Source organism: Pseudophryne corroboree, chromosome 1 (assembly GCF_028390025.1).
Source record: "Pseudophryne corroboree isolate aPseCor3 chromosome 1, aPseCor3.hap2, whole genome shotgun sequence".
Lineage (NCBI taxonomy): Eukaryota > Metazoa > Chordata > Amphibia > Anura > Myobatrachidae > Pseudophryne > Pseudophryne corroboree.
In genome coordinates this window covers 755,482,570-755,626,748 of record NC_086444.1, presented here as the reverse complement: position 1 = coordinate 755,626,748, position 144,179 = coordinate 755,482,570, and the positions used below count along the sequence as shown (strand labels likewise).

The 144,179-nt window shown below is 45.6% G+C and overlaps 1 long non-coding RNA gene across 1 annotated transcript; it reads right to left on the bottom strand.

Moving 5' to 3' along the window:
* Window positions 1–27,234: 27,234 nt before the first annotated feature.
* LOC134909817 (uncharacterized) lies at window positions 27,235–142,728 on the bottom strand. The gene is made up of 3 exons (XR_010176037.1): window positions 142,542–142,728; window positions 116,628–116,658; window positions 27,235–27,317 (listed from the first exon to the last, which is right to left on the bottom strand). It is a non-coding gene; the product is annotated as an uncharacterized LOC134909817 (long non-coding RNA).
* Window positions 142,729–144,179: the final 1,451 nt, after the last annotated feature.

The window sequence follows — 144,179 nt, the reverse complement described above, 5'->3', positions numbered from 1 at the left end:
GAGAGATAACAGACCACATAAATGAAGTTGGCCTAATTTTACAGTATGCTTGACATTCTTTTTAATTTCTTTTCTTCACCTTTCCCCCAAACCAAACAACATATGTAGTTGGGCCGACTTCAAGTCCCGCCTGAAGCAGAAAAGGTCTGCGGAGCGGAATGCTTCGAGGGCAACAGGGGGGAGGACCAGCCCCTGACACTGTGGAGTATACAGATCTAGAGGAGTAAGCGATGGTCGATGTGACCTATAAGGAGGTGGCTGGTGTGTCCCAAATGGACACAGACATGCCTGAGATGTTATGCCCACATGACTTGCCCGGTAAGTTGCATAACATATATAGTCAAGTGTTTTCGGTCTCATTTCTGAAATCGATACTAATTCCACCCCCCTATTTTTGGACATTAATATATCTGTTTTATCCATAACACAGCACAGGAGGGGCAGCTTGGTGAGTCACAGGAGGGGCATCTTGCGGAGGCTGAGGTGGGAGGAAGTAGTGACACCTACAGTGTGGGGCAGGATATTCCACCAGTCCAGCCCCCAAATCCCCCCCCCCTCCCACCCAACCCTCTCTCCAGGCAATTCTGTTGGAAATAAATCTCCAGTCATGGAGTTCGGATCACCCAATTCCATGACGTGATGACCCGGGAGGTACGTGAGATGTCCTTTTGGCTCACTGATCTGACCACCTGTGTTCGACAAGGTATGGGCGAAATCAGGCAAGGTCTATCCGACCTCACCTCCTCTGTCCAACAATTCAACCACACAGTTGGACACGGTCTACAGGCCATCGCTGCCCTTATTTCCCACAGTGTCAGGAAGGCACCAACACCTGGCCCATCCCCTACCCCAGCCCAGGAACAAGATCCCACTGGGCACGGCCCTCGAAGATCACTTCGCAGACCAACCAGTGACCATCCACTTCAGGCGGGGCGTAAAAAGAAGTAATTTCTCTTCAGATGCGGACACATTTCCCAGCACCCATGTTTATTCTGTTCTCAAAATGTATTTTCTATGGCTTGTGGGACAAGAATGCCCAATTCCCTCATGGTGAATGGGGTTTGCTGGGTTCTCCTTTTGTTATTAGCCTGTTATGCATTATCCTGTGTACTTGATCTACCTTCCTCTTCATATAGTGGTGTGGCTAGTTGGGTTTGGGTATTGTGCCCCGAATCTTCCTCAAGTTTGACCCACATGATCCTCAGGCAGGGTCATGACGGCAGTCTCTTTTTGTTTTTGCTGCCCAGTAGATGGGGGGCCCTGACTACTGGTTCACTAATTTCTGCACTGGCAGGTGTTTATTGCTATTCCATGTTTGTTTATTTTATTGATTAAAGTGTAAAGGTCCATACACATTAGACTATGTCGCTCTGTGAGCGATGTTGTCTAGTGTTTCCCCCTCTTGGGCCGGCCGGTCTGCAGCCGCCTGTACACACTGAGCGTTATGACCGCTCATATCGCTCAGTGACGTCACGCCTCCGCCGGCCGTGCATGCAGCTCCAGGACGACAGTCCAGATAGAGCATGCATGCACTTCCGAAAGCAACGATCGTTGCCGACCCGTGGGGCCGTGCATCGGTCGTTGCTGGCGGCATACACACTTGCCGATAAAATGAGCGACGTCGCTCAGGGAGGGGGAAAATGAGCGATGTTGCTCATTTTATCGGCAAGTTATGAGTTAAGTTACAAGAAAAGTAAAAGTACTTTACTCAATTATTATTTGTGTGGATATTGTGTGTTTCTTATTGTGTTTTTTTTGGGGGGGACAAGATAAAAATTTGTATAACTAATATTAGGCTTGGGGACAAACCCCACAATCATTGCATCTCGCATAGCTGTAAATGCTGTGCATTCACAACACTTGTCTGTGGCTCCAAACACAATATATTGCCACAAAGCTGTTTGGTTACAAGGGGCAACATGCGAATAATAAAACTGACAAGTGTCCCAAATCAGCCATAGCAATGTATTAGGTACAGCAGCAGGTGAAAACATTACAGCAGGCATGTCCAAACTGCGGCCCTCCAGCTGTTGAGAAACTACACATCCCAGCATGCCCTGACACAGCTTCAGCATTCTCTGACAGCAAAACTGTGTCGGGGCATGCTGGGATATGTAGTTTCACAACAGCTGGAGGGCCACAGTTTGGACATACCTGCATTACAGGTTAGCCTGCATTATGTGGGTAATGTTGTTATATGAATAAAAAAACTAAGGTTGGATTCTTGAAAACATGGCATGTATGTGGGTTGGCCTTTTAAAGGTTAAAAATGTATTTTAACACTTATGCAATGGCCATAAGTTCTACACAAAACAGACATATGGGACATAGCAAATACACATGCATTTTCTAATACGACACGTGTGATGCTTGTCAGTGTCTCCTGTTTTGATATGGGTCATTATTTTTACATTTCCTAGGAGTGTAAATGCACATACCGTCTGTGAGAGTGAGCCAGCTACAATTGCAGTGTTGAGGCATTTGCTGCTCACCAGCTGCGTTTCATTAGCAATTATTAGCTAGCTACGCCCTGTCAGCCACTTGTAGCAGGAGTTCGCTTGCTCTACGTAGCTCAAAACCTACTCTTGTGTTGCGAACGCTTGTTGTGTATAAGCTACTATCAGCTTTGCAGCGGGGCGAAAACCACACCTGCTACGCTTAGCACACTCCCACAGTAGACACCGACCTTCACACCCCTTTTCGCGAGTTAGCGAAGCCATGCCTTCAACACGCCTCTTTGTCGTTGGGCCACTGCAAACACAAAAAGCTTTGTATTTCTGCACATTCGTCACACGGCCGACTTTACACATGTGCATTGTGGCTTTTGCGCATGCGCATTTGGCTTAATTGCGCTGCTTGCGATGCGACGAACCGCTGCGACCAACTCGGCATGACCCCCATAGACTACAGATTCCCGTACAATAAAATCAGATTATTGGCCCTCATTCCGAGTTGTTCGCTCGCTAGCTGCTTTTAGCAGCATTGCACACGCTAAGCCGCCGCCCTCTGCGAGTGTATCTTAGCTTAGCAGAATTGCGAATGAAAGATTAGCAGAATTGAGAATAGAAATTTCTTAGCAGTTTCTGAGTAGCTCGAGAGTTACTCCTACACTGTGATCAGTTCAGTCAGTTTCGTTCCTGGTTTGACGTCACAAACACACCCAGCGTTCACCCAGACACTCCCCCGTTTCTTCAGACACTCCCGCGTTTTTCCCAGAAACGCCAGCGTTTTTCCGCACACTCCCATAAAATGGCAAGTATCCGCCCAGAAACACCCACTTCCTGTCAATCACACTCCGATCACCAGAACGATGAAAAATCTTCGTTAGGCCGTGAGTAAAATACCAAACTTTTGTGCTAATTTACTTGGCGCAGGCGCACTGCGAACATTGCGCATGCGCAGTTTGCGACTAATCGCTCCGTAGCGAAAAAAAATAATGAGCGAACAACTCGGAATGACCCCCATTGTTTTGGTGTGTTCTCAACAGCATCCTACCACAAGTGAGCCTATATTAAAAACAGTATTACATTTGCTTAAATACCAGCTCTTTTCATCTCTTTGTGATTATACTTGAAATTCCATGGCGAAGTACGGGTATTCAGCTAGTCCATGTACAGTATATATAAGCAATGAACTTTAATGCAATTTTGTTCCATTCCAGTCATATGAGTGGAATTTATGTCCTTAACCACTTGCCTGGCATGGTCGCATCAGATGCGACCATGCCTGCAAGTGCTCTATCTGACCTGGCCGCACAGGATGCGACCAGTCAGATAGACAGTGTTAGCTTCAGCAGGGAAGATATACTTCCCTCCACTGCTGCTGTCAGAGGGACCGGAAGGTCCCTCTGCCTCCCTGCACTCTCCCCGTGTCTGCCGTGCTGCCGATCACTGCTGATCGGTCAGCATGGCAGGTTCCCCCCCCCCCTCCAGCGGCTGCAGACAAATGCAGCCGCTGGGGAGAGTAAATGAACCCTCCCAAGAAACTCCCAGACCCCCCTCCCCCCTGTATACCTGCAGGCTGTCCGGCTTTCAAAATGAAAGCCGCGATGTTCCGATGGTCACAATGGGGGTAATTCCAAGTTGATCGCAGCAGGAAATTTTTTAGCAGTTGGGCAAAACCATGTGCTCTGCAGGGGAGGCAGATATAACATGTGCAGAGAGAGTTAGATTTGGGTGGGGTGTGTTCAATCTGCAATCTAAATTGCAGTGTAAAAATAAAGCAGCCAGTATTTACCCTGCACAGAAATAAAATAACCCACCCAAATCTAACTCTCTCTGCACATGTTATATCTGCCTCCCCTGCAGTGCACATGGTTTTGCCCAATTGCTATCAAAAATCCTGCTGCGATCAACTTGGAATTACCCCCAATGTTCCCGATCGATGTTTCAATGTTTGGAAAAACAATATTTAAAAAAAAAACATTTTTTTTCTTTTTCTTTTTAACTAAAATCATTTGAGATAGGGTTAAAGCCATGTTCTTCACCTAATTCACTCATAAAAAACCCTGACAATGTCGGAGCGGTTTTCGGCGAAATAAATTGGCCGTTAAGTGGGTAAGAAACTATTATAGATTTAACTGGTAACTAATAACTCACCAAAATTTTGTTCCGGTTTTAAGAATCAAAACTAAATTTCATATACCTGCATACAGTGCAACAGGCAAGTAGATCTCCCTATAGTCAATACCTAATTTTGGGTTTAACCCTTGGCAACAAGTTGGGCTTTGTTGTGAACATGACCTCCTTCGGTGTCTAGCTTCTTGCAGAAGACCCACGTGTTTTTGACTGTTTTGGGGTTACTCGACCTGTCCACAATGGTCTGTGTCCTTGTTCAAAGCTGCATGGTCTTTAGCTATGGCTGATTTCCATTCTTCACAGTCACTGTTTTACTTTACTGCTTGTATAGTTTGAGGTTCACAGTAAACAAAGGGGTCTATTTTAGAGATGAGCGGGTTCGGTTCCTCGGAATCCGAACCCGCCCGAACTTCAGGTTTTTTTACACGGGGCCGAGCGACTCGGATCTTCCCGCCTTGCTCGGTTAACCCGAGCGCGCCCGAACGTCATCATCCCGCTGTCGGATTCTCGCGAGGCTCGGATTCTATCGCGAGACTCGGATTCTATATAAGGAGCCGCGCGTCGCCGCCATTTTCACACGTGCATTGAGATTGATAGGGAGAGGACGTGGCTGGCGTCCTCTCCGTTTATAGAGAAGAGAGTGAGACTAGAGTAGAGAGAGACACAGTATTTACTTTAGTAATTTTGGGGAGCATTAGGAGGAGTACTACTACTTGCTGAAGTGATAGTGTGACTGTATATCTGACTTGTGGGGGAGACAGTGGGGAGCAGTTAGAGTCTGAGAGCAGGAGTACATATTTTAACGTACAGTGCACACTTTTGCTGCCAGAGTGCCACACTGCCATTGTGACCACACTGTCCACCAGTATATATTGTGATTGTCTGCTTAGGAGTACTACTTGCAAGTTGCTGATAGTGTGACCAGTGACCTGACCACCAGTTTAATTAATCACCACCAGTTTAATATATATATATATATATATATATATATATATATATATATATATATATATATATATATATAATTGTGTATAATATATATATAATTGTATACCACCTACCCGTGTTTTTTTATTTTTTTATTTCTTCTTGATACATACTACTATAGTAGCTTACTGTAGCAGTCTGCGGTGCTGCTGAGCTGACAGTGTCCAGCAGGTCCGTCATCAGTCATTACATAATAAATATATATACCTGTCCAGCTGCAGTACTAGTGATATTATATATATATATATATATATATATATATATATTAATTTCATCTCATTATCATCCAGTCTATATTAGCAGCAGACACAGTACGGTAGTCCACGGCTGTAGCTACCTCTGTGTCGGCAGTCGCTTGTCCATCCATAATTGTATACCACCTACCCGTGTTTTTTTTTTTCTTTCTTCTTGATACATACTACTATAGTAGCTTACTGTAGCAGTCTGCGGTGCTGCTGAGCTGACAGTGTCCAGCAGGTCCGTCATCAGTCATTACATAATAAATATATATACCTGTCCGGCTGCAGTACTAGTGATATTATATATATATATATATATATATATATATATTAATTTCATCTCATTATCATCCAGTCTATATTAGCAGCAGACACAGTACGGTAGTCCACGGCTGTAGCTACCTCTGTGTCGGCAGTCGCTCGTCCATCCATAAGTATACTAGTATCCATCCATCTCCATTGTTTACCTGAGGTGCCTTTTAGTTATGCCTATTAAAATATGGAGAACAAAAATGTTGAGGTTCCAAAATTAGGGAAAGATCAAGATCCACTTCCACCTCGTGCTGAAGCTGCTGCCACTAGTCATGGCCGAGACGATGAAATGCCAGCAACGTCGTCTGCCAAGGCCGATGCCCAATGTCATAGTACAGAGCATGTAAAATCCAAAACACCAAATATCAGTAAAAAAAGGACTCCAAAATCTAAAATAAAATTGTCGGAGGAGAAGCGTAAACTTGCCAATATGCCATTTACCACACGGAGTGGCAAGGAACGGCTGAGGCCCTGGCCTATGTTCATGGCTAGTGGTTCAGCTTCACATGAGGATGGAAGCACTCAGCCTCTCGCTAGAAAAATGAAAAGACTCAAGCTGGCAAAAGCACCGCAAAGAACTGTGCGTTCTTCGAAATCCCAAATCCACAAGGAGAGTCCAATTGTGTCGGTTGCGATGCCTGACCTTCCCAACACTGGACGTGAAGAGCATGCGCCTTCCACCATTTGCACGCCCCCTGCAAGTGCTGGAAGGAGCACCCGCAGTCCAGTTCCTGATAGTCAGATTGAAGATGTCAGTGTTGAAGTACACCAGGATGAGGAGGATATGGGTGTTGCTGGCGCTGGGGAGGAAATTGACAAGGAGGATTCTGATGGTGAGGTGGTTTGTTTAAGTCAGGCACCCGGGGAGACACCTGTTGTCCGTGGGAGGAATAGGGCCGTTGACATGCCTGGTGAAAATACCAAAAAAATCAGCTCTTCGGTGTGGAAGTATTTCAACAGAAATGCGGACAACATTTGTCAAGCCATGTGTTGCCTTTGTCAAGCTGTAATAAGTAGGGGTAAGGACGTTAACCACCTCGGAACATCCTCCCTTATACGTCACCTGCAGCGCATTCATAATAAGTCAGTGACAAGTTCAAAAACTTTGGGCGACAGCGGAAGCAGTCCACTGACCAGTAAATCCCTTCCTCTTGTAACCAAGCTCACGCAAACCACCCCACCAACTCCCTCAGTGTCAATTTCCTCCTTCCCCAGGAATGCCAATAGTCCTGCAGGCCATGTCACTGGCAATTCTGACGATTCCTCTCCCCTGCCTGGGATTCCTCCGATGCATCCTTGCGTGTAACGCCTACTGCTGCTGGCGCTGCTGTTGTTGCTGCTGGGAGTCGATGGTCATCCCAGAGGGGAAATCGTAAGACCACTTTTACTACTTCCACCAAGCAATTGACTGTCCAACAGTCCTTTGCGAGGAAGATGAAATATCACAGCAGTCATCCTGTTGCAAAGCGGATAACTGAGGCCTTGACAACTATGTTGGTGTTAGACGTGCGTCCGGTATCCGCCGTTAGTTCACAGGGAACTAGACAATTTCTTGAGGTAGTGTGCCCCCGTTACCAAATACCATCTAGGTTCCACTTCTCTAGGCAGGCGATACAGAGAATGTACACGGACGTCAGAAAAAGACTCACCAGTGTCCTAAAAAATGCAGTTGTACCCAATGTCCACTTAACCACGGACATGTGGACAAGTGGAGCAGGGCAGGGTCAGGACTATATGACTGTGACAGCCCACTGGGTAGATGTATGGACTCCCGCCGCAAGAACAGCAGCGGCGGCACCAGTAGCAGCATCTCGCAAACGCCAACTCTTTCCTAGGCAGGCTACGCTTTGTATCACCGGTTTCCAGAATACGCACACAGCTGAAAACCTCTTACGGCAACTGAGGAAGATCATCGCGGAATGGCTTACCCCAATTGGACTCTCCTGTGGATTTGTGGCATCGGACAACGCCAGCAATATTGTGTGTGCATTAAATATGGGCAAATTCCAGCACGTCCCATGTTTTGCACATACCTTGAATTTGGTGGTGCAGAATTTTAAAAAAAACGACAGGGGCGTGCAAGAGATGCTGTCGGTGGCCAGAAGAATTGCGGGACACTTTCGGCGTACAGGCACCACATACAGAAGACTGGAGCAACACCAAAAACGCCTGAACCTGCCCTGCCATCATCTGAAGCAAGAAGTGGTAACGAGGTGGAATTCAACCCTCTATATGCTTCAGAGGTTGGAGGAGCAGCAAAAGGCCATTCAAGCCTATACAATTCAGCACGATATAGGAGGTGGAATGCACCTGTCTCAAGCGCAGTGGAGAATGATTTCAACGTTGTGCAAGGTTCTGCTGCCCTTTGAACTTGCTACACGTGAAGTCAGTTCAGACACTGCCAGCCTGAGTCAGGTCATTCCCCTCATCAGGCTTTTGCAGAAGAAGCTGGAGACATTGAAGGAGGAGCTAACACGGAGCGATTCCGCTAGGCATGTGGGACTTGTGGATGGAGCCCTTAATTCGCTTAACAAGGATTCACGGGTGGTCAATCTGTTGAAATCAGAGCACTACATTTTGGCCACCGTGCTCGATCCTAGATTTAAAACCTACCTTGGATCTCTCTTTCCGGCAGACACAAGTCTGCTGGGGTTGAAAGACCTGCTGGTGAGAAAATTGTCAAGTCAAGCGGAACGCGACCTGTCAACATCTCCTCCTTCACATTCTCCCGCAACTGGGGGTGCGAGGAAAAGGCTCAGAATTCCGAGCCCACCCGCTGGCGGTGATGCAGGGCAGTCTGGAGCGACTGCTGATGCTGACATCTGGTCCGGACTGAAGGACCTGACAACGATTACGGACATGTCGTCTACTGTCACTGCATATGATTCTCTCCCCATTGAAAGAATGGTGGAGGATTATATGAGTGACCGCATCCAAGTAGGCACGTCACACAGTCCGTACTTATACTGGCAGGAAAAAGAGGCAATTTGGAGGCCCTTGCACAAACTGGCTTTATTCTACCTAAGTTGCCCTCCCACAAGTGTGTACTCCGAAAGAGTGTTTAGTGCCGCCGCTCACCTTGTCAGCAATCGGCGTACGAGGTTACTTCCAGAAAATGTGGAGAAGATGATGTTCATTAAAATGAATTATAATCAATTCCTCCGTGGAGACATTGACCAGCAGCAATTGCCTCCACAAAGTACACAGGGAGCTGAGATGGTGGATTCCAGTGGGGACGAATTGATAATCTGTGAGGAGGGGGATGTACACGGTGATATATCGGAGGATGATGATGAGGTGGACATCTTGCCTCTGTAGAGCCAGTTTGTGCAAGGAGAGATTAATTGCTTCTTTTTTGGTGGGGGTCCAAACCAACCCGTCATTTCAGTCACAGTCGTGTGGCAGACCCTGTCACTGAAATGATGGGTTGGTTAAAGTGTGCATGTCCTGTTTATACAACATAAGGGTGGGTGGGAGGGCCCAAGGACAATTCCATCTTGCACCTCTTTTTTCTTTTTTTCTTCTTTGCGTCATGTGCTGTTTGGGGAGTGTTTTTTGGAAGGGCCATCCTGCGTGACACTGCAGTGCCACTCCTAGATGGGCCAGGTGTTTGTGTCGGCCACTAGGGTCGCTTATCTTACTCACACAGCTACCTCATTGCGCCTCTTTTTTTCTTTGCGTCATGTGCTGTTTGGGGAGTGTTTTTTGGAAGGGCCATCCTGCGTGACACTGCAGTGCCACTCCTAGATGGGCCAGGTGTTTGTGTCGGCCACTAGGGTCGCTTATCTTACTCACACAGCTACCTCATTGCGCCTCTTTTTTTCTTTGCGTCATGTGCTGTTTGGGGAGTGTTTTTTGGAAGGGCCATCCTGCGTGACACTGCAGTGACACTCCTAGATGGGCCAGGTGTTTGTGTCGGCCACTAGGGTCGCTTATCTTACTCACACAGCTACCTCATTGCGCCTCTTTTTTTCTTTGCGTCATGTGCTGTTTGGGGAGTGTTTTTTGGAAGGGCCATCCTGCGTGACACTGCAGTGCCACTCCTAGATGGGCCAGGTGTTTGTGTCGGCCACTAGGGTCGCTTAGCTTAGTCATCCAGCGACCTCGGTGCAAATTTTAGGACTAAAAATAATATTGTGAGGTGTGAGGTATTCAGAATAGACTGAAAATGAGTGGAAATTATGGTTTTTGAGGTTAATAATACTTTGGGGTCAAAATGACCCCCAAATTCTATGATTTAAGCTGTTTTTTAGTGTTTTTTGAAAAAAACACCCGAATCCAAAACACACCCGAATCCGACAAAAAAAATTTGGTGAGGTTTTGCCAAAACGCGGTCGAACCCAAAACACGGCCGCGGAACCGAACCCAAAACCAAAACACAAAACCCGAAAAATTTCAAGTGCACATCTCTAGTCTATTTACTAAGCCTTGGATGGAGATAAAGTGGACGGAGATAAAGTACCAGCCAATCAGCTCCTAACTGTCATTTTTCAAACCCAGCCTGTGACATGGCAGTTAGACACTGATTTGCTGGTACTTTATCTCCAGCCACTTCATATCCTTCCAAGGCTTTAAGTATGTCACTTCATTTGTGTTTGGGAGAGTCTTTTTAATATCTCTATTTCGCCAAGAAGGTAGAATTTGTTGGATCCCAATAATTTTTTTTATATAACATTCTTTTGAGGAATGTATTTTCCTAAAGTGGGCAGATACAGTGTGTTTTTCCAATCCCTTACGTATTTTATATACATGTTCTGCCATAGGCGGATTTAGACCTCATGGGGCCCTAAGCAAGGCACTGCTTTGGGGCCCCCTTCTTCAAACATCCCCCATTCCAGACAGTAAGTGTATGCCAAGTCCCTTATTCTCGTTACACTACACATTAGTACCCCTTATACCCATTACACCACAGTCATTCCCCTTATACATAATGCCCATAGTAGTAGTGCCCCTTACACACATGATGCCGACAGTAGTTGTGCCCCTTAAACACATAATGCCCACTGTAGTAGTGCAGCTTACACACATAATGCCCACAGTAGTTGTACAGCTTACACACATAATGCCCACAGTAGTTGTGTCCCTTACACAAATAATGTCCACCATAGTAGTGCTGCTTACATACATAATGCCCACAGTAGTTGTGCCCCTTACACACATAATGCCCACAGTAGTAGTACAGCTTACACACGTAATGCCCACAGTAGTTGTGCCCCTTACACAAATAATGTCCACCATAGTAGTGCTGCTTACATACATAATGCCCACAGTAGTTGTGCCCCTTACACAAATAATGCCCACAGTAGTTGTGTCCCTTAAAAATATGCCCATAGTGGTCTTCACACATATAATGCCCACAGTAGTTGTGCTGCTTACATATAAATTATAATGCGAACAGTAATTGTGCTGCTTACACACAAAATGCCCACATTAGTAGTGCCGCTTACACACATAATGCCCACAGTGGTTGTGCCGCTTACACACATACCACCCACAGTAATTGTGCAGTTTACACATATAATGCCCATAGTAGTAGTGCTGCTTACACATAAAATGCTGATAGTGCTCATTACACACATGATGCCCATACTAGTTGTGCCCATTACACATATAATGTTCACAGTAGTTGTGCCGCAGTTAGTGATGAGCGAATTCGGTTTTACTCGGTTTTACTCGGTTCTCAAAACCGAATCTTATTGGCTCACTGATGTCACGTGTTTTGGATAGCCAATAAGATTCGGTTTTGAGAACCGAGTAAAACCGAGTAAAACCGAATCCGCTCATCACGCCTTACACACAAAATGCCCACATTAGTAGTGCCGCTTACGCACATAATGCCCACAGTGGTAATGTTGCTTACACACATAATGCCCACAGTAGTAGTGCTGCTTACGCACACCGCCCATAGTGGTAGTGCCTCTTCCAAATATAATGCCCTTAGTAGTAATGGCCTTACACATTTAATGCCCATAGTCCTCCTTAAACACATAATGCCCACAGTAGCTGCGCTGCTTACACATAAATTAATTGTCCCGCAGAAACACATAATGCCCACATTAGTAGTGCGGCTTACACACAATGCCCACAATAGTAGTGCTGTTTACATATATAACGTCCACAGTGGTTGTGCCGCTTACATACATAATGCCCACAGTGGTTGTGCCACTTACATACATAACGCCCACAGTGGTTGTGTCGCTTACATAAATAATGCCCACAGTGGTTGTGCCGCTTACATACATAATGCCCACAGTGGTTGTGTCGCTTACATAAATAATGCCCACAGTGGTTGTGCCGCTTACATACATAACACCCACAATGGTTGTGCCACTTACACATATAATGCCCACAGTGGTAGTGCCATTTACACACATAATGTCCACAGTAGTTGTGCACCTTACCCTTGCCTCTGGATCCTAAAGCTGATGGCAGGAGCTTCCTACGCAAAAAAAAAGGAGCCAGGAGGGGAGGAAAACTGCTGCTGCAGTGATTCATTGCTCAGTGCCGCCTGCCAGTGGGACAGGAGGCGCCGGGACTAGGAGACAGGACAGGAGGCGCCACTGTGCTGGGACCGGGAGACAGGACAGGAGGTGCTTGCAGAAACCTAACCTCCCATACCCCCTCCCCAACCCCCTACACACTGATTGTGGATCTCTATTGCCGCAAGTTGCAATGGCAGAGCTGGGTGACATTTACTAACCACCTAGTGGTTTTGCCCACATAGAACAACGCACATGTATTTTCCAAGATGTTCACAACATTCTCGGAGTGACGTAATCACTTCCACAATGGAATAAACTTGTTTATTAACACTAAATTCAGATGTCTTCCACTGTTTGTCTTTAGCCTTTTTTCACTTCAAACATGATCCACAAACGAGGGCAGACTGCGGCGCACCACAGGTAAGCCGTGGGGGGGTTATGTTTAGGCTGCGGGGGGGGGGGGGGTAGGGATAGGCTTCGTCCCGGGGGGTTAGGGATAGGCAGGTTAGGGTTACGCACCCCCCTTGGAGGGTTAGGGATAGGCTGCAGGGGGGGAGGGTTAGGTTTAGGCAGCGGGGACACAGGGTTAGGTTTAGGCACCTCTGGGGGGGAGGTTAGAGTTAGGCACCTCCGGGGGGAGGTTAGGGTTAGGCACCAAGGGGAAAGGTTAGGGTTAGGCTGCGGATAGGGAGGATTAGGGTTAGGGGTTGGGCAGAGGAGAGAACAACCCTTACCCCTGTCGACTTTTTCAAAATCGGGATCCCGGCATCGGTATTACAAGCGCTGGGATCCCATGTGCCGGACTCTCATACTGATCCCCTTTTTAACAGGTATTGAATTGTGAAATAAAAGCTTCTGTTACCTTTAGAAGATATTTTCTCTACATACAGTCAGTTCTATCCCTAGCTTTACATAGGGTTTCTGTATTTGGTTTGGAAACGTTCTGTAAAATCATTTAGCTGTTTATTACAGACTTTGTTTTCAGTGCAATTTCTTTTTATCTGTTCAAATTGCCCATAGGGTATTCCATTTAGCCAAGTAGAGTGATGTTGGCTCATCCTTTCAATTCAATTATTGGAATCGATCGCTTACGAAAGGTCATCCTTGTTTAACATACTGTAAATGTTTAAATCTAAAAAGGTAACCCTTTCAATACTTTTAAGTAAAAGTCAATTTAATAGGCAAATTATTGGAATTTAAAATTGTACTGAAAGTTGAGATTCTTCATCATCACTCCACATAAAAAAGCCATCAATGTCATGATACCAGGTCCCCCCAAATATCACCTCCCCAAATTTGCTGATCCTCCCAATGCGCATGAATTGGTGTAACTAGGGGCAAACCTTTGTCTGCTTCTGTGTCTATATGGCCCATGCCCTGCAAAGTGCATTGTGGAAGGAAGACACATCTTGTTAGTTGTTACAGACTCTACATACGAATAAAAGGAAGATCTGAGGATCATTATTGTAAATCTCCATTTTCTTGGACTATATATACAGTATGGTGATTATTCTATTCCATTAACATCACTTTGTGCATTTACTCAAAAGGATCACTAGTTTATTATTAGAGCGCTTCTGATGTGTGTAACATATATATATATATATATATATATATATATATATATATATATATATATATATATATATATATATATATATGTGTACCTTGGATGATCCGGCACTCCCTTGTTGGTATTGGTAATGCTGGGTGCTTGTGCTATAATGTATAAGTTCCACTGTTGCTGAATTAGCAAGCTGCACGTCACTCCATTGTAAAAAAGGTGCTTTTAATGAACTTTTGAATTTAAATACATAGATAAAACAGCCTGCCTGTCATGTCAACGGCTCGTTTCGGGACCTGGCATAGTCCCTTCGTCAGGATTAATTCTGGCTGCTGTAATCAGTGGTGAAAATTACAATCACTTAGCAGGCGAACCCTTAATGATCTGCATAGGTGGCTCTGCATCAGTGTAGCTTAGCCACCTATGCAGATCATTAAGGGTTCGCCTGCTAAGTGATTTGTCCCCGAACCTGAGCATCTGATTTTCCATGTGCTAATTTTCAGATTACAAGGCTTGACTGAGTGACCAATCTGAAGTCATAGTGACCTATAGGGTCTTGTCATCAAGCATTCAAGAACGAGCTATTGAGATTGTGGTTCCGTACATTATTCATACTTACCATTTAGTCGAGATTCACCCCTGATGAAGTCTTGGAGAAAAGATGAAACGCGTTGGGTTGTTTCCTTATGAAGCTTTTCTGATTCAGTAAAAAGGAAAAAGCGGTTATCATTGAATGTCATCTGCAAAATTGTTACTATGGTCATTTGATCTGGAAAAAGGGTGAAGTGATTTACCACACCTTCTCTGTACAAATGTTGATTGTATGTTTTTACGATAATAAAAAGTTTATAGATGGAACATGTCACTATTATGTTTTATGAGTGAAACCCATTAAAGGGTCTGTTTATAATATTAAGCATTTATACTGTTGGCGCCAATTCTTCTATTGTGCTTTGTATTCCTATTATTAATTCCTTCTAACAGGGAATTTAGAGGATTTAGGCTGCCACTCCTACTTTTAGAGCAAGAATTACATCAAATGCACTATACTTAACAGCGCAGAGGGAGAGTATTGTTTTGATATATAGTTATGTATTTATATATACAGTGCATTCAGAAAGTATTCACACCGCTTCACTTTTTCCACATTTTGTTATGTTACAGCCTTATATCAAACTGTAATTGCTGCCAAAGGTGCGTCAACAAAGTATTGAGCAAAGGCTGTGAATACTTACATACATGTGATTTCTTAGTTTTTTATTTTTTAATAAATTTGCAAAAATCTCACAAAAAAAAGGTTTTTCACATTGTCATTATGGGGTATTGTGTGTAGAATTTTGAGGGAAAAAATGAATTTATTCCATTTTGGAACAAGGCTGTAACATAACAAAATTTTGAAAAAGTGAAGCGCTGTGAATACTTACCGGATGCACTGTGCATACATACATATATAACTCTGCATTCGGGGTGTGCTATAAGAACAAAACCCTCCTTTTGCACTTAACCTATGCTATAAGCAGCACTTTTCAGGTGGTCCCCTGCTGGTAGAGACCAAACATAGAAATAAAAACAAAATAATTACCTAAGGTGCGCTATTAAAGTGTTATTAGGGTAATCCCTCAATTTGTATAAAAGGGTAATCCCTATGGGATTATACTCCCTATTTACTATAATGTCACTCACAATAAAAGCAATAATTTCATACCTGAATGTTTATTCTTGGTATACAATATAAAAATTCACATAATTTAAAAGATACACATAAATGTTGCATAAAATTGAATGTTCAATATATAGTTTGACATGTACCCGACCACTTAATTAGGAGTTATAGTTTAGTTTTCCACTTCACCCTTATAGGTATATATACAAGGTGGAAATCTCCTATAGTTGGTACAGGCTGTAGTATTGATGAGCCAACGCGTTTCGTCCGCTACGGGACTTCATCAGGGGTGCCAATCGAACAGTATTTTAATAGTTACTAGGTGATGTTAAATCTTGTTATATCAAGCGCCGATTTTCCAAGATGGCTTTAATAAAGCCAATTTCACCTTAGCACTAAGGGTTACCAATAGAGATGAGCGGGTTCAGTTCCCTGAGAACCGAATCCGCCCGAACGTCACCATCCGAGCCCAGATCCAAGTCAGGCTCGGGTTTTCCCGTCTGACTCGGAAACCAGAACAAGGCAAAACGCCATCATCCCACTGTCGGATTCTCGCAGGGTTTGGATTCCATATAAGGAGCCGCGCGTCGCCGCCATTTTCACTACGGCATTGGAAAGTGTAGAGAGAGGACATGTCTGTATCCTCAGTGTCCTGCATCAGTTCAGTGTTAGTGTCTTGTGCTGCATCAGTCCAGTCACAGTGATTGTGTCCTCTGCTGCCATATGTCCAGTGCTGCTGTATAAGTCCAGTTCAGTGGTGCTGTGTTGTGCTGCATCGGTTCAGTGGTGGTGTATTGTGCTGCATCAGTCCAGTCACAGTGGTGGTGTCCTCTGCTGCCATATGTCCAGTGCTGCTGTATAAGTCCAGTCCATTGCAGTGGTGCTGTGTTGTCCTGCATCAGAACAGTGGTGGTGTCCCTGTGCTGCTGTATATATCCAGTGGTACTGCCGTATATGTCCAGTGATACTGTCGTATATGTCCATTGATACTGCCGTATAAATCCAGTGACCCTGCCGTATAATTCCAGTGGTTCTGGCGTACAAGTCCAGTGATCCTGCCGTATAATTCCAGTGATCCTGCTGTATAAATCCAGTGATCCTGCCATATAATTCCAGTGGTACTGACGTATAATCCAGTCCAGTGAGACTGCCGTATATGTCCAGTGGTACTGCTGTATAAATCCAGTGGTACTGTCGTATAATTCCAGTGATCCTGCAGTATAATTCCAGTAATAGTGGTGTATAATTCCAGTGACCCTGCTGTATAATTCCAGTGGTACTGGCGTATAAATCCAGTCCAGTGATACTGCCGTATAAATCCAGTGGTACTGCCGTATAAATCCAGTGGTACTGACATATAAATCCAGTGATCCTGCCGTATAATTCCAGTGATCCTGCTTTATAAATCCAGTGATCCTGCCGTATAATTCCAGTGGTACTGGTGTATAAATCCAGTCCAGTGATATTGCCGTATATGTCCAGTGGTAATTCCGTATAAATCCAGTGGTACTGCCGTATAATTCCAGTGATCCTTCCGTATAATTATAGTGGTACTGGAGTATAAGTCCAGTCCAGTGATACTGCTGTATATGTCCAGTGGTACTGCCGTATAAATCCAGTGGTACTGCCGTATAATTTCAGTGGTCCTGCTGTATAATTCCAGTGGTATTGGCGTATAAATCCAGTGATCCTGCCGTATAATTCCAGTGATCCTGCCGTATAAGTCCAGTCCAGTGATACTTCAGTATATGTCCAGTGGTGCTGCCATATAGGTTCAGTGGTGCTGTCCTGTGCTGTATATTATTTACTCCAAATAAAGGGGTTAATAATATTTAATCCAAATCATTTTCAGAGGGTTTGCCCTGTGTGTTGTAGAGGTACGCTCTCCTGTACCGCATATTGGGGGTAATTCTGAGTTGATCGCAGCAGGAACTTTGTTAGCAGTTGGGCAAAACCATGTGTACTGCAGGGTGAGGCAGATATAACATGTGCAAAGAGAGTTAGATTTGGGTGGGGTGTGTTCAATCTGCAATCTAAATTGCAGTGTAAAAATAAAGCAGCCAGTATTTACCCTGCACAGAAACAAAATAACCCACCCAAATCTAACTCTCTCTGCACATGTTATATCTGCCTCCCCTGCAGTGCACATGGTTTTGCCCAACTGCTAACAAAGTTCTTGCTGCAATCAACTCAGAATTACCCCCCTTGTTATATAACTCCAGAAAAATAATGGAAAACAAAAATTTGGAGAATAGAATAGGGAAAGATTAAGAACTACTTCCTACTAGTGCTGAAGCTGCTGCCACTAGTCATGACATAAATTATGAAATGCCATCAACGTCGCCTGCCAAGGCCGATGCCCAATGTGATAGTAGAGAGCATGTAAAACCCGAAAAGCCTAAGTTCAGTAAAAAGACCCAAACAAAATAAATTAAAATGGTCTGAGGAGAAACGTAAACTTGCCAATATGCCATTTACGACACGGAGTGGCAAGGAATGGCTAAGGCCCTGGCCTATGTTCATGACTAGTGGTTCAGCTTCACATGACGATGGAAGCCCTCATCCTCCCGCTAGAAAAATGATAAGAGTTAAGCTGGCAAAAGCACAGCAAAGAACTGTGCTTTCTAAGATGGTATCACAAATCCCTAAGGAGAGTCCAAGTGTGTCGGCGGTTGCGATGCCTGACCTTCCCAACACTGGACGGGAAGAGGTGGCTCCTTCCACCATTTGCACGCCCTCTGCAAGTGCTGAAAGGAGCACCCACAGTCCAGTTTCTGATATTCAAATTGAAGATGTCAGTGTTGAAGTACACCAGGATGAGGATATGGGTGTTGCTGGCACTTTTGAGGAAGTTGACGAGGAGGATTCTGATGGTGATGTGGTTTGTTTAAATCAGGCACCGGGGGAGACACCTGTTATCCATGGGAGGAATAAGCCCATTGTGATGCCTGGGCAAAATACCAAAAAAGCCACCTCTTCGGTGTGGAATTATGTCTCCACAAATCCGGACAAAAGGTGTCAAGCCATGTAAGGACGTTAACCACCTAGGAACATCCTCCCTTATAAGTCACCTGCAGCGCATTCATCAGAAGTCAGTGTCAAGTTGTGACACTTTGGGTAAGAGCGTAAGCATTCCACTGACACCTAAATCCCTTCTTCCTCTTGTACCCAAGCTCCTGCAAGCAACACCACCAACTCCCTCAACGTCAACTTCCTCTTCAGGAATGTCAGTAGTCCTGCAGGCCATGTCACTGGCAAGACTGAGGAGTCCTCTCCTAACCGGGATTGCTCCGGAGTGGTACGCCTGCTGTTGCTGCCGCTGCTGTTGTTGCTGCAGGGAGTCGATCGTCATTCCAGAGGGGAAGTCGGAAGACCACTTGTACTACTTCAACTAAGAAATTGACTGAACAACAGTCCTTTGTTAGGAAGATGAAATATGACAGCAGTCATCCTTTTGCAAAGTGGATAACTGAGGCCTTGACAGATATGTTGGTGTTAGACGTGCGTCCGATATCCGACATCAGTTCAGTGAAACTTAGAGAATTGTTTTTGGTAGTGTGTCCCCGGTACCAAATCCCATCTAGGTTCCACTTCACTAGGCAGGTGATACTGAGAATGTACAGAGACGTCAGAAAAAGTGTCCTCAGTGTCCTAAAAAATGCAGTTGTACCCACTGTCCACTTGACCACGGACATGTGGACAAGTGGAACATTGCAGACAAAGGACTATATGACTGGGTAGATGTATGGCCTCCCGTAGCAACAACAGCAGCGGCACCAGTAGCAGCATCTCGCAAACGCCAACTCGTTCCTAGGCAGGCTACACTATGTATCACCGCTTTCCGTAAGAGGCACACAGCTGACAACCTCTTACAGAAACTGAGGGACATCATCGCAAAATGGCTTACCGCAATTAAACTCTCCTGGGGATTTGTGATATCAGAGAACGCCACCAATATTGTGCGTGCATTACATCTGGGCAAATTCCAGCACGTCCCATGTTTTGCACATACAATTAATTTGGTGGTGCAGAATTTTTTTAAAAATGACAGGAGCGTGCAGGAGATGATGTCGGTGGCCCGAAAAATTGCAGCCACTTTCGGCATTCAGCCACTGCGTGCCGAAGACTGGAGCGCCATCAAACTCTCCTGAACCTGCCCTGCCATCACCTGAAGCAAGAGGTGGTAACGAGGTGGAATTCAACACTCTATATGCTTCAGAGGATGGAGGAGCAGCAAAAGGCCATTCAAGCCTATACATCCACCTACGATATAGGCAAAGGAGGGGGAATGCACCTGACTCAAGCGCAGTGTAGAATGATTTCCATCTTGTGCAAGGTTCTCCATCCCTTCGAACTTGCCACACGTGAAGTCCAGCTTGAGTCAGGTCATTCCCCTCATCAGGCTTTTGCAGAAGCAGCTGGAGAAATTGAAGGAGGCGCTAAGACGGAGCGATTCCGCAAAGTATGTGGGACTTGTGGATGGAGCCCTTCATTCGCTTTGCCATGATTCCAGGGTGGTCAATCTGTTGAAATCAGAGCACTACATTTTGGCCACCAGGCTCAATCCTAGGTTTAAAGCCTACTTTGTATCTATCTTTCCGGCAGACACAAGTGTGCAGAGGAGCAAAGACCTGCTGGTGAGAAAATTGTCGACTCAAGTGGAACGTGACCCGTCAACAGCTCCTTAATTTTCTTCCGCAACTGGGGCTGCGAGGAAAATTATAAGATTTCCTAGCCTACCTGCTGGTGGTGATGCAGGGCAGTCAGGAGTGAGTGCTGACATCTGGTCCGTACTGAAGGACCTGTCAATGATTACTGACATGTCTACTGTCACTGCATATGATTCTGTCACCATTGAAAGAATGGTGGAGGATTATATGAGTGACAGCATCCATGTAGAATGTCAGACAGTCCATACGTATACTGGCAGGAAAAAGAGGCAATTTGGAGGCCCTTGCACAAACTGACTTTATTTTGCCTAAGTTGTCCCCTCTCCAGTGTGTACTCCGAAAGAGTGTTTTTATGCAGCCAGTAACCATGTCAGCGATCGGCGTAGGAGGTTACTTCCAAAGAATGTGGAGATGATGTTCATCAAAATGAATTATAAATTCCTCCGGGAAGACCTTTTACCCGCAAATGCCTCAGAAAGTACACAGGGACCTGTAATGGTGGATTCCAGTGGGGACAAATTAATACTCTGTGAGGAGGAGGATGTACACACTGAAAGGGGTGAGGAATAGGAGGTCGACATCTTGCCTCTGTAGAGCCAGTTTGTGCAAGGAGAGATTGATTGCTTCTTTTTTGGTGGGGGCCCAAACAAATAAATCATTTCAGCTACAGTCGTGTGGCAGACCATGTCGCTGAAATGATTGGTTTGTTAAAGTGTACATGTCCTGTTTATACAACATAAGGGTGAGTGGGAGGGCCCAAGGACAATTCCATCTTGCACCTCTTTTTCTTCTTTGCATCATGTGTTGTTTGGGGACTAGTTTTTTTAAAGTGCCATCCTGTCAGACACTGCCGTACAAGTCCAGGGGTACTGCTGTATAAGTCCAGGGGTACTGCCGTATAAATCCATTCCAGTGGTGCTGTCTTGTGCTGCATCAGTCCAGTGGGAGTGTCTTGTGCTGCCATAAGTCTAGTGGTGGTGTCCTGTGCTGTATAATATTTTCTTCAAATAAAAGGCTTATATACATCACTTATTATCCAAATCATTTTTACAGGCTTTGCCCTGTGGTGTAGGGGTACGCTTGCCTGTGTTGCATATTATTATAAGAGCTCCAAATAAAAGGGTTATTATTATCCAAATTAATTTTACAGGCTTTGCCGTGTGTGTGTGGGGTTTAGGGGTACGCTCTTCTGTGCCACCAATATTGTGCGTGTATAACATCTGGGCAATTTCCAGCACGTCCTATGATGTTTGTGCCGCACACTTGTGTCGCTTAGCTTAGTCATACAGCTATCTCATTGCACCTCTTTTTCTTCTTTGCATGATGTGCTGTTTGGGGCCTAGTTTTTTTTTTAAGTGCCATCATTTCTGCAACTGCAGTGCCACTCCTAGATGGGCCAGGTGTTTGTGCCGCACACTTGTGTCGCTTAGCTTAGTCATACAGCTACCTCATTGCAGCTCTTTTTCTTCTTCGCATTATGTGCTGTTTGGGGCCTATTTTTTAAATCTGCCATCCTGTCTGCCACTGCAGTGCCACTCCTAGATGGTCCAGGTGTTTGTGCCGCACACTTGTGTCGCTTAGCTTAGTCATACAGCTATCTCGGTGCAACTTTTAGGCCTAAAAACAACATTGTGAGGTGTTCAGAATAGACTGGAAATGAGTGGAAATGAATGTTATTGAGGTTAATAATACTGTAGGATCAAAATTACCCCCAAATTATGTGATTTTAACTGTTTTTATGTTTTTTTTCAAAAATCATCTAGATCCAAAACCAAAACCCGTAAGGGTGGTGAATGTGAATTTAGTATGTGAATTTTGGCTTATACTCTGTGGCATAATGTGAAATTCAGCTCATACTGTGTGGCGTAATGTGAAATTCAGCTCATACTATGTGGCGTAATGTGAAATTCAGCTCATACTGTGTGGCGTAATGTGAATTTCTGCTCATACCGTGTGGCGATATTTGAATTTCAGCTCATACTGTGTGTCATAATGTGAATTTCGACTCATACTGTATGGCATAATGTGAATTTTGGCTCATACTGTGTGGCGTAATATGAGTTTCAGCTCATACTGTGTGGCGTAATGTGAAATTCAGCTCATACTGTGTGGTGTAATGTGAAATTCAGCTCATACTGTGTGGCGTAATGTGAAATTCAGCTCATACCATGTGGGGTAATGTGAATTTTCTGCTCATACCATGTGGCAATATGTGAATTTCTGCTCCTACTGTGTGGAGTAATGTGAATTTCAGCTCATACTGTGTGGGGTAATGTGAATTTTGTCTCATGCTGTGTGGCGTAATGTGAATTTCAGCTCATACTGTGTGGCGTAATATGAGTTTCAGCTCATACTGTGTGGGGTAATGTGAAATTCAGCTCATACTGTGTGGCGTAATGTGAATTTCTGCTCATACTGTGTGGTGTAATGTGAAATTCAGCTCATACTGTGTGGCGTAATGTGAAATTCAGCTCATACCGTGTGGGGTAATGTGAATTTCTGCTCAAACCATGTGGCAATATGTGAATTTCAGCTCATGCTGTGTGGCGTAATGTGAATTTCAGCTCTTGCTGTGTGGCGTAATGTGAATTTTCGCTCATACTGTCTGGCGTAATGTGAATTTGGCTCATACTGTGTGGCGTAATGTGAATTTGGCTCATACTGTCTGGCGTAATGTGAATTTGGCTCATACTGTGTGGCGTAATGTGAATTTGGCTCATACTGTGTGGCGTAATGTGAAATTCAGCTAATAATGTGGGTTAATGTGAATTTCCACTAATACCATGTGGCGTAATGGGAATTTGGCTCATACTGTGTGGGGTAATGTGAATTTCTGCTCATACTGTGGCGTAATGTGAATTTGGCTCATACTGTGTGGGGTAATGTGAATTTGGGCTCATACTGTGCATGCACAGTGCAATGCCAGTCTGGAGGCACATGGAAACAAAGTTTCAATTCTAAGTACATCCAAGGCACAGTAACGGTGCTGCCCCCAGGACCCTTTTGCGATGGCACTGCTCGCACCCCATATTTATGGCCTTGTGTGCTGATCCCGCCTACTTTGGTGTTGGCTCCGCCTACCATTGATTTGGTGTCGCCCACATGGGGCCACTTCTAGAAATTTTTCCAGGGCCAATTTTAGTTCCCAATCTGCCCCTGCATGGACATATGGAGCAGTCAGGGGTATAGGGAGCAGTCGGGACATATGGAGCAGTCAGGGGCATAGGGAGTAGTCAGGGGCATAGGGAGCAGTCAGGGGTGTATCAGGGGCATAGGGATCAGTCAGGGGCATAGGGAGCAGTCAGGGGTGCAGCATACTGTAGGGCATGGGGCTGTACTAGTGACCTTCTGTTGGTGTACATCTGGCAAGCAGAGACAGTGACAGTCACTGACTGACCTGAAGCAGCAGCAGCACCAGTCCCAGTGCCCCTGGCCTCCTGTATCCAATGCTGAATCTCCTGTAATGGCAACCCCCCGTGGATGGTCTTGAGTCTGACTTCCATACCAACCTCAGACGATCGGGGCAGGGGAGCTTTTTCAAAGAGGCAGCCGCTAGTCTCTGGGGAGTGGTCAGCTGGGGACCAGGAAGTGCATTGTAAGCTTAGCTGGCACCAGCAATGTGCTCTGGAGCCGGCTCATAGTCAGAGGCATGCTGCGCGTCATCTTCTAAGAAAAGTTCCGCCTCTGGGTGCTGGGGGCTCCGACTGGCGGGTACTGGGCGGCATTATAAATAATAAATAACTTCTTAAACGCCACTGGCACTCAGACTCCTATTCGGGCTCCAGCAGCTCCGCGGCCAATTTGCAAGCAAATGTAAATCAACATGGTCATTAGGTCAGGCGGGGGACGGGGGAGTGGGGGGAGCAAGCGATGCAGGAGAGACATGTGGCTCTAACACGGCGTGAGCAGGGAACGGGTCCCGCTCACATCCCTCATCACTTCCACAATCATTTCCTTAATGTATTTTTTGTTGTTGTTCCATCAGCGCTGCCCTTCAAGTGCTGACGCCCATAGGCAGCTGCCTAAAGCTTATTTTATAGATATAATTATACTTATATAACCATATAAGAGAGCGCAAGATGCCTAAAGCTGCCTAATGGTAGCGCCGGCCCTGCCCATTAGGTTTAATAGGAACACCTATTAGATCCAGATTACCCTAAAATATTAAGAGCAAAAGAGGAGACCCATTAAATAAACCCAGATGTCCCAAAACTTAATAATAATAATTATTGTTATTATTATTATTCTTAATATGAAAAAGCACAAAACTTTTTAAATACTAGTGTGCTGACATTTACACTTCTATAACTGCACATATTAGTTCTTTCTATCCTCAGACACTTTACCAGCTTGATGATCTGATACTGAGTTAAACTTACTGTAGGCATGTTTGTGGAGCGTACTGTATCTTGCGCGGTCGCACACTGCTTGCTCTAGAACCCAGCATAAGCAAGTACAGGTGATGCACAGTCGTACACATTTCATTCATATCTCCACACACACCTGAAAAAGTGTAACTGAGCAGTAATGGGGCACTCATGTAGGCAACATTGAGTGATTGTCAGCACAACTGAACTGCGGCTATGCAGAGTAGGATGCAAGTGTAAATACAGTATGCATATTCCCAGACGTATCTTGTGCACCTAGTATAGGCAGGTACAAGTGTGCACTGATAATGGGGACTAGTATTTATGCAAAAGATACGCATGCTGCTAATACAGTCTGCATGGGCTGCAATGGAGCGGTGACATTTCTAGTCAGGGCCGCACGCAGAGCCAGATTAAGGGGGGTGTCCTGGGGATACGTACCCCGGGCCCCCCTTTCTAAAAGGGGCCCCTTGCCACAGAACGGATCGCTTTTAGCGATCCGCTCTGTGGTGCTGCTGCGCTCCCGGCTCCCAGCAGCGGCGCTGCATAGCAGAGAGTAGAGGACAGCTGAGCGACGGCTCAACTGTCCAATAGCAGTTGCAGCAGCAGCCTGCGGCTCAGTCATTGGCTGGGCGCGCAGGCTGCAGAGGGGAGGAAGGAAGAAGAGACCGAACCCTGGCAGCATGTGGAGCCAGCCCAGCAGAGGAAGCCCGGTGCCCTTAACGGAGACTAGAGGCAGAGAGGATCGAGCACTCGATCTCCTCTGTCTCAGCAGACACTGACAGCAGCCTGAGCAAGTAAAGCTGACTATCTTTCATTATTTTTTCCCTGCTACTAAAAATGAAAAAAAAATGTAGGCTCTGGGTTATAGATAGATAGATAGATAGATAGATAGATAGATAGATAGATATATATATATATATATATATATATATATATATATATATATATATATATATATATATATATACTGTATATATATATATATATATATATATATATAGTGTTCACTCTTTCTGCGGCACCCTGCTAAACATCCTGCCTGCTTCCTGCTCTCCCAGCGTGTATAGATGCCGTGCGCATGCGCACAGCATCTATTCATGCTACGCTAGTGCGCTTGAGGGAAGCCCAGCACCTCCATAGGTGCTAGGCATGCCCCCTTTAGTGATGCCGCCGGCCTCCCACGCCCCTTTTGTGATGCCGCCAGCCGTCCACGCCCCCTTAAGTGACGCCGCCAGCCGCCCACGCCCCCTTTAGTGACGCTGCCAGCCGCCCACACCCCCTTTAGTGACGCCGTTGCCCACCCACGCCCCCTTAAGTGACGCCGTGAGACGCGTGCACAAGTGCCCCTACAGACCGGCGCCCTGCCCGAAAAAAATCCTAAATTCACTGTGCCCTCGAAATGTTGATGATTAATTAAAATGCACCACTGTTTTATACAAGTCTGAAGAGTGCCGCATTTGCAGAAGATTGTTTTACATATTTATTTTTTTATTTGTTGAAAAAATGCCGGCACTTCAATTGTAAATGTTTTAATAATTAATCTACTTCCTCTTTAGTAAGGGCCCTACAGTCTGAAGTGCCCCGGGCCCCCCATAGCCTTAATCCGGCTCTGGCCGCACGGGGTGTGTGTGTGAGGTGTGTGTTACTAAATTACCTGCACATGGGCTTGTTGGAGGGTCCGCTGCCACCACCCCTCTTACCTGTATGCAGCAGCAGCCTCTTTCTTCGGTCCTGCACACGCTGGTGTGTACTGGGCTGCTGCCTGATATGTGAAAATGCATACAGCTGCATGGCCATATATGCCTGCTTTCTTTTTCTGAGCACATATAGTGAAAAGTCACTCAAGATACACTACGTAAGCTGGTGCACGTTCAATTGTACATCAGCACCTAAATGTAAAAATTCCCCTGGGATGGGGCAAGTCACTCTGCGTAGAAGGCTGAAGCAATGCAGCGTTAGAATTTCCTATGTACTTACCTGACCTCAGACTGTCAGAGCCCACCCATCAGGTATATGCAGCCAGAGGAAGGAGGGGGCAGATGGGTTTTAATGTGAATGCATGGTGACAGAAGTGGCGTTCTACTCACTACATCATATGTCTTGTGACAGTGGTTGCCATAGTAGTAGCACAACAATATTAACAACACCGCTGTGTATATTCTTACAGTAAACCACAGCAATTTAAATAGATATCTATAAATTACAATTATCTTGCATACATACACCACACAACATAACAGAATGACATAAAATAAAGCACATTACAGTAAATATATTAAAAAGTTGTAAGTAAAATTATTTGGATTCTTAACTCACCTACTATAACATGATCCCATGGTTTGAGATTCCATAAAGGTTCACTAGGAATATCGGTTAGATTAGTTGTCCAGTATCCATAGAAGCCTCTGGCATTTCGTTCATGATTGCTGGAATGTTGAGACCACAGAACTGACCTGCGAAGGATAACACACTGGCATATGAAATTCCTGAATATTATTACACAGACTAGCGCTTGCCAGTGACTGCTCTCGCATGCATGGTCGTTTCTAGACAATTTGGTTCCCAATGCAAACTCTAAAAAAATGCACCCCGATATACATATGAAAAATGTATACTTGTGTATGCCGGTGAGGGTGTGGCCTCGCTGTAATGGGTGTAGCTTTGCAGCAATAGGTATGGCCTTGCAAGAAAGGCCACTTTGTTTTCACCAACATAGTGTCCCTTACACCATATTATGCTCCCACTGTAATGCCGCTGACACTATAATATGCCCCCACGTGCCCCTGTTACCATATTATCCCCCCACTGTAATGCCCCCACTGTAATGTCACATTACCTGCTCATTGTCAAGGGGTTCTGCTCATTGTCAGGGGATCCCATTGGCCGCTGCTGCCGCCGCTCTCTGAAGTTCCCAAGCACTGTTCGCGCCTCCTCCCAGTTCAAAGTATTGAAAATTACCTTCTGAAAATGGCTGCCACCTCCTCTAGTATTCTTAAAAACTGTCTTCTATGAGGTGGCTGCCATTTTTGGGAAGAACATTTTCAGTAGTATTCCAGATGGAACACTGTAACATTGAGTTGCCTTGGCCGCTGTGCCCCGTCCAATTGCACAGCATGCCTGGCACAAGAAACAGCACTGCTCACATGGATGTCTGCTATTGTTCAGCAGAACTAATTTTATAAAGACGGTAGTGCCATCTAATATTGTGATATACAGATGGGTCCATGTTTATCTTGACCTTTAATAGGAGTAACTGAGATTGGGCAGTTGGGCTTAATCCCTTGCTGTAATGACTTAATCCCCTGGTGTATTGTTCTCTTTATTGTATTGCAGCTGAGAACAATAGATGAAGGATTTATGTTAATAAACCATGTTGTGCCTAGGCACAGCAAACTAGCCAAGATAACCGTGGACCCATCTATATAATTTATATTGTACACATTGATCACAAAATTTATTTTACATTTTATTTGCAGTTTTTCCTTCAGGTAGTAACACAAAAACATGCTTGGGGCTACTAGCTCGTGAGCAAACCACGTGCCATTGCCGCTGGTCCTGAGATCTACTCCTACATCCCTGAGGGTTTTCCCCGCGACTTGTTGATAGTGATAGTGAAGAAGACACTTACAGGAATCTGCAGGCACTTGAATTGAAAAGGAAAATTGTTGGGCATAAGGGGTATACGAGGTATAAACACAGTCACACCCGCTCCACATCCCGTTACAATCTCTGCTTCAATTAGGTTCCTCTGCAGAGTAGTTACTTTATGTTGGGTTCCGTTGCATAATTTGGGTGGAGTCAAATAGCAAACAAGCATGATCGGAACACCAACTTTCAGTACAATGCTGTTCGCTGGAAGTCCAGCTGCACTAAGTGAGTTCAGAAATTAAACACATTCATAGTCATTTTGGATTTGTGTAGCCTGCATACACAGAGTGTCTGGTTTTTCCTTTATTGTTCCTCTCCCTGATGTGAAATCAAGATCATACATACCCCAGTTACTTTCTAGATCACTAAGCTATACAATAGTTTAAACACAATCCAAATTCACCCAGTATTTTTTGCGTGACCCGTACAGTTTTATTATACGTGTAGATGTGTTTATTAGAACTATAGTTAGGACTAGTATAAGGGGTTCAATAGATCTACATTAAAAAGCTCTACAATCAGTAGGTTGATCCCAAATGGTCAACATGGAAAAGGTCAAAAGGTTGACAGGTAAAAAGTTAGATGGTAGAAAGGTCGACATGGTCAAAAGGTCGACACGCTCGGCATAGGTTATTATTTCCAGTTGTAGTCCATGTGGATGGTAAAAAAAAAGAAAAAACTTGCTTCGACCACACGTGTTGATCATCGTCATGCTGACTTTTTGAATCTGTTGACCGTTTGAACCTGTCTACCTTTTGTGCTGTCTACCTTTTAATTGTTGACTTATTCACTACATCGACCTAATGCATGTCGACCTTTTTTCCTTTCGACCTAGCATCCGGATGCCAGTACAAGTTACATTAATAACATTATGATACTACAGAATTATAACTAGCACTGTGTAAGAAGTGCTCCTGTATGAAGGGAAGCTGGCCTTGGAGTAATTGCTTTATTCTTTAAACTAAAATGATTATGATTGATGCTACTGCATGTTGCGGAGTGGTGCATGGAATATGTATGTAAGTTCAGGGAGGGGTATTTTTTTACAGCGGCACATACTGTAGATTACCCCCACCAAGATGGAGAAGAGGGAGTCAGTGTTCTCTCTCGTCCAGAGCACAACAATGTCTAGTTACAGCTCTGGTGCTATATATCTAGAAAACACACAGTCTAAAATAGAATTTTTTGTATTCACATTGGATCATTTCCTCGTAGTCCATTGGGAGACAATGGAGCTTTGGGGTATAGAAGTTTTGGTAGGAGCTTGGGCTCCTCCCTCTTTATATTTATATATCACAGTATAGTCAAATGCATTGAATAACTTTACTGAGCAATACAGACAAGGTGTAGTTGCAAGTTCCAGTATCGAATGGGTGTTCCACCAAAATGGGCACTTCAAATAGAGCATTGAGTCTACTGGATAGGTGCTAATTTTTAAAACATGAATATAGAATGCCATTGTAACAATGGCATAGAATGATGGGACTATAAAATTAACAGCCCCTCACTTCAATGTAACTGTACTGGTTCTTAAGGGGGGTACACACGGAGCGATAATCTAAGCAATCTGACTAGATTGCTTAGATTTTTAGCAAGATCGCTCCGTGTGTAGCCCTAACAGCGATAGCGATGCGCAGCCCCGCGCATCGCTATCGCTGCTGCTAGATTGGCCTGCATGCAGGCCAATCTAGCGGGTCGCTCACTTCACCCGCTGGGTGAAGTGAGCGGCCCCCCCGTCTCCCCCCGCACGCTCAGCACAGATCGCGCTGTGCTGAGCGCCGGGAGAGATGTGTGCTGAGCGGTTCGCTCAGCACACATCTCTCCAGCATCGGGCCGTGAGTACTGGCCTTTAAGGCTCTGCAAAGCCCCAATGCTGGTCAGGCACATAGCAGGAGAAGAAACTGCTCTCTCTTCCTTATGTCTGTAGTGTGGTCCGAGGGCAAACCAACTGCTGCTGAGCTTCACAGAGTCCTCGGTACTACTGACCAAGGTTTCATCCAGAGCACGTTTATTAATAGTTGCAGCCAGTCCCCAATAATAAGTATTCCTTATTGTCACAATTTGCAGCAAAAAGGAACCTTTGTTTGCCTAAATTACTATTCCAGCGATCAATATAAGTAAAGTGATTGGAACCATAATCACATTACTTTCTACTGTGGCCAGCTGCACATGAGCCGATACCGGTTGGTGCATGTGTAAACGGACTGCCGAGGGAAAGAATCCAAAGCATTCCTCTCCCAAGAAAGTCTGCAGAGTGTGGCTCATAGGCTTAAATGGGCCAACACCATCTAAAAATGGTGTTAGCTGCCAGGGCAAGCTCTGGAATATCTGATTGCTTCGCCATCTACTTAGATATGGAGATATCTGCTGCAGTTCCGCCATGGTACATGGTACATAATATTTGTGGAATCCCCCTGAAAACTGGTGTTTTATGGGGATGTCTGTCAAATATTATTTAATACATAGCCCTTCTACAGTGCTAAGAAAAGGGAAGTAGCAGTGAGTAATGTCCATCGCATCTAATTCCCCTTCATAATTAGAGATGTACTGTATGTCGAACCATTTTTGCTGGATTTATTTATGGCTCTGATTCGTCGTCTGGCTTTGAATTTAGATTTGCCAAACCGCTGTGACTTGCTTTTGGATTGAGATTTATCTTTTTTCAAAAAATGACAAAAACAGCTGAAATCACATAATTTGGGCCTTTATTGTTTGTTTCCACCAATATTGGCCAAAGGCTGCAGCGAGCTGGCTGGTTACTAAGCATCAGAGCAGCTGATCAAAAACACTTGGCAGTTTATAGCACATCTATGAAACATTGCCACATACTGCATGGATCACAGTGCTTATAGATGCACATGAACAAAGTGCACTAGGGTAAAGCGCACCAAGCAGTACACACTGTAAATAAATAAATATATATATATATATATATATATATATATATATATATATATACCGTATATACTCGAGTATAAGCCGACTTTTTCAGCACTTTTTTTTGTGCTGAAAAAGCCCCCTCGGCTTATACTCGAGTCGGCTTTAGTGCCAGATATGCCCCACAGTGCCAGGTGTGCCAGATATGCCCCACAGTGCTAGATACTTACCCTCCGTCGCTCCCGCGCTGTCTTCTGAAGAAGGGACACAGAGAGCACAGCGCGTTGCTCTCCTGTGTCCCTCCTGCATCTCCAGCGGCAGCGGCGTCTGAGTGGTAAAGGAAGTGCACGAACCGGCACTTCCTTTAACACACGCCGCTGCCGCCGGAGATGCAGGAGGGACACAGGAGAGCCGCGCGCTGCGCTCTCCATGTCCCTCCTTCAGAAGACAGCGCGGGAGCGATAGAGGGTAAGTATCTAGCACTGTGGGGCATATCTGGCACACCTGGCACTGTGGGGCATATCTGGCACACCTGGCACTGTGGGGCACATCTGGCACACCTGGCACTGTGGGGCACATCTGGCACACCTGGCACTGTGGGGCACATCTGGCACACCTGGCACTGTGGGGCACATCTGGCACACCTGGCACTGTGGGGCATATCTGGCACTGTGGGGCATATCTGGCACTGTGGGGCATATCTGACACATCTGGCACTGTGGGGCACATCTGGCACTGTGGGGCATGTCTGGCACATCTGGCACTGTGGGACATTTCTGGCACTGTGTGGCATATCTGGCACTGTGGGGCATATCTGGCATATCTGGCACTGTGGGGCATATCTGGCACTGTGGGGCATATCTGGCACTATGAGGTCTGTGTACGGGTAGAGCTGCATTTCCCACCCTAGGCTTATACTCGAGTCAATAAGTTTTCCCAGGTTTTTGTGGTAAAATTAGGTGCCTCGGCTTATATTCGGGTCGACTTATACTCGAGTATATACGGTATATGCAGTCCCATGTCAGCCGGCACTCAGCGGTAAAGATCAGCGGGCCCCGGTGCCCTAGTCCAACAAAACAATAGTCGTCCAAAGGGGAAGCAATTAAAGGCACTCAGAGGGGCAAAGAAATACAGCACTCAAAAGTTGGTCAGTCGACGTTTCGGAGCTTGCGCCCCTTTATCAAGACATATCATACACAACAATAACAGTGAACTCACCCACATTAAATAGCAGAGAGTCCCGGTCTCACGGTCCCACCACGCGTCTCCCAGCCGAGGCTCCTCCCACATGACTCACTTCCTGGTCGCCGCTTCCCCTAGTCGTCCCAGCAACCAGGTGGCTTGTGTTCCACCAGTGTAGGCGCATGCAGGAAGCGTCGTCACTGGTGCTCTGCAGACGGAACCCGAGATCTAAGGACACACAGTAAAATAACCAACACCAGATTAAAAACATATGCATGTAAATACCACATGAATACGTACACCAATAATATATAACCATCACAGCACAAAGAAAGGTATGCAGCACATTAGACTAGAGACCAGCTCAATATAATATAATGCTATACAGAACCCGTAGGTACATTGTAATATTATTGAGCATCATCACAACAGATATTGCAAGAAAAGAGCTCCTAGTGGTCAAACCCAAAAATAGAACATATGTATTACTGCAATCAGACCTAGAAAAATTACATTAAGCAGTTCCAGTTGATCTTATCATTAAGACCATAAGGAACCATAGTATTGAGCCGAACTATCCATCTTGACTCAGCCAGTAGTAGCGTCTTGTGTCGATCACCCCCCCTCAAAGACATCGGAACGTGATCAATCATAAAATATCGTAATGAGGACAGAGTATGTCCCTTCTCCTTGAAGTGACGTGCCACCGGCTGGTCCAGATTTTTCCCTGACAAATGGATGGCAGAACGATGTAATGCCATCCTATCCCTAAAAGGCCTGGATGTCTGACCTACATAATATAAGCCACAAGGGCAACATATCACATACACCACAAAGTCATATCTACATGTCAGTACATGATGAATATCATAGAATTTCTCTAAATGTAGATGTTTAAATCTTTTACATGATGTCATGTACTTACAGGTAGTATAGTTGTAGCAACTATAGCAACCTGGAGGTTTAACATAAATATTGGGTCCAATAGTTTTACCCATACCTGAGACATCAGACTTCACCAGCCTATCTTTGAGATTCCGTCCCCTCCTAAATGCAGCCAATGGTCTACTGCTGCTAAAACACAGGAGATCTCTGTCTGTCTTGATAATGGGCCACAGAGCTTGAGTTGCTCGTTTAATAATAGGACTGGCCACCGTGTAAGTACTGACCCAAGGAATAGTATTCTCCCTTGTGCGCATAGCCGGTTGTTACAACTGAGATCTAGGCATTTTTAGTACCTTCTCCTTTTGGGTCAATAATAGTTTGGAATCATACCCACGTGCAATAAACTTAACAATAAGATCATCTAACCTAGAGGAGATCATCATAGGGTCACTCACTACCCTTGCTATGCGCATCATTTGAGATAATGGCAATCCCTGTTTAAGAGCCACCGGATGATGACTATCCGCCTTGAGAAAGGTGTTGCGATCAACATCCTTAAAATACACATCAGTACTGATTATACCATTCGTAATCCTAACTTCCACATCCAAAAAATTCATGACTTCAGTACTGCAAGCGTATGGGTACTTAATGGATGAATCCAAGCCATTAACTTCATGCATTAGGTTCTCAAACTCCGCCATACTCCCGGTCCACAACATGAATATATCATCTATGTACCGGGAGTATAGCAGAATATTCCGACTCACTTCAATGCGATTAAGAAACATCTGTTCTTCAAGATTAAACATGAAAATGTTTGCATATGAAGGTGCCACAGCAGACCCCATGGCACAACCGCGAAGTTGCAAGAAAAACTTACTGTCAAACAGAAAATAATTTCTAAGCAAAGTTAATTTTAGTAACTGCAAAAACAAGTCATGACTGAAAACATCTGGATCTAAGAAATCGTTAAGAAATATGCGCATAGCCTACACACCTTCCACATGTCTTATGGAGGTGTAGAGGCTGCATACATCCAAATAACACATAATCGTGCCTGCTGGCACCGTCTGGAGACCAAGCAATAAATTAATAAAGCTCGTGGTGTCCTTGAGAAAGGATTTCTTAAGTGGCAATAGCGGCTGTAGAATGAAATCCAACAGTTTGGCAATGTTCTGGAACAACGAATCACGGGCAGATATAATTGGCCTCCCGGGTGGATTAGCACTGTCCTTGTGCAACTTAGGCAGCGTATACAGCACCTGTGTACGAGGAAACTTTTTGAATAGTGTCTTGTGTAAAGCTGGTGTAATCAAGCCATTCTGAACGGCTGAGTCTAAAATTCCACTCAACTCATTCTGGTACTCCTTAGTCGGATCACACGGAAGCTGCACGTACACATCAGCATCAGCCAACTGCCGCTCGATTTCTCTCTTATAGTCATCTAGATTTTGGACCACAATGACCCCACCTTTGTCCACCGGTCTTATTATGATATCTTCGTATTTTGCCATGTTTTTAAGAGCTGCAGACTCATCTTTAGACAGATTGAATTGTATCTTAGCAGGTGCTGCCACAAATTTAGATACGGATTCATCCAGTAACCTGTTGAAAGTTTTAATCGACGGGTTGCTGGACACCGGATCAAATGAAGATCTTGAGCAAGATTGTATAAACCCATCAAGTCCAGATGTGACCAAAGGGCTGGGTTTATGTTGATAATATTCTTTAAATCGCAATTTGCGGGCCAACTTATGTTGATCTTGTTTCCAATCAAAGTCGTCATGTAAATTCGTTGGCACAAACGATAAGCCCTTCTGTAACACATTTGTTTCAGCGTCAGTGAGGACGCGATTAGATAGGTTAAAGATCAGCGTATCTTCTTTTTGTCTGCATTTCTTGCCCCTTTTGTTTTGGCCACCCCTGCGGGTGGCAGGTCATCCTGAGGATTTACCCTTGTTGTAACCTGACCTAAAGGGACATTAGTGCTAGAACTAGGATCATCGGAATCAGACACAAAGAATTCGCTGTCACTGTTGCTCATAGAGGTACCAGGGTTGTGACGATTCTTATTCCATGGTCTCCGTCTTTGATTACGTGGTACACCACGCCACTCATTCCTGCTACCTCCAGACAGTCACCGATGCACTGTATTTTCCTCGTAATCATTGTCAACTGTAGATTTCTTGTTGCGTTTAAACTTTACAAGCTCTTTGCGATACTGGTCACAGTTGTGTTGTAATTTAGTGATCCAGCTCGAATTAGCCGGATCATTTAACAGCTTTTTGGACTCTTTCTCCAACGATTTAATCTTGACACGAGCACTTTCCAATTCACGTCTTGATTCGTCAATAACAAGGACCATTAGGTCCAATGCACATCGGTTTAGAATGCCGACCCATTTTCTAACAAAGTCCGGGTTGTTTCTCCCGATAGTAGGCGTGTTCCTACATCGGAAACCTCGTGGAACTTTCCTTTCTCTATAATAATCTGATAGTGATGAAGCATGCAGCATGTAATCTATCTCACGGCGTTTCAGTTTAAGTAATTGAAAATAAACATCCTCCATATTTTCAATAAGGTCCTGGCCAGGCACTTTCTCATTAACAGGCCTGTCCCCGCTCACTCACCGTCCCCGCACTCTCATCCTGTTACCCACTGTCCTTGTACTCCATGCCCCCTGCGTGAAGAAAACTTTTGAGTGCTGTATTTCTTTGCCCCTCCGAGTGCCTTTAATTGCTTCCCCTTTGGACGACTATTGTTTTGTTGGACTAGGGCACCGGGGCCCGCTGATCTTTACCGCTGAGTGCCGGCTGACATGGGACTGTATGTGTTGGATCCCTTACATGTTTCATGTTGAGGTCCGAGTGTCATGGCACCCCTAGGATCATTATTCTTTTGGATATAAACAGACATCCATTTGTAGCAGTATTTAATTGTTTTTAATTTTCACTGGTGCTTCAGCAGCGCTGCCTTGGTGTGCACACGGCGGAGTAGCGGCTACAGTGTGTGTGGTCTGTACACGGTGGGCTATTGCAAGATAGCAGGATCATCATGAAGTCGGCTGGCTCTTCTGGTTTTACAGGACCTGGCAGGATGTCAGAATTTCAATATACCCCAAAGTGAGATGTTTAGCTTCACATGTGAACAAGTGGAGGAGATTCTGTTTAATGAGAAAGTGCCTGGCCAGGACCTTAAAGAAAATATGGAGGATGTATATTTTCAATTACTTAAACTGAAACGCCGCGAGATAGATTACATGCTGCATGCTTCATCACTATCAGATTATTATAGAGAAAGGAAAGTTCCACGAGGTTTCCGATGTAGGAACATGCCTACTATCGGGAGAAACAACCCGGACTTTGTTAGAAAATGGGTCGGCATTCTAAACCGATGTGCATTGGACCTAATGGTCCTTGTTATTGACGAATCAAGACGTGAATTGGAAAGTGCTCGTGTCAAGATTAAATCGTTGGAGAAAGAGTCCAAAAAGCTGTTAAATGATCCGGCTAATTCGAGCTGGATCACTAAATTACAACACAACTGTGACCAGTATCGCAAAGAGCTTGTAAAGTTTAAACGCAACAAGAAATCTACAGTTGACAATGATTACGAGGAAAATACAGTGTATCGGTGGCTGTCTGGAGGTAGCAGGAATAAGTGGCGTGGTGTACCACGTAATCAAAGACGGAGACCATGGAATAAGAATCGTCACAACCCTGGTACCTCTATGAGCAACAGTGACAGCGAATTCTTTGTGTCTGATTCCAATGATCCTAGTTCTAGCACTAATGTCCCTTTAGGTCAGGTTACAACAAGGGTAAATCCTCAGGACGATCTGCCACCCGCAGGGGTGGCCAAAACAAAAGGGGCAAGAAATGCAGACAAAAAGAAGATACGCTGATCTTTAACCTATCTAATCGCGTCCTCACTGACGCTGAAACAAATGTGTTACAGAAGGGCTTATCGTTTGTGCCAACGAATTTACATGACGACTTTGATTGGAAACAAGATCAACATAAGTTGGCCCGCAAACTGCGACTTAAAGAATATTATCAACATAAACCCAGCCCTTTGGTCACATCTGGACTTGATGGGTTTATACAATCTTGCTCAAGCTCTTCATTTGATCCGGTGTCCAGCAACCCGTCGATTAAAACTTTCAACAGGTTACTGGATGAATCCGTATCTAAATTTGTGGCAGCACCTGCTAAGATACAATTCAATCTGTCTAAAGATGAGTCTGCAGCTCTTAAAAACATGGCAAAATACGAAGATATCATAATAAGACCGGTGGACAAAGGTGGGGCCATTGTGGTCCAAAATCTAGATGACTATAAGAGAGAAATCGAGCGGCAGTTGGCTGACGCTGATGTGTACATGCAGCTTCCGTGTGATCCGACTAAGGAGTACCAGAATGAGTTGAGTGGAATTTTAGACTCAGCCGTTCAGAATGGCTTGATTACACCAGCTTTACACAAGACACTATTCAAAAAGTTTCCTCGTACACCGGTGCTGTATACGCTGCCTAAGTTGCACAAGGACAGTGCTAATCCACCCGGGAGGCCGATTATATCTGCCCGTGATTCGTTGTTCCAGAACATTGCCAAACTGTTGGATTTAATTCTACAGCTGCTATTGCCACTTAAGAAATCCTTTCTCAAGGACACCACGAGCTTTATTAATTTATTGCTTTTTTCTCCAGACGGTGCCAGCAGGCACGATTATGTGTTGTTTGGATGTATGCAGCCTCTACACCTCCATAAGACATGTGGAAGGTGTGGAGGCTATGCGCATATTTCTTAACGATTTCTTAGATCCAGATGTTTTCAGTCATGCCTTGTTTTTGCAGTTACTAAAATTAACTTTGCTTAGAAATTATTTTCTGTTTGACAGTAAGTTTTTCTTGCAACTTCGCGGTTGTGCCATGGGGTCTGCTGTGGCACCTTCATATGCAAACATTTTCATGTTTAATCTTGAAGAACAGATATTTCTTAATCGCATTGAAGTGAGTCGGAATATTCTGCTATACTCCCGGTACATAGATGATATATTCATGTTGTGGACCGGGAGTATGGCGGAGTTTGAGAACCTAATGCATGAAGTTAATGGCTTGGATTCATCCATGCTTGCAGTACTGAAGTCATGAATTTTTTGGATGTGGAAGTTAGGATTACGAATGGTATAATCAGTACTGATGTGTATTTTAAGGATGTTGATCGCAACACCTTTCTCAAGGCGGATAGTCATCATCCGGTGGCTCTTAAACAGGGATTGCCATTATCTCAAATGATGCGCATAGCAAGGGTAGTGAGTGACCCTATGATGATCTCCTCTAGGTTAGATGATGTTATTGTTAAGTTTATTGCACGTGGGTATGATTCCAAACAATTATTGACCCAAAAGGAGAAGGTACTAAAAATGCCTAGATCTCAGTTGTTACAACCTGCTTTGCGCACAAGGGAGAATACTATTCCTTGGGTCAGTACTTACACGGTAGCCAGTCCTATTATTAAACGAGCAACTCAAGCTCTGTGGCCCATTATCAAGACAGACAGAGATCTCCTGTGTTTTAGCAGCAGTAGACCATTGGCTGCATTTAGGAGGGGACGGAATCTTAAAGATAGGCTGGTGAAGTCTGATGTCCAAGGTATGGGTAAAACTATTGGACCCAATATTTATGTTAAACCTCCAGGTTACTATAGTTGCTACAACTGTACTACCTGTAAGTACATGACATCATGTAAAAGATTTAAACATCCACATTTAGAGAAATTCTATGATATTCGTCATGTACTGACGTGTAGATCTGACTTTGTTGCCCTTGTGGCTTATATTATGTAGGTCAGACATCCAGGCCTTTTAGGGATAGGATGGCGTTACGTCGTTCTGCCATCCATTTGTCAGGGAAAAATCTGGACCAGCCGGTGGCACGTCACTTTAAGGAGAAGGGACATACTCTGTCCTCATTACGATATTTTATGATTGATCACATTCCGATGTCTTTGATGGGGGGTGATCAACACAAGACGCTACTACTGGCTGAGTCAAGATGGATAGTTCGGCTCAATACTATGGTTCCTTATGGTCTTAATGATAAGATCAACTGGAACAGCTTAATGTAATTTTTCTAGGTCTGATTGCAGTAATACATATGTTCTATTTTTGGGTTTGACCACTAGGAGCTCTTTTCTTGCAATATCTGTTGTGATGATGCTCAATAATATTACAATGTAGCTACGGGTTCTGTATAGCATTATATTATATTGAGCTTGTCTCTATTCTAATGTGCTGCATACCTTTCTTTGTGCTGTGATGGTTATATATTATTGGTGTACGTATTCATGTGGTATTTACATGCATATGTTTTTAATCTTTTGTTGGTTATTTTACTGTGTGTCCTTAGATCTCGGGTTCAGTCTGCATAGCACCAGTGACGACGCTTCCTGCACGCGCCTACACTGGTGGAACGCAAGCCACCTGGTTGCTGGGACGACTAGGGGAAGCGGCGACTAGGAAGTGCGTCATGTGGGAGGAGCATCGGCTGGGAGACGCGCGGCGAGACGGTGAGACCGGGACTCTCTGCTATTTAATGTGTATGAGTTCACTGTTATTGTTGTGTATGATATGTCTTGATAAAGGGGCGCAAGCTCCGAAACGTCGACTGACCAACTTTTGAGTGCTGTATTTCTTTGCCCCTCTGAGTGCCTTTAATTGCTTCCCCTTTGGACTATATATATATATATATATATATATATATATATATATATATATATATATACAAAGTCTGTTTGCGGCACTCCTCCTTGCAAAGAGATATACTTATGTAATGCCAGTGCCCTCCAATGGTGACCATGCAATCACCTATGTGTAACAGAAGTTTTGTAGGCGGCACTCACGGTTCCAATGAAAGAAAGACAGGACGCTGTCTAGTTCAAAGCGACGTTTCAATGTTTCCAATAAAACATTTTCATCAGGATAACAGAATGACAGAAAACAGCTTACCTAAATACCCCTCAGTCGTCCATGGCGCCGAAGGTCCGCCCGCCACGCTCGGTAAAGAAGTGACGTCATCACGGGTCGACGAAGCTCGGCGTCACGGAGGAAACCCACCTGTGCAATGCATACAATGAATGAATGAACAAAACAACAATACAAAAAAACAAAAGTGATAAAAATGCATATATGTCTGTTGGAAACTAAGACATCATCAAATCTAAATAATTGATAGAATAATTTACCATTGTCATATACTTATTGGTTAACAAATTCCCATATCAGCCCAACCAATAAACAGCGAGGAAAAAATTATTTTCACACAAACACTGTTAGGATGTACAAGATCAAAGAAGTAACAAGGGACTAGCAAGTGTTACAAAAATGTAACGGTTAATATACAATGGCAACAGAGATATGTAACATGTAACAACTTATGGAAAGGGGATGCAGGGGATAGCAGCAATGTGGATGATTAAAATATTAAGGCGATAGAGAGAGCAACTACAGGAAGCAAGATAAACCTGATTGTTCATTTAACCCTTTCGGGGACAAGGTATCGAGTAGGAAAATCCACTTGGCTTCAGCTTTGACTAAAAGTAACCCCCTGTTACCCCCGCGGGTCAATGGTGGGATGTGGTCAATAATACGGTGTTTCAATACTGCCAAAGAGTGACGGGCATTAACAAAGTGACGGGTGACTGGCCGGTCACTGTGCCCAGCAACCAGCGCTGCTCTAATAGATGCTCGATGTCCCGCCATCCTTTCTTTAAACATGCATTCAGTTTTCCCAACATAGTGTAACCCGCAGGGGCAACTAAGGAGGTAGACCACAAATTTAGTTGTGCATGTAACACGATGATAAATTTTATATCGTTTGCCAGAGTAGGGGTGATGAAATGAATCACCCGGCTGCATATGGCTGCACGTAGTGCAGCCCAAGCAGCGGAAACACCCAGGCTTGGATGCACTCAAAAAACGAGGAGTATTACCACGTGTAGTGCTGGGAAACTGTATATTAGTTTTGACCAAATGGTCCCTGAGGTTTTTCCCCCGTTTGTAAGCGGGCATAAGTCTAGAGTTAGATAATGATGTAAGATTTTTATCTGCCTGTATAATAGGCCAGAATTTGTTAGAAATTTTTCTGATAGAGTTACTGTGGGTATTGTATTTGTTAACCCAAATCATCTTATTATCTTGTATTTTTTTACCAGTTGCATTCAATGTGACTGAACGAGGAATTTTAATGACATTTTGTTTAAGAACCTCTAAGTCAGCAGCTGCATAACCCCTAGTGATGAATTTGGCGATCAGAGTGTCTAATCGAGATATTAATTTAGTTTCATCACTGACTATGCGCCTGATTCTAAGCATCTGTGAATAGGGGAGACCCTTACGTAGTGGGGTTGGATGATGGCTCGAGGCTAGCAAAATATTGTTTCTGTCGGTAGATTTAACATAAAGATCTGTGGTGATTTTATTATTGATGACCTCAATGTGTACATCCAAAAAATCAACCATTTTAGGATCTATGTGATAGCTGAACTTAATAGGGGAGGATGATGCATTATGAGTGTTCAACAAGTTTTCCAGTAAGTCACGTGGTCCCGTCCAAAAAAGGAGCAGGTCATCTATATATCTGAAATATGTTAAAATATGAGAACTGATATGTATGGAAGAAAAAAATAATGAATCTTCAACCTGAAACATAAATGCGTTAGCAAAAGAAGGTGAAACATTACTACCCATAGAGCAACCTCGGAGCTGTAAAAAAAATTCATTATTAAAGAGAAAGTAATTCCGTTCAAGAGATAGTTGTAATAATTGGAGAAATACTTCAATATCTGGACCACGGTAGATGCAATTATCAGTGATAAGAGAGCGCACAGCCTCAATCCCCTCGAAATGAGGAATGCAGGTGTACAAATTATTTACATCTATCGTGACCAGAAGACAATTAGAAGGTACACTGCCAATCTCAGATAATGCTTTGAGCAAAGTAGTGGTGTCCTTCAAGTAGGTTTTCTTAGATTGAATACACGGCTGCAAAAAATAATCAAGATAAACAGAAATGGCCTGGAAAAGGGAACCCCTAGCAGAAATAATTGGTCTAGGAGGTGGATTGTGGCTATCTTTGTGGATTTTAGGAAGGGAGTAAAGTATTGGAACAATAGGAAATGGTGTAACCAGAGCTTCATATGTAGATTGTGAGAGTTTATTCTCATCAACTGCAGACTTTAGTAGTTTATCCAGTTCTTCCTTAAACAGCTTGGTTGGATCAGAATTCAATTTTCTATATGTAGATTTATCATCCAGATGTTGGTTTAGTGCTTGGACATAATCGATGGTGTTCTGAATGACGATTGCCCCGCCCTTATCCGCCGGGCGGATCACCACGTCATCATATCGAGAAAGATTAGTAAGGGCATCCCACTCAGGTTTTGTAAGGTTGGAATGTCCAGTATCATGGCGTTGGATATCTAAAGCGACCTGATGGTCAACGGTGTTACAATACATTTTAATCGCTTGATTGTGAGATAAAGGATCAAATTTGGACTTTTTCTTAAGCTTTGCTGGTAAATCAGAAGATATAGGATCAGTAGATTTATTAAAATGTTCCTTTAAACGTAATTGTCGTCCAAGTTTGAACTGCTCAACTTTCCATTCAAATGGATCCAATTTCTGAGTAGGGACAAAATTGAGAACCATAGATAATATTTTATTTTCAATGGGCGAAAGCATTCGATCGGAAAGATTAAAAATTATTTCCGTTTGGAATTTGGACGCCGCTTTGCGTTGCGACCTTTTCCCTTGGCCTCCCCGCCGCGTGAATTGCTGCCTGGGTCGGCTAGCTGGGCCCGGGTGAGTACCCCTAAAGGGGGCCGACCTGAAGTTGTAGTATGATGTTCAATATCACTGGTGGAAGCACCCCCCTCAGTTGATGACTCAGTGTCAAATTGTGCCATATTGTAGCGATTGTATGGTTTTCGCCTTGGTGCTCTTCGGTGTGTGGATACACCAGAAATCCAGGGATATACCAGTTTCTTGGCATAATCGTTGTTGACTTTGTCAAGTTTGTCCCTTTTGTATTGGATCAGATCTTTGCGATATTTATCAATGTCCAAAGACATTTTTTCTAGCCAATTATTGGAAGAATCGGATTCCAAAGTTGCTTTATGTTTGGTTTCAAATATTTCAATTTGAGTACGTATGTTGCTGAGTTCCCTAGTTACCTCTTCTATCACCAAAATAATTAAATCATATGAACATTTGTTTAAAATAAGGATCCATTTTTTACAGAATGCTGCATTAAATCGCCCAATCGTGGGTATATTTTTAATGCGAAAACCTTTGTTTTTTTGCATTGTTGTTTTGTTCATTCATTCATTGTATGCATTGCACAGGTGGGTTTCCTCCGTGACACCGAGCTTCGTCGACCCGTGATGACGTCACTTCTTTACCGAGCATGGCGGGCGGACCTTCGGCGCCATGGACGACTGAGGGGTATTTAGGTAAGCTGTTTTCTGTCATTCTGTTATCCTGATGAAAATGTTTTATTGGAAACATTGAAACGTCGATTTGAACTAGACAGCGTCCTGTCTTTCTTTCATTGGAGCCGTGAGTGCCGCCTACAAAACTTCTGTTTTATATATATATATATATATATATATATATATATATATATATATATATAATTATTATTATTTTCAATCTATAAACTTGCAGCTAGGTTCAAACTGCATGGCTCACAGGGCTTATAGATGCACGTGAACAAAGCTCACTAGGGTAAAGTGCACCAACCAGTACAAACAACAGCTATACATTTTTTTCTTTTTCTATTTTTAAACTTGCAGCTGAGTTCAAACTGCGCAGGTCACAGGGCTTATAGATGCACATGAACAAAGCACACTTGAGTAAAGCGCACCAACCAACCGGTACAAAAACAATAGATATATATTTTTTTTTTTCTATTTTTAAACTTGCAGCTCAGTTCAAACTGCGTGGCGTGGATCACAGGGCTTATAGATGCACATAAACAAAATGCAGTAAAGCACACCACCCAACCAGTAGCACAGCAGTATGCAGCATGCCACCTATACACAGTCACTATACAGCACAGCCACTTGAGAGTCTGGACACAGCACAGAAACTATACCACAGTATAGCACAGCACACCGCAGCATGCAGCATGCCACTTATACACAGACACTATACAGTACAGCCACTTGTGGACACAGCACAGCTAGTAGAGCAGAGTATATTGCAGCACACAGCAGCGTGCAGCATGTCACCTATACACAGTCACTATACAGCACAGCCACTTGTGAGTCTGAGCACAGCCAGTATAGCAGAGTATAGTGCAGCATGCATCAGCATACAGTGTGCCCCTTACACACAGTCACTAGTCAGCACAGCCACTTGTTAGTCTCGGTATATAATACAGTACAATGTGTGTCTGATTGAAATGGCGCTGAGTCATGGCAGCGGCGCCTTATATAGAATACAACTCCCGCAAAAAAATCAGAGCTGGGAAGATGAAGTTCAGCACTGAATGGAAATCAGGGTATGGCGGGAAGCACACAAGCCGCGGCTCGGGTGGACCCAGATCCCAACGTTTGGATCAGCTCGGATTCCTCAAAATCCGAACTGCTTGTCTCTATTCATAATAGTGAAGTTGAACAACCATACCATTAAAAAACTGGGTGCACATTGGCCGGCAGTGAGGCAAATCCAGATAACCACGTTCACTTACCGATTGGCTGCTTGGTGTGTCAGTCTTGCATCACAGCTGGATGGGCACATGAATTCGCCTGTCCAGCTGTGACGTCAGCCCTACAACAAGTGTACACACAGCCAGATGCACCAATATATCTGAAATTATATTGGCCAATGGCTGTGCCGCACAGCCGGCGCAATATGTCTGTGAACGGCCTTGTTCACAGACATATCGTTTGCAATCACCCGCCGACCCGCTAGCAATATATCGCCCATTCGTTTTAATGGCCGTTATATGGCCTAGCGTATACCCAGCTTTAGAATCTGTGTTTGTATGGTTTTCTTTTAACTGTTTTTAAAACAGAAATATAGAACCTAAATAAAGAAGAGAGACAATGGAGTCTATTTACTAAGCCTTGGAGAGAGATAAAGTGGATAGAGATAAAGTGCCAGCCAATCAGCTCCTAACTGTCATTTTACAGGCTATGTGTGAAAAAATTACAGGATCTGGTTGGTTGGTTCTTTATCTCAGTCCACTTTATCTCTGTCCAAGGCTTAGTAAATAGACTCCAATATACTGTATGAAGACAAACAAGCTGTCGTACAGTAGGCTGCATAATAGAAAAGTACCCTGGTCCTGGGGAACTTAGAAAACTGAAGCTTCCCAACTTGGATATACTGTACAGAGAGCTAGAAACTCAGGCTTCATTCATTTTCTATTAGTGCCCATGCGCTTACCAGCACCTCTATAATTCATTGTAAGTAACAGTGTATATTACAGTGCAATAGATCTTACAGGGTGTAGTATGTTATGCCGGCACTCGGGATCCCGGCACCCAGCATACCAGTGCAAGGATCCTGACCGCCGGCATGCATGCAGTAGGGTGAGCGCAAAAGAGCCCCAGTTGACAGGCAAACGGTAATAGGACCCAGTTTACAATTTCTAGGGACAGCGAAAGTAGGACTTCAAGTCTGAATGACACTTTCCATGGGGAAATTACAAAGCCACAAAATGTTCTTTTGCAGTAATCAGGTGAGGAATAGAATGGTGTGAAGTTAATACTTTGTGTTTTCACAAGTAAAGTATTGTAACACTGAATAACTGTGCCACATGTTCCCATCCACTATTTATTACATAAATTAGTTGTAAACTAGTGAGAGCGGCCTCTGTCATGCTGTGTAGAAACATTATATTAATATAAAAAAATCATTTGGTTATTACTTATTTCCTTTAAAACTGTAGTTGCATATGTAACCATAGGATGGCAGCAACAGTCATTTATAAAAATAATTTTATGTCACATTTTCAAACATTGCATCATATTCACAACATACATAACTGCTATAGAAACATTTCATGCTATTTCTAATATACCAATGTTAACCCGTTGAAATAAATGATACAAGATAATCAGTTTTATATCTGCATGGATGAAAACGGGTCTACTACGTTATGCTGGCTGTCAGGATCCCGGCGCCCACCATACCGGTGCCGGGATCCTGACCGCCGGCATGCCTGCAGTGGGGCGAGCGCAAAAGAGCCTCTTGCAAGCACGGTGGTGCGCTATGCGAGCCTTGCTGTTTATTCTCCCTCCAGGGGTGTCGTGGACCCCCCCAAGAGGGAAAATAGTTGTCGGTATGCCGGCTGTTGAGATCCCGGTGCCGGTATGCTGAGCATCGGGATCCCAACAGCCGGCATATCAAATGCCTACTGGTAATAGAGCCATTATTACCAGAAAACTGCTAATGTGCATTCATTATAACTAATAATAAAATATCTTGGATACAAAATTGGAAGAAATCCTACCGCGCCCTCTGGATTGCTGCGATTGGTGTGTAGAGGGTGTCAAAGTCGAAAAATATTGCAGTGCAAACTACGCACAGATGGCCTCCGTGCGCGTACTTGCTCTGCTGTGCGTGCACATATTCGCAATTTGCGTATGGTCGCTCCCGCGGTCCTGCGCATTAGCGCATGGTATGGGTATTTACGGTAGAGTTTGTGAACGCATGGAAGGCTATCAAAACACATTACATATTTAATCCAAATAGTGCACAATGTACACATAGTATCCCTGCACCACATCAGAAAGTAACAGCAGTTTAAATGGTATCAGAACAAAGGGATTCACCTTTACAGGATAGGAGGGGACAGAACAAGGTTATAAGGTGGTGTTTGGTATCCAGCTGAAGGGTATTTTAAGGGTAACATTCCGGTGTTGGTTTGAGAAAGATCGCATGTTCCTGCAGATAGTTATGTGCAGGAGCAGAATATAGATATAAACTGTATTTACTGTACATTATGTATGCGGCGGGAATCCAGAGGAGACCACCCACAAGAGCAGTTGGGAAAGACATCGCCTACCTATTCAAACCGACCTATAACCTCTCCTGTACTGTAAATGTGCATCCCTGTGTCCAATGGACAAAGAGATTACAGTATCCATTGTGTTAAGTTTTGGATGAATTGTATAAAGAGAGCCTGCAGCAGGCCTGGTCAGACACAAGACTCACAACGTTATCTATCAGATGACGGAGGACCAGACTGGGTAGCGCGGCGAATCCACTCACTTATGTAACATTGACTGTAGCCATTATTCTGTTGTATTGTATTATTTATATTGTAACCCCCTTTCAGCAATAATACGCTGTGGTGTCAGAACCCAGTGGTTTAGCGACAGACTGGTGTTGTGTCTTTCTTTCCCTGCTAAGGTTTAAAGTGTAATAGCATCACACTGCATTGCTGCATAAGGTTTAAAGTGTAATAGCATCACACTGCATTGCTGCATAAGGTTTAACGTGTAATAGCATCACACTGCATTGCTGCATAAGGTTTAAAGTGTATTAGTAATGCATCACATTGCTGTATAAGGTTTAAAGTGTGTTCATTGGGTGTGTACGCGCTGTGTGTACTTTGTACCGTCAGCGCGGCATTTGTACGCTAAGTCCGTACACAGCACGGGACTTTGTACGCTAATAGCGTACAAAGTACGTAGAGTGTGTATTAAGTACAGCGGCCGCAGCGGCTCCATGGTAAAGTGTATTTAAGGTGTGTTTAAGGTATAGCTTTCATTCCTGCATATAAAACGGCATTATCAATTGGGGGCTCTCACGGGATATCACGTTCTTAATGATGCACTGTACATTACAAACGCGGCTGTAATTGACCGGTTCCAATGGACGCATTGAGAAGCTGATGAAAATGACATCCACGTTAATGTATTGTTGTGGTATCAGTAAGTCGCTGATATGAAATTCAAGGGACAATGCGTTTCTCATAATAAATAAATAAATAAAATAACCGCGCTGTGACTGGGATTTGAGTGCTTTAGCAGCTTTGTATAAAAAATGATTAGTAAATTATTGTAAAACAAAGCGCTTGAAAATAAGAACAATATGTGTGAGTGGTAACCTGCTAAAAGAAAAAATGAGTAGTGCAATACCTGAAAGGAAAAAAGGGTTAGATTAATGTTTACAGCCCTTTTAAAATGTGCTGCGGATTCCAATTATATTCCTGAGGTTCCAAATGTGCCGTTTAAATGAAGCTGGATATAGGTGAAGTCGGTACCTAACTTTCCCTATACTACCAACCTTGATGAGTTGGTGCAGTCCATCTGCTTCTGTGCTCCTACGGCTGGTTCACCCGCTCCGTCTTCCTGCTCTCTCCGGCCGCCCGACTCGTGCGCTGTGCAGCGCTTAATGACTGATCGCTGTCCCGGTCTGTGTGGCGGCTTGTGAAGAGAAAGTTTAGCAGCGTGCTGGTGAAGAGACAAAGCAGTTTTTTGTTTTGAAGTGGAGTCCGTGAAAAAAAAAAGAAAAAAGGAGGAAGCGCTAACATTCACGGACTCCACTTCAAAACAAAAAACTGCTTTGTCTCTTCACCAGCACGCTGCTAAACTTTCTCTTCACAAGCCGCCACACAGACCGGGACAGCGATCAGTCATTAAGCGCTGCACAGCGCACGAGTCGGGCGGCCGGAGAGAGCAGGAAGACGGAGCGGGGGAACCAGCCGTAGGAGCACAGAAGCAGATGGACTGCACCAACTCATCAAGGTTGGTAGTATAGGGAAAGTTAGGTACCGACTTCACCTATATCCAGCTTCATTTAAACGGCACATTTGGAACCTCAGGAATATAATTGGAATCCGCAGCACATTTTAAAAGGGCTGTAAACATTAATCTAACCCTTTTTTCCTTTCAGGTATTGCACTACTCATTTTTTCTTTTAGCAGTTTCTCATAATATTTAAGATGCTAAAATGTATTTTTATTGTTGCAAAACAAGGTTCAAATAAGTCAAATTGTGTTTGATTCAGATTGGATTGTTTATCTGTTAAGTAGGTTTAAAAGTACATTTAACAGTTGCTACATAGTTTTGATATAGTTTTTATTTTTAACTCAGGCCTAAAATAACTTCTGGTGCTTGTATGATGTGTGATTTCTCTGTGACAAAGGAAGCCGCATGGTCTGTCCTCCATTTTGGACTAACCACATGGCCTGTCCACCATTTTGTGTAACCCTCATGGATGTGGAAGGGGGAGGAGCAGCGGCCATTTTGGGAAGGTCATTTTTCTAAATGGCTGCTTTTCAGTCTGTTTGGAATAATCAGCTTTCCTTGGTCACATGAAACACGATTTATGAGTTACCAATGCATTTTTTTAACCCATGCCATAGTCAAGTACAAATAGTTTCAATGGGGCCTAGTGAAAGTTAATAGTGAGATGAATACATGATGTAAGAATTACACACAGATATAAACAAAGTTTTTTTTTCTTTTACCTCTAGGATTTAGTTAACTCTGCTTGCTATAAGATAGCCATTGAAATGCAAATTAACCTGTGTAACTGCTTTTTCCTAGCAGTGAAAAACCACCTTTACAGGCAGCCAAAAGCACATAGCAATGATATGCAAATTAGAAGCACTGAATGGGTAAACGAGTCCCATAGGAGACCAGTGAATGGTACATATATAATATTATAATTATGTGTGTGTTTATATCAATGTATGTTCTGCAAGATGGCTATCCAATCTGAATCATATAATTTAAATTATTGATCATTGCTAGATTCATTTAGACCTGTGTGAAACCGGAGATATTTGTTGCTATATAGTTAAAACTAGTGATGAGCGGGTTCGGTTTCTCGGAAACCGAACCCCCCCGAACTTCACCCATTTTACACGGGTCCGAGGCATACTCGGATTCTCCCGTATGGCTCGGTTAACCCGAGCGCGCCCGAACGTCATCATCCCGCTGTCGGATTCTCGCGAGATTCGGATTCTATATAAGCAGCCGCGCGTCGCCGCCATTTTCACTCGTGCATTGGAAATGTTAGGGAGAGGACGTGGCTGGCGTCCTCTCCGTTTATTCATTGTTGAGTTGATGCAAATATTTGTGCTTGCTTATATCATTGTGGGGACTGGGGAGCAGCTTTATATTTATATAGGAGGAGTACAGTGCAGAGTTTTGCTGATCAGTGACCACCAGTTTTATCCGTTCTCTGCCTGAAAAAAACGCTCCTTATCTGTGCTCAGTGTGCTGCATATATCTGTGCTCACACTGCTTAATTGTGGGGACTGGGGAGCAGCTGTATTATATAGCAGGAGTACAGTGCAGAGTTTTGCTGACAGTGACCACCAGTATACGTTGTCTGCATGAAAAACACTCCATATCTGTGCTCAGTGTGCTGCTTTATTGTGGGGACTGGGGACCACCAGTATAATATTATATAGGAGGAGTACAGTGCAGAGTTTTGCTGACCAGTGACCACCAGTATATAATATATAGCATTACGGTACAGTAGGCCACTGCTGTACCTACCTCTGTGTCGTCAAGTATACTATCCATCTACATTCTATACCTGTGGTGCATTTCAGTTGTGCAGTTTGCTGACACAGTGACCACCAGTATATATAGCAGTACGGTACGGAAGGCCACTGCTGTACCTACCTCTGTGTCATCAAGTATACTATCCATCTACATTCTATACCTGTGGTGCATTTTAGTTTTGCAGTTTGCTGACACAGTGACCACCAGTATATATAGCAGTACGGTATGGAAGGCCACTGCTGTACCTACCTCTGTGTCGTCAAGTATACTATCCATCTACATTCTATACCTGTGGTGCATTTCAGTTGTGCAGTTTGCTGACACAGTGACCATTCATTTTTCTTTGCATCATGTGCTGTTTGGGGACAATTTTTTTAATCTGCCATCATGTCTGATACTGCAGTGCCACTCCTAGATGGGCCAGGTGTTTGTGTCGGCCACTTGGGTCGCTTAGCTTAGTCACACAGCTACCTCATTGCGCCTCTTTTTTTCTTTGCATCATGTGCTGTTTGGGGACAATTTTTTTAATCTGCCATCATGTCTGACACTGCAGTGCCACTCCTAGATGGGCCAGGTGTTTGTGTCGGCCACTTGGGTCGCTTAGCTTAGTCACACAGCTACCTCATTGCGCCTCTTTTTTTTCTTTGCATCATGTGCTGTTTGGGGACAATTTTTTTAATCTGCCATCATGTCTGACACTGCAGTGCCACTCCTAGATGGGCCAGGTGTTTGTGTCGGCCACTTGGGTCGCTTAGCTTAGTCACACAGCTACCTCATTGCGCCCTTTATTTCTTTGCATCATGTGCTGTTTGGGGACAATTTTTTTAATCTGCCATCATGTCTGACACTGCAGTGCCACTCCTAGATGGGCCAGGTGTTTGTGTCGGCCACTTGTGTCGCTTAGCTTAGCCATCCAGCGACCTCGGTGCAAATTTTAGGACTAAAAATAATATTGTGAGGTGTGAGGTGTTCAGAATAGACTGAAAATGAGTGTAAATTATGGTTATTGAGGTTAATAATACTATGGGATAAAAATTACCCCCAAATTCTATGATTTAAGCTGTTTTTGAGGGTTTTTTGTAAAAAAAAAACGAATCCAAAACACACCCGAATCCGACAAAAAATTTTCAGGGAGGTTTTGCCAAAACGCGTCCGAATCCAAAACACGGCCGCGGAACCAAATCCAAAACCAAAACACAAAACCCGAAAAATGTCCAGTGCACATCACTAGTTAAAACTAAAATAAATGTTTTTTTATAGAAGTTGTGAGATTTGTTTAATTGCGGACGTACGGTTTTGTACAAGTGTCTCGGACAAAGTACGGAACTGCACACGCAGCGTAAGAGACACGCACGGTCGCGTGCTTTACGCAAATTGCGTAAGAGTACGGTCGCTAAGTACAAATTACACAATAGTTCGTTTAGTTTAAAGGTGGGACAGTAACTATGCTACAATAGCACCAAACTACCCGGTTTCTAAAGAAATTTAGTATAAAAACAAAATCTAGTATAAATATTTTTTTTAAATTGCCTCTGGGGGTAAAGCTGCCAACTTGAATGAATCCTAATTTTCTGTACAGAAAAGACAAAGTGTACTTGAGCGAGCGAACGTAGGAGTGAGTGAAATTCGAACCCCGGAATTCGGGATCCCGTCGTTTGGTACACCAAGTAAGCTGAGGCTTGGTGGCGTGAAGTGGCTGGTTCTTGTTAATATAGATTGAAATACGCAAATCGTGAGGTGATTTGTAGAGGAGCGTGATAGTGCATTGTATTGCGAAGTATTGAAGTAAAAAGGTTTTTTTTTGGTATTACGCTCCGGTCTGAGGGTCCCAGTTTGTACAACGACCCGTGGTCGTATGGCAGATAAGTAACAAGTACCTATATGCTGTGCGATTGGACCGCGCGTTTGTGGGTGCGATACATAGCGCAACGTGATATCCGTTTTACGAGCTTTTGCGTAAAATCGCAGTATCATTAGCGCTGTATAGAGCATACGCAAGTGTGATTTGTGTATAATGAAGTGCATAGGGAGTTTTTGCTGGTCTCTCTCAGGAAAATCTCCAACAACCAATACTTTACTGGAAAGGGTAAGTTATTCCTAAAAACTTCCAGTAAATATAGGTTACTATAGGGCCCTAGGTTGGGTACATTGCCTTCGCTATCGACAGTGTATGGTAGTACTGGTCAACATGGGCGTGAGTGGGTGGAAGCGCTCGAAGAACTTTCACCGTCTATTCGTATTGTGCATTGGGGATTGCGTAAAAGGAAAAAGTCCGCGATGGGATCCAATTGCACAAGCGGTGGACGTTTTGTAACCAGGGTTCAGGTTGAATAGCCGCGGCCCAGGGGGTCAGCGAGGATTGTTATGTGTGGTAAATATGGATCACACACTGAAGACTTTTTGTCTGAATGGGTACGTATGACTGACAAAGATAGGGTACCATTCCCTAGGGTGGGCGGCTTTGAACCAGAGGCACTGCAGAATGTAGGCAGTAAAATATGTCTTCTTAAATACAGAAAACAAAGGATTAGACATACAGATTGTTTACATTTATGGCAACAGGAGGGGGATATACAAAGAGAATTAGCTCGCGCAGCAGGTTCCAAACCTAGCGGGAAAATAATGGCGACCGCACCACCACCACTACCGTATATTGCGGGGGAGAAGATGGCTACAGTCAATGGTATATCCGTAAAATATAGTAGTATGTAAACACAATGTATTAACCCTAATTATTTTTTGCAAGATGTATCCTGTTTTTGAAGTCTTTTCAAGGTTATAGGTCACAAGAGGATGATGGACTTGCTGGCAGATCAGTTCCTGTATTTATTTACAGAGCGAGAGAGAGACATAAGATGCATTGGAGGGAATGGTAATTGTATCGCTGGCCTGTAACTGTAATTGTATGTAACTGTATGTTTTAATTGCTCACTGTATGAGTTGTAACTATAGGTATACTGTACTTTGTAATATATATATTGAATCTATATCTTTTTTTTAATAACAAATATATCCAGCCAAATCGCAGCTCTCCTCCAAGCAGTCACCTTGCTGCAGGAAACTCAGGTGGGGCCTGGCCAACCAGGTACAGCAGTAACAATATTCCCCAATGAAAGAACTGGTGAGGTCACAGCTACCGGTAAGTGTGAGACAGTTCATTGCACAGAGACAACAACACCTCACAGTAAACAGATTAGGAACGGAATGGTAGGATTACACCCTGTCTTGGAAATAGTAACTCCCAATGGGGGAACCGATAGTCAGGGAATAATCCTCACCAGGAATAATGCAATGTATTGCCCGTGGCCTAGAGATGAGCTGCAATCAATCATTTTAGAATTCCCCGACCCTCGGAAGCATTTAGCCAGATGTCAGAAATTTTTCAGAGATCTGGGTAATGCGTATGAACCGACAAACAAAGACTGGCGGATATGTTTGAAAGCGTGCCTACCTCCTAATATTGACACCCAAAAATGTATCACTGATTGTAGATTAGAGTCGGATAGTCTTATGACTGACGAAACACAATCAGGAGAACTTAGAGCAAATTAACATGCAACTAGAGTTGTATTTCCCCACAACTGTTAAGTGGAGAAAAATTTTCTCCATAAAACAGAGGGAAAATGAAATGACATCTGAATACTTCCATCAGGACCTGCAAATAATAGATAGATACATGGGGGTATCAGATACAGGGAACGATGCAAATTACAGGGAGGTAGCTGTTTCTGTATTAATGGACGGACTCAATCAGACAGTAAGGGACAGGGTACAAACATTTTTTGCCTGATTGGAGAGGGGCCACAGTAGCTTGTCGTAGAGAGTGCGCGATTGAACACCATAAGAATATTGCTAGGCGTAGAGAACTGCAGGAGGAGAGGCTGGGGATTGAAAGTATACAGGCTCCTACACCAGAGTCTTATCAGCCTAAACCCCAAAAACCCTGGTGGTAAGAAAAGACCGAGAAATTGTTACATTTGGAAAAAATAAAGGACATTTTGCTAGAGATTGCAAGAGTAGTAGAGCACATAGCCAATATAGACCCCTAGACAGAGAAAACAAGCCAGGTTATTAAACACATAGACGGGATCAAGGGACATATAGTAAGGAGTCACGAGCCATATAGAAAACACAGATTCGGTTAATGGGAAGAATGGAATAAATGCAACTTTACCCTTTTGACAGAACTTACTGGGGTTGGGAGGAGGTCTCTAAACTTCTGCTTCTTTCTCTAGCAGAAGTGACCTCTAATTAATTTAGCAGAAGTTTTGTTAGAGATGGTATACATATAGCGCCCAGGAAGCACAAAGTATGTTGGATACCCACGAAGACTGTTGCAGTTCACTGTTCTAGATACATGTCCATCACAGGTAGAGGAAATTATCTCAAAGATACCGGGTTCCCTATGAATTTAGAATGGACAGGACACTGGATTGATGGCTGGGATAGTCCCAGTAGAGATATAACACACATAGATTTTTTTGGGGGGGAGCAGACCGAGTAGAGAATCATTCCCCTTAGTGCCCAATCCAGATGTCAAACTTTGTAAAATCTTCTTTGCCTCTACCAATTTATCTGTTACTAAACTCTATGTGGTTTGTCTTCAAAGCTTCCTCTTCATCTCTTACGTTCACCGACAGGGTTACAGTTCAGACGCCACAGGCCTACTCAGTCTTTCAGAGTTCTGCCCAAATCCAGTATATCTCACCAGCATAGGGACACCAGTATCAGTGTGCCCGGTCATGCACAAAGGGTGGAGAATGGGAATACGGGTGAAGGGAGACTGTATATAGACACCGATATGCATGATGGCGTGACAGCCTGATGGTGAACGCAAATCTGAAAAATTTTCTTTTTATTATTTCCCCTCTCTTTTCACTTTCCACAGATGGTTTACTTCACACAACTGATAATACACAACAGTTAAACACATTGAAATGCAAGATTTATGTTCCCTACAGAAAGGCCGCTAACCTGGAGAGAACTCGTGACAAAGAGCAGAGTGTAGAGAACCTCGTATCACTGGAATGTCTGTTCCGGGAAGGTTGAGAGGCAGGACTGTTGAAGGGCATCCGAGCACAGATCTAGAACGGTTGTAGTATCATTCTTTTTTTTCCACCTCCCCCTGCATTTTCCTGTCTTTTTCCCTTCTTATTTTCCTCCTTTCCCTAAACGAAATGGATCGATCACAAGAGACTGCGTTTAGGGTTCTAGTAGTAATTCTGGTTTTGATCAAGGACAGTTTGTCTTGGTGAGGGTCCCAGAGAGGTCGAGCAGGGATCTGGAATGGGTTCTGATGGCAAGTATGAATTTGTAGGATCTCAGGATCAGCGCATCACATTAGTAAAGGCTGGCATCAGTAAGCGCTCTGGAAGTCAGGGAGCTCGGAGGCACTGTGAGGGGTTATTGTCTGATGAATATTGTATTTGTAGGAATTGTGAGAACATAGTTGAGGATGGGTGCATCCAGAGATGTCAGTCCAACCATAATATCGACATGGACCGTCATCCGTTGAGTGATTACCACTCACTAGTGGGTAAGGTCTTAAACCAGACAGAATGCTGGGTGTGCTCACAGGTACCTCAAGGTCAGAGCAAGTCAGGATTAGTACCGTACCCTTTAGCAATAGATGAGGTACTCGAATTACGGGGTGGAAGACCGGTGGACAAGAAATTCAATATCTCTAGGCCCCCTAGTTTGAAGCTCCACCAGTATCATGTAGACAGGTCCTTATTGTGTTTTAATATTTCCAATTACCGAAAACCGGGAAATTGGGAAGTGACGTGGAATAACCAGACAATGACCTTTTCACACAGAGCTGATAGGATACCCATAGACTCTGAACTTGTACGCCAAATAGCCAACAGTGGGAGGTATTTTCGGTATAGGTATACTCGTGGAAGCAAGACCATGTGGGTTGGAAAAGTATCGCCAGGGTATTGTGCCCATATCATCCAGCCCGATACTTGTACTGAGCAGATGGGAGAACTAGGGATTGGTTTCTTCACTTGGAAAGTTTGTAATATGGTGATGTCATATTTTGTCCCCTATGTTCTCCCAGATGATGCCTATTTCATATGTGGGAGGAAGGCGTACAAGTGGCTTGCCCCGAGCTCAGAGGGATTGTGTTATATTGGGAGAGTACTGCCAGAGGTCATGACCATAACCCATGATAAGATGAAAGACGTTCACCGCAGTGCTCAGGCTCCTTATACTCATACTCACTATGAACACATCATCAAGAGACACCTCATAGATAGGACAGAGCACGCAGCCTCTGATTTAATCCACGAATCCACCGGGATTCAATTCCTTCTCGCATTAGACATCACCCATACTGCCAGAGGAATTATAAATTATAGGTATATCCATGCGCTAGCGAACTTGATAGATAATATCACTGAGATGTATGACGACACCTTCAGGTATACGGGAAGGGAGTTACAAGCTTATAAGCAAGAACTGATTCCACGCAATTGGTTCTCAGGTTTAGGAGAGTGGGCAAAAAATGTCATCATGAGTGTAGGGAAGTTTCTCCTTTGTATCCTGGGAGGCGTCATAATTATTGGTTTGATATTTAGGTGTGTTCGAATTCTGACGCGGCGCAAGCACGGCACAAAATTGATGAGTCTAGGGAGCAAGGGTACTGTTACAGCAGCAGATTTAGTTTACGGCCCATCCATAGAGACTGTGATATGCTAAGGATTGCAAATGAATTTCATAGCCTGTTTCGTTCACCCGTTTTTCTTTTGTCTCCCCCTCTGCCCAGATACATCCATCCGGAAAAAGACATCAGCCCTACCCAAAATGTTTATGTGAATGTATTTTATTTGTATGTCTTATCTTCATCTCTGCAACCTTCAGTTAATGGCACACATAGTCGACAGGTGATATCCACATATACTAGCACTCACATATGTTTCCCCCTCCATGTATCATCAACTAAATGTGTACCCCATTTGCTGGAACAAGAAGCCGAAAAGAGCTCGGTAGTGTTTGTTGGCCCACTTACAGACCCTTAATACGGGAAAAGAAGGATTTAATGTATACTTCACAATACCTCGAAGCTTATTTAGAACATATACAGCACGATGATACATGCCCCTCAGACATGGATTCATACATACATGCTTTTTACTATCCCACTAGGTCATACATTTCCCACTTACAACTCTCCCCGATTATCTGTAGATATTGTATTGATATTTTTCTGTTTAGTGATTAGATAGTGGCAGTTATTGGTGACTGCCAAAGGGTGGACTGTCAAAGTCGAAAAATATTGCAGTACACACATCACATACAAACTACGCACAGATGGCCTCCGTGAGCATACTTGCTCTGCTGTGTGTGCACATATTCGCAATTTGCGTATGGTCGCTCCCGCGGTCCTGCGCATAAGCGCGTGGTATGGGTATTTACAGTAGAGTTTGTGAACGCATGGAAGGCTATCAAAACACATTACATATTTAATCCAAATAGTGCACAATGTACACATAGTATCCCTGCACCACATCAGAAAGTAACAGCAGTTTAAATGGTATCAGAACAAAGGGATTCACCTTTACAGGATAGGAGGGGACAGAACAAGGTTATAAGGTGGTGTTTGGTATCCAGCTGAAGGGTATTTTAAGGGTAACATTCTGGTGTTGGTTTGAGAAAGATCGCATGTTCCTGCGGATAGTTATGTGCAGGAGCAGAATATAGATATAAACTGTATTTACTGTACATTATGTATCCAGAGGAGACCACCCACAAGAGCAGTTGGGAAAGACATCGCCTACCTATTCAAACCGACCTATAACCTCTCCTGTACTGTAAATGTGCATCCCTGTGTCCAATGGACAAAGAGATTACAGTATCCATTGTGTTAAGTTTTGGATAAATTGTATAAAGAGAGCCTGCAGCAGGCCTGGTCAGACACAAGACTCACAACGTTATCTATCAGATGACGGAGGACCAGACTGGGTAGCGCGGCGAATCCACTCACTTATGTAACATTGACTGTAGCCATTATTCTGTTGTATTGTATTGTTTATATTGTAACCCCCTTTCAGCAATAATACGCTGTGGTGTCGGAACCCAGTGGTTTAGCCACAGACTGGTATCGTGTCTTTCTTTCCCTGCTAAGGTTTAAAGTGTAATAGCATCACACTGCATTGCTGCATAAGGTTTAAAGTGTAATAGCATCACACTGCATTGCTGCACAAGGTTTAAAGTGTAATAACATCACACTGCATTGCTGCATAAGGTTTAAAGTGTATTAGTAACGCATCACATTGCTGTATAAGGTTTAAAGTGTGTTCATTGGGTGTGTACGCGCTGTGTGTACTTTGTACCGTCAGCGCAGCGTTTGTACGCTAAGTCCAAACACAGCACGGGACTTTGTACGCTAATAGCGTACAAAGTACGTAGAGTGTGTATTAAGTACAGCGGCTGCAGCGGCTCCATGGTAAAGTGTATTTAAGGTGTGTTTAAGGTATAGCTTTCATTCCTGCATATAAAACGGCATTATCAAGGGAGATGTCACACAATCTCCAAAAGGACATGTACAAAAAAGAAAGTACTACCACCTATACGCACTATCCAACACAATACATAAATAATACAGTAAAAGATGTACAAACAATGTAATGTCAATGATGGATATCCCAAATGGTGTGAAAATATATATGAGTAATCCTGTAGAATGAATAATCAAAGGGGAATGTTCTTTGAGAGCAAAAGAAAAATTCCATGGGGTACACACCGTATTCACGTTGACGAAGGATGTTCAATGTTCATAAGGGTTTCTTTTTCAGTCAAGAATTCATTTAGTAGAAGTCAATAGAATAGGGCTCTTCAAAACTGGTATACAATTTCCTCGGAAATACAAACAGTAGAGAGACCAATAGTGTAGTATGTCTTAACCAGTATGTGAAAGACAGGTAGTGAGGGAAACTAAGAGTATTCTGAACGGTTGGAAGAATCCTAACGTACCAAACTTACGTAGGTACGTAAGTGGATCCTTATATAAAGGTATCTTTAGCGGGTGGAAGGAGTGGATGCTTCAAAAGGGAATATCCTAGGAAGCAGGAAAAAATTTCCACGGGGTACACACTGTACTCACGTTGACTCAGGATGATTGAAGATCATAAAGGTTTCTTTTTCCAGTCGGGGGTTCATCTAGTTGATATCCTTTGGATGGTGCCTCTTCATACCGTATACAGTCTCCCAGGTGGAACCGGAAATATAGGCAGTAAAGAGGCCAATAGTGTAGTATATCTCAACCAGTATATGAAAAAATGGGTGGCGAGGGGAAAATAGAGATTATATAAGCAGTTGGAAAAATCCCAACGTACCAAACTTACGTAGGTACGTATGTGGATCCTTATATAAAGGTATCTTTAGCGAGTGAAGGAGATGGAGTGGGAAAAGGAGGGATCTTTAAGTAAAGCGTACTCAACTCACGTGAAGAAAATGATAGGTGATGCTCATAAAGGTATCTTTGTCCTGAACCAGCACTGGCTCTCCAGCAGGGTATATTATTCCAATGGTCTCCTCCTTTCTGCTTTTTCTCGCGATGACCACAGAAACAAGCAGAAACAGGGAACCAATTGTTGGTGATCACTGGCCAGTATCAGGTCTTAAAGTATATGGAGGTAATTATCCCTCCTTTATCAAATGTACACTACAAAGACGGGGTGACCCAAGATGTATATAAAATCAATTTTAATTGTGAAACATAAAAAGTACATCCAAAGTGATGTGTATAGAAGCATGGAAGCACATGTGACTTTTGGGGGCAGATGAAATAAAACAGAACCTGGATAGTGATGATGTCCGGACTGTCACACTCCTAGGGACTTAACCTAATAAAATATATCAGAGGTATCTCCTGCAATAGGCAAATTAACACATAATTTATCTAGTTCCAAAAAGATTAGACATTCGGAAGGTGCTAGCAGCTGTAGCGATAGGCTACCAAATCGCCGGAAAGGGTTGTTGTATCTCACCGTGAAAGGCTGGGCTGTGCACATGTGCAGCCCGATTGTCATGCATGGTCAATCAGTATATACACTACACTAGGTCAGGAACTGGATGTTGCTTTAATAAGCAAACAGCAAAATAAGCATCAGGCATTACTGTAATGGGTAATTGCTCTGTTAATTCATCTGTTCTTGCAGCAAATAGGCAGAAAAGGGGAATTTTCATAATACTTTTGTAAAGTTTCTATTAATGCATTCTATCTAGCAAACTGCTCTGAATATCGCATGTATCCGGATCATTGATTCTGAGGCCTGCAAGCTATTCACAACAAAAATTAAATTGTCCATGACTAATTTTATAGCATTTTAGAACTCAGACTCACCTGTGTTGTATACTACAGCTCATATAAACAGCACAGGTATTACACATACCAGTATCATATATCCTGATGTCTGCCATTCTTTCAGAGCAGCCTGTTTGTATCATGATGAAGCTAATTATTTGAATACCCTTGCCTAAAGGAGAGGTTTATAACATGAGTTACTTATGGGCATATTTATCAAACTTATTTTAAATAAAATAATGTGAAATAACATCCATTTCACATTATTTTAGTATTATCTGAATGTACAGTACTAATGAGCATTTGGAGGAGAATTAGCACAATTCTCCTCCAAGCCCTTAAATTTGTATTTTTTTGTAATGAGAAATGCAATCTGCCCGAATTTACTAAAAATAAATTGTAAAATTATACCGGAGGGAGATCTGTGATATTAATGCTATCTTGAGATAGCATTAATATGGCTTTCCTCCAGTTCCCTTACTCCTGCACAACGTTCTGTGCCTGCTGGCAGTGAAGGCTGAGCTCAGATCCAGCCAGTGTGATCAACCATGTGTGTCTGATAGACCACAGGCTGATCACTATGTAAAAAAAGAAATGTAAAAAAAGATAGATGCTTTTGCATTTGAGGAGTAACTCCCGGCCAGCGCAGCGCCTGCGGCTGGCCGGGAGAACCTCTTTGCTGCCCCTGGTCACAGCGGCTGCGCGTGACGTCACGCAGCCGCTGCGGCCCGCCCCCTGCATGGTCCGGCACCACCTGCATTGGCTGGACTGCGCACCTAAAACAGCAGCCAAATGCCACTGTGCCGCCTCCTCCTGCCCAGCGACCGCCTCTGCCTGTCAATCAGACAGAGGCGATCGCTAGGGAACGAAGGCCTTCAGCACTGCGGCGCCGGTGCATGCACAGTTCCGACCCGATCGCTGCGCTGCGATAAACTGCAGCGAGCGATCGGGTCGGAATGACCCCCATTATCCAGTGGAAAAGGTGAATAAAAAATTGTGTACAATGTAAAACTATAGTGAAAAGGGGTATCCGGACTCCAGGTCGACACAAAAAAGTTGACACACCTTAGGTCAACACTAATTGGTCAACACACTTTAGGTAGACATGGCCAAAAGGTCGACATGAGTTTTTCACTTTTTTAATTTTTTTTTTACTTTTTCATATTTTACGATCCACATGGACTACAACTGGGAACGGTAACCTGTGCCAAGCGCAGCGAGGCACCTTGCCCAAAGCATGGCGAGCTAAGCGAGGGGATGCAGTGCACTAATTGGGGTTCCCCGTCACTCTACAAAGAAAACGACACCAAAAAAACGTAAAAAAACTTGTCCATCTTTTGTCTATGTCGACCCGAGGTGGGTCGACCAATTGGTGTCGATCTAAGGTGTGTTGACCTTTTTGGTGTCGACCTGGAGTCCCATACCCGTAAAAAGGAAGGTAGCCTACAGGCTCCAATGGGATACACCTATTTTAGACTGGAGGGTCATGCTTTAAAAGTTTGTTTTAGGAGCTAGATAAACTGTTTAAGACAGTCCCAATTTACAATTCTGAGGACTGTATTACTTAGGCGGCATTCAGCTTGTGTTAAATAGCACAGTACTACAAAGGGGCCTTATTCATGCATAAACAAACAAACATTTTTACAGAATTCTGCCTTACTAAACTGGCACTTTAATCTTGTAAATGAGAATGCCGATATAACTGTCTCTTAAATTACTGTATATGTCCTGCATCAAATATATAGCTACTAGAATATTAATGTCATACTTTCTAACTATACCAGAGCATCTGGAAGATTTTTTTTTATTATTTTTTTGGAGCCAAATTTTTGTAGAATCCTACAGACTTTAGGAAAAGTAAGAATCCTCCGCTCCCCATCTCACCCACTTCTGAGTTACAGTGGGCTATAATGACGTGATTGCCATCAAATCATGTCACCACCCCCTGTGCATGATGGCACGATTCACAACATTGCGTCATGAGAGTTGGGATCAAATGACACAATTTTTTCGCCAGTGGTCTCTGACTAATTTAGTATATATCTACAGTTTTTGTTTTTTAGGTCTTTGCACCAAAACAGATTAAACTGCCGACAGTGTGTCCGATTATTATATTTCCCATTGGTTTTCTGATGTTCTCAATGAACTGCAGGAAAATAGTGCAGCAGAATAAAATAAAACCTGACTCCCCTTTATATGAACATATGAAATGTGTGATGTTTAACGCAGCAACATTTAAGCAGATTACAGTACAAGTTACACCCATTTTCCACTGTAGCACGGGTCGCAGCCGTGTCGCCTGACACGGCTGCGACCCGTGCTACAGCCCCCTTTCACACAGTGCTCACCAACCCGGCTGCTAGTGACACGGCAGGGGCGGTGCTGGGAGATCACATGATCTCCCAGCGCCGCCTTCCCATACACTGTGAACAGGAGCCGTGTCGCCTTGACACGGCTCCCGTTCACACTACACAGCTTACCGGGTTGAACACGTGTTCAACCCGGCAAGCTACCCGGGTAGGATTCCTGGATCACTTGATCCGGGAATTTGCAGGGGGACCCTTTTCCACTTGGGAAAAACACGGGTAAATGCGCGTCCCCGCGCATTTACCCGTGTTTTAAAAGCTAGTGGAAAAGGGGTTTTAGTTGCAATATTGCATAGTTAAAAAAAAAAAAAAAAGCAACATAGTACTTTTCTCTAGTGCAGAGATCCCTAAGCACGGTATTCAAGGGACACTTAGGTCAATAATGTGATCAGGCCAATCAGTAAAAGGATCATTTATCTACTGCAGCAGAAAATAGTTTACCTAGACACATAGGGCCTAATTCAGATGTGATTGTTCTTGCAATTGCTGTATTTTGCCGTTTGCAATTGCGACCATATGTTAATATGAGCAGAATGCAACCTGAGCCTAGGGACGCCCACTACTGTCTCATCCTTTCTGTCCGATGGTGTACAAATGTAGAAACATCGGTATCATCATCGCAAATTGGGTCGACACGCAAAAATTTGAGTGCCTCTGAGCAGGGGCGGAACTCTGGGAGGCAGTGGAGTCGGCTGCCGCCGGGCTCCTAACCTCAAGGGGGCACACCTCCTCCACTGTCTCCAACTGCCTGACCGCTCACCGCACTGCTGCTGCTGCTGCTGTCTGTGAGGAGAGCGCAGTGTGCGCCTCCCCTGCCCCTCACTCTCCAGCTGCGGGGTCACGCTTCAATTCAGCGCCGGTCCGTGAGCCAATCAGAGCTCGCGGACCGGCAGCTAAGGCTGCTGGTCCGCGAGCTTTGATTGGCTCATGGACCGGCGCCTAATTGAAGAAATACACAGCCGCCGGAGAGTGAGGGGCAGGGGAGGCGCATGCTGCGCTCTCCTCTCCTCACAGACAGCAGCAGCAGCAGCGCGGTGAGCACCACGGAGGAAGAGGGGGGTCATGTATATCTGGCACTGGGGGCATTGCTGGCACTGTGGGGACATGAATACCTGGCACTGGGGGGCATATCTGGCACTGTGGGGACACTGACATTGGGGGCATAGCTGGCACTGTGGGGACATATATATCTGGCACTGGAGGGATAGCTGGCACTGTGGGGACACTGGCATTGGGGGCAGAGCTGGCACTGTGGGGACATAAATATCTGGCACTGTGGGGACATGTATATCTGGCACTGGAGGCATTGCTGGCACTGTGGGGACATGTATACCTAGCACGGGTCACAGCTGGCACTGGGGAGACATGTATATCTGGCACTGGGGGGGCATATCTGGCACTGTGGGGACACTGGCATTGGGGGCATAGCTGGCACTGTGGGGACATATATATCTGGCACTGTGGGGACATGTATATCTGGCATTTGGGGGACATGTATATCTGGCACTGGGGGGACATGTATATCTGGCACTGGGGACACTGGCATTGGGAGCATAGCTGGCACTGTGAGGACATATATATCTGGCACTGGGGGCATATCTGGCACTGGGGGTATAGCTGGCACTTTGGGGACATATATATCTGGCACTAGGGGCATAGCTGGCACTGTGGGTGCATATATATCTGGCACTGGGGGGCATAGCTGGCACTGGGGAACATGTATATCTGGCACTAGGGGCAGAGCTGGCACTGTGTGGTGACATATATATCTGGCACAGGGGGCATATCTGGCAATGTGGGGACACTGCATTGGGGGCATAGCTGGCACTTTGGGGACATATATATCTGGCACTAGGGGCATAGCTGGCACTGGCGGGAAATGTATATCTGGCATTGGGTGGGACATGTATATCTGGCACTGGGGGGTCATGTGTATCTGGCACTGTGAGGCGGGTGGTCTTCAGTATGCCGGCTGTCAGGATCCCGGCGCACAGTATACCGTCGCCGGAATCCCGACAGCCGGCATACAGACACTTATTTTCCCTCGTGGGGGTCCACGACCCCCCTGGAGGGAGAATAAAATAGCGTGATAGCGCGCCACCGTGCCCGCAAGGGGCTCATTTGCACTCGCCACACTGTCGGTATGCCGGCGGTCGGGCTCCCGGCGCCGGTATGCTGGTCGCCGGGAGCCCGACCGCCGGCATACCATACTACACCCCTGTGAGGCATATATGTATCTGGCACTGTGAGGCATATATGTATCTGGCACTGTGGGGCATATATGTATCTGGCACTTTGGGGCATATATGTATCTGGCACTGTGGGGACATATGTGTATGTGGCACTGTGGGGACATATGTTTCTGGCAGTGTGGAGGCACCCATTTTTTTTACAATTTTATATGTATGTGGCACTGTACTGAGGCATTATATGTATTTGGCACTGTACAACATGACTAAAAACTGAGTTATGACACAAGGTCATACTCCTACAAACGTCATAACGAAAGGTGTGTGCACAAAATGGGGTGTGGCTTTGTGAAAACTAGGCCACGACACAATTTTTGCACGCGCACCTTAGGCGCGCGCATGATACTGGCTCTTGTCCTTGACTACAGATCTTTTATGGCTGTTTTCCTCTGACTGGTTGGCCACCCCTGTCCTAGTATATACAGAGAGCTGGCTGTGGCTACAGCTAGGGGGAGCTCCAGAACGCAGCTCCTGCCAGGCCCTTCCAGATGAGGTGGCCAAGTGATGCTCTCTGTTCTTCCGTTGGGCTGATAGCAGCAGGTAGGCACTGGCAGCACTTGCCTCAAGCTGCACTGTGGGGGCGTGTGTAGTTGGAAAGGGGAGGGGTGCTGGAGGGGTCTTTAATAAATGTTGGCAGCACTGTGTTTTATGTGTGCATGTTTAAGTGAGGTTTGTGTGTGTGTGTGTGTGTGTGTGTGTGTGTGTAAGTGAAGGCAGCATGTGTTTGTTTTTGTATGTGTGTGTTTTTAAGTGAAAAAGGCGTGTATGCGTGTAAAGGAGACGCGTGTGTGTGTGTGTGTAAGAGACATACGTGTGTGTGTGTGTAAGTGAAAGAGGAATGTTTGTGTGTTTAAGTGAAGGACGCGTGTGTGTGAGTTTAAATGAAGGAGGCGTGTGTGTAAGTGAAGAAAGCATGTGTTTGTTTTTGTTTGTGTGTGTGTGTGTTTTTTAATGAAAGCGGCGTGTGTGCGTGTAAGGGAGATGTGTGTGTGTGTAGGTGTATGTGTGTGTGTATAAGTGAAAGAGGCATGTTTCTGTGTTTAAGTGAAGGAAGCGTGTGTGTGAGAGTTTAAATGAAGGAGGCGTGTGTGTGAGTTTAAGTGAAGGAAGCATGTGTAAGTGAGAGGCGTTTGTGTAAGTGAGAGGCGTGTGTGTGAGAGGTGTGTGTGTAAGTGAGAGGCATGTGTGTAAGTGAGGATTGTGTGTGTTTAAGCGAAGGAGGTGTGTGTATTTAAGTGAAGAAGGCATGTGTCTGTTTAAGCTAAGGAGGCGTGTGTAAGTAAGAGGTGTGAGTGTAAGTGAGAGGCGTGTGTGTGTTTAAGTGAAAGAGGTGTTTGTGTGTGTGTTTAAGTGAAAGAGGCGTTTGTGTGTTTTTTATATATATACTGTATATCGGCACACCACTGTGCCAAACCATCTACACTGTGACACGCTGTTGGGTGAGGGAGCACTGTAGGTGTGCTATAAAGGTATGCTGGTGTCTATTTTATTGTGATGACTGACTTGGAGTGCCGTCCACTTTGTATGTGTATCTATATATTACTATTGGGAAAGGCACCTGAGCACGCTACTACTGTTCAACACGAGTGCCGGATAGCTACATATGAAGGGTGTGTGTGTATACAGTATGTAGGGGGGCACCAACATTTATCATGCCTCCGGGTGACTGGGGCGAACTTACGCCACTGCCTCTGAGGAAGCGCAGGCTGAGCTGCTCTCCTGGGATGCAGAGGACTCTTATGTATTAAGGTGAATGAGTTTACTATGGTGAGGCCTGAGCTCTCTGTTATATATATTGACATTATGCTGACATTATCATCTACCTTGACTTCACTCCCCAATCTTGGGGCTGAGTTGGACTTATATGGCAAACATTCTGGATACAAGGGACACAATGCAAAATCAAAAGAATTTAACTTCCTCCCTTCTACTTTAAAAGTTCTGGAATTTAATTTTGAATATATCTGGCATGCAGGAATCTATGAAGTACCTTGGTACACAAATCACATAGATATATGATCAACTATTCAGCCCAATTATATCCCTCTTTTGCAAACCATCAAGGAGGACCTGACTACTGCTCTATTTAGAATAAACTTACAGATAAGAATTGCAGCACAAACTTGGTGGAGTTTGGCAAAGGTTCTGCTCATGAGAGTTAGCTTCAGAATGTGTTAGGAAAATAGCAGAAAATCATAGGTTTGTTTAACGTGTGTATAAGACAAGTATGTACAATAAGTAAGGGTGAGGATCATTGGGCCTCAAGGTTGAAGGTTGAAATTGTAAAAAAGGGTTGACATGATTTTTTTTGTGTGTGTAGTTTACCCCGTAAAATTACAGCGAACTCCAATTAGTGCAACGCGTCCCCTTGCATGGCTCATTTCGCTTGCCATGTTAGGTACTATTCCCAATCATAGTCCATGTGAAGTATGAAAAGCTGACAACAAAACAAAAAAATTGTAAAAAAAACACGTCGACCATATGCTGTGTCGACTAATAGTGTCACATCGACCTTTTGAACATGTTGACCTAATTCATGTCTACTAATAGTGGACGACCTATTGACTGTCGACCTATCATCCTGGAAACCATGTAATAATGGCTGGCTGATTGCATGTAAGCCAGTTTTGGAGAACTGAGATGGAGCAATACTTAGGTCAATAATGTAATCAGTCCACTCAGTAAAAGGATCATGTATCTAGACTGCAGCTGCTGATAGTTTTCCTAGACGTGTAGTTACAAGTCTAGTAGCCTAGAGATGCTATCATATTTTGTAATGTTGCATCAGCTAGAGAAGGATAAGGAATTTGACCAATGACATTTATGTAATTGTATCTTTTCCATTTACATACCTCCCACCATGACCCTCTCCAGGAGGGACAGAATGCTCTGCTCCTGGACTTCCCTCTTAATTTATGATTGCCAGTACCTGTGGTGAAACACCTTTCTAATCCATTAACCTGTTCAACATAGGTGCCGGCAATCATACATTAAGAGAAAAGTGCAGAAGTAGAGCAGTGTGTCCCTCCTGGAGAGGGTCATGTTGGGAGGTATGCATTTACAATACCTCCTAAAGAGTTGTGCTTTAATTGGACATGAATGCACCATGGTGGTCATTCCGAGTTGTTCGCTCGCTAGCTGCTTTTAGCAGCATTGCAAACGCTAGGCCGCCGCCCTCTGGGAGTGTATCTTAGCATAGCAGAATAGCGAACGAAATGTTAGCAGAATTGCTACTAAATAATTCCTTGCAGTTTCTGAGTAGCTCCAGACCTACTCCTAGATTGCAATCACCTCAGTCCATTTAGTTCCTGGTTTGACGTCATAAACACGCCCTGCGTTTGGCCAGCCACTCCCCCGTTTCTCCAGGCACTCCTTCCTTTTTGCCTGACACGTCTGCGTTTTTTAGCACACTCCCGGAAAACGCTCAGTTACCACCCAGAAACGCCCCTTTCCTGTCAATCACTCGCCGATCAGCAGTGCGACTGAAAAGCGCCACACGAACAACAGCAAAACTGCTACAGTTTTTAGTTAAATAACTAAGCACATGCGCGCTGCACAGAGGCGTAACTCTGGGAGGCAACGGAGTCATCTGCCGCCGGGCTCCTGCTCTGAAGGTGGTCAACTCTCTTCTCATTCAGTGAAACCATTCAATTAAGTTAATTGATAGCCGCCGCTATCTCTTCAGTGGCCGACTTCCTCGACCGTTTGAGACCCCAGCATCACGTCACAATCACCTTCCACTAACAGGAGCCAGCCCTGGAAGGTGATTGTGACGTGATGCTGGGGTCTCAAACAGTCATTTACTGACCAAGGTCGATGGACTGATAAGTGACCAATATGCCTTTCTATTGATGTGTTACTGAAGTTATACCTGTGGCATTGATGGTGCTGCAGGAGAATTATGGTAAACTGGATGTTATTTAATGAGCCTTTTCTGCTTTAAAGACGTTTCTACAGTGCCCTATCTGGGTGAAAATATAAGTATATTGTTTTCATAACTGTGAGTGCCCTTTCTACCAAAATTCTGTTTGTACTGGACCTATATGGAACAGACTTAAGGGAAGCACCGCTTTTAGATGATATGAAGGAGAGTGCAGATGTGCACGCATGTGTGTGTGTATATATATATATATATATATATATATATATACATATTTTTATCTAAATTTAGGGGGGGCACCAATATTTATCTTGCCTCCGGGCAACTGGGAGGAACTTACGCCACTGGCGCTGCATACCATGCGCATGCGCTTTTAGCAGCAAATCGCAGCATAGCGAAAATCAGCAACGTGCAAACAACTTGGAATGACCACCCATATACAGATGAGTCCACTTACAGTACACCTATCCTCAAATTGTGCCAAACAGCACCGATAACTCCCGATTAAAGGTATCTCATAATCTCAGTGAATAGCATGCAGTGGGCCTAATTTAAGGTTGAACGAAAAAGCAAACGCATTTGTAGTTTCTGATAATTGATACACTGGGCGCATGTCTGCCGCTATATTTGCATATGGAATACAGTAAAAATCGCCACCGTGAAATTATTCAGATGACTTGCACACAAAAACAACCCCTCAACTAAACAATGTTAAGGCATGGCGGAGAAGTGTCTGTGGGCAATCTCTGCAAGTTTACAAATCTGGGCATGTAACAGGGGCATGTAGTGCATACTTGCCGACTTTTTGGCTACTCTCTCCGGGAGAGAGCAGCCATGTCGGCTCAGTAGGGGGGCGGGCAGTGACGTGACGTGCAGAGGGGGGCGGGCCAGAGGTGGAACAGGGCGTGGTGGAGGCGGAACGGGGTGTGGAGGCGGGATCGCGTCATGTAAGCCACGCCCCCTGTGTAATGCCGCTATTACCGGCATTATACAGCAGGGGGCGTGGCTATGATTAGGCAATTCAACAAGAATTGCGTCATTGCCTCCACGGGAGAGTAGGCAAGTATGATGTAGTAGGAGTATGTACCTGGGTCCAGGGCGGTGCATTCGCATATCTGCAGATAGACAAGCTTGAAGTACTGAACAAGTCAATGCAAATTCTGGGCATTTATAGAGCTACACACACTGCAAGTCACTATAATGGCAGCAATAACATCGATGATTGATGCGATGGCAGCTCAATTAGCGAATAATCGCACACAGCTGATGTTAAGTAAAATCACACACAGCCTGTGTGCTGCCTCACCATTTTAGCTGCAGGTTTTTGAGCCTTATGCATTCTGAATTTCAGGTTTATTCCTTTGTTTAGCTTATGTTGGTAAGTGCATCATTCAAACTGTTCATGCTTTACAATTTAGGACATTAGTAACATATGCACATTACCCTGTGTTTGCAGTTTAATTTACTGGAAACACTACGGCAGAGGTTCTCTTAGTGCAAATGAACGCTAATCTGCAAAGAAACTGCAGTTTAATTGCTTCTAACGCTAGTTTGCATAGCTTTCAGGGTGACACTTATTTTGTGTATTCAGATTTTTTTTGTTAGTTTGTACTGTGGGCGTGTATTTTTTATGTGTGCAGATTTGTGCTCACTTTCCAATTGATTGCAACTATACTTTTGCTAATACATTTGCGTTCAACCTTGAACTACTGTATGTGATTCATGAGTGTCCCGGTTTAAAGGGATAATATGATAAGCCTAATCTAAGAGGACTTGAGTGGGTGGACAGGCCCTCCACCCTCCTTATTTCATGGACTGGATGTACCAGTTCCATTAAAATTAATATTTTGCCCATACTGCTCTACCAGTTTCAGACAATACCACGTGTTGTACAGACTTTCTTCCTCCATATGATTCAATCGCCCTGTGGTACTGTACATTTGAATGGCTTGGAAAATACCTGTAATTGTAGAACATGTCTGGCTAAATACACAGTTGAGGCTTGGCTCTACCTATTTTTGAGAGGTACTTCCTGCGCATAGTACTCTAAATATACTTCTGAGATCATAGCCACAGTTACAAATGTCTATATTCAAAGGTTGCATCAAGACCTTCATTTTCATATGTCTCACCTCTCTGTTATTTTTTCTTTTTTCCCATATTGTTTGTGTTATATTATTCTGTTATATTGGTGACATGGAGTGATAGTCGATATTTAATCTGTTAAATTCGATATTTGCACCTGTCTTCTCATGTTAAGTTTATTTCAGGGTGAATATAAATAAAAAATAATAAGACTTTCTGTACTTTCAAAAAGGAACAAACGTGAATTTAATAAAAGGAAGCAATGTGAAAAATTGGGTGACCACATATGATATCATTGCCATTAGTCCACGATTGTCTAAAAATATGTGAATACTGCTACACGTATATTGACACTCTATAGATTAACAATAATAATACTAATAGTCTTCTCCTTTATAAGCCAGTTATGAATCTTTTAAGTATACTTTTTTTTTTTTAGAGGACCTTGGATAAACTTAAGGTGTGTACACACGGTGCGATATGCACTTAACTTTTCTTACGATTTTGACTATATAGTCAAAATCGTAAGGAAAGTTAGTGCATATCACACCGTGTGTACACAACTTGCGACGCCGATGCGCACTCCCTTGGGATCGGCATCGCAAGCAAAAATACTGTGCATGCAAGTCAATTTTGACTATCTCGTGTGAAACATAGTTAAAATTGTCACTTAGCCAAAATCGGTATTGCAAGCACAGTAGTCATCTTTACTTGCGATATCGACTACAGTCCATGTTGCATAGTGAGAATCGGGCATAGCCAGAATCTCACCGTGTGTATGAGCCTGGTGTGTACACGCGGTGAGATAAATCTGTAAGATTTTGACTATATAGTCAAAATCTTATGAAAAGTTAGTGCATATCTCAAGGTGTTGGGCAGCTTGCGATACAGATTCGATCCCGGTGCGCACTCCCGTGGGGTCGGTATCGTAAGGTTAGATAGACTGTGCAGGCAAGTCAATCTTGACTATCTAGTGCAGGCTCGGACTGGCCCACAGGGGTACAGGGGAAACCACCGGTGGGCCCAACTGCCTGGGGGGCCCTCCTCCTCTAGGGATCAGGTTCTAGACTGTGCACTTGGATTATATATTATACATATGTTACCTTATACTGCACAGGATTATGATGTATTCTCTACAGTACATTGCTGTCATTAATCTGGCACATTATCATGCATGCACTTGTATTAATTACTATATCAATTATCAAGGAGTCCAGACCAGGTACTCTATAATGGTTAGCCAAACCTCTGTGGTGGCTGGCCACACCCCCTTTTGGAGGCTGGCCACACCTCTAATCATGGGCACCTACCATTGCATACCCCCGGTGGGCCCTTCATGCTCCAGTCCAACACTGATCTAGTGTACAATCTAGTACAAAGTATAGTCAAAAGTGTCACTGAAGGCCAGTACTCACGGCCCGATTTGGGAGAGATGTGTGCTGAGCGGTTCGCTCAGCACACATCTCTCCCGGCGCTCAGCACAGCGCGATCTGTGCTGAGCGTGCGGGGGGAGACGGGGGGGCCGCTCACTTCACCCAGCGGGTGAAGTGAGCGACCCGCTAGATTGGCCTGCATGCAGGCCAATCTAGCAGCAGCGATAGCGATGTGCGGGGCCGCGCATCGCTATCGCTGAGGGGGCTACACACGGAGCGATGTTGCTGAAAATCTAAGCAATCTAGTCAGATTGCTTAGATTATCGCTCCGTGTGTACCCCCTTTAGTCAAAATCGTACATAGACAAAATCTCAAGCACAGATAGTCAAAATCTGTACTATCTGTGCTATCTGGGCTCTGGGGGAGTTCAAGGGAATTCGCAAAGTCAAAATCGGACATAGCAAGGATCTCACCGTGTGTACACACGTTAATTACAGATAAGACTTGCAGCATGAATGTAGTGGAGTTTGGCACATAGGTTCTGCTCATGAGTGACAAGATAGCATTATGGGGATAATAGCTGGAAAATCATAGGTTTACTTTATGTTTGTATAAATTTATGTATAATAGTGTCTGGCTGATTGCATGTCAGTCAGTTATGGAGAACGGAAATGAAGCAACACTTGGGTCAATGATGTAATCAGTCCACTCAGTTAAAGGATCAAGTATCTACTGCAGCTGCTGATAGTTTTCCTAGACATGTAGTTAGTTACAGTACAAGTCTAGTAGCCTAGAAGAACTGCTGTCATATTTTGTAATGTTGCATCAGCTAGAGAAGGATAAGGAATGTGACCAATGCTAATGTGTGTAATTGTATCTTTTCCCTTTACTAAACCTACTAAAGAGTTGTGCTCTATACAGGCATGAGTGTGTGTGTGTGTGTGTGTGTGTGTGTGTGTGTGTGTGTGTGTGTGTGTGTGTGTCCACATACGGTACACCTGCAGTATCCTCAAATCAGTTTGGTGTTCCAGAGACTTTTTCACAAAATATGCATCTTACTAATATCACTAAAGCGACAGCAGTACGTGGCACTTGGTATTGGTACTGAATTTTATGTAGCTTCTGTGTGACATAGGATCCGATAACAATGACCTGCTCCATGTTTCTGCCACATGTTTCGTTATACTTAATCTGCAACTTATATCAGTTCCTTTGCAAACAACAATACTAATTAAGGGCCTGATCCGGAGCCTCCAGAAATCTGCACACAATGCTGCTGATGTTCACGTAGCTAAGCGATTATTTGCATCTACAATGCATGAAAAATTCTGAAATTTAAGGCGCATTTGTGTTACCCTAAGTGTACACAAAAAGGTGCTGTTGTGATGGATTCAGGAGGTATCAGAAGTGTGATGGAAAGGTAATGTGAGTTCCTTCCTAGGTGGTCATGGAGAGGTGGCTATCAGCGCATGCAACAATGGTCCGTTCAGTTGACGTATTATGGCTTGTCAATACAAGCAGCTGCGTTTACAGCAGGGCCAGCAACAGAAATCTTGGGGCCCAGTACACTCATATTTTTGGGGCCCTATCCCTTACTGGAGTTAACATAAGTGGCCCTATGGAGGTGGTGAAACTCAGAAATCAACTGGAAACACAAATGTAGGATACATGACAGAGCTGAATACACACAGCGTTGTGGAATGGAAATTTTAAGTTAACAACTAGAGGCCTGTGGGCCACACTGGACCCCACCAGCTTTGGTGACTATTATAGTGTGAATTCAACTTTAGACATTTTTTTCACAGTCCTGTAACCTGCTGCAATGCAACTGAAAGGCCACTTAAAAAGTTTACACTGTATGCCACATTGTGCCCCAAATGACATGGTATGGCACACTGTGCCCCCAAATCACAAGATATGCCACACAGTGTCCCCAAATCACAAGATGTGCCACACTGTGCCTCCAAATCATGAGATATGCCACACTGTGCCCTGAAATCACAAGATATGCCACACTGTGCCCCCAAATCACAAGACATACCACATTGTGCATCCAAATCACATGATATGCCACACTGTGCCCCCAAATAACAAGATATGCCACACTGTGCCTCCAAATCACATGATATGCCATGCTCACCTCTTTTTCACGATCTTCATAGTGCTCTGTCAGTGACCTGTACCTGGCGACCTGAGTGATGACCTGGATAGGTGGTTGCATAGCCAGTCAGGTTGTAGTGACACCACTCACTAACAGTGGCATGATATTCTTTCTCCGCCCATCGCTGCTATGGTGGAAGAGGGCGATGAGCCTTTCTGCGCGCTGGATATTTGGGCAGGAGGAGGAGGCCATTGGCTGATCCTTTGTTAGAATGAACATGCTGTAAGGTGGCTGGTCCATGGGGAGGGGCCAGCCACCAGGAAGTTTGACACTACTGCGTATTTTATTTGGGGCCAGCCCTTATACTCCGGAGCCACACGCGCACGCAGGGGGGGTTTCTGAGTACCTAGAAACCCCCCCCTGACCACCGAGCCATCAGCGCTGCCGGACGATTTTTTTTTTTTTTTGTGTATACGGAGGAGCTGTCCTGGTATCACGGCAGCTGCAGCTCCAGCTCCCTCCTTACACTGACTGAGGGCTGCTGGCTGCCTGTAGGGGCAGCTGCAGCGACATCACGCAGCTCCTCTCAGGCAGTACGTGAAGGTGCTAGCGACATCACGCAGCTCCTCTCAGGCAGTACGTGAAGGTGCCTGGCAGCCAGGGTGTTTTAGACAAGAGATCGGTGAGGGCAGGCAGTGGCTGGCTCACACTCCAGAAGAACTCTCAGTGACTGCAGGTGAAGGAGGGAGGTGAAGGAGGGGCCGGTAGGCTATAATAAATTATGCTGGCCGGGTGAAGCACATGGCATGGCATGTTGTCCTGTGGATGGATGGGTGGTATGCTTCCTCTGTGTGTGTATACTGTGTGCATGTGTACTGTGTGTATGGTATGTGTGCATGTATAGTATATATGTATCATATGTATGTATGTATACTATCTGTGTATGTATGTATGTATGCTGTGTACATGTATAGTGTGTGTGTGTGTGTGTGTGTGTGTGTGTGTGTGTGTGTGTAATTGTATACTATGTATGTATACTGTGTGTATATGTATATGTTTGGTATGCATGCATGTATGTATGTATGTATGTATGCTCTGCATGTACAGTATGTGTGTGTGTGTGTGTGTGTGTGTGTGTATGTATGTATGTTGTGTGCATGTATAATATGTATGTATGAATGTATGTATGTATGCTGTGTGTGTGTGTGTGTGTGTGTGTGTGTGTGTGTGTGTGTGTGTGTGTGTGTGTGTGTATAGTATGCATGTGTGTATTTATGCTCTGTGCATGTATTATATGTATGTATGCTGTGTGCATGTATACTATGCATGCATGTATGTTGCGTGTTTGTATGCATGCTGTGTGCATGTATAATATGTATAGTATGCATGTGTATGTATGCTGTGTGCATGTATACTATATAAGTGCTGTGTACATGTATACTGTGTGTGTGTATGTATGTATGCTGTATGTATGTATGTATGATGTGTGCATGTATAGTATGCATGTGTGTATGTATGCTGTGTGCATGTATACTGGGTGTGTATGTATGTTGTGTGCATTTATACTGTGTATGTATGTATGTATGTATGTATACTGTGTGTGCATGTATACCCTTTGTGCATGAGTGTTGTGTGTGTGTTTGTAAGTATGCTAATGTATGTGTGTGTACGGTGGTCTGACACTCAGGTGCCCTCTGTATTTAATTGTAATCTAAGTAAAAAAAGGCAAGGGCCCGTACCCTCGACACATTGGTATGCTGTGACCGTGCATCATATATATAATGTATGTAGCTTGTCGTCTGGCACTCTGGACACATTAATCGATGCTGGGGTGCCCTCCTTGTGATTATACACTTGCAATTCTCCTGGAACCTATCGCTAGGTTCATTATGGAAAAATTTGAGGCAGCACTCCACAGACTTCCATATCAAACATGTATTCAAGTTTACATCATCTCAAGAGTTGAATTCCAAAACAATATTTCAAGGCTTATATACACACAGACACACGTGTGTGTGTGTGTGTGTGTGTGTGTGTGTGTGTGTGTGTGTGTGTGTGTGTGTGTATATATATATATATATATATATATATATAAAATAGTCAATCTAGATGCATCATCAAGATTACATTTTAATTTTATTTATTAAAATGAAACGTTGACCTGTACACTTGTACTGAACTGTCCGGCTAAGATGCTGCGGACTGTTATGTGAGTAATTCTACCGCCTACTAAGACCTGTGAGTGCCGCTGCCTCTAGAAGACTGTGACATACTGTAACTCCGTTCGGGGCACCTAGGCATCTTTACCTGTTGAATTTTTTTTTGTATGTGTTTTATTTATTTTTATATATATATATATATATATATATATATATGTGTGTGTGTATATATATATATATATATATATATATATATATATATATATACATATATATATATATATATATATATATATATACATACATATATACATACATGGATATATGTACGGAAACCCCACCATGGAAATCCTGCGTTTGCCACTGGGAGCCATGGCCACATATACTATATACTGTATATAAAAATAAACAGCATAAAGCAGTACTCTGTGCCATCTGCTCCTGTGGTGCAGTCACTTATAAAGTTAAGCAGTGTCTGAGTTCAAGTAAATAGGTCGGCTGGCATGTATTGTTTTTTTTTGCAAGATAGCTGGGGGAAGGGGAATTGTGCCGGGGCCTCTCAGAAGTTTGATGCCCAGTACATGTGTCCCCTTTGTGCCCTGCTGTTGTCGGTTCTGGTTCACAGACATACTGTATAACAGCAGGCATAGGAGGCCATGGCCAGACGGATACACTGCACCTACCACACGATGGTGCAACCAATGGTGACATATAAGGACAGACTAATCAGTATTACAGCATGCATGGGTACTAAAAGTGTACATTTCAGTCCTTCCACATTCACGGGTCGCTCACATACATACACACAATCATGCACACTTGCACACACTCACACACACTTGCAAACACTCCACACACCTCACATACTCTCCACTGCTACAGAAGACTGGCTTCTGATGCTGGAAGAAGAAAACCCCACTTCGGAAGCTGATTAATTACTAATTAAGCTAATTGGTAACTTCCAATTGCTTAATTAGTCCTGGGGGAGGTGGGCGGTGGGGGGCTTGGGCGCAGGGGTGCTAGAGCAGGTCCTGGCGATTTTTCATAAAAATAAAGATTTTAGGAAAAATTCTGACTTGCTCTGGAGGTGCGAGAATAAAAGACGCAGTGTCCCATTTTCTGTCACGCAATTGGATACCAAAACCCCATGCCGCAAGGTTTTTTAAACTTTACATCTGCAATTGTATTCCCCCCCTTATGTGCCTAATACACTGTAAGCAACTTTGTATGTGGCTGTGATACAAAATTCAGCAAAAACTACTATAGTATGGAAATCGCTACACGTAGCGGAACATCTAAGTCACGCTAAGCGTTTCAAGTCATATGGCGCAAAAATGTAAGGAGAATGGGGACACATCTGTACTCATTGTGTATGAAAAATGGTGCTTCAGCCAATCAGCTCCCAACTATCATTTTGCAAACATGTGACAGTTATGAGCTGATTGTCTGAAGCCCCATTTATCATACGCATGATAAATCAGGGCCTTTGTCTGAAAGTCTCCAGCTTCTCCGGTAAGTGTTCATTCCCTCTACACCAGGCTATACAGTATGACTTACCAGTCATTTATCGCTGAAATCACTTTCACTGCTGGGATGGTGGAATCCAGTTTCATGACAATGGGGTATATTTACTAAGCTCCCGATTTTGACCGAGATGCCGTTTTTTCATCAAAGTGTCATCTCGGTAAATCTCGGTCATTTACTAAACACTAATCACGGCAGTGATGAGGGCATTCGTAATTTGTTGCTAGTTCAGGTAAAAAATTACGAATGAATACACCATCGGTCAAAACGCGGCTGTTTAAGTATGAATCTCGGTCATTTACTAAGAAGTGCAAAGCAAAAAAACACAAAACACTGCCGTGAAAAATTACAACTCGTAAAAAAGTCCTAAAAAAAAACAGACCTGCTTTTTTTATCCGTGATTTGAGATGCATGCAGGGATCCATGAGATCCGTGCATGTATATCAGTGGGAAGGGGTGTGAAAGTGCTTATTTTTGCTAAAAAAATTGCGTGGGATCCCCCCTCCTAAGCATAACCAGCCTCGGGCTCTTTGAGCCGATCCTGGTTGCAGAAATATGGGGAAAAAAATGACAGGGGTTCCCCCATATTTAAGCAACCAGCATCGGGCTCTGCGCCTGGTCCTGGTCCCAAAAATACGGGGGACAAAAAGAGTAGGGGTCCCCCGTATTTTTAAAACCAGCACCGGGCTCCACTAGCTGGACAGATAATGCCACAGCCGGGGGTCACTTTTATACAGCGCCCTGCGGCCGTGGCATCAAAAATCCAACTAGTCACCCCTGGCCGGGGTACCCTGGGGGAGTGGGGACCCCTTCAATCAAGGGGTCCCCCCCCCCAGCCACCCAAGGGCCAGGGGTGAAGCCCGAGGCTGTCCCCCCCCATCCAATGGGCTGCGGATGGGAGGGCTGATAGCCTTTGTTGTAAAATAAAAGATATTGTTTTTAGTAGCAGTACTACAAGTCCCAGCAAGCCTCCCCCGCATGCTGGTACTTGGAGAACCACAAGTACCAGCATGCGGCGGAAAAACGGGCCCGCTGGTACCTGTAGTACTACCACTAAAAAAATACCCAAAAAAAGACGACACACACACACCGTGAAAGTATAATTTTATTACTTACATACACACATACATACATACTTACCTATGGCCCCACGCAGGTCGGTCCTCTTGTCCAGTAGAATCCAAGGGTACCTGTTGAATAAATTATACTCACGAGATCCAGGGGTCCAGGCTCCTCGGCAAATCCAGGGTTAATCCACGTACTTGCCAAAAATAAAAAAACGGTGTCCCGACCACGAACTGAAAGGGGACCCATGTTTGCACATGGGTCACCTTTCCCCGAATGCAAGAAACCCACTTTGCCTTCTGGCTAAGTGGGTTTCTTCAGCCAATCAGGGAGCGCCACGTTGTAGCACTCTCCTGATCAGCTGTGTGGTCCTGTCTTCACTGACAGGCAGCTCACGGCAGTGTTACAATGTAGCGCCTATGCGCTACATTGTAACCAATGATGGGAACTTTCAGCTCAGCGGTGACGTCACTTTAGGTCAACCGCAGGGCAGAAAGTTCCCATCATTGGTTACAATGTAGCGCATAGGCGCTACATTGTAACACTGCCGTGTGCTGCCTGTCAGTGAGGACAAGAGCACACAGCCGATCAGGAGAGTGCTACAACGTGGCACTCCCTGATTGGCTGAAGAAACCCACTTAGACATCAGTCAGAGTGGGTTTCTGGCATTCGTGGAAAGGAGTCCCATGTGAAAACATGGGGCCCCTTTCAGTTCGTGGCTCGGCTTTCCGTTTTCTTATTTTATGCAAGTACGTGGATTACCCCTGGATTTCCCGAGGAGCCTGGACCCCTGGATCTCGTGAGTATAATTTCTTCAACAGGTACCCCTTGGATTCTACTGGAGAAGAGGACCGACCTGCGTGTGAACATAAGGTAAGTATGTATGTATGTTTGTGTGGATGTATGTAATAAATCTTTACTTTCACGGTGTGTGTGTCTTGTCTTTTTTTGGGTATTTTTTTAGTAGTAGTACTACAGGTACCAGCGGGCCCGTTTTTCCGTCGCATGCTGGTACTTGTGGTTCTCCAAGTACCAGCATGCGGGGGAGGCTTGCTGGGCCTTGTAGTACTGCTACTAAAAACAATATCTTTTCTTTTACAACAAAGGCTATCAGCCTCCCCATCCGCAGCCCATTGGATGGGGGGGACAGCCTCGGGCTTCACCCCTGGCCCTTGGGTGGCTGGGGGGGGGACCCCTTGATTGAAGGGGTCCCCACTCCCCCAGGGTACCCCGGCCAGGGGTGACTAGTTGGATTTTTGATGCCACGGCCGCAGGGCACTATATAAAAGTGACCCCCGGCTGTGGCATTATCTGTCCAGCTAGTGGAGCCCGGTGCTGGTTTTAAAAATACGGGGGACCCCTACTCTTTTTGTCCCCCGTATTTTTGGGACCAGGACCAGGCGCAGAGCCCGATGCTGGTTGCTTAAATATGGGGGAACCCCTGTCATTTTTTCCCCCATATTTTTGCAACCAGGATCGGCTCAAAGAGCCCGAGGCTGGTTATGCTTAGGAGGGGGGACCCCACGCATTTTTTTTTATTATTTTACAGTGTTTAATTTAAAAAAAATAAATAAATAAACCCCAGCACGGATCACACAGATCCGGCCGAGATTGATTGTAAAAAAAGTCGGCAGTGTTTTGCTAATCACTGCCGTAAAAATAGGTAAAAAACCACGAATGACATCGACATCGGAAGAAAAGAAAAACCCGAATACGACAGCTTAGTAAATCCATCGTAATCAATTCAAAAAGTTGCAGTTTTACACTGTCGATGTCATTCGTGATTGAACTTTGACCTTTTTTCGGAAATTACGAATCTTAGTAAATTTACCCCAATGAAGGGGATTTTAAGTAACATATGTGCTGGAAGGGATTGGATTTCTTAAAACTGGAGACAAAAAATGGAGAATCCCAAGATGGTCCTACCTGAGATGCTAAGAAAGCTGCTGTTCTAGAACTGTGTCAACGTCCCACTTAAAAAATAAATAGATCAAAGAAATATATATAAATAAGAACATTGCAGATGAAAATTGGAAAAATAAATGAATTACATAACACAATAAAATGAGTATAAAACCAACACACTTAAGCTATGATGTAATATTCTGTAAGGGACTGGTTGTGGACCGAGTGTGGGTGATCTACTTCCAGTTTCCCCCATTTTTGGTTTCTTGCACAACTCACGGTACACGTAGACTAAGGAAACTCATTGAATAAAAGGCAGACCATGTAAGGGAGTCACGTTCGAATGAATGGAGAGCTTCCAATACCTCAGAAATGATCGGTGGCTCTCACATGCTGCATTCAAACTGTACCCCACTCCAGAGGCATGCAGAGTGTGTTCCGGACACTCTGTGTTTGCAACCCAATGCTGACTTACCCTACATATCTGGTATGGGTATACTTTACCATTCCTGCCCCTGCCTGAGACTTAGCTTGCTCTAATTAGAGCTAATTTTACTGTATCTTTGCTGTGTACTGTATGTTCATAAATGCTCCCTTGTGAGCTAATTCAGTTATATGTATGTTTTATACACTAATGCATTGTACTGTGCCATGTGAGCTATAACTGTTTGTGGACACTTGTTAGAGCTCACACTGAGAACTAATTACTAAGCTTTATTTTAAATAAATTTGTTATGACATTAGATCTGTCATATTCTACTTTTGCCGAAGTATATAATATTCATCAAGCATTGTTCTATTTACTATTATCCTACTTGTGTTTAGAAGACATCACACTATTTTATGTTTTCTCCTTCTCCCTTAAATCACTATATTCTCTTTCAATATTCCGGCCAAATATGAGAAGTACTAGTTATTATTTGTTTTTTTTTATTTCACCCTTCTTGTATACTGCACTTGTTCAGAGTGAGGACGTCTGCCAGGGGATCAGTACGTAATCCCGCTGGACGGGATCCCGGCGGTCGAAATACCGACGCCGGAATCCCGACCACACAATCCCGACAGGGGTGGCGAACGGAACGCAGCCCCTTGCGGGCACGGTGCCTCGCTACGCTTGGCACACTATTATATTCTCCCTCTATGGGTGTCGTGGACACCCACGGAGGGAGAATATGTCGGGATTGTGGCGGTCGGGATTCCGGCGTCGGTATTTAGACCGCTGGGATCCCGTCCAGCGGGATGTTGACCGCATCCCTCTGCAAGTTGTGTCTGACTACCGACATAAGTGCCAATTTTACTCTTCAGAATGCAGTGTGAACAGTACTCTGGAATGGATGTATGATAAGCAGGGCCGGCGCCACCATTAGGCAGCTTTAGGCAGCTGCCTATGGGCGGCGGCCACTGGAGGGCGGCACTAAACACTGGCGATGAGCGGATGCTGTCTTTATTATTAAACAGTTACTCTGGCCTCAGCTCAGTCAGCCAAGCCCCACCTTTTTTTTTTTAAAGACGAGGAGCAGTCAGGGATGTCATCACCGTCAAGCTGCTGCTGAGTCTGTGTAATGTGAGTGAATGCATTGTGAACACTGACTCGGCTGTCTTGGCATATTGCCGCCCCGCGCTTTGACAGCACCTGCTGTCGAATAGGCAGACTACCGCATGTACATCCCCCCACGATTGGGCTCCTGGCCTCCCATATATTACCCACTCCCCCCTTCATTATTGGGCTCCCGCACGCCGCATCATTTTGTCACCCGCCCCCCCGCGATGGAGCTTCCGGACTCCCGTATGTCACCCGCTCCCCCCTCAGTAATTGGGCTCCCGCATGGCGCTTCTTGTCACACGCATCTTGTAACCCGCTCTCTCCTCTCCCCAGTGGCGTAACTAGAAATTTTTCTCCCCCAAGCCAAAAAATCCCCCCCTCCCCCCCAAATCTCCCCCGTAATTGGCACTAGCTAAGGTAGAAAAATGCGGCAAAAAGGGTGTGTGGCTTTGTCGAAATGGGCGTGGCTTTGCGTGGAGGGCGTGGCATTGCAGGAAAAGACTACCTTATACCCCAGTTTTGCAACCTGCACGCCCAGACGTTGGCCACCACAGGAAAGAAAAATAATCCTGATTCATGCCCCTTACATTATTTGTCATTTTTCCTCCTTATAGTAATGCCCAGTATACATTATTCCACATACTGCAATGGCCCTTAGACATTATTCCACACACAATAATGCACATGACACAATATGCACACACTGTAATGCCCCAGACACATTATGCCACACACCGTAATGCCTGTGACACATTATGACAGGAATCGCAATGCCCGTTATACATTATGCTACACACTGCAATGCCCCTGATACATTATAGCACATACAATGTCTGTGACACAGTATGACACACACCACAATGATCCTGAGATATTATACCACATACCACTATGCCCGTGACATAGTATACAACACACCGTAATGCCTGATACATTATGACACACACCGCAATGTCCGTGATACATTATGCCACACACCGTAATGCCCATTACACATTAAGTTCTACAGTAGGGCTTCTAATTACTTTTAAATTACCTGCTCGTTGCCAGGGGTTTCATGCTCTTGGTTCCATGCACGGTGCCAGGGGTTTTCATGCTCAGGGTGTCATGCTCGTTGCCAGGGGTTTCATGCACTGGGTGTCATGCTCGTTGCTAGGGGGTAGTGCTTGTTGCTAGGGCCATGCTCCCTGTGCCACATATGCCCCCAGTGCCAGATATTCCCCCACAGTGCCAGGTATATGCCCCTAGTGCCAGATATTCCCCTACAGTGCCAGGTACATGCCCCCAGTGCCACATATACCCCCCCCCAGTGCCACATATGCCCCCTCAGTGCCTGCTCCCCCCAGTGCCAAATATTCCCCAACAGTGCCACATATGCCCCCTCAGTGCCTGCTCCCCCCAGTGCCAAATATTCCCCCACAGTGCCAGGTATATGCCCCCAGTGCCAGATATTCCCCCACAGTGCCAGGTATATGCCTCCAGTGCCAGAACTTCCCCCCACAGTGCCAGGTATATGCCCCCCAGTGCCAGATCTGCCCCCACAGTGCCAGGTATATGCCCCTAGTGCCAGATCTGCCCCCACAGTGCCAGGTATATGCCCCCAGTGCCAGATCTTCCCCCCACAGTGCCAGGTATATGCCCCCAGCGCCAGATCTGCCCCCACAGTGCCAGGTATATGCCCACAGTGCCAGATCTGCCCCCACAGTGCCAGGTATATGCCCCCAGTGCCAGATCTGCCCCCACAGTGCCAGGTATATGCCCCCAGTGCCAGATCTTCCCCCCCACAGTGCCAGGTATATGCCTCCAGTGCCAGATCTGCCCCCCACAGTGCCAGGTATATGCCCCCAGTGCCAGATCTTCCCCCCACAGTGCCAGGTATATGCCTCCAGTGCCAGATCTGCCCCCCACAGTGCCAGGTATATGCCCCAAGTGCCAGATCTTCCCCCCACAGTGCCAGGTATATGCCCTCAGTGCCTGCTCCCCCCCCCCATCCCATGTGTTGGAGGGACACGGAGCGCACATCGCGCGTCTCTCCTGTGTCCCTCCCTGGCTCTCCCCCGCTGGTCTAATAAAGGAAGTGCCGGTTCGTGAGCCAATCAGAGCTCACGAACGGCACTTCCTTAAACCGGCCGGGGGAGACTGGAGAGCCAGGGAGGGACACAGGAGAGACGCGCGATGTGCGCTCCGTGTCCCTCCAAGTCCAACACAGCAGGGAGGGAGAGGAGACCGCAGATTGACATGCGGACGCTCGTCCGCATGCCAATCTGTTCTAAGTCAGTGGCGCCCCCGCAGCCCCTCGCCCCCAAGCCACCGCGAGGACTGCGGGGGCAGTAGTTACGCCACTGCCTCTCCCCCCCCGCGACTCTGCTCCCGCTGCCTGTTACCCGCGTCCACTTGGCTCGCTCTGTGCTCCTCATCTTGTAATCTTGTAACCCGAACCCCCCCATTCCCCCCCGGACTCTGCTCCCGCAGCCTGTTACCCGCTCCCACTGTGCTCCTCATCTTGTAACCCGCACTCCTCTCGACCCCCCCCCGCGTGACTCTGCTCCCGCTGCCTGTTACCCGCACCCACTTGGCTCGCTCTGTGCTCCTCATCTTGTAACCCGCACACCCCCATTCCCCCCCGGACTCTGCTCCCGCTGACTGTTACCTGCTCCCACTGTGCTCCTCATCTTGTAACCCGCACTCCTCTCGCGCCCCTCCCCCCTCTCTGTCCTGTGCATGGGTCATCACGGCCTGTCTATCCCATCAATAAAGCAAAAGACTGGCTATATTATTTTTCGTTCTCCTTTTACCAATTCAATATAAATATTAGGCTCTGGGTTTATATATATATATATATATATGTATATATGTATATATATACGTACAGTGCTCGAAGTGGGCCGGCACTGCTTCGAGCACTGAGGGCGGTATGTACTAAGTGATACTACTATTACAAATCTGCCGCGGAGCGGGCGCGCTGGGAGTTCGGGGGGAATGTTCCAGTTACCCAGCTGCGGCACAATGTACGTCCCATGTACTCGGGGTGGCGGGGGGCGATCTGACCATGCCGGAGCTGGGCGCCTGTAGCTGGATGCAGGGTGAAGCTGTGCCTGTAATATGCCGGACACTGCAGTGCCCAGCTACCTCTACCCTGCTGCCCCTGCCTGGGTGAGAGTAGCATGAGAGCTCCTGGCGGGGTGCTGCTGATTTTATGTAGTGTGTGTCATTTACTGTGCATCTTACTGTGTCATATTTTATATTGTGTGTCACTGCATAGGTTACTTTGTGTGGGTGTGACTGTATAGGCTACTGTATAGGTTACTGTGTGTGTCACTGCATAGGTTACTCAGTGTGCTATAATGTCAATATCGGTTAATTCCCTTATGGTATAATGTGAATTTCGGCTCATACCGTGTGCTATAATGTGAATATCGGTTCATACCGTATGGTACAATGTGAATTTCGGCTCATAACGTGTGGTATAATGTGAATTTCGGCTCATACTGTGTGCTATAATGTGAATATCGGTTCATACCGTATGGTATAATGTGAATTTCGGCTCATACCGTGTGCTATAATGTGAATATCGGTTCATACCGTATGGTATAATGTGAATTTCGGCTCATACTGTGTGCTATAATGTGAATTTCGGCTCATACTGTGTGCTATAATATGAATTTCGGCTCATGCTGTGTGCTATCATGTGAATTTCGGCTCATACTGTGTGCTATAATGTGAATTTCGGCTCATGCTGTGTGTTATAATGTGAATTTCGGCTCATACCGTGTGCTATAATGTGAATTTCGGCTCATACCGTGTGCTATAATGTGAATTTCGGCTCATACTGTGTGCTATAATGTGAATTTCGGCTCATACCGTGTGCTATAATGTGAATTTCGGCTCATACTGTGTGGTATAATGTGAATTTCGGCTCGTACTGTGCGCTATAATGTGAATTTCGGCTCATACCATGTGCTATAATGTGAATTTTGGCTCATACTGTGTCGTATAATGTGAAAGGGTCACTAGTACTAGAAGGTATAATGGGTCCTACTATTGTGATGCATAATGTGTATAAGGGGTATATGGTGTGGTACCCTACACTGAAGGACACGTCCCCTTTCCAGAGCACATGCACGCTCTATTACAACCTTCACTTTTCCATACCCCCACTTCAAAATTTCCACTTCGACCACTGTGTGTATATGTGTATATATACTGTGTAGATAGTTAGATGGATATAGATATGGATATATATATATATATATTACATGTGTGTGTGTGTGTGTATGTATATATATATATATATATATATATATATATATATATATATACTCATCTACACAGTATATATAGCTGGGAGCAGGGCTGGAATATATGAAGGGCAACAGGGGTGGTTGGGGTGGTGGGGTGGGGTTATGGCTGAAGTTTTGCCTAGAGTGACAAAAAACCTTGCACCGGCCCTGATGATAAGATAACCAAAATGAATTACAGAGATCAGCTGAAGCAGAGACAGATGATCAGCCCTCCCTGTGACACGCTCCTCTGCATTTTGCTTGATGGGGTAGGGGTATTGCAACAATGACTGACAAATTTCCCACACTGCAGCATGCGGTGCCGCAAAACCATTCATAGTATTTTTCTATTTGCTTGTCTGGGAGGGGTTGTGGCAACACTTTCCAGATTTGTCCATTTCCCCAGTTATCGGACTCCTGTCGGCTCCTGACGTTCTCGATTTTCACTGGGTGATGGACAATGCCACTAAGTGTGTGTGTGTGTGTGTGTGTGTGTGTGTGTACGGGTGCGGGGTGATGAGGTTACTGCTCCATAAAGGTGTATTGGCCTGGGTTTGGCTACAATACTAAAATGGTGACACGTGGCACAGGGTGGTAGTGCAACAGTAGGGGCCTATGGACACTGGTAGGTGGAGAGTTATGCCCCTGAGGATCTTTTACCACAAAGGGGGTTTGCAGGTAATGCCACAGGGATCTTTTGTCACTAGGGGAACTATTGTCACTGGGGAAGATGGTAATGTTAAAACAGGGACAAATGAACACAGGAGGAGGTGATTGATGCAAGACACTTCATAGGCATATTTTTTTTCCCACTAAAATATTTCAGTACATTTTAAAAAATATGTTCTAAACTCAATTAAATTTTTTTTTATTTTTTTTTAAATCAACAAGTTTTGGTGACCTGTTAGTCCTTTAAAAATCTTCACATGAGTAGTTAAAGGTCAGGGCAGAACATAAAACATAAAGGCAATCAGACCACCGACATCCTCTGTAGTGCATCCTGTTTCTGGTATATACTCCTTTACTTCTAAGTATTTATAATAATTTATTATCTTTAAAGTGACACTTTCATTAAAACAATATGTGCTATTAAATGTAGGGTAGTTGCTGCCTGTTTTTGTTTTCTCCATTCCTTTCATTGAAATTCATTTGTGCGCAGCCATGCTCAGCAATAAGTTTCACTGTCACGTTTCTTGCACTGTTGACCTAATGAGTCTACCACATAAACTACTGGTAGCTACTGTATGTCATCTATCTACCTTACCTATTGTTAGTAGCTTTTCACATGCTATCAGAAAAGCTGAAAATATAACAACTGAAGCTCCAACAGGTTAGACCATTCACGGACAAATGAAACTTTAAAGGATAACACTAACTAACATGGGGGGTTATTCAGGTTTGTTAGCAAAAAAAAAAGTTAGCAATTGGGCAAAACCTTGTGCACTGCAGGTGGGGCAGATATAACATGTGCAGAGAGAGTTAGATTTGGGTGGGTTATATTGTTTCTGTGCATGGTAAATACTGGCTGCTTAATTTCTACACTGCAATTTAGATTTCAGTTCGAACACATCCCACCGAAATTAAAATCTCTCTGCAAATGATCATCTGCCCCACCTGCAGTGCAACATGGTTTTGCCCAACTGCTAACTTTTTTGTATTGCTAACAAACCTGAATAAGGCCCTTGGTTAGTATACTAGTTGGCAGAGTTCCACTCATTCCGAGCAGTTGTAACTATCCCACCTGATGTAATTTGTAAAGCAGATATTTTGTTATAATGACCAGGGCCATAACTAGGGTGGTGCTGAGTGTGCGTTGCACACAGCACAGGTGCCTTTGCGGGTGGCACTGGCCGCTGGCACGATCTGAATTGCTCTATTCTATTTCAGCACTCTCGAGCTCCGGGCACAGTCTATTAGCGCAGGCATACTTGTATAGCTGGTAGGTGTGGTGCGGATTCAGACAACAGCAGCATCTTACCCGTAGGCTTTCACTGCAGATCCCATCTGTTGCTGCTGTATATGTTGCCTGCATTGCTGGTTTGTAGAGGCAGGTGTGGCCGGCAGAAGACTTTGCCTGCAAGTTACTGTATCTGTGCATCATTCAGGCATAGATTGTGTTTCAAACATTCTGATGTCCTGGATGAGATATGTTTGTATATTATTATATTGGTGGGGACAGTATTAAAAACTGATCTTTCCAATCCTCCACTAGGGGGCACAGGGGATGATGGGGCACCAATGCTCTTTCTGGCTCTGATAATGACCTTTGTAACAAAATCAACCTAAGTAACCAATAAAATAGCTGTCAAATTAGCAAAATGTTTCTAATTAGTACGGCAATTAGTCAAATTATGAAGCAAAATGCAGTCTCTTACATCCCACTAGTTGTTCTGAGAAAGCAGCTGAAAGAGTATTATAGGAGGAGAAACGCATTAAGGGGGTAATTCCGACCCGATCGCTCTTTCTGCAGTTTATCGCAGCGTAGCAATCGGGTTGGAACTGCGCATGCGCTGGCGCATGCCAGCCGTTGTTGCCTAGCGATCGCCTCTGAGGCAGAGGCAGTCGATGGGCGGGAGGGGGCTGGATGGTGGCGTTAAGCCGCCGTTTAGGGTGCGCGGTCCAGCCAACGCAGGCGTGGCTGGACCGTTGGGGGAGCGGGCCGCGGTGGCTGCGTGACGTCACACGCAGCCGCTGTGACCCGGGGCAGCGAAGAGGTTCTCCTGGCCAGCCGCAGGAGCTGCGCTGGCCAGGAGTAACTCCTGAGATGCAATGCTTTTGCATTTCTGCGGGGGGAAGGGGGGGGGGCTGCACTGACATGCGCGGCGGACTAGCACAGGTTCTAGCAAAGTTTTCAGTCGCTGTGATGGCCGCAAGAAGATCGACAGGAAGGGGGAGTTTCTGGGTGTCAACTGACCGTTTTCAGGGAGTGTTTGCAAAAATGCAGGGGTGTCTGAAAAAACACAGGCGTGGCTGGGCGTTCGCTGGGCAGATGTATGACGTCAAATCCGGACACGAATAGGCTGAAGCGCTGAGTAGGTTCAGAGCTACTCAGAAACTACACAAACTGTTTTTGCAGATCTCGGCTGCACATGCATTCGCACTTCTACTAAGCTAAAATACACTCCCCAGTGGGCAGCGGCTTAGCGTTTGCACGGCTGCTAAAACTAGCTAGCGAGCGATCAACTCGGAATGACCCCCATAGTTACCAAAGAGGAATAAAAACCTTCATAGCAACTATCAAATGCAGTATTGTAGACAGGGGCGGATCCAGAAGAAAATTATAGGGGGGGCACCATGGAAGGGGCAAGTACATTTGCGTGCGGCTTCGGTGCATGTGAGGTGGCACTTCTTATACAGTGCCCACAGTTGTAGCGCTCATTATGCACTGTCCACTGTACTGATAGTGCCCCTTATATAGACCCCATAGTAGTGGTGCCCCTTATGCAATGCTCGTATTGCCCCCAGTAGTAATGTTGCCTGTAGTAATGCCCCCAGTCATTTAGCGCCCTAGTAGTTATGCCCCCAGTGGTAATGCCCCTGCAGTTATGACCCCAGTAGTTTACCCCCGCCCCCTTTAGTTTATCCTCCCACTGGTAATGCCCCCAGTAGTTTGCCTGCTTGTAGTTTAGCCACCAGTAGTAATGCCCCCCTGTAGTTTGCCCCATTGTAGTTTAACCCCTGTAGTTATGCCCCGCTTGAAGTTTAGCCCCCAGTAGTAATGCCCCCAGTAGTTTGGCCCCTGTAGTTATCCCCTAGTAGTTTGGCCCCTGTAGTTATGCCCCCAGTAGTTTGGCCCCCCTGTAGTTTATCCCCCAAGTAGTAATGCCCCTGTAGTTAAGCTACCCCAGTAATAACGCCCCCAGTAGATGGCCCCCAGTAAAAATGTCCCCCAGTAGCTGCCCCAGTAGTAATGCCCCCAATAGATGACCCCCAAGTAGTAATGCCCCCAGTAGATGCCCCCCAGTAATAATGCCCCCAGTAGTAATGCCCCCCCCAGTAGTAATTCCCCTTGTTTGCCCCCAGTAGTAATGCCCCCCCAGTAGTAATGCCCCTTGTAGTAATGTCCCCCGTAGTTTGCCCCCAGTAGATGCCCCCGCTGCATTAAGGAAGAAAAAACCATCATACTTACCGAGCCCCGTTCCCGCTTCCAGACCGCTGCAGTCCTCCTCTTGGCATCCGCTCCTCAGCACTATGAGAGAGACATCATGACTGACGTCTCTCCCATAGCGCACGCCGCACAGTGACAGCGCCGGAAGCCAGAGCTCAGTACTGAGCTCCTGCCTCCGGCTGCCGCTGTGCAAGGAGACGGGTGCCCGCTGGTAACACAATCTCAGCGGGTGCCCGTCATCTCCCTGTGCGGCGCCGGGGGGGGGGCGCGACGGAGGCCACAAATGACAGGGGGGGCACGGGCCCGAGTGCCCCCCCCCCTTCCCCCCTGGATCTGCCACTGATTGTAGATGATGATTTGGTGTTGTTTGAATCCAAAGGATATAGATACCTCTTAGTGTTTAAGTCCACCATGGACATATACTTTCTAGCAGGGACGTGCAGTGAGTTAAATGTCTCAGGAGGCACTGGCTACTACCAGAGCCAGATTTACACACATTATATGAATCAAAGTGTTCATGTGGGCATTATACACAGGTGCAGCAGTATACACTGCTGGAAATGAGTGGCGCTTTGGCCAGAGATATGTGGAAAAGATAGGTAGGTGAGGCAGTGCCTCACCTGCAATAGACTTTTTACTCCAGAGTTTTGACTATAAAAATTATTATAATTATACAAAGAAGATATGCATAATATATTCTTTGTATTTTTCATATACTTTATATAGTCAAAACTCTGGCGTATACGTTACTGTGACAGGAGAGGCCCTGCCTCACCCCACCATACGTCACTGCCTTCTAGAGGAGAATGTGGGGCCATCTGCCTGAAATTGTATCATGGATCAGGACAATGGGGGTCATTCCGAGTTGTTCGCTCGTTACCGATTTTCGCAACGGAGCGATTAAGGCAAAAATGCGCATGCGCATGATACGCAGTGCACATGCGGTAAGTATTTTAGCACAAAACTTAGTAGATTTACTCACGTCCGAACAAAGAATTTTCATCGTTGAAGTGATCAGAGTGTGATTGACAAGAAGTAGGTGTTTCTGGGCGGAAACTGGACGTTTTCTGGGAGTGTGCGGAAAAATGCAGGTGTGCCAGGAAAAAACGCGGGAGTGTCTGGAGAAACGGGGGAGTGGCTGGCCGAACGCAGGGCGTGTTTGTGACGTCAAACCAGGAATGAAACGGCCTGAGCTGATCGCAATCTGTGAGTAGGTCTGGAGCTACTCAGAAACGTCTAAGAATTTTCTATTCGCAATTCTGCTAATCTTTCGTTCGCTATTCTGCTAAGCTAACATACACTCCCAGAGGGCGGCGGCCTAGCGTTTGCAATGCTGCTAAAATCTGCTAGCGAGCGAACAACTCGGAATGACCCCCAATGAGCCTAACATCAGCACACATATAACAATTAGAGATGAGCGGGTTCGGTTCCTCGGAATCCGAACCCGCCCGAACTTCAGCTTTTTTCTCACGGGTCCGAGCGACTCGGATCCTCCCGCCTTGCTCGGTTAACCCGAGCGCGCCCGAACGTCATCATCCCGCTGTCGGATTCTCGCGAGACTCGGATTCTATATAAGGAGCCGCGCGTTGCCGCCATTTTCACACGTGCATTGAGATTGATAGGTAGAGGACGTGGCTGGCGTCCTCTCCGTTTATAGAGAAGAGACTAGAGTAGAGAGAGACACAGTATTTAGTAATTTTGGGGAGCATTTTTAGGAGTACTACTACTTGCTGAAGTGTAGTGTGACTGTATATGTATATCTGACTTGTGGGGGAGACAGTGGGGAGCAGTTAGAGTCTGAGAGCAGGAGTACATATTTTAACGTACAGTGCACACTTTTGCTGCCAGAGTGCCACACTGCCATTGTGACCACACTGACCACCAGTATATTGTGATTGTCTGCTTAGGAGTACTACTTGCAAGTTGCTGATAGTGTGACCAGTGACCTGACCACCAGTTTAATTAATCACCACCAGTTTAATATATATATATATATATAATTGTATATATATATAATTGTATACCACCTACCCGTGTTTTTTTTTTTTTTTCTTTCTTCTTGATACATACTATAGTAGCTTACTGTAGCAGTCTGCGGTGCTGAGCTGACAGTGTCCAGCAGGTCCGTCATCAGTCATTACATAATAAATATATATACCTGTCCGGCTGCAGTACTAGTGATATTATATATATATATATTAATTTCATCTCATTATCATCCAGTCTATATTAGCAGCAGACACAGTACGGTAGTCCACGGCTGTAGCTACCTCTGTGTCGGCAGTCGCTCGTCCATCCATAAGTATACTAGTATCCATCCATCTCCATTGTTTACCTGAGGTGCCTTTTAGTTGTGCCTATTAAAATATGGAGAACAAAAATGTTGAGGTTCCAAAAATAGGGAAAGATCAAGATCCACTTCCACCTCGTGCTGAAGCTGCTGCCACTAGTCATGGCCGAGACGATGAAATGCCATCAACGTCGTCTGCCAAGGCCGATGCCCAATGTCTTAGTACAGAGCATGTAAAATCCAAAACACCAAATATCAGTAAAAAAAGGACTCCAAAATCTAAAATAAAATTGTCGGAGGAGAAGCGTAAACTTGCCAATATGCCATTTACCACACGGAGTGGCAAGGAACGGCTGAGGCCCTGGCCTATGTTCATGGCTAGTGGTTCAGCTTCACATGAGGATGGAAGCACTCAGCCTCTCGCTAGAAAAATGAAAAGACTCAAGCTGGCAAAAGCACCGCAAAGAACTGTGCGTTCTTCGAAATCCCAAATCCACAAGGAGAGTCCAATTGTGTCGGTTGCGATGCCTGACCTTCCCAACACTGGACGTGAAGAGCATGCGCCTTCCACCATTTGCACGCCCCCTGCAAGTGCTGGAAGGAGCACCCGCAGTCCAGTTCCTGATAGTCAGATTGAAGATGTCAGTGTTGAAGTACACCAGGATGAGGAGGATATGGGTGTTGCTGGCGCTGGGGAGGAAATTGACAAGGAGGATTCTGATGGTGAGGTGGTTTGTTTAAGTCAGGCACCCGGGGAGACACCTGTTGTCCATGGGAGGAATATGGCCGTTGACATGCCTGGTGAAAATACCAAAAAAATCAGCTCTTCGGTGTGGAAGTATTTCAACAGAAATGCGGACAACATTTGTCAAGCCGTGTGTTGCCTTTGTCAAGCTGTAATAAGTAGGGGTAAGGACGTTAACCACCTCGGAACATCCTCCCTTATACGTCACCTGCAGCGCATTCATAATAAGTCAGTGACAAGTTCAAAAACTTTGGGCGACAGCGGAAGCAGTCCACTGACCAGTAAATCCCTTCCTCTTGTAACCAAGCTCACGCAAACCACCCCACCAACTCCCTCAGTGTCAATTTCCTCCTTCCCCAGGAATGCCAATAGTCCTGCAGGCCATGTCACTGGCAATTCTGACGAGTCCTCTCCTGCCTGGGATTCCTCCGATGCATCCTTGCGTGTAACGCCTACTGCTGCTGGCGCTGCTGTTGTTGCTGCTGGGAGTCGATGGTCATCCCAGAGGGGAAGTCGTAAGCCCACTTTTACTACTTCCACCAAGCAATTGACTGTCCAACAGTCCTTTGCGAGGAAGATGAAATATCACAGCAGTCATCCTGTTGCAAAGCGGATAACTGAGGCCTTGACAACTATGTTGGTGTTAGACGTGCGTCCGGTATCCGCCGTTAGTTCACAGGGAACTAGACAATTTCTTGAGGTAGTGTGCCCCCGTTACCAAATACCATCTAGGTTCCACTTCTCTAGGCAGGCGATACCGAGAATGTACACGGACGTCAGAAAAAGACTCACCAGTGTCCTAAAAAATGCAGTTGTACCCAATGTCCACTTAACCACGGACATGTGGACAAGTGGAGCAGGGCAGGGTCAGGACTATGACTGTGACAGCCCACTGGGTAGATGTATGGACTCCCGCCGCAAGAACAGCAGCGGCGGCACCAGTAGCAGCATCTCGCAAACGCCAACTCTTTCCTAGGCAGGCTACGCTTTGTATCACCGGTTTCCAGAATACGCACACAGCTGAAAACCTCTTACGGCAACTGAGGAAGATCATCGCGGAATGGCTTACCCCAATTGGACTCTCCTGTGGATTTGTGGCATCGGACAACGCCAGCAATATTGTGTGTGCATTAAATATGGGCAAATTCCAGCACGTCCCATGTTTTGCACATACCTTGAATTTGGTGGTGCAGAATTTTTTTAAAAACGACAGGGGCGTGCAAGAGATGCTGTCGGTGGCCAGAAGAATTGCGGGACACTTTCGGCGTGCAGGCACCACGTACAGAAGACTGGAGCACCACCAAAAACTACTGAACCTGCCCTGCCATCATCTGAAGCAAGAAGTGGTAACGAGGTGGAATTCAACCCTATATATGCTTCAGAGGTTGGAGGAGCAGCAAAAGGCCATTCAAGCCTATACAATTCAGCACGATATAGGAGGTGGAATGCACCTGTCTCAAGCGCAGTGGAGAATGATTTCAACGTTGTGCAAGGTTCTGCTGCCCTTTGAACTTGCCACACGTGAAGTCAGTTCAGACACTGCCAGCCTGAGTCAGGTCATTCCCCTCATCAGGCTTTTGCAGAAGAAGCTGGAGACATTGAAGGAGGAGCTAACACGGAGCGATTCCGCTAGGCATGTGGGACTTGTGGATGGAGCCCTTAATTCGCTTAACAAGGATTCACGGGTGGTCAATCTGTTGAAATCAGAGCACTACATTTTGGCCACCGTGCTCGATACTAGATTTAAAACCTACCTTGGATCTCTCTTTCCGGCACACACAAGTCTGCTGGGGTTCAAAGACCTGCTGGTGAGAAAATTGTCAAGTCAAGCGGAACGCGACCTGTCAACATCTCCTCCTTCACATTCTCCCGCAACTGGGGGTGCGAGGAAAAGGCTCAGAATTCCGAGCCCACCCGCTGGCGGTGATGCAGGGCAGTCTGGAGCGACTGCTGATGCTGACATCTGGTCCGGACTGAAGGACCTGACAACGATTACGGACATGTCGTCTACTGCCACTGCATATGATTCTCTCCCCATTGAAAGAATGGTGGAGGATTATATGAGTGACCGCATCCAAGTAGGCACGTCAGACAGTCCGTACTTATACTGGCAGGAAAAAGAGGCAATTTGGAGGCCCTTGCACAAACTGGCTTTATTCTACCTAAGTTGCCCTCCCACAAGTGTGTACTCCGAAAGAGTGTTTAGTGCCGCCGCTCACCTTGTCAGCAATCGGCGTACAAGGTTACATCCAGAAAATGTGGAGAAGATGATGTTCATTAAAATGAATTATAATCAATTCCTCCGTGGAGACATTGACCAGCAGCAATTGCCTCCACAAAGTACACAGGGAGCTGAGATGGTGGATTCCAGTGGGGACGAATTGATAATCTGTGAGGAGGGGGATGTACACGGTGATATATCTGAGGATGATGATGAGGTGGACATCTTGCCTCTGTAGAGCCAGTTTGTGCAAGGAGAGATTAATTGCTTCTTTTTTGGTGGGGGTCCAAACCAACCCGTCATTTCAGTCACAGTCGTGTGGCAGACCCTGTCACTGAAATGATGGGTTGGTTAAAGTGTGCATGTCCTGTTTATACAACATAAGGGTGGGTGGGAGGGCCCAAGGACAATTCCATCTTGCACCTCTTTTTTCTTTAATTTTTCTTTGCGTCATGTGCTGTTTGGGGAGTATTTTTTTGAAGGGCCAACCTGCGTGACACTGCAGTGCCACTCCTAGATGGGCCAGGTGTTTGTGTCGGCCACTAGGGTCGCTTATCTTACTCACACAGCTACCTCATTGCGCCTCTTTTTTTCTTTGCGTCATGTGCTGTTTGGGGAGTGTTTTTTGGAAGGGCCATCCTGCGTGACACTGCAGTGACACTCCTAGATGGGCCAGGTGTTTGTGTCGGCCACTAGGGTCGCTTAGCTTACTCACACAGCTACCTCATTGCGCCTCTTTTTTTCTTTGCGTCATGTGCTGTTTGGGGAGTGTTTTTTGGAAGGGCCATCCTGCGTGACACTGCAGTGCCACTCCTAGATGGGCCAGGTGTTTGTGTCGGCCACTAGGGTCGCTTAGCTTACTCACACAGCTACCTCATTGCGCCTCTTTTTTCTTTGCGTCATGTGCTGTTTGGGGAGTGTTTTTTGGAAGGGCCATCCTGCGTGACACTGCAGTGCCACTCCTAGATGGGCCAGGTGTTTGTGTCGGCCACTAGGGTCGCTTAGCTTACTCACACAGCTACCTCATTGCGCCTCTTTTTTTCTTTGCGTCATGTGCTGTTTGGGGAGTGTTTTTTGGAAGGGCCATCCTGCGTGACACTGCAGTGCCACTCCTAGATGGGCCAGGTGTTTGTGTCGGCCACTAGGGTCGCTTAGCTTACTCACACAGCTACCTCATTGCGCCTCTTTTTTTCTTCTTTGCGTCATGTGCTGTTTGGGGAGTGTTTTTTGGAAGGGCCATCCTGCGTGACACTGCAGTGCCACTCCTAGATGGGCCAGGTGTTTGTGTCGGCCACTAGGGTCGCTTAGCTTACTCACACAGCTACCTCATTGCGCCTCTTTTTTTCTTCTTTGCGTCATGTGCTGTTTGGGGAGTGTTTTTTGGAAGGGCCATCCTGCGTGACACTGCAGTGCCACTCCTAGATGGGCCAGGTGTTTGTGTCGGCCACTAGGGTCGCTTAGCTTACTCACACAGCTACCTCATTGCGCCTCTTTTTTTCTTCTTTGCGTCATGTGCTGTTTGGGGAGTGTTTTTTGGAAGGGCCATCCTGCGTGACACTGCAGTGACACTCCTAGATGGGCCAGGTGTTTGTGTCGGCCACTAGGGTCGCTTATCTTACTCACACAGCTACCTCATTGCGCCTCTTTTTTTCTTTGCGTCATGTGCTGTTTGGGGAGTGTTTTTTGGAAGGGCCATCCTGCGTGACACTGCAGTGCCACTCCTAGATGGGCCAGGTGTTTGTGTCGGCCACTAGGGTCGCTTAGCTTACTCACACAGCTACCTCATTGCGCCTCTTTTTTTCTTTGCGTCATGTGCTGTTTGGGGAGTGTTTTTTGGAAGGGCCATCCTGCGTGACACTGCAGTGCCACTCCAAGATGGGCCAGGTGTTTGTGTCGGCCACTAGGGTCGCTTAGCTTAGTCATCCAGCGACCTCGGTGCAAATTTTAGGACTAAAAATAATATTGTGAGGTGTGAGGTATTCAGAATAGACTGAAAATGAGTGGAAATTATGGTTTTTGAGGTTAATAATACTTTGGGATCAAAATGACCCCCAAATTCTATGATTTAAGCTGTTCTTTAGTGTTTTTTGAAAAAAACACCCGAATCCAAAACACACCCGAATCCGACAAAAAAAATTCGGTGAGGTTTTGCCAAAACGCGGTCGAACCCAAAACACGGCCGCGGAACCGAACCCAAAACCAAAACACAAAACCCGAAAAATTTCAAGTGCACATCTCTAATAACAATGTGATTGGGAAATTAAAACATATGGCCAAGTCAAAGTACAAACCTCACCCCATATCATTTCATTAAGTGAGTTATGCATAAACAAATACCCTCAATTATCAATTAGATGAATCAGTGTTGTAAGGAGGGGTGGGTAAAAATTCCTCAACTACAGTATTATGTAAAAAGCTGTATAAACTGGTACAGAAAATGATTACGTATAGCTGTTACTACTGAGAGTGATTAGATTAGATGAGGGCTGGATAAGCACGAGACCATATAAGAGCCCCATTTTTTGTGATTGGTTGTTTATGACAAAGCAGTTGCTAGGTAGTTTTTCCAAGGGACCTTGGGAATTTTCTATAGGTTGTTTTCCTTGTCCATCAGTATTTGTGGGTGTAGGCTTCAGTGCATATAAAAGCTTGGGTCATGTGCTTCATACTTCCTCTTGCCATTTGAACAGCTAATTAACACAGTCTCTGAGGCTGCTCAATTATTACTTTGATTTCATTCCCTTTCCCTTCTGCTGCTTATTTGTTACTCCTTAGTTATAGTTCCCCCTTCTTCTTCCTCCGCTTTCCCACCCCCTCCTTTGTCGTATAGGTTTTTGTACCCCCCTTTCCCCCGCTGTGCCCGCCGCATGCGTCCGCTCCTCCCCGCCTCCCCCCGGCTTTCGGATGCGGCTTGGTGCTTTGCCTCGGCCTACTGACGGCGGCCCCGGGTCCGCGTCTTTGCTCCGGAGGCTGGAATGACGGCGGCTTTAGATTCCTCCTGCCCGGCGCCTGCTTCGGTTCCCCTCTCCCCGGCTGCGGCACCTGGCGGCGGACGCTGCTCACCGTGGCGTCTGCTTTGTCGGGTTCGCGCGCGGCAGGGGGGGGGGTGTTCGGCTCCGGGGGTTTGTGCGGGCTGGTGTCTCCGTCCACTGGCGTCAGCTGCGCCGCGCGGTGGGGACCCACCCTTTTTGCTATAATGGCGGCGCAGTGCTGGCGCCGCCGCTGCAGGTCAGCCACTGCACTGTGCTCCAGGGGGTCTCTCTGGCGGGCTCACCACTGCGGCTGTAGGGGTCCTCTGTCTGAGGGTCCCCGGGGCTCGACTTAGCCGCGTGTTTTTTCTCGCTGTTGGTGCGGTTTGCTTCCGCACAGCGGCGGGTGGGGGAGGTATTGGAGCCACCATCGGGGCTCTGGGGCCGGGTCCTGCCGCGGGGTCTCCCAACGGAGGGGGGGGGGGGGGGGCGTTAGCGCGATCCCTGCTGCTTCCTCTGGATCTGGAGGTTGGTCCCGGTGCTGGTTCGCTAAGGCTTCCTTCCCGTGGCCGGGTCTGCCCCCGCTTTTGCCTTCCCCGGGGGTTCCTACTGGGGTGATTTGGGGTTTTATTTGCTGGTATTCCTCCTCCCCTGTTCCCCGCGGCTTCCGTCGGCATGGTGTACCTGTGTTGGCGACTCCTATTTTTTCTCTATCGTCCTAGTGGATGCTGGGGTTCCTGAAAGGACCATGGGGAATAGCGGCTCCGCAGGAGACAGGGCACAAAAAGTAAAGCTTTACGATCAGGTGGTGTGTACTGGCTCCTCCCCCTATGACCCTCCTCCAAGCCTCAGTTAGATTTTTGTGCCCGGCCGAGAAGGGTGCAATCTAGGTGGCTCTCCTAAAGAGCTGCTTAGAAAAGTTTAGCTTAGGTTTTTTATTTTACAGTGAGTCCTGCTGGCAACAGGATCACTGCAACGAGGGACTTAGGGGAGAAGAAGTGAACTCACCTGCGTGCAGGATGGATTGGCTTCTTGGCTACTGGACATCAGCTCCAGAGGGACGATCACAGGTACAGCCTGGATGGTCACCGGAGCCTTGCCGCCGGCCCCCTTGCAGATGCTGAAGTAAGAAGAGGTCCAGAATCGGCGGCAGAAGACTCCTCAGTCTTCTAAAGGTAGCGCACAGCACTGCAGCTGTGCGCCATTTTCCTCTCAGCACACTTCACACGGCAGTCACTGAGGGTGCAGGGCGCTGGGAGGGGGGCGCCCTGGGAGGCAAATGAAAACCTATTTTGGCTAAAAATACCTCACATATAGCCTCCGGAGGCTATATGGAGATATTTAACCCCTGCCAGAATCCGTTAAGAGCGGGAGACGAGGCCGCCGAAAAAGGGGCGGGGCCTATCTCCTCAGCACACAGCGCCATTTTCCCTCACAGAAAGGCTGGAGGGAAGGCTCCCAGGCTCTCCCCTGCACTGCACTACAGAAACAGGGTTAAAACAGAGAGGGGGGGCACTAATTTGGCGTTAGAAATATATAATAAAGATGCTATAAGGGAAAACACTTATATAAGGTTGTCCCTATATAATTATAGCGTTTTTGGTGTGTGCTGGCAAACTCTCCCTCTGTCTCTCCAAAGGGCTAGTGGGTCCTGTTCTCTATCAGAGCATTCCCTGTGTGTGTGCTGTGTGTCGGTACGTGTGTGTCGACATGTATGAGGACGATGTTGGTGAGGAGGCGGAGCAATTGCCTGTAATGGTGATGTCACTCTCTAGGGAGTCGACACCGGAATGGATGGCTTATTTAGGGAATTACGTGATAATGTCAACACGCTGCAAGGTCGGTTGATGACATGAGACGGCCGACAAACAATTAGTACCGGTCCAGACGTCTCAAAAACACCGTCAGGGGTTTTAAAACGCCCGTTTACTTTAGTCGGTCCACACAGACACAGACAGGGACACTGAATCCAGTGTCGACGGTGAATAAACAAACGTATTCCTTATTAGGGCCACACGTTAAAGGCAATGAAGGAGGTGTTACATATTTCTGATACTACAAGTACCACAAAAGAGGGTATTATGTGGGATGTGAAAAAACTACCGTAGTTTTTCCTGAATCAGATAAATTAAATAAAGTGTGTGATGATGCGTGGGTTCCCCCCGATAGAAAATTAGGGGCGGTATACCCTTTCCCGCCAGAAGTTAGGGCGCGTTGGGAAACACCCCTTAGGGTGGCTAAGGCGCTCACACGCTTATCAAAACAAGTGGCGGTACCGTCTATAGATAGGGCCGTCCTCAAGGACCAGCTGACAGGAGGCTGGAAAATATCATAAAAAGTATATACACACATACTGGTGTTATACTGCGACCAGCGATCGCCTCAGCCTGGATGTGCAGAGCTGGGGTGGCTTGGTCGGATTCCCTGACTAAAAATATTGATACCCTTGACAGGGACAGTATTTTATTGACTATAGAGCATTTAAAGGATGCATTTCTATATATGCGAGATGCACAGAGGGATATTTGCACTCTGGCATCAAGAGTAAATGCGATGTCCATATCTGCCAGAAGATGTTATGGACACGACAGTGGTCAGGTGATGCAGATTCCAAACGGCACAAAGGTGTATTGCCGTATAAAGGAAGAGGAGTTATTTGGGGTCGGTCCATCGGACCTGGTGGCCACGGCAACTGCTGGAAAATCCACCGTTTTTACCCTAAGTCACATCTCTGCAGAAAAAGACACCGTCTTTTCAGCCTCAGTCCTTTCGTCCCTATAAGATCATATCTGCCCAGGGATAGAGGAAAGGGAAGAAGACTGCAGCAGGCAGCCCATTCCCAGGAACAGAAGCGTTCCACCGCTTCTGACAAGTTCTCAGCATGGCGCTGAGACCGTACAGGACCCCTGGATCCTACAAGTAGTATCCCAGGGGTACAGATTGGAATGTCGAGACGTTTCCCCTTCGCAGGCTCCTGAAGTCTGCTTTACCAAGGTCTCCCTCCGACAAGGAGGCAGTATGGGAAAAAATTCACAAGCTGTATTCCCAGCAGGTGATAATTAAATTACCTCTCCTACTACAAGAAAAGGGGTATTATTCCACACTATATTGTGGTACTGAAGCCAGAAGGCTAGGTGAGACTTATTCTAAAAAAATTTTGAACACTTACAAAGGTTCAAATCAAGATGGAGTCACTCAGAGCAGTGATAACGAACCAGGAAGAAGGGGACTATATAGTGTCCCGGGACATCAGGGATGCTTACCTCTATGTCCCAAATTTGCCCTTCTACTAAGGGTACCTCAGGTTCGTGGTGCAGAACTGTCACTATCAGTTTCAGACGCTGCCGTTTGGATTGTCCACGGCACCCCGGGTCTTTACCAAGGTAATGGCCGAAATGATGATTCTTCTTCGAAGAAAAGGCGTCTTAATTATCCCTTACTTGGACGATCTCCTGATAAGGGCATAGTCCAGGGAACAGTTGGAGGTCGGAGTAGCACTATCTCGGATACTGCTACAACAGCACGGGTGGATTCTAAATATTCCAAAATCGCAGCTGATCCCGACGACACGTCTGCTGTGCCTAGGGATGATTCTGGACACAGTCCAGAAAAAGGTGTTTCTCCCGGAAGAGAAAGCCAGGGAGTTATCCGAGCTAGTCAGGAACCTCCTAAAAACAGTGCATCATTGCACAAGGGTCCTGGTAAAAATGGTGGCTTCCTACGAAGCAATTCCATTCGGCAGATTTCACGCAAGAACTTTTCAGTGGGATCTGCTGGACAAATGGTCCGGATCGCATCTTCAGATGCATCAGCGGATAACCCTATATCCAAGGACAAGGGTGTCTCTCCTGTGGTGGTTATAGAGTGCTCATCTTCTAGAGGGCCGCAGATTCGGCATTCAGGATTGGATGCTGGTGACCACGGAGCCCAGCCCGAGAGGCTGGGGAGCAGTCACACAAGGAAAAAATTTCCAGGGAGTGTGATCAAGTCTGGAGACTTTTCTCCACATAAATATACTGGAGCTAAGCGTAAATTTATAATGCTCTAAGCTTAGCAAGACCTCTGCTTCAAGGTCAGCCGGTATTGATCCAGTGGGAAAAACATCACGGCAGTCGCCCACGTAAACAGACAGGGCGACACAAGAAGCAGGAGGGCAATGGCAAAAACTGCAAGGACTTTTCGCTGGGCGGAAAATCATGTGATAGCACTGTCAGCAGTGTTTCATCCCGGGAATGGAAACTGGGAAGCAGACTTCCTCAGCAGGCACGACCTCCACCCGGGAGAGTGGAAACTTCATCGGGAAGTTTTTTCCACATGATTGTAAACCGTTGGGAAATACCAAAGGTGGACATGATGGCGTCCCGTCTGAACAAAAAACGGGACAGGTATTGCGCCAGGTCAAGAGACCCTCAGGCAATAGCTGTGGACGTTCTGGTAGCACCGTGGGTGTACCAGTCGGTGTATGTGTTCCCTCCTCTGCTTCTCATACCTAAGGTGCTGAGAATTATAAGACGTAGAGGAGTAAGAACTATACTCATGGCTCCGGATTGGCCAAGAAGGACTTGGTACCCGGAACTTCAAGAGATGCTTACAGAGGTCTTATGGCCTCTGCTGCTAAGAAGGGATTTGCTTCAGCAAGTACCATGTCTGTTCCAAGACTTACCGCAGCTGCGTTTGTCGGCATGGCGGTGGAACGCCGGATCCTAAGGGAAAAAGGCATTCCGGAAGAGGTCATTCCTACCCTGGTCAAAGCCAGAAAGGAGGTGACCGCACAACATTATCACCACATGTGGCGAAAATATGTTGCGTGGTGTGAGGCCAGGATGGCCCCACAAAGAAATTTCAACTCGGTCGTTTCCTGCATTTCCTGCAAACAGGAGTGTCTATGGGCCGCAAATTGGGGTCCATTAAGGTTCAAATTTCGGCCCTGTCGATTTTCTTCCAGAAAGAATTGGCTTCAGTTCCTGAAGTCCAGAAGTTTGTCAAGGGAGTATTGCATATACAACCCCCTTTTGTGCCTCCAGTGGCACTGTGGGATCTCAACGTAGTTCTGGGATTCCTCAAATCACATTGGTTTAAAACCAGTCAAATCTGTGGATTTGAAGCATCTCACATGAAAAGTGACCATGCTCTTGGCCCTGGCCTGGACCAGGCGAGTGTCAAATTGGTGGTTTTTTCTCAAAAAAGCCCATTTCTGTTTGTCCATTCGGACAGGGCAGAGCTGCGGACTCGTCCCCAGTTCTCTCCCTAAGGTGGTGTCAGTGTTTCACCTGAACCAGCTTATTGTGGTGCCTTGCACCTACTAGGGACTTGGAGGACTCCAAGTTGCTAGATGTTGTCAGGGCCCTGAAAATATGTTCCAGGACGGCTGGAGTCAGGAAAACTGACTTGCTGTTATCCTGTATGCACCCAACAAACTGGGTGCTCTTGCTTCTAAGCAGACTATTGCTAGTTGGATGTGTAATACAATTCAGCTTGCACATTCTGTGGCAGGCCTGCCACAGCCAAAATATGTAAATGCCCATTCCACAAGGAAGGTGGGCTCATCTTGGGCGGCTGCCCGAGGGGTCTCGGCTTTACAACTTTGCCGAGCGGTTATTTAGTCAGGGGCAAACACGTTTGTAAAATCCTACAAATTTGATACCCTGGCTAAGGAGGACCTGGAGTTCTCTCATTCGGTGCTACAGAGTCATCCGCACTCTCCCGCCCGTTTGGGAGCTTTGGTATTATCCCCATGGTCCTTTCAGGAACCCCAGCATCCACTAGGACGATAGAGAAAATAAGAATTTACTTACCGATAATTCTATTTCTCGGAGTCCGTAGTGGATGCTGGGCGCCCATCCCAAGTGCGGATTGTCTGCAATACTTGTACATAGTTACAAAAATCGGGTTATTATTGTTGTGAGCCATCTTTTCAGAGGCTCCGCTGTTATCATACTGTTAACTGGGTTCAGATCACAGGTTGTACAGTGTGATTGGTGTGGCTGGTATGAGTCTTACCCGGGATTCAAAATCCTTCCTTATTGTGTACGCTCGTCCGGGCACAGTACCTAACTGAGGCTTGGAGGAGGGTCATAGGGGGAGGAGCCAGTACACACCACCTGATCGTAAAGCTTTACTTTTTGTGCCCTGTCTCCTGCGGAGCCGCTATTCCCCATGGTCCTTTCAGGAACCCCAGCATCCACTACGGACTCCGAGAAATAGAATTATCGGTAAGTAAATTCTTATTTTCCCCTTAATGGGTTCTCCCTGCTTCTGGTGTTCAACCCATATAGTACTTTCGCGGGCCACGCACTTCATTGCGCCCCCTCCTGGTTCCAAGTGGGTGGTGATTTCCCCTCCTTTCCGCCTTTGCTTCTTTTCGTTGTGTTGTATGTCAGCTCTAACCCGGTTTGTTCCCCCTGAGTGTGCAGTTTCAGCGTTGTCAGGACCGCAGAATCGGGGTACACGAGTTGGAGGCCGGGAGAAGATTCGGTGTCGGTGTCTGCTGGAGAAATTTGGTCGGGATCGTCATCGGCTGGGGTGGTTCCGGGTCCTGCAGGTACCGGTGAGCATGCTGTTTTCTTTGTTCCTTTAGCATTGTTTAGTTCTAGTTGTGTTTCCTCTGGTTTTCCCGGGCGCCCACGGAATTTTGCCTAGCTTACTGCGCGTCGCGTGGCTACAGGAACTGGGTATGACGGGGTGCCGGTGGCTACGGGCATGTCGGTTCCCGGATGTTTTGGTGGAAGGTTCATAGTGCTATGTCGGAGGTTGTGGGCGGTGCGGACGGTGTGAGGCGGCAGTGCTGCCGCACTGCACTGTGGTCATGCGGTCGTTTCCCACCGGGGCTCTGACTGTGTGGAGTTTTTACATTCTCCCCATCCGTACGTGGGGTCTTCGCTAATCCGCACATATACGGGTAGGTCGTGGGTGCCGTTTTATTTTGGCAGGGTACGTAGTGGATACGATTAGAAAGGGGCAGGTGGCCTTGTTCTATCTTACGGGGGTCGTTCTACGCGGTCGTGGTGGCTAGCAGCTGGGGACACGCAAATTTCTTGGTGGTTGCAGCTAGCTCCGTCGGGGGCGCATGGGCCTCTTACTGTCGGGTTTTCTGCCTGCCATGCTGGTGCTCGGACCATGAAAAGTCCTATTGTCACGGTCCCCCGCCCTGGGGGGCTGAGGGTTAGTGGCCTCGGTTTATGGTCGACGCAGGGTGGGGGTACTTTATCGTGTTCGCCTCTCTGCAGGGCGGTCACACAGTTGGGTATGCACCCCGGTCGCACTTTCCGCTCCTTCAGGGACCAGGGTAGGTAGCACGGAAGGCCCTTCCACGGTTACCGGTAGGTTCCCGGGTGGGTGCCCATTTCTGTCACCTTTGTCTCACACACATGGGGTTTTGTTTTCTACTGCTTTTCCGGATGCTTCCGGCAGAGAGCGTTTTTCTGTTTTTTGACTAGTTCCTGTGTTTGGGTGACTTTGCGGTCATGTTTCCTGCTGATTGGAGCTGGACGTCGCGTCCGCTTTTCTCTTCTTCCCTTTCCCCGGTATCTGTTTTTTCAATTTTGGGGTTTTCCGTTGTGGGGAGGTTTTTTCCGCGTTGGTTGTTCTGTTCACCTGTTGGTTTAATTGCACGTTTTTTGCATGTCTGCTTCCAGGCCGCTTCCGGTGATGGCTCTGGGCCGTGTTTTCCTTCTCTGGGCGCCTCCGTGGGTGGTTTACACTTTCATGATCACCGTCCTTCCTCCCCCCCCCCCCCCCCCCCTCCCGGCCCTCCGCCTGTTATGTCTTCTGGTTCCCAGAAGTTTGTGGCGCGGCATTTTGTTTCCCGTGCTGCGGCCCGGGCAGGGCACCTGGGGTGGCGAGGCATGGTTGCGCCTCTTTTGCTACATTACGTGCATTGGTGCCTGGGTCGGCTGTTTATGTTTCTTTTCCAGCCTGACTTGTATCTGGCGGATGGCCGAGTTGTCCGGCTTCGTGGACGGGCTAGTGATGGCTCCTCCCATGCTCCGGACGATGGCTCCGATTGCCGGGGTTCATTGGCTTTTTTGGGTAGTTTTGTTTACTCCGGCGAGGTGGTTTTTATGGGGTCACCTTAGGTACTTTGAGGGCCTTGGTCTGCGGGTTTTTTCCCGGGGTGGCGGGTCCGGGGCAACCGGAGCATCTGCCCTTGCGTGCACTTCTTTTCGCTCCGTACTACAGCGGCTGGCTGCTCTATCAGGTCTTTCATGCTATCCATGGCCTTTATGTGATGGGGAATCCTATGGCTGCAGCTTTTGAGTGGGCACGTCGATTTCGGTATACTTGGGTGAAGTTTGGTGGTACCGTTTGGGTCCGGCCAGGCAGGGCGTAGTCTGGTACGTGAGGTTGCGCTGTTTTGGGCTAGTTTTTGGCTGCTTTTTTCATCGGGCGTGCCGGGTCAGTGGGTTGGTGGCCGGTGACTGGTCGTCTTTGTACTCCGGTTTGCCTGTCAGTGGTGTTTTATGGCGGGGTGCCTAGATGGTAGTCGGTTCGGTTGCACAGGTACTGTGTGTGGGTTGATGCAGTGGAGATTGGCATGGATGCCGCGCCAATCGTGAGGCGTTCCATATTTTCCTGTGCAGACTTTCAGGTTCTGCGAGGGATCGGGATGGCCGGGATCATTAGTTTCCCCCTTTTAGAGCGCAGGTGCTTACGGATGGTGACTCATTGCCCTTGTCGTGGGTGTGTTCGGTGCGGCCGTTGGGGGATGGCCATTTTCTTTTGTGTACCCTCCTGGGTCCTCTTCGCTGGTTTTTCAGTTTCTGTAGCGTTACGGCTATGGTGGTTGCCGGGGGCTGGTAGTGGGGGGGGGTCCAGGGTTCCCATTTCCTTGCGGATTGGGGCGCCTATGCCTGCTGCGGCGGCGGGTTCTTCGGTGACGGCTTTAGGTGCTGGGCTGCTGGGGATATGCGTGGTATACAGCCTCTGTGCATTTGGGTAGGTTTGTTTGTCCTTGCGGATTCAGGCTGTTGCGCATGCTGCAGTGGTGGGTTTTGCAGCGGCAGCGCTTCGGGTGCTGCGCTGATGGTAGTCTGTGTGATATGCAGACTCTGTACGTTTGGATACGGTTTTTGGGCTCTGGTACCCATTCCTTGCGGATTGGGGGCCGTTGCGGGCACTGCGACGGCACGTTCTTCAGCGGCAGCACTTCGGATGCTGTGCCGCGGGGACAGTGCATTGTATGGTGTTTTAGGGCTAGGGTACCCATTCCTTGCGGATGGGGGCATCTGCGCATGCTGCAGGTGGCAGGTTATTCGGCGGCAGCGCTTTTCAGGTGCTGGGCCGCTGGGGATTTGCTTTGTTTTGTGTTTTACAACTGAGGTACCTGTTCATTGCCTTTTGACGAGGCTGCGTATGCTGCTGGGCAGGTTTGGCAGCGGCAGCGATTCCGGTGCTGTGCGTCTGCGTGGTGTCCGATTGGTGTACGTTGGATGCTTTTTTCGGGCTATGGTACTCATTCCTTGCGGATGGGGGCAGTTACGCATGCTGCGGCGGCGGTTTTCTTCAGCAGAAGCGATTCAACTGCGGGGCCGCTGAGTTTGTGCGTACTATTGCGGTTTGGCGGAAGGTCGCTACCAGCCAGCGGTCAAGGGTGTGCATAAGTGGTCATTGTGGGGCACCTCCCTTTTGAGTCGGCGAGTGTCCTCTCCCTGCGGGTGGACTACGGACGTTCCCGTGCGGTTTCGTCCATTGCTCTGCTGGAGTAAGGGGTGGTGAGTTCTGCACAATGCGCATTGGGGTGATCTATAGACCACCAGGCCAGGGACAGGATTTGGACAGAAACCTATTGTTGGACATCACTAAATGGCTTTAAAGGGAGAAGTCATAATCATGGGAGACTTTAATTTACCTGATGTAAATTGGGAGGGGTCTTTTGCAAGTTCATCTACAAGTGGCAAATTTCTACATTCCTTACAGGGAGCATCTCTCAAGCAATTGGTGATGGAGCCCACTCGCAAAGATTCAATATTAGATTTAATTCTTACAAATGGTGATAGGATATCCGACGTATATGTGGGTGAGCACCTGGGATCCAGTGATCATCAAGCAGTATGGTTTAGTATAAAGACAGGATCCAACTCCTGTCACACAAAAACAAAGGTGTTGGATTTTAGAAATGCTGATTTTGCAAAAATGGGGAGATGTTTAAGTGATTCATTGGCGGACTGGTGGAACTTGGAAGGAGTGCAGGAGAGGTGGGAAAAACTGAAAAGTGCAATACTAAGTGCAACTGATCTTTGTATCAAAAGGGTTAGGAAAAGCACCAGGAAAAGGAAGCCAGTGTGGTTCACAAAAGAAGTATCAACTAGTGTGAAAGCAAAAAAGATGGCTTTTAGGAAATACAAACAGACTCAAAATAATAATGACAAAGAGGTGTATCTGATTCTTGACTGACGGAAGGATGCTAAGAAAGTGATCAGACGTGCAAAGGCAGAAGCTGAGGAAAAAATGGCCCAGTCAGTAGATAAAGGGGGCAAAACTTTTTTTAAGTATATAAGTGAAAATCAAATGGAGGAATAATAAGACTTAAGACAGAGAGTGAGCATTTGGTGGAGGGTGACAAGGCAATAGCAGATCACCTAAATAATTATTTTTGCTCAGTATTTACTACAGAAGAAGGGATGGGGCCACAGTTAACTTGCAAGGACATTCATAAAAATAAGGTAGTTGAAAGTACATTTACAGAGGAGAAGGTCCTAACAGAACTTTCACAACTAAAAGTGGATAAATCAATGGGACCAGATGGGATACACCCAAGGATACTCAAAGAGCTAAAAGATGTGCTGGTTACACCGTTAACAGAATTATTTAACCAGTCACTAAATACAGGTGCTATTCCAGAGGACTGGAAAAGAGCAAATGTAGTTCCACTGCACAAAAGTGGAAGCAAGGAAGAAGCAAGTAACTGCAGACCAGTAAGCCTTACATCAGTAGTGGGGAAAGTAATGGAAAAACTATTAAAAGAAAGAGTTGTGGAATATCTTAAATCAAACCACTTACAGGATCCAAAACAGCATGGATTTACTGGTGGTAGATCATGCCAAACAAATCTTATTGACTTTTTTGACTCTGTGACAAAAATAATAGATCAAGGGGGAGCTGTAGATGTAGCATATCTAGACTTTAGTAAGGCATTTGACACTGTCCCACATCGCAGACTGCTAAATAAACTTGAAAGCGTGGGGGTGGATTATAAAACAGTTAAATGGATAAGAACCTGGTTGCAGGATAGGAAACAGACAGTTGTAGTTAATGGAGTGCAATCTATGGAGGGAAATGTTACCAGTGGAGTACCCCAGGGATCTGTACTTGGTCCAGTTCTCTTTAATATCTTTGTTGGTGACATTGCAGATGGTATTGAAGGGAAGGTATGCCTTTTTGCAGATGATACAAAGATATGCAACAGGGTAGACACACCGGGAGGGGTAAAACAAATGATTGATGACCTAGGTAGGCTTGAAAAATGGTCAAGAACGTGGCAACTACAGTTTAATGCTAAAAAATGCAAAATCATGCACTTGGGTCTCAAAAACCCAAAGGCTAAATATAGTATCAAGGGTACTATAATGGAAACTACTAAGGAGGAAAGGGATTTAGGAGTCACTATTTCAAGTGACTTGAAGGCAGGAAAGCAATGCAACAAAGCAATGAGAAAGGCAAGTCAGATGCTTGGTTGCATAGGGAGAGGAATCAGTAGTAGGAAAAAAGAAGTGATAATGCCACTGTATAGGCCATTGGTGCGGCCCCATCTGGAATACTGTGTCCAGTTCTGGAGACCATATCTCCGGAAGGATATAAATACATTAGAGAGTGTACAAAGAAGGGCAACTAAAATGGTGCATGGCCTACATCACAAAACGTACCCGGAAAGGCTAAAAGATCTTAATATGTATAGTTTGGAGGAGAGAAGGGAAAGGGGGGACATAATAGAAACTTTCAAATATATCAAGGGTCTTAACAAAGTTCAGGAGGGAAACATTCTTCAAAGGAAGAGAAATATTAGAACTCGAGGACATACACTGAAACTGGAGGGGGGGAGGTTCAGGGGAAATTTAAGGAAAAATTACTTCACAGAAAGGGTAGTGGATAAGTGGAATAGTCTCCCATCAGAGGTGGTAGAGGCTAAGACTGTAGAGCAATTTAAACATGCTTGGGATAGGCATATGAATATCCTTACAAAGAATTAAGGTTCAAAAAGGGTTGAGATTGCCTAAAGGATTAAAAAAAAAGGGTCAGACTAGATGGGCCAAGTGGTTCTTATCTGCCGTCAAATTCTATGTTTCTATGTTTAATGCGGGTTATGCTTTAGGAGGGGTGGGAAGTCCCCTCCTAGGTTATTCAGTTTTCTGCTAGTTGACTGATGCTGGTGGGTTGGTAGTGCCCCTTTCGGCTGCGGGGTACACTGGGCTCCACAAGGATAGACATATGGGTGTAGAGTAGGATCTTGATCCGAAGCACCAACAGGCTCAAAAGCTTTGACTGTTCCCAAGATGCATAGCGCCGCCTCCTCTATTACCCCCGCCTCCCTGCACAGGAGCTCAGTTTTGTAGTTGGTGCCGCAGATAGCAGGCACATAACAGAGGGGCTGCTCAGGGCAGCCCTAAGAAGAGCTTTTTTAGGAGAAAAGTGAAGACTTCAAGGGCTGCAGCAGTGTGTACATGTCTGGAGACATTCACTGCTGCAGCTCCATCTCTCCCCAGCGGCGCTGTACAATCCCGCGCCCTGGTTGCCGGGTAACTACAGCAGGAGGCTCCGGTTTTCTTCTGGTCAGGCACACATAACTGGGGCTCTCCGGGATTATGTGGCCGCGCTTCGGGAGGTGGTGAGTGGGTCCTGCTCGCGGGACCCATGCTGTATAGCGATCCGGCGTGGCCGGTGGAAGGCGGGCCGCGCGCGCTGGCGGTGGACACTGTGGAAGTGCAGGCGATCCCACTAGATCACCAGGGCATGGGTGCAGGTCAGGTTTTCTCTTAAAACCTTTTTATGTGTAGCCCGCTGTACCAGGTGGTTTTGCCAGCAGAGGTGATAAGGCTTAGACCTGGAGCCCCTCCCCCAGCCCCAGTGGCGCCATTTCCAGTAAATGTTCCCGCCCTGGAGCTGCATATCTGTCTCTCCCTCACTCTCTGTCAGTGTTTGGGCGCCATTTCTCTCAGCTACACTGTTCCTGGGACTGCTTGGGCAAATCCTCCTTTGTAAAGCCACCTGGTTGTCAGCGCTGTGATTTTACAAGACACTTAAGTCAGTGGCGTCACAAGGCGGGTGCGGGGGGTGCAGCCCGCACCCGGGTGTGACACCTGGAGGGGGTGACCCCAAATATCAGCTCCGCCGCAGTGACCAGAGCCAGGTGCTGCAGTGTGAAATTCTGCTACAGCACCCGGCTCCTGTCATAACAGAGGAGCCGACAGCGCACTGGGACGTCTCTGGGGGAAGCCCAGCATCTCCGGAGATGCTGGGCACGCCCCCAGAGTGACCATTCCAGGATCCCACAAAGCCACGCCCCCTACCTGTTAGACCACACCCCTTTTTGTCGCGATCGCGGCAGGAGATCAGGAGTGCGCACTGGGTGTCACCACACCCGGTGATGCCTCTGACTTAAGTATTGTACATGTCATTTAGACAGTGATAGTTAAGAAAGAGTGCATTTAGTCAGGGTTCTCTGGTACAAGTACCCTGTGATATACATCCAGTTCTTACTGTGCAGTGTTATATGTATTGATTACAGAGCTATATATATATATAAGCTGGTCCAGTGCAGTATTATTGTTGGTATTAACCTCTGCATTGTATAACTGTGACTATATGTGTGTGCATTAGCTTGCTGAGTGATTTCCATTTCGTGTCTCTCACTCAACTTGCTATCTCTATATTCTATAACCTGAGGGGGCTTGGTGTGTCAGGTTTTATAATAATATAGGATATTCACAAGCAGGGGCGGATTGTGAACAAAAAGCGGCCCTGGAAAAAATTGTACTAGTGGCCCCACTTGGGCAGCACCAGAGGTGTAAGATCTAGCCATGGGCCATGGCAGCAGCACCCTCCCCCCAAGACTTTTCAGATAGTGGGGATGTCCAGCATCAAGGGGAAGTTAAAAGGAAATAAAATTAAATGTTATGAGCACATTATACACCATGATACACCTTTAGAATTTAGGAAACTATATAATTCTTTAGAAAGATATATTACACCAACTGTATCCCAATCACTATTCACTCAATCTTATATGTCAGCCAAGCAGGCAGACAGAGCGTACACTAGATCATCTGCAATCACAGCCTAAGTGGCAAAGTAATTTTCATATATGCAAATTGTTTGGCATCTTATTCATTATGTCTATAAGTATGTAGCCTAATATTAGGTTAAGTTAATAAATATGTAAATATAAATATGAAATTATTAATTAATGTGATTAATTTATGTATAAGAATTTTCTATAAAAGAAAAGAGGATATGTGTATGTATGTATATATATAAAGGGATGGGTGTTTTTTTGTGTACATTGGGAAAGATGGAGGGGGAGTGTGTTTAGGGGTGTTGGTGCTGTTGCCGTTGTTCTTAGAGGAGTTCTCGTGCCGGTAATTAGGGCCGTGTGCAGAGGGAGAGGGCCGTGTGCAGAAGAGAGGGACCCGCGCGCCAGTAGTGTAGGAGCAGTATAGAGTGGAGAGAACCCGCGAGCCGGTAAGTTAGTACCGGGTGCAGAGAGGGAGTCCGCGAGCGGGTAGCTAGAAAAATATAAAAGGCGCTCCCGCTGGCGGACATTCAGACTGCTGTTCCCCTGGTCAGTGTGGGCACTTGGTCCTCCAGAGCGCTGCCACAAAGAGCTGTATGCTGTGAACATACGGCGGCGCTATTGGAGACCGAGTAGCTGCACCAGCACCAGGCTTACCCGTTCCCGAAGGGGGGCGGAAGGGGAGGCAGAAGCGCCACTAGCAGACGGCGTGAGGCGGCCAGAGAAGCTCCGGGTGTCCGGATGTGCGGCGCCGCGGAGGAGGCAGCATAGAGGGGCTGAAGTGGCACGGAGAGACGGCCAGAGAGGCTCCGGCTGAGCCGCTGTAGCATCAGGGAGCGGAAGCAGTAGCCAGAAGAGGACGCGGCTCCATGGTAACAGAAGGGAGCCAGTCAGATGCCTAGGGAGGATCGCTGCCCTAGAAGCGGGGAGGCACAGTCAGAGGCGCCGCCTGCACCAGATACAGAGCAGTCCAGAAGCCAATTAGAGAGCATCAGGGAGGAGTCGGGGGAGTACTTATCTACAGCAGCTGCTATAAGGAGGTGTAAGTGACCAAATTTATATACTGCACCTTGCACCATAGGCAGAAATGACACTTGGCTATAGTAAATGAGAAATTATACAGCAAAGCCATTAGAGAGGGAGAGAAGAAATAATTTGCCTCCCATTTATATTATTCAAAGACTAACTAATAGTCTGGGACAGCCCCATCGGTAGATACTGGGGCCAGGCTAAACAGAGTATTATAATATAATAGCTACGGAGAGTTATTCCTATAAGGAACTAAGCATATGTACTGACGTAAAGTGGTTTGGCAAAGACTTTAACTAATACAAGGGAAGAAAATAGTGACAATCTATAGCGGTATTCAGTCTACTCTGCAAATTTGGATTCCCTCATAGCCAAGTCAGTAGAATGTACTGTAACTTCCCTATGGTTTACTTTAACTGTCTATACGTAAGCATCTGATGAGAAAAGGGGAAGGACTGGTACCCTAATCTATTAGGTACCATTACAGTGATGGAGATCATAATTGTATGTATTTATATCCACAAGGGAGATGAAACTGCCTATGTAGTTGAGTAAGACTAAGGATATTAGAGTAAAAGGGAAACAAGAACACTGAAACCACTAGGATTTATAGGTAGTAATAAACAAAGGAAAAGAGAGAGACTATAAAGGATATTCCAGATATATTTTAATTCTATATATCTAAAGACTGTAAGTTACTGAACTAATTTATCTGGATGCCAAGAACCTGATGCCATTTGTTTCTAAAGCCAGCGCAGTGAGACATAAGACACAAAGGAGATATATTGTTTCTTTTATTTATACACTCTGCTAAGTTGGCCATCTGCAGTGTATTGGAAACAAAGTAAGGAAAGTTAACCTTAAAGTAGTCAACTATAAAGACTTTACTACTACCTAGAAGACTTTGTTACTATCCAAGGTTAAGAGCTGGTAGTGAGCTAAATTTAAAGACTGGTACAGCATAAACTCTAGAATACTAGTATTACAAAGTGAAAAGGAATTTATAGGCCCCAACTTGCGCATATTCCAATTTTTACAGAGTACCCGGGTCACTCATTTAGTGAGGTTAGAACCAAATATTTTTTGTGTATTGCATGCAATTGAATTGTATAGGAGTGTGGGGTAACTAGGAAATAATATATATGGTGTATGCATAATCTTGGTATATGTGCATGATGTGTAATATGTTATTAAAATTATAATACTTACCATCTGCTGTCACTGGACGTTCATTGAAGAGCTGGAAAGAAGAACAGGTACATGAGTAATTTGTGATTAACTGATGTGTATATATATATCTATAGATAACTTAACCACCACATTTTACATACTGTAAGAAATCAGGCATCCCAGGCAGCCTGTTGTTAAAGCAATAGCTTGGGTGGAGGCACATTATTAGATTGGGTAACCTTATCAGATATATGGGAGGGTTACATATAGGACCACATGTCCTCAAACAAAACAGGCCCCGCGGGTGCGTCGGCCCACCGGGAATCTTCCTTGTAGACCCTATGGCCAATCCGCCTCTGTTCACAAGATATACTCTAATATGTATTTTTCTCTGTGATTTTAGTCACCATATCTCTCCTGTATCTCTGCTTGTGCTGACTACACTGAGCAGGGGTTTGGGCGAGAGGTATTGTGCTGCTGACAATTGTACTGTGTTACCTGATATTGCAAGTTATATCATGTCTGCTTCTGAAGGTAACGGTTCTGGGGCTGAACACACTACCGGTGTTGCTGAAGCCGCAGATCCCTATGAGGAGACTATAGCAGCTGCGGGCTCTGGTTCTGGGGGCTCCTTGCCCCCCAGTGGGACTGTGGCAATGGGGGTCCATAATGACCCATTGTGGGCTACTTTCTCCACGCTTCTAAATACGCTAGTTACTAAATTGAACCAGTCCTTGACTACTAAAAAGTCTGACCCTCACTCGCCTAGGTCCTCTAAGCGAGCTCTTACCTCCTCACAATCCACTGCTGTCACTGACACCTCGTCTGATGAAGATGGCGCTTACACTGACCCCACAGATTCTGACACAGATACTGCTGATGGGGAGGGTAGTTCACATGTGGATGTTCCTGATCTTTTGGAAGCTATTAAGTTAATTCTACAGATTACGGATGATCCCGAGCCATCCGTCCCTCCTAAGAAACCAGATAGGTTCAAGCGTCAGAAGGTGGTTAAACAAGTTTTACCTCATTCTGACCACCTAGTGGATATACGTCAGGAATCCTGGGGAAACCCAGGGCAGAAGTTTGTGCCTCAAAAGAAGATGCTGGCTCGCTATCCCCTCACGCCAGAGCTGTCTAAAAATTGGTAAACGCCTCCTCCAGTGGACTCGCATGTGGCTAGGATGGTGGTTTCCTCAGCTCTACCTGTCACTACCGTCACGTCTCTGAAAGAGCCTACAGATAAATGTGTGGAGGGTTGTCTGAAAGCGATTTACACCCTCACGGGTGCTGCACAAAGGCCCACTATTGCAGCAACTTGGGCTGCAGAGGCTATTGAAGCATGGGTCCTAGAGTTGGAAGCTGAAATCTCTTCTGACCATGCTAGACAATGCTTGTCATATATTGTCACAGCTTCTCACTATATTAAAGAGGCTGCTTCTGATGCCGGTATTCTAGCAGCCAAGGCCTCTACTACGTCAGTCCTGGCTCGCCGGATATTGTGGCTGAGATCCTGGTCTGTGGATCTGGACTCTAGAAAAACCCTGGAGGTTCTCCCTTTCAAGGGAGATATTCTGTTTGGGGAGGACTTAAATAAGATAGTGGCTGACTTGGCTACTGCCAAAACTGCCTGTCTGCCAAGTACCGCTCCTTCTGTGTCAAAGGCAAAAGTTACTTCCTTTCGCCCCTTTCGTCCTTCAGGTAAAGCAAAAGGTCAGGCGTACCACAAGCAGGCCCGCACTTCCAAACCTGGTAAGCCGAAGCCCAAAAGAACCTGGGCTGCCCGTCAGCCAGCTTCCAAGACAGATAAGCCTGCCGCATGACGGGGCGGGCATCCCCATGGGGGATCCCAGGGTGGGGGGCCGGCTTCTAGGGCATACCCAGGAATGGTTGAAGATCACTTCAGATGCCTGGGTACGGGAGTCGTCACTCGAGGTTACGCCATAGCCTTCAAACACCGTCCCCCTCATCGATTTTGCCTGACAGACGTCCCTTTGGACCAGATAAAGGCAAAAACTCTACATTCGGTGGTACAGACCCTGCTGGACACAGGAGTGGTAGTACAGGTGCCTCTGGCTCAGAGAGGCTGGGGGTACTATTCTCCGCTGTTTCTAGTCCCGAAACCGAGTGGGTCCTCCTGACCCATTCTCAACCTCAAGGCATTGAACAAGTTTGTGAAAGTCTCCAATTTCCGTATGGAAACCCTTCGCTCTATAGTTCTGGCCTTGGAACCTGGGGATTATATGGTCTCCCTGGACATACAGGATGCTTACCTGCATATTCCTATAGCAGTGTCGCGATTGGCAACCTTCATTACCAGTTTCGGGCGTTACCTTTTGGTTTAACTACGGCTCCGCGAGTCTTCTCCAAAGTTATGGTGGTGACGGTGGTACCCCGCCGTCAAGGGGTCAGGATCCTGCCGTATCTGGACGACTTGTTGATCCCGGCAAATTCCCCAGAACTTCTCCTGCGTCATCTGGATATGACGGTCCGGTTTCTGCAAGCCCACGGGTGGCTCATCAACTGGAAGAAATCCTCCCTGGTCCCTGCTCAGAGCAGGGTGCACCTGGGAGCGCTATTGGACACTCACAGTCAGCGGTTGTTCTTGTCTCAGGAGAAAGTCCTGAAGCTTCAGGACAGGATTCGTTGCTTCCTTTCTCGTCCGCAAGTGTCGATACATTCGGCAATGCAGGTGCTGGGCCTCATGGTGTCAGCATTCGACATGGTGGAGTATGATCAATTCCATTCTCGCCCCCTCCAGAGGCTGATTCTAGCCAAGTGGGATGGCCTGCCTCATCGGATCAGGTCTCACATGATCTCATTGACTCCGGAGGTCCGTCTGTCGCTGCACTGGTGGCTCCAGGACCAACGATTGTGCAGGGGCCGTCCCTTCTGGATATCCGACTGGGTCCTGTTGACAACAGATGCCAGTCTAAGAGGTTGGGGCGCGGTGCTGGAGCAACACTCCCTTCAGGGTCGGTAGACCAAGGAGGAATCTCTCCTCTCGATCAACATTCTGGAATTGCGGGAGGTCTTCAATTCGTTGAACCTGGCCCAGCATTTAATTCAGAACCGTTCTGTTCAAGTACAGTCGGACAACGCCACCACTGTGGCTTACATAAATCATCAAGGCGGCACTCAAAGCCGCTTGGCAACGAAGGAAGTCTCACGGTTTCTGCAATGGGCGGAACGTCATCTACCGCCCATATCGGCAATATTCATTCCGGGAGTCCTGAATTGGGAAGCGGACTTTCTAAGTCGTCAGGACGTACACGCCGGAGAGTGGGGCCTCCATCCAGAAGTGTTTTAACTCCTAGTGGAAAAGTGGGGCCTTCCAGACGTAGATCTGATGGTGTCTCGACAGAATCACAAGGTTCTGGTCTTCGGAGCAAGGACAAGGGATCCTCAAGCAGCATTCGTGGATGTGCTGGCGGTGCCATGGAGGTTTCGGCTGCCGTACGTGTTCCCTCCGGTGTCACTCCTGCCCAGGGTAATTCAGAAGTTCAAGCAAGAAAGAGGAATCCTGCTTCTCATAGCTCCAGCGTGGCCCAGACGGCACTGGTTCTCAGACCTGCAGGGCCTATCATCAGAGCGTCCAATCCTACTTCCACAACGCCCAGACCTCCTCATTCAGGGCTCCTGTGTCTACCAGGACCTAGCCCGGCTGTATTTGACGGCGTGGCTCTTGAAGCTTCCGTCTTGAGGGCTAAAGTGTTTTCTGAGGCGGTCATTCAAACTATATTGTGGGCCCGGAAACCGGCTTCTGCTCGGATTTACCATAGGGTCTGGCATTCTTACTTTGTTTGGTGCGCATCTAACAATTATGACGCTTCCAAGTTTAGTATAGCCAAGTTGTTGGCTTTTCTTCAGCAGGGCCTGGACTTAGGCCTGCGTCTGGCCTCCCTCAAGGTTCAAATATCTGCCTTGTCGGTGTGGTTTCAGAGAAAGATTGCGACCTTTCCTGATGTGCATACCTTTACTCAGGGTGTGTTGCGTATCCAACCTCCCTATGTCCCGCCTGTGGCTCCTTGGGACTTGTCGGTGGTTTTGGAGGCGTTACAAGAGTCTCCATTTGAATCTCTTGGTTCAGCTGATCTTAAGTGGCTTTCCCTTAAGGTGGTGTTTCTGCTGGCTATTGCCTCAGCTAGAAGAGTGTCGGATTTGGGTGCCTTGTCTTGTAGTTCCCCATATCTGATATTTCACTGTGACCGGGCGGTTCTTAGGACTCGTTCCGGTTATTTGCCTAAGGTGGTTTCTTCGTTCCACCTTAATCAGGAGATTGTGGTACCGGCCTTTGTCTCTCCTGATCTGTCTCTCAAAGAGCGGTCTTTGGATGCGGTACGGGCTCTCCGTATCTATGTGAAGAGAACTGCTTCTGTTAGGAAATCTGATTCTCTATTCTGTTTGGGTTTCACAAATGGGGCTGGCCTGCTCACAAGCAGACTTTGGCCAGATGGATTAGAATGGTGATTGCACATGCTTATGTGAGGGCTGGTCTGTCAGCTCCTGCTCACATTACGGCCCATTCTACTCAGTCTGTTGGACCTTCTTGGGCGGCCCGCCGTGGTGCGACCCTTGAACAATTGTGCAAGGCGGCTACGTGGTCCTCAGTGAACACGTTCATAAGGTTCTATGCCTTCGATACTGCCGCTTCCCAGGATGCTTCCTTTGGACGACGGGTTCTTGTGCCCGCTACAGTGCGTCCCCTCCCATAATTAACTGCTTTAGGACATCCCCTATGTCTATCCTTGTGGAGCCTAGTGTACCCCGCAGCAGAAAACGAGTTTTATGGTAAGAACTTACCTTTGTTAAAACTCTTTCTGCGAGGTACACTGGGCTCCACAAGGTGCCCACCCTGACGCACCTAGCTTCTTTGGGTTGGTATGGCATTAGCCGCTAACACTTCTCCTGTCGTGAGAGTGTGGTGTTTGTGGCTACTAACTGTTGTCATCTCTTTTCCTGCTACTGCATTGGGCTTGTTAACTAAAAACTGAGTTCCTTTGCAGGGAGGCGGGGTTATAGAGGAGGCGGCGCTATGCATCTTGGGAACAGTCAAAGCTTTTGAGCCTGTTGGTGCCTCGGATCAAGATCCTACTCTACACCCCTATGTCTATCCTTGTGGAGCCCAGTGTACCTCTCAGAAAGAGTTTTAACAAAGGTAAGTTCTTACCATAAAATTTGTTTTTTCTAATGGGATTTGGATGCGGCTTCAGGGCTATGGTACCCATTCCTTGCGGATTGGGGCAGCTGCGCGGACCGCAGCAGCTGCGATTCGGGTGCTGGGCCACTGGGACTCTGCGTTGTTTAAGTTTTGTGTATGTTTGTAATGTCTCAGTTGCGCCTGTTGCGCAAACCCAAAAACTATGTTTACCGGTCAGTTTTTGAACGGATAGCGTTCAGGAATTGAGGGTGTGAAGCGAATTTTTTAATTTTCCTCCGAGGGGGCCTAATTACAATTGGCTTATCAAAGGTCCACGGGAGTTTTTTTGAGTTTTCGCCTTCACTTGGGTTTGTTTTTTGCTACTGTTTATCGTGTAATTTTATTGTCTGTTTTAGTCACAGGCGTTATGGATCTTTTCTTTTTCAGATGCTATCGACACGCAGGAGTGTGTGCCTGTTGGGCCATTTTTTAAAAAAAAATGAAAAATTTTGGGCAGCTTCGCATCCTATGGCAAGAGGAACGGCTGTGGTTTTGGTCACGGGATCGTCCCTGGGTACAGAGCTCGTGGCTTGCGTGGGGGTCATTTGGTGGGGTTTTCTTTTCTACCGGGTAGGTAGGTGGTGTCGCCCGTTTAGGTGTCCTGCCCTTAGTCAGTACTGTGTTTGGGTCATGTTCGTAGGCTTCTGCCTCATATTTGCTATCAGGTCCCCTTTTGTTGCTCCATGCACTCACTGGCTGTTCAGCGGCGTTCTGCTGCCATTGGCCGGGGAGGATTATGCTTCGTTGTTATTGTGGGGGTGCAGCGTGTTTCTCTGCTGTCTGTTCGGGCCCGGGAGAAGGTGGCTCTGCGGGTTTGTTTTGTAGCTTTCGGTGGTTTGTTAGGGCGGTTTCTTTGCTGTTCCTCCGGGCCCACAGTTTTTTGCAATGTTAAGCATGTTAGTCTTTTCCTCGGGGGGTCGGTGGTTTTCTTGATGGGACTTTTGGGTTTTGCTTTAGCTTACAAGGTTGTTTTTATGTTTTTTCTGGGGATGGCGGTTGTGGTTTGGTAAACCTCGTTGTGGCGGGAAAGTCGCTACCAACCAGCGGTCATATAGGCCTAAGTGGTCATTGTGGGGCACCCTCTTTCGGAATGGACGGCGAGTGTGTCCTTACCCTGCGGTTGGACAATCGGATGCTCCCCTAGTGGAGCATCCATATTTTCCAGAGGAAAGAGTGGTGGGTCCTGCACAATGCGGGTTAGGCATGTAGGAGGTGGTTGTTGTGGTAGTCCCCTCCTCAGTTTCGGTGATATAATCAGATGACTGGAGCTGGCGTTTGGTAGCGCCTTTTTCTTTGCCATTCTCCAACATAAAATCTAGTTTAAAGTTCCGGTCAGTCATCAATAAATACCGTCTGACCTTTTAAATCTAGCTATTGGTGTCCGTGTCTTTATTTGTAGTGCTAAGCTAGCTTAAAGTTAAAGTGTAAGTGATCACAATAAAATGATGGGCGCCTTATACAAACTACTGCACTACAGGGCAGATTGTATTAGAGGTGAGGTTATGTGCACTAATATAAGGAGAGTTATCTGGGCAATATAACATTATAACAATGTCAGTGGCATAAATCTCGTAGACCAAGCGGCTTAATCATGTATAAGATTATTTACCACTCCTGTCATATGGCCTAATTCAGACCTAATCGTTGTTGTGCGAAATAGCACAGCGGCCGATTATCAAATGACTGTGCCTGCGTATGCACCGCAATGCGCAGGACCAACGCCAAACAGTGACAGAATGGTGCGAAAATTTCAATCGCTAGGCGTACGCAAGGTGATTGACAGGAAGCAGATGTTTGAGGGTGGTAACTGCCCGTTTTCTGAGAGTGTCAGGAAAAATGCAGGCATTCCCAGGTGTTTTCAGGGCGGGTGTGTGACGTCAGCTATGGCCCTGATCAACCTGATTCTTTCACAATGTAGGAGTAAGTCCTGGGCTACACACAGACTGGAAAAATCATTAGATGGTGACTGAGTTGCGAACGGATTTGCAGATGTCCACTGTCTGGCGACGTATTCACACGGCATACAAATGTATTCGCACAGGCGGGTATTCACTCTCTCTGGGTGCTAACTATCTGATCACAGCCCTCTGCAAAAACGCACAGAAATAATCAGGTCTGAATTAGGCCCAGAATATATAGATTGGTAAATGCTCAATTAGCTTAGTGATATCATTCAGGTGCTCGAAAGGAAGGGGTATTTCTGAGCAAGAAAAAAAGAAATTGGTTTCCCCAGCACCCTGAATGATAACAGTAACCAGATATAAATCCCACATGATAATAGAATTCAGAGATCTTCGTTACACATATTTGCGCAAATGTGTGGTTAAGCCCCAAAGCCGCATCAAGGCCTCTCTGTATATTTGGGGTCCCTAGCGCTATATCTAGGTGCAGGGTGTGGCACCCCAAAACACCAGAATGAGCCAGAAAGCCCAGCGTGGCATACCGGTGTAAAAAACTATAGTGTTAATAAATTAGTATTTAGGAAGCCAAAGCTATAGAGAGGGTGATACAAACATGAAATGTAATTAAAATAGAGAAATAGTGTTAGAAAATGAATAAGTGAAAAGTGTTAATAGAATGTAAAGGTATGCCACACTAAAGCCATCCAGCTCAGCCAGTCCAGAGGCACCACACCTCACACCTCCATTACCCCAAACTGGGTCTGATATTAACCAGCAAGGAGCCACATGATAATGGCTCCTTACTAAAATATGTCTAAGCTAAGAGCTACCTACCTTGGAGCAACCCCATAATGCTCCATGTGGCATGTCAGGGCCTGCACCTCCTCCTAATGCAGGAACCTCTCTGCCTCTCACAACAGACATATAGATTGGTAAATGCTCAATTAGCTTAGTGATATCATTCAGGTGCTCGAAAGGAAGGGGTATTTCTGAGCAAGAAGAGGTGTGGTGCCTCTGGACTGGCTGAGCTGGATGGCTTTAGTGTGGCATACCTTTACATTCTATTAACACTTTTCACTTATTAATTTTCTAACACTATTTCTCTATTTTAATTACATTTCATGTTTGTATCACCCTCTCTATAGCTTTGGCTTCCTAAATACTAATTTATTAACACTATAGTTTTTTACACCGGTATGCCACGCTGGGCTTTCTGGCTCATTCTGGTGTTTTGGGGTGCCACACCCTGCACCTAGATATAGCGCTAGGGACCCCAAATATACAGAGAGGCCTTGATGCGGCTTTGGGGCTTAACCACACATTTGCGCAAATATGTGTAACGAAGATCTCTGAATTCTATTATCATGTGGGATTTATATCTGGTTACTGTTATCATTCAGGGTGCTGGGGAAACCAATTTCTTTTTTTCTTGCTCAGAAATACCCCTTCCTTTCGAGCACCTGAATGATATCACTAAGCTAATTGAGCATTTACCAATCTATATGTCTGTTGTGAGAGGCAGAGAGGTTCCTGCATTAGGAGGAGGTGCAGGCCCTGACATGCCACATGGAGCATTATGGGGTTGCTCCAAGGTAGGTAGCTCTTAGCTTAGACATATTTTAGTAAGGAGCCATTATCATGTGGCTCCTTGCTGGTTAATATCAGACCCAGTTTGGGGTAATGGAGGTGTGAGGTGTGGTGCCTCTGGACTGGCTGAGCTGGATGGCTTTAGTGTGGCATACCTTTACATTCTATTAACACTTTTCACTTATTAATTTTCTAACACTATTTCTCTATTTTAATTACATTTCATGTTTGTATCACCCTCTCTATAGCTTTGGCTTCCTAAATACTAATTTATTAACACTATAGTTTTTTACACCGGTATGCCACGCTGGGCTTTCTGGATCATTCTGGTGTTTTGGGGTGCCACACCCTGCACCTAGATATAGCGCTAGGGACCCCAAATATACAGAGAGGCCTTGATGCGGCTTTGGGGCTTAACCACACATTTGCGCAAATATGTGTAACGAAGATCTCTGAATTCTATTATCATGTGGGATTTATATCTGGTTACTGTTATCATTCAGGGTGCTGGGGAAACCAATTTCTTTTTTTTTTTTTAGGCCCAGAATACCCTACGCAGACATATTTCCAAACTCTCCTGTCTCAAGCCTCTAACCCCAAGCGACTTTTTAATACATTTAAATCACTACTCAAACCTCCCTCACCCAACCCACCAGCCACTATCAATGCACAAGATCTTGATTCCTACTTCAAGGACAAGATTGATAAGATCCGAGATGAAATAGTATGCTCTTCCTCAACCAGTGACCTGCTCAATTCCCTACTTGATCCCTCTGGCATTTTCTCCTCATTTAATCCCACAAATGAAGATAAAGTATCTACACTCTTCTCATCCTCCTACTCTACTACCTTTCCTCTTGATCCTATACCCTCACAATTAAGCAAAGCTCTGTCTCCTGAGCTCGTCCCAACCTTAACTAAAATCTGCAATATCTCTTTCTCTCTACTGGTATCTTTCCGTCACTGTTTAAGCATGCAGTGATTACTCCCGTTCTGGAAAAAACTCAACTCTGACTCAAACTCTCTCAACTACCATCCCATCTCTCAGGTCCTATGCACCTCAAAGCTACTTGAGAGGCTTGTTTACTCTCGCCAATTTATTGGACCCACATCAATTAGGCTTTTGTTCCCAACACTCCACAGAGACAGCATTAACTAAAGTAGTGAATGATCTGGTCACTGAAGTCCAAAGGCCACCACTCACTTCTTTTTCTTCTAGATGCTTTTGCTCTTTTGACCTCTCTCATAGAAACACTACAATTCCTAGGTCTTCATGACACAGCCCTTTTTTGGATCTCGTCCTACCTATTTAATCGCTGTTTTAGTGTCTGCTTCTCTGAATCCACCTCTTCTTCGCTACCTCTATCAGCTGGAGTACCGCAAGGCTCAGTCTTACGTCCTCTGCTTTTCTCAGTCTATACCACATCTCTTGACAAACTAATCAGCTCTTTTGGATTTCAGTATCATCTGTACACAGATGATACTCAAATCTACCTATCCTCCCCCAGATTTGTCACCATCTGTATTGCTCCATATCACTAAATGCCTTTCTGCCGTTTCCACTTGGATATCATCTCGCCAACTCAAACTTACTATTTCCAAAACATAGTTAAGTATATTTCCACCGACTAACAGTAGTTACCAACCTGGTATTTCTATCACTGTTGAGAACTCAACATCAATCCTACCAAATAGGCTCACTGACTAGGTGTCATCTTCGACTCTGAACTGTCCTTTGTTCCCCACATTCAATCAGTCTCTAAATCTTGCTACATGCATCTAAAAAACATATCCAAAATTAGAGATGTGCACTTGAAATTTTTCGGGTTTTGTGTTTTGGTTTTGGGTTCGGTTCCGCGGCCGTCTTTTGGGTTCGACCGCGTTTTGGCAAAACCTCACCGAATTTTTTTTGTCGGATTCGGGTGTGTTTTGGATTCGGGTGTTTTTTTCAAAAAAACCCTAAAAAACAGCTTAAATCATAGAATTTGGGGGTCATTTTGATCCCAAAGTATTATTAACCTCAAAAACCATAATTTCCACTAATTTTCAGTCTATTCTGAACACCTCACACCTCACAATATTATTTTTAGTCCTAAAATTTGCACCGAGGTCGCTGGATGACTAAGCTAAGCGACCCTAGTGGCCGACACAAACACCTGGCCCATCTAGGAGTGGCACTGCAGTGTCACGCAGGATGGCCCTTCCAAAAAACACTCCCCAAACAGCACATGACGCAAAGAAAAAAAGAGGCGCAATGAGGTAGCTGTGTGAGTAAGCTAAGCGACCCTAGTGGCCGACACAAACACCTGGCCCATCTAGGAGTGTCACTGCAGTGTCACGCAGGATGGCCCTTCCAAAAAACACTCCCCAAACAGCACATGACGCAAAGAAAAAAAGAGGCGCAATGAGGTAGCTGTGTGAGTAAGATAAGCGACCCTAGTGGCCGACACAAACACCTGGCCCATCTAGGAGTGGCACTGCAGTGTCACGCAGGATGGCCCTTCCAAAAAACACTCCCCAAACAGCACATGACGCAAAGAAAAAAAGAGGCGCAATGAGGTAGCTGTGTGAGTAAGCTAAGCGACCCTAGTGGCCGACACAAACACCTGGCCCATCTAGGAGTGGCACTGCAGTGTCACGCAGGATGGCCCTTCCAAAAAACACTCCCCAAACAGCACATGACGCAAAGAAAAAAAGAGGCGCAATGAGGTAGCTGTGTGAGTAAGATAAGCGACCCTAGTGGCCGACACAAACACCTGGCCCATCTAGGAGTGGCACTGCAGTGTCACGCAGGATGGCCCTTCAAAAAAATACTCCCCAAACAGCACATGACGCAAAGAAAAATTAAAGAAAAAAGAGGTGCAAGATGGAATTGTCCTTGGGCCCTCCCACCCACCCTTATGTTGTATAAACAGGACATGCACACTTTAACCAACCCATCATTTCAGTGACAGGGTCTGCCACACGACTGTGACTGAAATGACGGGTTGGTTTGGACCCCCACCAAAAAAGAAGCAATTAATCTCTCCTTGCACAAACTGGCTCTACAGAGGCAAGATGTCCACCTCATCATCATCCTCCGATATATCACCGTGTACATCCCCCTCCTCACAGATTATCAATTCGTCCCCACTGGAATCCACCATCTCAGCTCCCTGTGTACTTTGTGGAGGCAATTGCTGCTGGTCAATGTCTCCACGGAGGAATTGATTATAATTCATTTTAATGAACATCATCTTCTCCACATTTTCTGGAAGTAACCTCGTACGCCGATTGCTGACAAGGTGAGCGGCGGCACTAAACACTCTTTCGGAGTACACACTTGTGGGAGGGCAACTTAGGTAGAATAAAGCCAGTTTGTGCAATGGCCTCCAAATTGCCTCTTTTTCCTGCCAGTATAAAAGTACGGACTGTCTGACGTGCCTACTTGGATGCGGTCACTCATATAATCCTCCACCATTCTTTCAATGGGGAGAGAATCCTATGCAGTGCCAGTAGACGACATGTCCGTAATCGTTGGCAGGTCCTTCAGTCCGGACCAGATGTCAGCATCAGCAGTCACTCCAGACTGCCCTGCATCACCGCCAGCGGGTGGGCTCGGAATTCTGAGCCTTTTCCTCGCACCCCCAGTTGCGGGAGAATGTGAAGGAGGAGATGTTGACAGGTCGCGTTCCGCTTGACTTGACAATTTTCTCACCAGCAGGTCTTTGAACCCCAGCAGACTTGTGTCTGCCGGAAAGAGAGATCCAAGGTAGGTTTTAAATCTAGGATCGAGCACGGTGGCCAAAATGTAGTGCTCTGATTTCAACAGATTGACCACCCGTGAATCCTTGTTAAGCGAATTAAGGGCTCCATCTACAAGTCCCACATGCCTAGCGGAATCGCTCTGTGTTAGCTCCTCCTTCAATGTCTCCAGCTTCTTCTGCAAAAGCCTGATGAGGGGAATGACCTGACTCAGGCTGGCAGTGTCTGAACTGACTTCACGTGTGGCAAGTTCAAAGGGCAGCAGAACCTTGCACAACGTTGAAATCATTCTCCACCGCGCTTGAGACAGGTGCATTCCACCTCCTATATCGTGCTCAATTGTATAGGCTTGAATGGCCTTTTGCTGCTCCTCCAACCTCTGAAGCATATATAGGGTTGAATTCCACCTCGTTACCACTTCTTGCTTCAGATGATGGCAGGGCAGGTTCAGGCGTTTTTGGTGGTGCTCCAGTCTTCTGTACGTGGTGCCTGTACGCCGAACCGCAATTCTTCTGGCCACCGACAGCATCTCTTGCATGTCCCTCTCGTTTTTTAAATAATTCTGCACCACCAAATTCAAGGTATGTGCAAAACATGGGACGTGCTGGAATTTGCCCATATTTAATGCACACACAATATTGCTGGCGTTGTCCGATGCCACAAATCCACAGGAGAGTCCAATTGGGGTAAGCCATTCCGCGATGATCTTCCTCAGTTGCCGTAAGAGGTTTTCAGCTGTGTGCGTATTCTGGAAACCGGTGATACAAAGCGTAGCCTGCCTAGGAAAGAGTTGGCATTTGCGAGATGCTGCTACTGGTGCCGCCGCTGCTGTTCTTGCGGCGGGAGTCCATACATCTACCCAGTGGGCTGTCACAGTCATATAGTCCTGACCCTGCCCTGCTCCACTTGTCCACATGTCCGTGGTTAAGTGGACATTGGGTACAGCTGCATTTTTTAGGACACTGGTGACTCTTTTTCTGAGGTCTGTGTACATTTTCGGTATCGCCTGCCTAGAGAAATGGAACCTAGATGGTATTTGGTACCGGGGACACAGTACCTCCAACAAGTCTCTAGTTGCCTCTGCAGTAATGATGGATACCGGAACCACGTTTCTCACCACCCAGGATGCCAAGGCCTCAGTTATCCGCTTTGCAGCAGGATGACTGCTGTGATATTTCATCTTCCTCGCAAAGGACTGTTGGACAGTCAATTGCTTGGTGGAAGTAGTAAAAGTGGTCTTACGACTTCCCCTCTGGGATGACCATCGACTCCCAGCAGCAACAACAGCAGCGCCAGCAGCAGTAGGCGTTACACGCAAGGATGCATCGGAGGAATCCCAGGCAGGAGAGGACTCGTCAGAATTGCCAGTGACATGGCCTGCAGGACTATTGGCATTCCTGGGGAAGGAGGAAATTGACACTGAGGGAGTTGGTGGGGTGGTTTGCGTGAGCTTGGTTACAAGAGGAAGGGATTTACTGGTCAGTGGACTGCTATCGCTGTCGCCCAAAGTTTTTGAACTTGTCACTGACTTATTATGAATGCGCTGCAGGTGACGTATAAGGGAGGATGTTCCGAGGTGGTTAACGTCCTTACCTCTACTTATTACAGCTTGACAAAGGCAACACACGGCTTGACAAATGTTGTCCGCATTTCTGTTGAAATACTTCCACACCGAAGAGCTGATTTTTTTGGTATTTTCACCAGGCATGTCAATGGCCATATTTTTCCCACGGACAACAGGTGTCTCCCCGGGTGCCTGACTTCAACAAACCACCTCACCATCAGAATCCTCCTTGTCAATTTCCTCCCCAGCGCCAGCAACACCCATATCCTCCTCATCCTGGTGTACTTCAACACTGACATCTTCAATCTGACTATCAGGAACTGGACTGCGGGTGCTCCTTCCAGCACTTGCAGGGGGTGTGCAAATGGTGGAAGGCGCATGCTTTTCACGTCCAGTGTTGGGAAGGTCAGGCATCGCAACCGACACAATTGGACTCTCCTTGTGGATTTGGGATTTCGAAGAACGCACAGTTCTTTGCTGTGCTTTTGCCAGCTTGAGTCTTTTCATTTTTCTAGCGAGAGGCTGAGTGCTTCCATCCTCATGTGAAGCTGAACCACTAGCCATGAACATAGGCCAGGGCCTCAGCCGTTCCTTGCCACTCCGTGTGGTAAATGGCATATTGGCAAGTTTACGCTTCTCCTCCGACAATTTTATTTTAGATTTTTTAGTCCTTTTTTTACTGATATTTGGTGTTTTGGATTTTACATGCTCTGTACTATGACATTGGGCATCGGCCTTGGCAGACGACGTTGCTGGCATTTCATCGTCTCGGCCATGACTAGTGGCAGCAGCTTCAGCACGAGGTGGAAGTCGATCTTGATCTTTCCCTATTTTTGGAACCTCAACATTTTTGTTCTCCATATTTTAATAGGCACAACTAAAAGGCACCTCAGGTAAACAATGGAGATGGATGGATACTAGTATACTTATGGATGACGAGCGACTGCCGACACAGAGGTAGCTACAGCCGTGGACTACCGTACTGTGTCTGCTGCTAATATAGACTGGATGATAATGAGATAAAATTAATATATATATATATATATATCACACTAGTACTGCAGCCGGACAGGTATATATTATGTAATGACGGACCTGCTGGACACTGTCTGTCAGACTCAGCACTGCAGACTCCTAAAGTAAGCTACTAGTATCAAGAAGATAGAAAAAAAAAAAACACGGGTAGGTGGTATACAATTATGGATGGACGAGCGACTGCCGACACAGAGGCAGCTACAGCCGTGGACTACCGTACTGTGTCTGCTGCTAATATAAACTGGATGATAATGAGATAAAATTAAAATATATATATATATCACACTAGTACTGCAGCCGGACAGGTATATATTATGTAATGACGGACCTGCTGGACACTGTCTGTCAGACTCAGCACTGCAGACTCCTAAAGTAAGCTACTAGTATCAAGAAGATAGAAAAAAAAAAAACCACGGGTAGGTGGTATACAATTATGGATGGACGAGCGACTGCCGACACAGAGGTAGCTACAGCCGTGGACTACCGTACTGTGTCTGCTGCTAATATAGACTGGATGATAATGAGATAAAATTAAAATATATATATATATATATATCACACTAGTACTGCAGCCGGACAGGTATATATTATGTAATGACGGACCTGCTGGACACTGTCTGTCAGCACTGCAGACTCCTAAAGTAAGCTACTAGTATCAAGAAGATAGAAAAAAAACAAAAAACCACGGGTAGGTGGTATACAATTATGGATGGACGAGCGACTGCCGACACAGAGGTAGCTACAGCCGTGGACTACCGTACTGTGTCTGCTGCTAATATAGACTGGATGATAATGAGATAAAATTAAAATATATATATATCACACTAGTACTGCAGCCGGACAGGTATATATTATGTAATGACGGACCTGCTGGACACTGTCTGCAGAATGCGTTTATAAAAACACCACACGACGAGTGTTTAACTTTTTCAGGCAGACAATCACAATATACTGGTGGTCAGCAGACAATCACAATACTGGTGGTCAGTGGTCACTGGTCAGTCACACTGGCAGTGGCACTCTGGCAGCAAAAGTGTGCACTGTACTTAAAATATGTACTCCTGCTATAACTGCTCCCCAGTCTCCCCCACAATTAAGCTGTGTGAGCAGTGAGCACTCAGCACAGTCAGATAATGATATACAGTATTACATATGATGCAGCACACTGGGCTGAGCACAGATATGGTATGTGACTGTGTCACACTGTGTATCGTTTTTTTTCAGGCAGAGAACGGATTAATTAAACTGGTGGTCACTGGTCACACTATCAGCAGCAAGTAGTACTCCTCCTAATAATATGCTCCCCAAAATTTGTGTCTCTCTCTAGTACTCTAGTCTAAACGGAGAGGACGCCAGCCACGTCCTCTCCCTATCAATCTCAATGCACGTGTGAAAATGGCGGCGACGCGCGGCTCCTTATATAGAATCCGAGTCTCGCGATAGAATCCGAGCCTCGCGAGAATCCGACAGCGGGATGATGACGTTCGGGCGCGCTCGGGTTAACCGAGCAAGGCGGGAAGATCCGAGTCGCTCGGCCCCGTGTAAAAAAACCTGAAGTTCGGGCGGGTTCGGATTCCGAGGAACCGAACCCGCTCATCACTATCCAAAATATGACCATACCTTACACAAGTCACTAGAAAAACTCAAATCCATGCTCTCATTATCTCATGCATTGATTATTGCAATTTTCTCCTTTGCTGGACTTACCAAAAAGATACTCTCACCATTACCATCCATTCTGAATGCAGCTGTGAGGCTATTCTTCCTTGCTAGACGTTCATCGTCTGTGGATCCACTCTGTCATTCCCTCCATTGGTTACCTGCAATCTGCCGTATTCAATATAAAATACTTTCTCATACGTCCTAGAGGATGCTGGGGACACTTCAAGAACCATGGGGTATAGACGGAATCCGCAGGAGACATGGGCACTTTAAGACTTTGAAGGGGTGTAAACTGGCTCCTCCCTCTATGCCCCTCCTCCAGACTCCAGTTTTAGAATTGTGCCCAGGGAGACTGGTCACACACAGGGGAGCTCTACTGAGTTTCTCTAAAAAGACTTTGTTAGGTTTTTTATTTTCAGGGAGGCTGCTGGCAACGGTCTCCCTGCATCGTGGGACTTAGGGGAGAGAAGTTATACCTACTTCTAATGAGTTTAAAGGCTCTGCTTCTTGGCTACAGGACACCATTAGCTCCTGAGGGTTTGGAACACTAGGTACGCCTAGGGGTTCACTCCTAGAGCCCGCCGTCACCCCCCTTACAGAGCCAGAAGTCAGAAGACAGGTGAGTAGAAGAAGATCAGAAGACTTCAGTGACGGCTTTCTGAGGTACCGCACAGCGATCGTGCTGCGCGCCATGCTCCCACACACAGCGGCACTGTAGGGTGCAGGGCGCGGGGGGGTGCCCTGGGCAGCATAAAATCCTCTTTTTAAGGCTGGCAAGAGTGGATTGGACTGCCTGGGCACAAGATCCGAACCCCCACCAGTAATATATATTAAGAAAATAGCGGGGCTGAAAAGCGCCATTAAGAGGGCGGAGCTTAGCCCTTACAGCTCTCACCAGCGCTGTTTTCTCTTCACAGAAGCTGCAGAGATGCTGGTCCTTTCCTCCACACACTGCTGTACAAGTAACAGGGTGCAAAACGGGGGGGGGGGGGGGGTACATAATTTGGTGCAAATATAAAAGCGCTACTGGTCTGGGGCTTTATATTAGAGTTTCAGATCTGGGATTGAGTGCTGGGTTGTGAGCTTGCAAACTCCCTCTGTGTTTCTCTGACAGGCTTTACTGTGGGTCTGTCCCCTATTTGCCCAGTGTGTCTGTGGGTGTTGGTACACGTGTGTTGGCATGTCTGAGGCTGAGTGCTCTTCCCAGGAGGAGACTGTGGTAGGGACAGAAACGGCTGTGGGAGTGACCCTGTCGGCAACGCCGACTCCTGATTGGGTAAGTGTGTTGAATGCCTTGAATGCTAATGTGGCTCTTATTAACAAGAGATTAGATAAATCTGAATCTCAGAACCAGACAGGGAAGAAATCTGTGGAGGATGTTTTATTACAGGTCCAGACCCCTTCAGGGTCACATAAAAGTGCATTTGCTCAGTTAGCAGAGACAGATACCGACAAGGACACTGACTCCAGTGTCGACTATGGTGATGCCAAATTAGACCCAAAATTGGCAAAGAACGTCCAGTACATGATTGTGGCAATAAAATACATGTAACATATCACGGAGGACCCTGCTGTTCCTGATACTAGGGTCTGTATGTTTAAGGGAAAGAAACCTGAGGTAACATTTCCGCCCTCTCATGAACTGAATACCTTTTTTGAAAAAATGTGGGAAAATCCTGACAAAAAGTTTCTGATTCCCAAAAGGATTCAGGTGGCATATCCGTTCCCCTCTGGGGATAGAGGTAAGTGGGAATCATCTCCCATTGTGGACAAGGCTCTATCACAGTTGTCTAAAAAGGTGGCTTTACCGTCTCCTGACACGGCAGCCCTTAAGGATCCTGCGGATCATAGACAGGAGACCACGTTAAATCCATTTACGTCGCCACAGGTACGCTGCTCAGACCAACCATTGCATCGGCGTGGGGGAGTACTGCTATTGAAAAATGGGCAGATAACTTGTCATCTGATATAGATTCCCTAGATAGGGATAGCATCCTGTTAATGCTGGGTTATATCAGGGACGCTGCAGCCTACCTAAAGGAGGTGGCTAGAGATATTGGCATTTTGGGATCAAGAGCCAATGCCTTGGCAATTTCAGCTAGACGAGCATTGTGGATTCATCAATGGAATGCTGATGCTGACTCTAAGAAAGCTATGGAGTCTCTTCCATATAAAGGTTGTGTCTTGTTTGGTGAGGGTCTCACTGATTTGGTATCTACTGCTACCGCGGGTAAGTCATCATTTTTGCCTTATGTTCCTCCACAACAAAAGAAAGCTCACCACTTTCAGATGCAGTCCTTTCGGCCAAATAAATACAAAAAATGCCGAGGTTATTCCTTCCTTGCCAATAGAGGAAGAGGAAAAGGTAAAAGATCTCCTGCCGTGGCAGGTTCCCAGGAGCAGAAGTTCTCCCGGCTTCTGCCAAATCCACCGCATGACGCTGGGGCTCCTCTGCAGGAGTCCGTACCGGTAGGGGCACATCTCAACGCGCTGGTGACACCATGGGTGTTTCAGTCTGTGTACGTGTTCCCTCCGCTTCCACTCATTCCAAAGGTGCTAAAGATCATAAGAAGAACAAAGGTTCAGGCAATCCTCATTGTTCCGGACTGGCCAAGGAGGGCTTGGTATCCAGATCTTCAGGAATTACTCATAGGAGATCCCTGGCCTCTTCCTCTACGAGAGGATTTGTTACAGCAGGGGAGTGCGTATATCACAACTTACCGCGGCTACGTTTGACGGCTTGGCGGTTGAACGCCGGATCGTAGCCCGAAAGGGTATTCCCAGTGAAGTCATTCCCACACTTCTTCAGGCTAAAAAAGGAGTAACGTCTAACCATAATCACCATATTTGGAGAAAGTATGTGTTTTGGTGTGAATCCAAGAAGGCTCCTACGGAAGAATTTCAGCTAGGGCGTTTTCTCCATTTCCTGTAAGCAGGTCTGGATGCGAGTCTAAAGTTAGGCTCGATTAAAGTACAAATTTCGGCCTTATCGGTTTTCTTTCAAAAACAATTGGCCTCCCTTCCAGAAGTTCAGACTTTCGTGAAAGGAGTTTTGCACATCCAACCTCCATTTGTGCCCCCATTGGCACCATGGGATCTTAACGTGGTGTTGCATTTTCTTCAATCACATTGGTTTGAACCTTTACAAAAGGTTGAGTTGAAATTTCTCACTTGGAAAGTGGTCATGCTATTGGCCTTAGCATTCGCAAGGCGGGTGTCTGAGTTAGCGGCTTTGTCTCACAAGAGCCTTATTTAATCTTCCATGAGGATGGAGTGGAGTTGAGGACTCGTCAACAATTTCTGCCGAAGGTGGTTTCATCGTTCCACATGAACCAGCCTATTGTGGTACCAGTGGTTACTGACGCCTTCGCTGAGTCAAAATCTCTCGATGTTGTCAGGGCCTTAAAGATTTATGTCACCAGAATGGCTCAACTTAGGAAAACGGAAACTCTGTTTATCCTGTATGCTGCCAACTAGATTGGAACGCCTGCTTCAAAGCAGACTATTGCGCGCTGGATCTGCAATACGATTCAGCATGCTCATTCTACGGATGGATTGCCGTTACCGAAATCAGTGAAGGCCCACTCTACCAGAAAAGTGTGCTCATCATGGGCGGCTGCCCATGGAGTCTCGGCATTACAACTCTGCCGAGCAGCTACCTGGCCGGGTTCAAACACTTTTGCGAAATTTTATAAGTTTGAGTCCCTGGCTGATGAGGACCTCATGTTTGGTCAATCGGTGCTGCAGAGTCATCCGCACTCTCCCGCCCGTTCTAGAGCTTTGGTATAAACCCCATGGTTCTTGAAGTGTCCCCAGCATCCTCTAGGACGTATGAGAAAATAGGATTTTAATACCTACCGGTAAATCCTTTTCTCTTAGTCCGTAGAGGATGCTGGGCGCCCGTCCCAGTGCGGACTCTATCTGCAGTTATTAGTTATTAATTATGTTTACACACAGGTTGTGTTTCTGTTAAAGTCAGCCTGTTGCTGACATGGTTCATGCCGTTGACTGGAGTTTATGTTAATTGCCATATTGTACGGCGTGTTTGTGGTGTGAGCTGGTATGTATCTCACCTTAGTTTAACAATAAATCCTTTTCCTCGAAATGTCCGTCTCCCTGGGCACAGTTCCTATAACTGGAGTCTGGAGGAGGGGCATAGAGGGAGGAGCCAGTTCACACCCCTTCAAAGTCTTAAAGTGCCCATGTCTCCTGCGGATTCCGTCTATACCCCATGTTTCTTGAAGTGTCCCCAGCATCCTCTACGGACTAAGAGAAAAGGATTTACCGGTAGGTATTAAAATCCTATTTTTACTCACACACAAGGCCATTAACCAAACTACACCAACATACATCTCTTAGCTTATGTCAAAATATCTCCCAACCCGACCTCTTTGCTCGTCACAAGAGCTACGGCTCTCATCCACACTCATTATTTGCTCCCATTCATGATTGCAGAACTTACTACAGGCTGCACCCACTCTGTGGAATGCCCTAGAACGCACAATAAGACACTCCTCTAGTCTCCAAACCTTAAAGCATTCCCCACTGTAGAGTCCACATATAGCCTCACATATTTTCTCTTTCTTCACTTTCCCATCCTCCTGACCCCAGGCCAACATTACAGTGTGACCAATTCATACAGCCCACCAAGAACCTTTGCAATCTGGTGGGCCATTATGCAATAGATAACACCTATACTTGTGTATCAATTCCTACTTCCCTATAGATTGTAAGCTTGCGGGCAGGGCCTTCCTACCTCTATGACTGTTTGTTTATTACCCAGTTTTGCTTTATCACTGTTGTTTTCAATTTTTGTTTTCTTTATTTCATTACTGTTGTTTCCAATTGTAAAGCGCAATGGAAATTGGCTGCGCTATATAAGAAACTGTTAATAAAAATAATTGAAAATAAATTAATAATAATAATAATAATAATAATAATAATAAAAAATATGTCCTAATAAGTAAAATAACAGATATGAAAGATGGGGCACTCCGTGTTTTATACACAAATACAGTTGCTTAATTATATTCCGTGATTTCTGGTTGTGTAGCTTTAGTAAATGCAAGCTAAAAAAACAAAACCCGATCATTATCTGTAAAGATATTTGCCATGTCCCCTTTCTTGTTTTTGCAAAAACACTTGTAAATCCTGAGTGTAAATACATCTATTGTTCTCACTCTATTCTGGAAAATCCGGTAAGTAATTTCTATGTGAAATGGTGTTGGGATGAGTATTTGGATATATTATGGCAACATAAGTTTCACCACTGTTCTGCTTTTGTGTTTGTGTCTTAAAAAGCAAAAAATGCTGAACTACTTGTAAAGAAATAATTAACAATGAAATGTTTTTTTTTTTTCTCAAACAGCCTTTGCTTATTGATGAACATTGTATAGCTTAATTTATAGATTGAGTTTGAGAAGAAACTCCACTTATTTTTTAGGGGCCCATTTATCAAACACTCAGAGGGGCAGATGTATTAACTTGGAGAAGGGATAAAGAAGTGATAAGCGCAAGATGATAACGCACCAGCCAATCATTATGGGTTTGAAAAATGACAATTAGGAGCTGACTGGCTGGTGCGTTATCACCTTGCGCTTATCACTGCTTTATCCTTCCTCCAGGCTTAATACATCTACCCCAATATTTGTGGCTGGCGGTTTTCGGGGTCTAGCCACAAATATTAAGTATCCTGGAATGTAAGTAGGAGCATAGTGCAGCACACACAGCATGCAGCATGCCCCAGTATACACAGTCACTATATAGTACAGCCACCTGTGAGCTTATGGATACAGCACAACCAGTATAGCAGAGTATAGCGTAGCATGCATCAGCGTCCAGTGTGCCCCCATACACAGTCACTATACAGCACAGGCACTTATTAGTCTCCGGACACCCACAGCCACTACAGCAGAGTATAACGCCACAAACATCAGTGTGCTTTAGACTGAAATGGTGCGGATTCCTGGCCGTGACGCCTTATATAAAACCCATCAACATGGGATCCGAGTCTGACGGGAACAAGAATCAGATCCCCGCTATTCGGGGCATTCTGTATTCCAAGGGATCCGGACAGCTCATCTCTATCTAAATTAATGTGAAAAGGGTGTAAACATAACCTTTTTCATCTTATTTTAGTAAAATAATTGTTAATAAATCAGTCTGTTAAAGAGGTGTCTCACTTATCCAGTTTCTCACTTATCCAGGTTCAAGAAGTGTTTGTCTCACTTATAGAGGTTATCACTTATGCAGGTTCAAACAGGATAACTCAGTAAGTTCCAGGTACAGGGTACTTTAGTGGGGTATCAAAACCTGTACTAATACCAGTTACAAAGGTTCTAAAGGCGGTCGTCTCATATATAGAATTAATAAACTGCACTAATCTCACTTACAGAGGTCCTAATGGCAATCGTCTCAGTTATAGAGGTGATTTTTCCTAATAATCGAGAGCAAAGTTTTAGCTGCGGTGGCAGAAGCATAGGGGGGCGCTGCACTGCACTGCACTGTAAGCACAGTGGTCGGTCTGGGTACAGGATGTGCAGTGCAGGGTTCTTCATTAATAAATGCAAATTTAAATATGTGTGTAATTAATCGTTTATAATAAAGATCGTTTAGAAAATAGCAAATATGAAAACAAAACATTGACTTTCTATTAAATCTTAGACCATATGGGTAACCACAGAAATTGTACTTGTTTAGACTGATAGTTAATGGTGAAATGTACAAGACTGCTCTAATAGCGCCTGGTGTGTCTTTAGACACCACCATCAGTCGCAGCAGCCCTGTGGCAGAAGCAGATTTACTGTCTCAGTACGACATCTACTGAACGATTGAGCATCTATGTATTCAAACACATCAGTGACACGTCTGCAACACTCCATAATATGCATGGGCATCTCTGTGTATCTATTTAACCACCCCTCAGTCACTGCCCAGGAATGGCCAGCACTTCCCAGAACATTGCTGGTGCTGTGGCTCTCAGTCCCAGCAGCTCCTCTGTGCATACACACTGTGTAAAGGGGTGTACTCACGGAGCGATAATCTAAGCAATCAAACTAGATTGCTTAGATTTTCAGAAAGATTGCTCTGTGTGTACCCCCCACAGCGATAGCGATGCGCAACCCCGCGCATCGCTATCGCTGGTGCTAGATTGGCCTGCCAATCTAGCAGGACGCTCATTTCACCCGCTGGGTGAAATGAGCGTCTTCCCCCCGCACGCTCAGCACACATCGCGCTGTGCTGAGCGGAGGGAGAGATGTGTGCTGAGCGCACATCTCTCCCACATCGGCCCGTGAATACGGGCCTTAACGCATACACAATAGAAGGTTTTAGGGATTTTCATACACGCGCAGTAGAAAAGTATTTGTTCAACTCTGTCAACATTATCATTTTGTATGACCCAGACTCATTGTCACAAGGTTTTTATCAGGGGATTGACCGATTGCTATTGCGTAAAACACACTGAGATAATAATGTAGATTTGGAAGCTGTTTCAGTTGCTATCTGAGACAAAAGGTTATCTCTTGGGTGTAGGTTCACTAGAGGAATGAAATGTCCCAACGTTTGTGGTCTTCAATGACCAAGGGTCCTTAATAGTTTAGCCCTCTTTTAGGGGTACTTGTAGAGTATATCCAAAAATTTGAAAAAGTGACTGCTCCAATTTTACAGGCTGTAGGTGCGATGCATGACGCGTCACATTGTGATTGTGAAGCATCCTGCCACTTATCACATAAGCCCATTGGATCCCTCTCAGAGCGCAACGTGATAGAAACCCATGGGCTTTTATAGGGTAACGTCATCTAAAGATGGTATTACCCACAGCCAAGCTGTGGAATGTATCGCATTCCGGATCTTGGTGCATATGCTGTAAGTGGGCAAACCTCCAGAAACGTAATTGCCCACAGTTTTAGCGTTGATGCATTATTTATTTATTATTTATTATCAGTTATTTATATAGCGCACACATATTCCGCAGCGTTTTACAGAGAATATTTGGCCATTCACATCAGTCCCTGCCCCAGTTGAGCTTACAATCTATATTCCCTACCACATGTACACGCACACGCATTCACACTACGGTTAATTTTTTGTTGGGATCCAATTAACCTACCAGTATATTTTTGGATTGTGGGAGAAAACCGGAGTCCCCGGGGGAAACCCACGCAAGTAAGGGGAGAATATACAAACTCCACACAGTTAGGGTCATGGTGGGAATCGAACCCACAGTGCTGTGAGGCAGTAATGCTAACCATTACACCATCCGTACTGCCCATAAGTACTGCCCATCCCACCATGTGTTGAAAAATGACGATTAGGAACTGATTTGTTAGTGCTTTATTTCACTCCACTTTGGTGTTGGTGTACTAAGCCTTGGAGAGAAATAAAGTGGATGGAGATATAGTACCAGCCAATCAGCTTCTAACTGCCATTTTTCAAACACTGCCTGTGACATGACATGACATAGGCTAGTACTGTACTTTATATCTGTCCATTTTATCTCTCTCCAAGGCATAGTACATAGACCCTTTGGGGGAGATGTACTAAGCAGTGATAAAAGTGAAAAAGTGAGCCAGTGGAGAAGTTGCCCATGGCAACCAATCGGCATTGACGTAACATTTATAATTTGCATACTACTCTACTTTTACCACTGCTTAGTACATGCCCCCGGTATCTCTTTTGACGCTTTGATTAAATACCCCCTTTAGTATCACACCACCCTTAATACAATTAATTTGATTCTTTAAATATCCGCACACAGATATCTAGTCTCAAATAATCAAAATCACCAAATTCAGCACAATTTTAAATTTATTAGCAACAACACACCTAACACTTATAATATAACATAAACACACCTTACATGTATTAGTGATGTTCTTATATGTTATATGTTAGTAACAAGTAATAATGCAATATAATGCAATATAACTCCACTTAAGTGTACTATCAGTTCTGATCACCTTTGTATTGTTTACTTTAATTCCAATCTATTAGCCTTTCCTATTGTCGGACTTTCTGTTGCTCAGACTGGTTAAATGCATGCTCAGACTGGTTTAACTAGCCCTTTGCAGTACTACATACCCGTCCAGGGAATGTAAACAATTTGAGTGGAATGATCTTAGTGTATTTTCAGCATCTGATAACTCTGTATAACATGAAAAGCCACGTATAGATTTACCCTTATGTTTATATATATATATATATATATATATATATATATACATACAGTACACGTGATACAGCTGCTCAAATGGTCATACCTGTGTACAGAAGCAGCTCACAAAGTAGGACTGCACCTATACAAGCTTTACTGCCACACTTCTAAGCGGAACGGCAAGTTATAGTCACGTATATAGGAACAGAGCTTATACACGAGACATTCAGCTCCGTCACTGGATTCACTTGTTGCTCAACTTCACCAGGAGGGAGAACAGATACCAGCAAACCGCAAGCCTCCTGTACTCGCATAACCACACTGGAATATAACAGCTACCTGATGCAATTCTGTTAATCATCTATCTGGTTGTATTGACTAAGCTAGCGTGACCTATAATTTGACTTGGACATTTCTTCCATGCAGGAACAAAATTAGTGGTCTGGAATCGACTTTGGAAATGCCTTTAATATATGTTCCATTTAGTACAATATGGTTCTGGAAAAATACCATGTCATTTATTGGTTGATACATATCCTGAGTATGTGTCTTTAGATTGTTCCTAACTGTTCATATATCCATAACATTTGTATTTTAGTTTTACAAAAATGTTTTTGTTCCTTTACCACTTAATACCTATATACTGTAGGTTTTATCATTAATGAATTAAAACTCATCCCGGCAACTATAGACCAGTAAGTTTGACATCTATAGTAAGGAAAATACTGGAAGGAATATTAAGGGATAGAGTACTTAGATACCTCCAAGGTTATTAATAGGCACCAACATGGTTTTATGAAGGACAGGTCATGCCAAACAAACTTAATAAGCTTCTACGAGAAAGTGATTGACAATATTGATCAGGGTAAAGCAGTGGATGTGGTCTTTTTGGACTTTGCTAAGGCCTTTGACACAGTGCCACATACGAGACTAATTTTCAAATTGAGAGAGCTTGGGGCAGGAAACACTATTTGTACTTGGGTGAGTAATTGGCTCTATAACAGAAAACAGCGAGTGGTGATAAATGGGATGTTTTCTGAATGGGCCTCAGTGCTTAGTGGAATACCACAGGGTTCAGTACTTGGGCAATTGCTGTTTAACATATTCATTAATGACCTGGGAGTGGGCCTAGAAAGCACAGTGTCAATTTTCACAGACGACTCTAAATTGTGTCGAGTAATTAATTCAGACAAGGATGTTGAGTCTCTGCGGAAGGATTTATCCAGACTGGAGGTCTGGGCAGACAAATGGGGAATAAGTTTTAATATAGAAAAATGTAAAGTTATGCACTTTAGGCCTAAGAATAATTGGGCAGCCTATAAATTAAATGGGGAAAATGTAGGGATAACCGTAGTTGAAAAGGACTTGGGTGTGCTCATCGATTAATAGACTTAGTAGCAGTACGCAATGTCAAAATGCAGCAACAAAAGCAAATAAGGTGTTAGCATGCATAAAACGGGGAATGGAGACAGGGGATGAGAGTGTAATCCTGCCACTGTATAAATCATTGGTGCGGCCGCACCTGGAATATTGTGTACAGTTCTGGGCACCACACTATAAAAAAGATATCTTGGAACTCGAAAGTGTTCAGAGGCGAGCCACCAAACTGGTTAAGGGGTTAGAGGCACTGAATTGTGAGGAAAGACTAATACCCCTTTTCCACTACTGAGCACGGATCGCAGCCGGGAGACTGACACGGGTGCTACCCGGCTGCGACCCGTGCTCAGCCCCCTTTCCCACTGCG